Here is a 144,179-nt window from a genome sequence, read left to right on the forward strand (position 1 = left end):
TTCTCTTGTCTGACCCTTCTGTGCGCCTGGGCCTGTTTGTGTACTGACTGTCTGGTTTGAGAGTGACAGGAGCTGGGGATTCCCCAGGAGGCTGGCTGAGTCAGCCCTAGGCTTAATGACTGCATTTGCAACTGGAGTGGTGGGAGGAGTTAGCACCTGGGCCTGAATAGGGCTGTGCCTGCCTTCCACAATGCTGGCTCCACCTCCTGCTGGGCGGCTGACGACCCTGCCCCTCACTCTGAAAGGAAGGAAGAAGACAGCAAAACAAAGTACTCAGGAAACACCCAGAACTGGTTCAGACCGGGCTCAGGGCCCACATGCACAGAGAGAACAAAGACTTTAGGGGTATAAGTACAGGACCCCTGACAACAGAAAATTAGATCATCCTGGAATCAAGAAGGAACCTCTGCCAAGGAGAAAGCTGAAACTGAAGAAGGAAGACTATCCTGCTGTTGCTCTGCTGGTCTGATCTGTTGCTTTGCTGCCAAGAAGAGGGGAAGGACTTTGCTGCTGAGCTGTGTCCCCTGTCTTGAAGGAATCTCCAAGGGCCTGAGTAGAGCTGGCTCCCTGTTCTGAAGTCCCAGGAACAAAAGGACTTCACCCCCAGCTTCCCTGAACTCTGCTGAGAGAGTTCTGTCCTTCCTAGAGTGCTTGATCCAGTTGTGGGGCCTCTGGAAGTTGTACCTGTGCTGGGAAGCTTGAAACTAAGCTTGAGAGACTTTTGAAACTGAAAAGTGTTGCATCGCTCACTTGCGGAGCGCATCCCCGACAGTGCGAGAAGTTTCCCGCCGCTAAGGAGGTCGAGATCGTCGCAGCGTCTGATGCCGCTGCCAGAGACGTCGCATCCTTCGTTTGCGGGACGCACCAGACCGGTGCGGGAAAGTTGAACATCGCTGCGAGTGTCGTCGCAGAGCCTGTCGTCGCTGGGTGAAATCGCCGCACCGCTTGCTTGCGGACCGCATCACGTCGCTGCGAGCATCGTCGCAGAACCATCGCATCGAGGAGCTGTGAGAGAGATGATCACCGCTGGACCGCGCATCATCGCCCCGGAGATCGTCGCAGCCCCTACGAGATCGTCGCATCGTGCCTTTGCGAGAACAAACTTCCTACGGAACCTACGCACCGGAATCCATACAAGTGGCCTTCCTCCCCATAGAGACCGGATTCGTCGCATCACGCCCGCTGCTGCAGCGGGGCTGTCGCATCGCCTCCCCAGGGTCTCAGGAGCAACGCATCGCTTGTTTTCCACTGCACCAGCTTCTGCTTTTTGGAAATGTGTTGCAATTAAAAGGTACTGTGAGTAAACGTGACGCAACTGTGAACTTTTCACGCATCAGTAGAGAATTATATCGCAACGTAAAGAATTTTAACGCAACCTTAAGAACTCTTTTGAAACCATATTCTTGAACTGTGTATGTTGGATTTTTGTCGTTTTGGTCTTGTGTAGTTTAGATTAAAATACCTTTATTTTTCTAAACTGTTGTGGAGTCAGTTCGTGGTGTTTTCACTGTGTTACTGTGAGTGTTGGTACAAATACTGTACGCATTGCCTCTGGTTAGCCTAGACTGCTCGTGCCAAGCTACCTAGAGGGTGAGCAGGGGTTATCTCAGAGGGTTATCTCCTTGCCCTGACTAGAAGCAAGGGTCCCTATTTGGACAGTGGTACCTACCTCTGCCAACTAGAGACCCCCAGATCTAACATATACAATGTATTGTATAATGTAGCAGCACGCTCCACAAATGGATGTAAAATAAGCCCCTTTACTATGCGACCAAACGCTCCATGTCTTCCAAGCAACTCATTTCTCCAACTGTCATTTCTTACATTCTAGCTTCAACATTCCACGTTCTACTGATGTCATTACTTCCATTATATTACCTCTACACCTCTTATATACATCACATTGAAAAAGTGCAATCATTGCATTGATCCATTTTAAATAGTCAAATTCCCCATATATGGGGGGGAGGTATGTAATCTAGCTTAACTCATTAATCACTAAGATAATCATCTAACTTCAAGGAACGCTTAATTAATCTCTTTGGTCTTCTCAAGTCATCAGTGGAAGGCACTGGAATGGAATTTAAATCAATTCCACTATCTTCTTGTCCCAGGTTTTCTTCACCACTGCTCTTTCATTAGTTTACCCCTCTGTGTTATTTCATTGATCTACAATTACAATATCTTCTTCCAGATTGTGTGTCTAACCATTTTGTTTCTCCAGCATTTCTACCCTGCATTGTTCAGAACACACAGTGACTCTCTTTAAATTCCACACCTTACTATTTTCTAATCTGACTGCATTATTTAACTTGTGTTTAATGCGTTTAGTTCAAAGTAAGAACTAACTCCCTTGGGAACTGTTGGAACTGGCACTTTCTGGTTGGCTGAGGCGGTGCCCCAGCAAGGCAGAACCTACCACTCCCATCAGGAGCGGCTGATTATACTCACTGTATATCCTGCGCTCACCCTTGCGTGGCTTGACACTGAACAGTCAGGCTTATCACAGAGGCAAAGTGTAAAGCATTGGCACAGCACCCAAAATAAATACACTGAGCATCACGAAGGAGACTTCACACATGCTAAATGTAATTAACGTTTGTATTTAATACATACAATAATCAACACAACATGAACATCATGTATGACTCGGCATAAATCACTACTGGAAATATTACTAACACTACTAGGACCAACCATGTTGAAATGACATCAATAGTATGCACAACTGGCAAATATCCTCTTCTAACTCCCCCCTAGCACCCTTATGCGGTGCAAAACCTTGTCAAGCCCAGGCCCACCCCAGCAATTCTTATAACTCAATGCCAGACAGTTATAGGGTGCACCCAAGGTCACAATGTCATCAGAAATATGAAAAATGTACATACAAAGAATTGTAACACTTTTCAGCAGCACCGAGTGCCGAGGCCGCTTGGGTAAAAGTAATATCAAATTATCCCCATCTGCCCCCTCGCCTCCCCCAGGTGTGTCGTGTGCAGGCAATCTCTTATTTTCTAATGCGGGGATGTATATCCATTTGCTCTTCTAACTGTTGTTATGAGCCAGGGTTGTGTCTCATCAGTCAGAGGAATTGCTACCGTTGTGTATCTGCCCCCCTGTTCCTCGCCCCTTGGTGTCTAAATTGTGGGGCTCAACTTTCACCTTCATGGGCTTCCGTTATTAGGTCCTCTTCTGCCTCATTTTCTGGTTTCTTCAATAATTCCACCAACACTGCCCATGCTCTCGCTGTCTCCAGAGTTCTTTCGCGCCCTGTTTTCTCGGCTACTTGCAACCTTACTGCCCCCACACATTCTGCCCATTTTATGAATTTTTTTTACCATCTAAGTATGTTAGGGCCCCCTCCTGATTTCCAGTGACTGGTAATGTCTCTTTTTGCCAGTACCAGGTTGAGGTCCTGTGTTAGACCTGGCACCATTGGCGTGGGTCTCCCTTCCATTTTTGCTGTTGCCTTATGTATTTTTTCTGATGTTAGATGCTTTGGGCACTGTGCCACTGCTGTTCAGTGCCTCGGTGCAAGTGCTCCCTATTGCAAATTGATGTATTAATAAGTGGTTCCATGTTTGGCTATTTGGTTTACTTTTCAGACCCTAGTACAGTGCACTGAGTGTGCCCAGGGTGTGTAAATCCAAATGCTGCTGGTGGACCTGCAGCACTGGTTGTGCCACCCACAGAAGCAGCCTTGTAAAATGCGTCTAAGGTCTGCCATTGAAGAGCCTGCGTGCAGTCTGGTACTGTCATGCTGACTGGGCTAGTGCACCCACTTGCCAGTCCCAAAACCTTCTCTTTTCTTCATATCAGTCACCCCTATGGTAGGCCCAAGGGCAGGGTGCATTGTAAGGATAAGGTAGGACAAGCCATGGTGTATGTGGCATGTCCTAATAGTGAATTACAGCCATTTTCGTTTTTCACTATTGCAAGGCTACCTGTCCTCCATAAGTCAGAATGGGCTCTTAGAGTTATTACATTTTATAATCCTAACTGGCTCAGAGAACATGGTAGAAATTCGAGTTTAGTATGCCTGAACTCAGAATAATAAACTACATCTTTTAGTAAAGTTTATTTGAATATTCTGTGTTTGCAAATACCACTTTTAGAAAGTAGGTATTTGCTTGTCTAACCATTCAAACCTGCCTCTGCTAGGTTGTGTATTCCTATGTCTTGGTTTGTGAGTGACAGGACTAGGGAATTCCAGGAGACAAGCTGAGTCACCCAGTGGTGAATAGAGAGATCTGCATCTAGATGGGAGGGAGGAGTTGCACCTGAACCTTGAATAGGGCTGTGCCTGCCTTCCACAATGCTGGCTCCACCCCCTGGGGAGCGGCTGATGTCTCTGCCCTGCACACTGAAAGAAGAGAAGGAGTCCTGTAAACAAAGTGCTCCAAGACTGTACTTGCCTTCCACAATGCTGGCTCCACCTCCTGTGGGGCGTCTGATGTGCATGCCGTGCACTGTGAAAGGAAAGGAGAAGTCTGGTAAACAGAGTGCTTCAGAACTGGTTTGGACTAGGCAAAGTCCCCTCTCCCTTCAGAGAACAAAGGATTTTGGGGTTTAAATATTGGGACCCTGATCCCATGAAATTAGATCACTTTGGACTACAAGAAGAAACCTTTCATGAGGAGAGGAACCTGAAGAAACGGAGGAGAGACTATTCCCAAGCTGAAGTGCTGCTTGGGTGATTGGCCTGCAGTGGTTGCCTTACTGCCAAAGGAAGGAGAAAGGAACTTTGTGTACTTTGCTTTCAACTTGTGAAGGATCTCCCTGGGCTTGGAAAAGAGCTTGCCTCCTGCTGAAGTCTCAGGGACAAAAGACTTCACCCCCCAGCTTCCCAGAGTTCTTTGGAAGTGCCTGCTACTGTTTTGGGCCTTCTGAGGGACTGCGTGTCACAAGGAGCTGGAAGCGCGACTCAACGAGAAGTGTGCTGCCGTCGCAACTCTGAAGGAGGGTGTCGCCGCTGGAACTGTCGCACTGCACCGCATCGGGGAGAAGCGTGCCGCAACGAAGAGGAAGCGAGTCGCCATCGCTGCTGCTGCCGTCGCAACTCCAAAGGAGAGTATCGCCGCTGTAGTTGTCGCACTGCACCGCATCAGGAGAAGAATCTCGCAATGAGGTCGGAGCGTGTCGCCGTCGCTGTGTCTGCAGTCACAACTCCGAAGGAGGGTGTCGCCGCTGAAACTGTCGCATTGCACCCCATCGACCAAGAGCACCTCGCATCCCCGAGATGCGCGCAGACGTCAGAGCTGCTGCCGTCGCTTCTTGGATGTCACCGCTGTAGCTGTCGCATCAAGCAGAAGCTCCACGCATCGTGGGAGAAGAGCGTCGCCGCTGGAGCTGTTGCCGCCGCATCGTAAGGGTGTCGCCGCTGCAGTCCGCGCATTGAACCGAGAGCTTCTCGCATCCCCGAGAAGTGTGCCGCATTTGGAAGATCTTCATGTCTATATTTCTTTGTATCGAAACTTTGCCGCATTTCCCATCGCTGCGACATTGCTTGTCATGGAAGCGCAACGCAACTCAAGGTACATTGATGCAGAGTGTCACACCTAAGAACTGAACTAAGCTTAAATCGACCATCTTAAAGTAACCATAGTGTGTATTTTTGTCGTTTATGGTCTTGTGGCAACTCTATATAAAGTCTACTTATTTTTTATATAAAACCTGTGTGGTGTTCATTTATACTGTTGTCACTGGGTTACTGTATGTGGTAACAACTGCTTAACTTACAACGCCTCTAAAATAAGCCTTGACTGCTTGTGCCACGCAACCTAGAGGGTGAGCAGGGGTTATTTTAGGAGTGTAATCCCCCTTATCCTGATTAGAGGAGAGGGTCCCTATTTGACAGAAATACCTACCTGTGCCAACTAGAGACCCCAAATCTAACATCCTGGAACTTACTTGTCACTTTATTTTTAGCCACATGGGGAACCAGTGTCTCAAACGTAGTGTTCTTCTGGCAAGAAATCAATGTGTAAAGCAACACCACCGGCCAGTGTCGTGAATCACAGGCAGTCCACAGACTGTCACTCTCACTCTCCAACTCCGCCCAACTACCCTACACCCATAGATTGGAGATAACTAGCCCTCTGCCGCATAGTAGGCCACACACAGCCGAAGTCACAGTTGGAGGCCGATTACGAGTATGGCAGTCCACAGACTCCAGACTTGTGGGGGCATGGCAGTTTACCAACCACCCTATTACAATTAGGGTGGTCGGACTGCCATCGCCCCGCCGCAGCTGCCAAGGGACCAGGCAGTGTTGCAGCAGTCAGGAAGCATCACTATGTGGCGATCCCGCCAAGCATATTAGGAGTTTACTCTCCACCATGGTTTTCATGGCAGTTCCTCCTGCATGAAAATCCTGACTGAGAGGAAACAAAGGGGGCCCTACAGGGCCTCCTTTTGCTTCTGCGGCCTGGGGTGCATGGAGGGGGGGATAACATGTGCCCCCCCTTGTGTGCATGCACCCCAGTTCCTGCACGGCATGGACTTTTTAGTCCATACCGTGCAGGAAGTTTTTGGTGTTCCCATTGCGGTGCCTATTTTTAGGAGCACAACCATGGAAAGCTCAAAAAAAGCCTGCCAGACAGGAGGAAACTCATAATATAGGGGGCAGCCCAAGCACAGCTTTGGCAGTGCGGCAGCGGGGCAAACCCGGCACTGCATCACTACAGTTGTAATCATGCCCTTAGTCAGGGTCCCAGGGAAGTACGTGGGGGTAGGTAGCAGGACTAATTAGATTAAAAGGCAGTTGTTAAATGGGGATCTGGCAGCCACTCAGGAAGTTTACCCCCAGGATGCGGAGCAGAAAAAGGATGAGGGCAATGGTCGGTCACTCAAAAAGGGTTCCACAAGGGCCTTCCGGCACCAGCCCGGTTCTGTGAAGCCCAGGCGTTTCACACAGTCTCTAAATGCTCTTCCTATCGCTATTGGATGTGTTCCTTCAGCCCTTACAATCACTATCACTACCCAAGCCAGAGCCGGTCAATACTACCTGGCACCACAATGTCATCGGGGACCGGGTGAGGAAGGGGCAGTTGGTCCACTGCACTGAGGGCTGAAAAAGGAACAATTGATGAATGGGGAATGAAGCAGGGGTGCCTTTTGGAAGAAGGAGGAACTCCGTCAGGTACAGGTCAATCAGAGTCGCACCCAAGCAATCTGGGCACAAATGTTGGTGCACGTTAATATGGGTCGAACCAGACTGTTGCGGTCACACACAATGAAGAGTTGCAAATTCTGTACCTCTCTGGAAATGAGGCACAAAGTCTGGTGCACGTTTATATGGGTCACACCTAACAATCCCGGTCACACACACAGGCACAAGTTTAGCTATGCCATACAAGGTACAATGAGGCACTACTACGGTTACGCCCCCACCTCCGAGGGTTGTAACCTGTGAATCAGACACCACAGGCAATGAGCATGCAGTTGGCATGTCACATGAGAGAGATGTGACACAATCGACGAACCGGGCTACACTGGATCCGTCAACCAGTAAATCCGCTGTCTACCAACAAGACACTTATTCATGTCTAGGTCCCCATGATGTATGGGCCACACACCTTAGATGCGGGCATGACGTCTTGGGCTCCACAAAAGACAATCCACTCCCCAGGCCCTATTCCTAACTCCAGGCTCATGCTGCACTACCAGTTGAGATCCAGCAGACGATGTGAGCACTTGAGAGGGCACCCCTCTCCTGCTGTCACAAGCGGACGGTGTGGGCCCCTCGTAGGAGATCTTTGATGTCCAAGAGAGCTCTGAAAGACCAGGGGGTAAGCCAACAAGCCCTTGGAAAGCACACTTCAGGATGCCACACAGCAGCAGGTAGTCAGCCCAGCCCAGCCACTATTCAGGTATTCAGGAAGGCCATGCCGTCCCTTTCAATGGCAGTAATCGTCCTTGTGCACAACAGATTCCTCTGGCAATGTGCACCTCGCAGTTCCAGGTTCTCTGGTCCCATGTCTCCACAAGTATATCTCTGCCCTGTTAATGTATGGCACCAGTATTTATACTGTAGTTTGCCCTTGAAGGGAAGGTGTGGTTTAGAGGGTCTCACTTTAAACCACATATGTTTCCCCTAAATGTCAGTCCTGTCTGCCATGAGGCCGCAGAATGCAGATCTTAATCTTTAGTTGGGCCATGATCTGGCTCCCAGAGCCCAAGTGTCAAAATATGTTCCTCCAATCTAACTTTCTAGGACCTCAAATGGCAGAGGTCTGTTGTTCCAGATGCATGCCCAATATTCTAAAGCTGTTACTGGGAAATGCCCAGATGTGCTCCCCCAGACTCCAGTGTGGACTGGAGTCAATCGAAGAGGCACATACAGACTTTTAGAGCAGATAAATGACCCTTTTCTAGAAGTGACATTTCCAAGCTAGTAAAGACAAAACCACCTTTACCTCTGGAAAGGGTTTATCATTGTGAATCCAATGATATATGTCAGGATTCGGCCCCATTAGTGCCTTTGTAGCAGGACATGAGCTGCTTCTGTTTAAGAAACTACTAATCCCATGATGCCCAAAAAAGAAGGAATCAGGCTAAAGGAACATGGGATATATATGTGTGGGCAGCATGTCAGCCGGCGTGCTTAATTCATGTGTGTGGAACTTCGGAGGGCTGCATCGGCTACCTGTGGCATTTGTTTGGGCCGATGAGATCGAGCTGTCTAATTGAGTTCTGCTTCGTGTTTGAGTGGATGCGGAATACCTCTGGAGCAAGGAGGTTTTGTCCAATCACTATAAAGCTTTCCTTTTCAATGCGGTAAGCCAAGCTGTCTCACGGCCGCATTTTGGGCTCATCTCAGGACTCGTCAGCTGCTGAGAAACTAACTGGCAGGTAGGGAGTCGTCAGTGGTTTACTTTTGGTGCTGTATTATTGAGGATTTTCGGATATCGTTCAAGGAACTCATTAGTTCCGGATTGTTTGGCCAGTTCTTTTATTACCGGAAAACATGCCCAGAATTTGACTAATTTCATTATGAAATAACGTACACCCACCAAGGAGGTGGTGAAAAAGATATACAGGCACATGCATCAAAAGAAAAACCGGTCGCAAAAGGGCAGATTCTCAGAATCTTCCCCTATGCGACCGGTATTTTTGCATTTGTGATGCATCAATTTTTGCATTTGGGATGCATCATCCCAAATGCAAAAATCGCAATTTAAGTAATCTCTAAATTACGATTACTTAAATTGCGATTGCATTTAAGGAATCGCAAATTGAGATTCCTTATATGCAATGCATTAAAGTAAAAAAGTAGCGATTTTGCTAGTCAGAATAGCAAACTACCCTCAATTTGTACTTGATGGTAATTTGCAAAAACTTTGAAAAATGCAATAAAGTGCATTTTTCGAAGTTCCATTTTACACACACACATGCCCTTGGGGCATGTGTTGTGTGCAAGATGTACTCATATGCAGATTTCAGGGGTGCAACAGGGTGTCCTTTTGACTCCCTTGCACCCTTTAAATTGCACAGGGAGTAGGTTTCACATAATGGCAGCCAAAAGCTGAAGGACCCAACACCCAGATGAGCTCTTTGTATTTTGGGTATCATTAACCTTGCAGTTCTTGAGGATCTGAGGCATCTGCTTGGAAGGTAAGGTTTGATCAAAGGGAAATTATAGGGAAGACACTTCAGATTTCTCATTTGAATATTACTTTTTCTCTGACCTTTCTCAAGGACCAGGGCACACTCATAGGAGTGAGTAAACATCCTGGATTAAACTGTGTTCTAGGTTTCCTTCCTCTCATTAATTCAAATGGGAAAAACCTTGTGCAAGCCATTTCTGTTGATCTGCTGAGCAAAGAGTTTTATACATTTGCGTTACCCAACAAGAATTGTTTTTTAATGTTAACTGAATAGCCCCCTTAAGAACTCTATTAAAGCGTTCTACCATTCCATTTGCACTTGGATTGTAAAGGGATGTTATCCTGTGGTAAACCCCACATTTCCTAAAAATATTCCTTCATTTTCGCAATGACAAATTGCACACCATTGTCACTCCGTAAAATGCTGGGTATCCCTTCATTTTAGAAAAACTAGTCTACGTATCTGCATTTATTGTGTCAACAATTTTAATGTAAGGCCACCGGGAACATCCATCCATCAATACTACAATATATTTTTGAGTATTCCTAATGTCAACTGCCACTTTTTCCAAAGGAGCTTCCGGGCACTCCAATGTGTTGCTCATAGGATGTCTCAAAGTCCAGGTGACGTGCATACATGGCAATCTCAGACTTTCTTTCTACCTCTTTATCAATACCTGGACATCATTATATACGTTTTATTGCTGATTTAGTTTTTATCGTACCAAGGTGCCCCTCATGGAACAAAGAAATATATCTTTTTCTCAAAGCAACTTTAACTTTAACTAAGAATCCTTCCACAACTGCTAGTTCATTGTGTACCACCCAGAATGCTCCCATATCACTTTTATTGGACCATCTCTCCTTCACAAAGTCAATAATTTGTTAAACTTCTTGATCTTTCTCACTCTCTGCTTGCCATTCCTCTAGATTTAATGACAGTTCCCCTGTTTCAACCACCAACGCAATTTTTCACTTTCCAACAAATCCTCCTTATTTTCTGGTAATGTTCTGGTAATCCTAGATAAAAAATCTAGTACTGTATTTTTCTTTCTGGGTAAATACTCAGGGACTTATTTATGAGGCCATATGACAATTTTGCACTGCAGTTGCGTCACTTTTTGTGACGCATCGGCAGCATAAAACATGGCCCCTCATGCACCCTATTTACAAAGTGACGCATCTAAGCAGATGCGTTACTTTGTAAACCCATGAGCTACATTATACCTGCGTCAGGTATAATGTGTGCAGGGGGGCATTCCCACACAAGTAAGCCTCGTAGAAGTGATGCAGTGAAATCTGTGAGATTTCACTGCGCCACTTCTAGGACGCAAATACGTCAAAATCTTACGCCTGCCTCATGGCAGGCATGAGGGTGAAGCAGTGCTATATCCATAGCCCTCCCCCATCATTGCTGGAGTGGGTTACGCTTCCGACACACTCCAGCAATGCATCGTTTTTGTGCTGACAGATACATCAGTAAAACTGACCTATCTGTCATTCCTTGCAACATGATGCGTCATACAGTAAATATGACACATCCATCATGTCGCAAGGAGGGCACAATAGAAAAAAAGGACGCACCGCTGTTTTTACGCAGCGATGCGTCACTTTTCATAAATGAGGCCCTGAACTTTGTACACAGTCTAACAAGAGCATGGAGAACTGGGCTAACATAGGTGATGCTCTTGACATTCCCACAATGATCAAACTTTTTCCTAATGGTTTATGATCACATCGAACAATCACTTCTTTTTGCAATACAAAAGAGTGTAATTGTTTTAAAGCCCATACGTAGATTAGTGCTTCTCTCTCTATCACTGCATAATTCTCTTCCTAGGGTGATAATGCTTGTGAAGCAAATGTAGACATGAATTCAACTCCTGCACTATTTCTTTGAGGCAAAACTGCCCCCAAACCTTTGGTACTGGCATCTGTAGCCAATATGCTAGTACACTGGGTATCAAATCCTTGTAGAGGAGGTGCAGAACAAATTGCCTTCTTGACATTTTCAAATTATTGCTTACATTCACCTGACCACAGAAAGTTTACATTTGTTTTTAGCAACTTCCACACTTCGAAAGTTTTCATAGAAAGATTTCTTGTACATTTCGAAAAGAATTCCAGTAACCCTAAAAATGACATTAAGTCTTTTTAATCTGGGGACTCAGAGCCTCTTTAATAGCTAGTCTTAGCAAATTTACATTTGGAATATTCAACTGTAAGACTTTGAATTTCTGGAACTTCCAGCACTTTTTCTAGTTTCTTGTCATGGTGGGAAGAGGTGAAGGTTCTAAGTTTTATGCACGAAATAGCTGGTCCTCGATCTCCCGGTTCTAAAACTTATGTTTTATTTGTTTAGATCTCAGGCCCCAGAGGAAGAGCCGTGTCTGGCTCGAAATGCATCGGGCATCCACATATAAATGTGACCAACAAATGTGTTATGTTTGCCTATTATTTTCATCATGCTGTCAGATGTGTAAATATTTGAATTGATTTGAAACATTGTTTTCGAATGTTTTTGAACTGAACTAAATGTTTTGAAACTTTGCTTACCTAAGTGAAACACTAAGTGAAAATTAAAAACTAAACAAGTTTGCAACAGTGCACAGTGGTCGGGTGTGATTTCACTCGAGGTAGGTAGGTTCAGTAATTGGCACGTGAGGACAAACGAGCTACCACTGTCGCACGCATAAGATATAAGGTAAAGCTTAAAATTAGAATAGATAAACTGTATATAGAGGTGTGCTTCTCCACAATATTCATGCAATATCAGAATGCTCCAGAAAAAAATCCTAATTTCTTTTCAAAGTTATTCTTCCATACTATTACATTCTCAAAAGTGTAGCGTAAACCCAAATCTGCTCCAATATGTATACATAAACCCCCCAACTTGATGAAACATACAGGATTGTTTCTACCGTGCTCATCTTAGATATTTAGAATGACTTTTTCTCTCACATTCAAGATGCTCTCACTTTCCTCTTCATTAGATGTCCTAGTACCCTCAATACTAGTACCTTCAATCTCAACACATCTTACTTCATCACCTTTCTCTTTTTTCATCTTGCAGACAAGCACATAGCGGCCAATTTTCCCACATCTACTAGATTTTTTGAGGGGCAGGACAGTATTTACTATTTGCTAAGTGGAACATACTATCACACCTGTAACATTTTAGTTTTTCGTTAACTACTCAAGATTTGTCTCCTTTTTTTGTATATGTCTTGTTCCCAGTTTTGTTAACTGTAACTTTCGCTAGTATCTCAGACTCAGGTTGAATAGTTTTCTTTATTGCTTTAGCAACCCCTCCTGGCATTAGTACCTTAGATACTATAGACAATACATCTGTCCTCGAAATCAGTAGACACTCTATAGTTAAAAAAAATACAACTTCTACTGTAAAAATGCTATAGGAGGTTCACTTGGACCGCACAAAACTTCTTTAGGAGGGTTTACCGTAATATTAGCCATGTTAGAAGTGAAGTATGGCTTCGACTTCCTTCACCACTTCTCTTAAGGTACCAATGTAACGATAATATAGAACTCAGATAGAAGATAGATAGATATAGAACTTACACTCCACTAGTACATATTTAATACAATACTAGCTTACATAATTGCTTTCAATTATGCAGTTTAACATGATTTATGTTGTGCGACCATATCCGCTTGTCAATGGAGACCTTTACCTAAATATTGTTACAAATTATTAACAATAAAAGTATTAACATTAATATCTTAAAATCATTAGCTATAAGGTGTGTGATTCACTGCATGTTCTCTGCATTGAATGCTTGATATAGTTAGCATGCTTTAAGGTGTATGAATCACATGTGTCCTCTGCACAGCGTTCTAGAAATTACTAGATTTGCTTTACGGTGAGCGAATCACCATGTGTTTTCCGTACCGAACACTCAACGTGAGAAGATCAAAGCTCGGTACACTGCTACTCACTTTTCCCCTGTTGCTCCCACCACTTCCAATATGGCACCTCTGTTCCCTGCCTCAACACAAGACTGCACCATTTCACATGAGAAAAAGAAATCGCACGCCGAAGAAAAACAGCCTGTCACAGCACCAAAACTCTTCCAAATCTCCTCCATACTCCCCGCTTGAAAACACCTCAATGTATAGGCAGCCTGAGAAGCAAGCACCTTCCGATAGCTCCAGGCAGCAGTTTCAGGAGATGGGGGCACGCAGAATGTGTGCCCACAGTGCTCTGTCAAGTGTACTAGCCTCACAGCTCCCCTGCAGCTCCCTTCATACCTTCTCTGTTGATCACAGGAAGGAGTAACCACTACAAAGGGTCTTCTCAACTGGACACCAGCTTTCATAATCTCTTCAGCAGCACATTAGAAAGATGCTCCTTCAAACTTCCTCATCAAATTAAAAGAGGTTTGCCAGAAAACACCGTCCAGGCATACGTTGGTTTTTGAAAAAGGCTTGGCCGTAAATAGTTGCCAATTTTGTGTATTAACACGCTACACAAATTAAAGTTAAATAAGCTCCTTTATTATGTGACCAAGCACTCCACTTCTTCCAAACAACTCCTTTCTCCAACTGTCATTTCTCACATTCTAACTTCAAAGAACCACGTTCTACGGATGTCATTGCTTCCATTAGTATGGGGTGGCGAAGTGAGCTAAAGAACGATGATGGATTAAACCCAGATCTGGTACTGGGGTGAATGTCTGAAAAGTTCCATGGCTCCGTCCATCATCTCCTTGTGTTTGCTTTGTTAGCCCTAAGGTGGCAGGGTATGCCTAGGTGTGGGTCAACTGGATTCAAGCTAGCCTGGCTGATAAGGGGTATTACCCGGAAAACAGGCCCAGGATGCTCGTTTCCTGTCCAGGGAAGACCAGGCTTGGCAGTTCGGTCTGGACTGTTCCCATGAGGCACAGGGTCAAGACTGATTTGCATATGACTCGGTCTGAACTGGGGTGGCTAAAGAACGTTGATGGATTAAACCCAGACCTGTGACTGGGGGTGAGTGTCTGAAAAGTTTCAGCGCTCTGTCCATCATCTTGTGTTTGCTTCATTGCTTTCGTTACATCACTTCAACATATACCCAATTTCGAGGGCCGGGCACGGACTGAGGGTACAAATGAAGGGCAGAGCGGTGGCTCAAGGCCACTCTATGATAGCAGTTAGCATACCTGTGTGTGTGCCATCTCATTCAGTTGGAGCTGCTGCGGCGTAGACAGTACTCATAGCAGAGGATGGCACTCTGGCGATGAGGACAGTGCCAGCCTGTGCCTGCTGGGTCCACCACATCCTGCCGCGCTGTGCAGCCCCATAACGTCGCAGCTGAGGCAGCCAGGCCACAGGCTGTGAGAGGTGCCAGACAGCTGCACCTCCCTGCAGGCATGAGTGAGGGGTCCCACTGCCTGAGGAGAGAGGCAGCGGTCCTGGGTGGCGGGCTGAGCAGCTCCTAGGAGGCAAAGCATGCCTCTAACATACGAGCATCTGCAGAACGATGCGGTGGCCTCTTCCTGGACCAACAGCATAGCCCGCTGGTGTACGGTCCGGCACAGATAGCCGAGCGGCAACACCGCCACCTGGTTTGCAAACACAATGCACTCTCCACATTGGCTAGTGCATGTGGACATGCAGAACAGCCACGAAACAGTGAGGCCTGCGAGGAGACCGCCGTCGGCCTTTGTCCGTATGTAGTTACCTCACACCCCCGGGATAGTGCCAGAGGGTGGAAAGCACATTCACTATACAACAGCACAGTGGGGTACAAGCGTGTATGTGCAGAGACCATCTTATCTGGCAAACTTGAGAATGCTACTCGGAAATTGTGCTGAAAAGACAAAATTATTAAGCACCTCATAAGCGCTTCACCTGTAGGAAAACAGAGGGGAAAAAGCACATAGGGCAGTGAAACGAAGACAGTAGACAGCGAACAGAAGGAGGTGCTGGGTGGCAGACACACCAGGCGCGAGCGTGAAAAGCGTGAGCAGTACCGGTGTGGACCTCATAGACTGTATATATTAGGAACAAGGGCACACCCCACAATCTGCCACAAAGACTGGTGCTCTCACACAACATGCCTTGAAAGGGAAACTACGATGATACACACAATGTCTGAACAGGAACAGCAGATGGACCCTGCTCCGACAGGCCCTGTATACTTCGTCAATTCCTCTGTCACAGTGATCCCACCATTCAGCCAGCTGGTAGGCCCTGCCACAGCTGCCTAGCGATGGTGCCAATGGACCTGGTGCCTGCGACACTACTTTCGCGCCACACGCAAAACCGATGTGGCTGTGAAAAAGTCAATGATGGTCGACATTGGGAGTGCAGAAATATATGACCTGTTTGAATACCTCCCCAACACAGGTGGGGATGATGGTTTTGATGCTGCAGTGACAGCACTGAACCACCACTTTGATCTCCAGGTCAATCCTGACTATGAAAGGTTCAAACCAAGACAAGTCCAGCAAGCAGGGGATGAGTCTTTTGATGTCCTTCATGCGCGACTCTGAAAATTGGCGAGTACCTGCATCGACACCAACAAGCCCAATGAGATCAGGGCCCTGTTGATTCAAAGCTGCCAATCAACTGCCCTGTGAAAGCTCATTCTGTGTCAGCCTAGAATCTCACTGTACAACATGCTGATATTGGCCAGGTCAAATGAGCTGGCAGATAGCCGGGCATTGGACAGGGAAGTAGCATTGGCGAGAGGATCAGTCCCAGTAGGCGTGCCTGGGTGATAAAGGTGAAGGAGAAGACAATCAATGCAATCCATTGATGACCCACGCGATATCAGGCCAAAAAAAATCCAAGCTGCCTGTAATATGTGGCAACTGTGGCCTAACGCATTGAATGCTCAACCTTTTCCCAGTCTAAGGTAAAACATGTTCAAGGTGTGGGCACATGAACCATTTCGCCAAGTTGTGTTGCAGCAGTGGGCAGAGTGTAGGTGTCAGGTACAGAGGAAAGGGGAGAATGACCCTACACCAGCTGTTACTAGTGGAGGACGTGGCTGGAAATCTGGCAAATTGAGCTGACCCTACTGATCACCCCTATGATGACGACGATGAGGAAGTATCTCCTTTGCTGGCAAGGAGGGTAGCCATAAGCACCCCCTACGGTTGTGCACTATCGACATTGGAAGCGCCCAGATCAAGGTACTAATTGACACAGGGGCCTCTGTTGATGTCATGCAATTTGGCAAGATCACGCCACCCCATAAACTATCACAGACTAAAGCCCGAATCTACACCTATGGAGGCACCGAACCACTTCTGCTGAGAGGAGTCATAGAGGTCGTGGTAAAGAGTATGGCAATATTGACCCGGGCCCAGTTTTATGTAACCAGAAGTAACACTGGCACTCTCCTCAGGTGACACACAGCAGAAGACCTGGTTCTTGTTATCGTCACCCAGCAGGTGCACGAATCACAGGCCGACGAAATCCTAAAAAGAGTTCAAGCAATTATTCAAAGAGCTTGGGAAACTAAGAGGCCTCATTGACAACATGGTGACACCTACGGCCCTCCAACACCAGAGGGTGCCGTTCCACCTGCGGCTGCTGGTGGAGAAGGAGCTGAACCAACTAGAGCAGCAAGAGGTGAGTGAGAAAGTAAAAGGGCCCACTCTCTGGGTCTCACCCCTAGTGATAGCACTCAAACCCAAATAACCAGGAGCCATGAGACTATATGTGGATATATGGCTACCGGAAAAAGCCATCTACAGAGAGCAGCATATAGCCCCCACAGTTGATGATATAGTAGCAGACCAAAATAGCACCCAGTGATTTTCAAAGTTAGACCTCACTGTGGGCTACTACCAGCTAGAACTGGACCCGTTCTGTCGCTACGTCACCACCTTATCGATGCATGTTGGGCTCAAGAGATACAAAAAGTTGACTTTTTGAACATCGTCGGCAGCAGAGGTGTTTCAGAACAGCATCCGTGAGAACCTTTCTGGCCTAGCTGTAGTGCTAAATATTAGCAACAACATTCTAATATCCTTGGACACACTTGTATCTCACCAGATGTTGCTGAGGCAACCCTCAAGCAGCTGGCAGAATGTGGGCTAACCCTGCACAACCAGAAGTGCTCATTCTACACAAACACCATCAAGTTCTTTAGGTATCTCTTCACTATGGATGTCCTGCATGTAGACCTGATGAAAGTGTGCAACATTCGGACTTCAGCTGTCCCACAGAACCCCTCAGAGGTGAGGAGCTTCCTCAGAATGGCCACCTACTGTGGAGGGTTTATTTCGAGCCTAGCTTCCATCTCAGAGCCCTTTGGAACCCTGACGAAGAGCGATATCCCCTGGGAGTGGGACTCCCACTCAGACTAGGATGTTTGCAAGGTAAAATAAACAGTGTTAGCAGATGTCACCATTGCATACATTAGCCCAAGGCACCAGACAGAGTTGGTGGTAGATGCAAACCCCATCAAGTATGGAGCAGTTCTCCTGCAAGAAAAGAGCAAGGAGTGGCGGCACCACATCACATATGCGAGTAGAGCGTTGATGAACAGAGGAAAAATGTGCACAGATTGAGCATGAGACGCTAGCGATCAGGTGGGCCTGCCACCATTTTCACTTGTATCTCTGCGGAAAGCAGTTCTGGGTCGTAACAGACCACAAGTGGCTAACCCCATTGTTAGCTGGCACTGCTCAGAACCCAGCCCCTCGCATTGAATGGTGGGCAGTGCAGCTTCAGCTGTACACCTTTGATGCTTTGTATCACCCAGGAGTGAACTACCCAGTGGACTACCTGTGGAGACACCGGCAGGCACAGTCTGGCTCTGGGGAGACAGAGGAGGTTGAAGGAGCTGAAGAGTTTGTTAGGATGGTGGTACATGATGCCTGTCACCAGGCGTTATCCATTGAGGAGATTCAAGAGGCCACAGAATGAGACATGAGCCTATCAAAAGCAAAAGGTGACATTGCTCAAGAGAGAGTGGCACAACTTCCTGGATGCTGGCAAGACACTGATTACTGTTGAATAGGCAACCATGAACCAAATCTGGAGAAAAAGGATTAACTGAGCAGTAGTGAAGATGCTCTGCTTCTTCTAAGAAGGCAAATTGTAATCCCGAAAAGCCTATGGGCACAAGTTGTCAATCTAGCCCATCAAGGCATTGTGAAGAAAATAGCAAGGCTCTGGGACAACGTATGGTTTCTTGGCATGGACACCCGCCTAGATGAAAAGGTCAGAAACTTTCACTCCTGCATGATAATGAGTGGAAAACTCCCATCTGTGCCAATAATCATGGAACAGATGGAAGAGCCTTGTCTTACACCATGGTCCTACATCAGTATGGATTTTGACATTTTTCCAGATGCCGTCTGATGCCCGTGATGGTAAACAGTCACACCAAATAGCCAGTCGTTAAGCTGGTATCCTCTATGGCTTTTTTGAATGTTGGAAAAGATCTTCACGCTACTAGAGATCCCGGAGTAAATCAAAACCGATAATGAGCCCCTGTTCCAAGGGGCAGACTTACAATCCTACCTCCGGAGTCTCAACAACAAACATCGAAAAGTGACCCTCAAGTGGCCACAAGCTAATGAGGAAGTCAAGCACTTTATGTGCACCCTGAACAGGGCTCTTCACATTGGAGTTGGGCAAGAGGAAGAGGCACAGTGTTGCCTACATAGGGGCATTTTCTCAAGAACGTGTGATAACCATCGCAAAAGTTAAAGCAACTTCCAACATCGCAGTGTATCATGGGAAAATTACGCTTTGTTAACCAAGCATTCTCAACACGGCAGCACCATACGATAGTCTCCAGATATTGCGTCAACTGCCCGCATTAAAATCAACACCAAGCCGCAAAAATGCGAAACGTGAATGCAAAAAAAGCTGCAATGAGGCCAATCGCGATACTGAAATCAGCGAAAACCAGTGACAGACCTGCAAATCTGTCTGACAGGAAAATGCACTATAAAAGCTACAAATACAACACACCAGAAACAATCCAAAGCGTGTAGCAACATGGATGCACCCTGACCAAGTGCAGAGGCTGATGCGAACCCCACAAACCCCCCAGACCACCAGCAAGGAACAACAGAGTCGGGGAAGGCCAGGGAGAAGAGGGAGAGAAAGACGAGGTGCAGTCCGCAGAAAAACCAGATCAGCGTCACAGAGGTGACCGAACACTACCATCAACTGGCCCACAATTAGACTACCGGGAATGCAGTTGGAGTGTTGTGGAGGCCATGAGGCACTGGCATGATGTGAAAATGGACACCATGCACAAAGCTGCTGCCAACAGGATGGCAGCAACGGCGACAGGAGGCGGGAGTCCAGCGCCACAGGAGGAAACGGAGGCCACAGTCATCCGTGTGGAAATGTGCAAGGAGTCGGGAGTGCGGACATAGCTCGGGAGGACCTGGCACAACATCCACAGGGTAACGACCAGGGCCTGGGGGGTCGGGGGAGATGGGCACAATGGCACACATGCACAACAAGGTCTAACACACTGCACACCCACAATGACCCAGGACCATGTCCACGTTCCCCGTAACACACTCCAGCACACACACATAGCATGAACAGCACACCCACATTGACGACAATGTGGTACAATGCGCAAACACTACTGTGCATAACAGAGGACACACTGGGTCTGCACACGCGCAGATACAGGCCTACTACATCTGACAGAGCTGGAAACCGCAAAATGGAAATGTATGCGTACAACCTCACATCTGTCATGTAGTCCAAATGTACATGGTCCTGCATCCAAACCCTACACCTCCCAAACAGTCACAATGTACATTGTCATACAGTCTGCATTTAAACAAGAACAATGCGCCAACATACATGTCAACACAATGTCAACATGCATCTCCCCTTCATATTGCAGAGGGACACACAACACCCCCAGCAGAGTACAGGAGACCACACATCAGTGATGCCAGAAAGGACCACCACACCTTCGACACTGATGCCCTACAACAGCCAATGGACATCCCACGCAACCCACCACCAGAACTAGGGCAGCCAAACTACTCAGAGGAAAACACAGATCCTGTAACAGGAAGCACCCGCAAGCACGTCTGGCTCACAACACTTCACCTAGCCACACATGGCACCCCAATGCCAGGTGTCAGAATGCCAAAAGGAGGTGGCCGAACAGGTTTGGGTGGGGTCCAAACCCATGGAAGGTGAACCAGATCACATACATGGGTGTCTAATATCCTTCAGGGATCACCTACTCCCTTCAAAGGAGACCCACACTGCCATAGAGACACATTTAGATGCACATTCCCAGACCAGAACCACGCCCAGGGGCACACAAATATCAGTCACACACCCACGTTGGCTCTGCGTACGACGGCCCAGTCCACTCCCCTTACGTATTGAGTGGTTGACGACAAAGCTACATGTACAAGCTCGAACCCACTGCCCGAGGTGTAATGTCGTAGGGCCCAGGACCCTCCTGCATACAACAAAACCACAGGGACACACGCAGATATTATGTTGAACTGTCTACGGGCACATGCACCCGGCCCCTTTATTGGCAGGGCACATGTACAGTGACGCCTGCATAACCGAGTCAACTGCTGAACAACATTGAGGGAGCCGGAGCAAGTACAGAGGTCACCCAACATACAAACAGAAGTGTCTGTGAGTTGCAGTGCACTGAGGTTTGGGCACTAGAGCTGAGCGTGCTCATGTGATGAAAATGACTAGGGTTGTGTCCCTTCGGGATATTCCTGATGCAGAAGCAGTGGGGTGTGTTAGACCTTCATCATCTTCCACATTAACGTCCCAGGTCTCCCACACTCCCTGAGGTGACATTGCTGCGCAACCACTCCACAGCACAAAACTCAATCATTGATGGTCCATGGGTTGCGGTGCACTGAGTTAGTGGCACCTGGAATGCTGAGCAGCATAACAGGCAGATGATGCCATTCATGACAGGTATGAGCAACTCCGTTAGTCTGTCAGGACCACTATTTTGACTCTGGCAGATGGCTGTTGGAGGTGGTCCTGGCAATGGTGGCGTATGCCTCCTGTGGTGATGCCACGTCCTGGCTGGTCAGAACTCGATTGGATGTGTGAACCCTGGGGGACTGCAGATGAGGCCGGAGGCAGCGGACAGTGCAGGGTCTCCGACACATGGCGTGGACGACCCCAAGGCCATTGTCTCAGAGGCTATCAAATATTGAATTAAACAGGGTCCCTGACTTGAGCTGAACAGAGTTAGTGGCCCTGGATGCACAGGGTCCGGCACAGGCACCCTGCCACGGGATGGTGACTTGCAGTACACTGAGGTAATGCCACCCGGACTGGGTGGGTCCTCATCGATGTTGAAGGTGAATGTGGCGGAGGGTTGCTGGGGACAGTGGCAGGTGTCCTCCAGGGCATGATGCGGAAGGTCTGATTTTATCCTGAAGCGGCATATAGTGGTGTGGCAAGCGATAGCCTCGTTGTCAGAACCAATCTGGTATCAGCTACATGAGGATGAAACTACCAATGTACGACCAGTGAGTGTCCATGAATGTCGGGGAACAGACGTGGTGGCACCTGGGCTGAGAGGGAATTCAGTCTGCGATGCTGCAGATACACTGATATGAACTCCGCCATTGCTAAATCAAGACTCTATGACCTACTGGACCGCATTGTAGGCCGGAGGCAGCGGTCAGCAGTAGCCCACAGCCACGTGTCGTTGGTTTGAGATGCACAGAGTTAGTGACACCAGGGCAGTTGTCGGTAGTGTTCGATCACCTCAGTAAAGAACTTCCTTTTTAGCTCATGACTGCAACACGTCATCCTCTTACAGCTCTCCTTGCGTGCAATATGTACTCTGCCATTGAAAAATAGATTCTCAATTCCAATTGTGCGAACAACTCAACCACTGTCTAGGCGGTAGGCGTTTCCAGCAACGGGCCACAGAAACGTGTGGATGTGATGCTATACATAGACTTGGTTTCACCACATCGAAGGGGGTACAGTGATGTAAAGTCCGCATTGCCATGTGTACCCAGCCATTTCATGATCAAAACTCAGTTCCAAATGTGTGATCTACTCGAGCTTAGTGTGGCCCGAGAGCAGTAGTCCGTGTGGGCCCACAGACACGTGTGGTTGTGATGCTATGCACAGACTTGGTGGCACCACGTTGAAGGGGGTATATTGACTTAACCTTAGCCTTAAATGATGTTCCCTGCCATGGTGTAATGAAGACTCAGTTCCAATTGTGTTTCCTAATTGTCCGGTATGTATGCCGGTGGAGTACGTCAACGAGAATGGAGTTCTGCGGGCCTGTGTTGCTGAGGCCGTGATGGCCTGAGGAGGCTGCCAATGTCGTGGTCCTTGGGCCTGGAGCTTGCACCGGCACGTGATGGGCCATCTTCGACACACGCCGGTGTCCGTAGGTGGGCATTGAGGCCTGGGTGCACAGGGGCGGGAAAGAAGGTTTCGGGGAACAGTGGCCCAGGGTGCAGCAAGAGCACAGGATCACAGGCACGAGCGCTCGTGGTGTCTGCCTCGTGGTGGGTTGAGAGGCGCCACCCTGGCAGAGACCTGGGCATTCCGGAAGAGGACCACACCCAGAGTTATGTGCCTTTTATTCACACCCATACGCAGGTCTTCCGTTCGCCGGGCCAGACCACTCCACTCACGCTTACGGGGGGGGGACGTAACAAGCTACTTTTCCTTGATCTCCCCCACTGGCTGGGGTGACATGGTTGCGTCCACTGTCCACTGCACTCCAAAACACCAGCGGGGTCTGTCGACATGGATATGTGTGTGGTCTGTATAATGCAGTCTGGCCAGCACAACCACGCCATATTTGGCATTGTGTACATTCATATTCAACGGTCCTTTGCCTACTTCACTCATGCCTGGTTCCCACCTCTTCCCACATCCTGCTATTTTGTGGCTCAGGTGACATGCCGTTGGAGGCTACTGTACATGGCTGGCCCAGGTTCCAACAAGAAGTTGTGCTGTCGTGTCTGGTGGGTGTGCATGTTGTATGTGAGCTTGAGACGTGTTTATCCCCAGAGTTGTGAGTTGCATGATTGTGGGGTTGAGGTGTGTGGTGTATTCATTTGGTATTGGCCAACGAGCTGTGCATTTCCGCGCAGGTACATGATGGACTGTGGGGAGGTGTAGGACTCATGCACACTGCTGGGGGTGTTGGCGGGGATTCCTCGGTGGTCCAATATTGCCTGGATATTGGTGGGATATGTGCGCTTTCTATTGTTCTTATTGTGTGCAGTGTTGCCAGGGGGCACAAGTAGGACATGTGTGCAGTCAATTGCCCCCTGACACATGCTGGAAGCCAGCTGTGGTGTAGACGCCTTGCTTGGTTTCCGGCTGTTCCTGCGCAGTGTGTGGGAAGTATATATAGTGGGGTACCAAGCTGATAGTGTTATCCATGTCCGTTGTGAGGGACTTGGATTTGGCTGGCTTTGTGACTCCGACGACTCTGGTGTTTTTTTTTTTTAGAGGTACCAGTGGCCAACAGGTGCATCACGGCAAGCAGCTTGGTCTGAGGTGGGATGTTGGTTGTCCGCTGTGTTGGTACCGTCGGCCTGTGTACAATGGTGGTCAGGATGCGGAGGAGGGTTGTCCTTTTGAGCCTGTAGTGGGCACTGACATTTTCTGGTGTTGGGTCTGTGAGGTTGGTGCGTTTTCGGATGGTGGCTGTCTTTGACTGCGCTGCCTCTGTGTTGGTCCATGGGGGGTGGTAGGGGTCCGGGGGGTGGGGAGTTGCCCAGGAGGTAGTGGAGGTGGGTGTTGTGGCCCTCTTGGGTGTCCAAGTGGCAGGTTCAGTGGCTCCATGGCATCTGTTGTTCTTCAGGTGTGGTTCTGGCCGTGGCTCCCGATTGTGGTGCAGGCTGTGGTCGACTTTACACCAGGTAAAAGCAGGTGTTAGTTTACTGCTGCTAATGTGCATTATCACCTGTTTTGTGATCTTATCGATGATCTGGATGGCCGTTGAGAATGTTGCTGAGTGGTGTTGTTGAAGCTTTTTGCTCGGGAACACCTACTCTGCATCTCATTAGCGATAGTTGGAGGGGTCATCTGTGGTGATGTTTTTTGTGGCTGCTATCGCAGGTAAACTGGTGCTATGGGTTGTTAGCACCAGCTTGTGAATGGGGTGATATATTTATCGCAACTTTGGCTGCGATAAAGTGCTGTTAATGTGCCGATAGCTCCTTGAGAATATGGCCCATAGATTCTAAAGAGCTTACCGACAAACAGTGCAGAGTATCACGAGGTGCGCCCTGAGTGATCTGTTGATACAAAGACCTGCCCAGGATGTGATTCCAGCTGGACTTAGCTGGAGTCCATGCACCCATGACATCCAGGCTGCACAGGAGAAAAGAAAGTCCATGAATGACAGCACAAGCAGGGCTCACAAGGCAGTGGTCTCCGATTTGGCTGTTGGGAGATGCGGCCATTATACGGGACCGACACCTAGGGCGGAATTTCCACACTCCATTTGAGAAGGTGGTGTGGGAGGTCATCAGTATCCAGGGGACTATCGATCATAGCCAGGAATATTTCTCCTAGTACAAGCTAATTGGATCCCAGGCAAACAGTCAGGATGATGGCCCAGGGGAGATAGATGGAGTACCAGAGGCTGTCACCATGATGCAAAGCACTCGACATGACGCGTGTGCTGAGGCAACGCCAAGAGCAACAAGCCACAGGAGTGCCGCCGGTCTGTTGAAAATGGGCACTAGTGCAACTAGCGATGACACAGACACTCCTCGGAGTCAGGAGTCCAGCAGTCAAAACCAGAAGTATGTACTCCGGCCCAACCCTGTATCCAGCCATAGGGTGAGAGACTATGTTTGTTGTGTATAAGAAAAAAAAGTACAGATTTTTCTGTTATAATGAAAGTTGGAAGGGATGCAGAGTGCCAGCCGACCTCTACTATGTATATAACGTATTGTATACACTCACCCCAAGAGGCGTGTGTGGACCAAGGATACAAATAAATGGCATAGCAGTAGCTCTAGGCCAGTTTGCTACAGCCGTTAGCACACCTGTGTGCGTGTCACTTCATTCATTTGGCACCGCTGCGGCCTAGACCATAGTCACAGCAGCAGGCACCATAATGTCCCAGACCCGCTGGTCTTTCAGAGGTGACATTTGCTTGTGACTAACAGTGGCTTGCAGAATTAATGTTTCAGGCACTGGTCGGGCATATGATTTAATCTGAACAAGCCTTACCAGCTTTTCAGAATAAAATCAGTCGTGTGAGCAACCCACGCCCAGTCCTAGTGTCCTTTTGCAAGTGATTTTCCCTTATGACTTGTGATGTATTCCTATAGGTTCTGTATCGATTCCCCTATTCCTGACCCTGTTCTGGTTAATACTTAACTAGCAGCCGACCCACGGTGCAAAAAACCGTTATCTGATTAAGCCACACCACGGCACAGAAACGTGTTATCTGATTAGGTAATAACGCATGCCATCTAATTAGACAAGCACTATTCCTCCAGCCCCTGATAAGGCATACGGAGTTCTCAAAACAAATCAAACCTATGACAACCTGGGAAAATCCCTGCGGCCATTGTTTTGATTTCCCCGAGAACTTCAGCAAAAGAATGTGCGAACAAGCCCGTTCGTATGACATCCTTATTGACGTATCCATGTCCATCCTTAGGTCAATCTCGACACCTTACAGGTATAAATATTACCGACATTACCTTAAGCAAACACACGCGGTGGTGACGAGATCGGAGCAGCGAGACGTGCTGAGGAGCCCAGCAGAGAGCGAAGCCCACACGCGCTGCCCCGCCTTCCTGACGCGCTGAGAACGAGACGCTGTTTTCTCCTGCCGAGAAATCCAGCTCCGGCGCTTCCAAGCAGCCCTCGCAGGCAGCTGGAATATCAAGACCAGAGACGAGAGATACCAGCCCTCAACCATTCTAGATCCCAGGTACAGAACTGAACAACCCCTTACAGAGAATTCTTGAGTCAGTCACTTGGCAAAACAAACTTAACCTAAACTGCTACTTATCTACTCCCGCCCACGTATTAGGCTTAGGTCAGGTACACTGGGGTAGGCGTGGTTAGAAGCACCAGTTGAGTACGATTAGTCAAATGTATATATGTATATATCTATTTTATCAATTTTAAATATCATATGGCTTAGAAACCATATCAATGCTTCTGCAGTATTATTTTATACTCCTGCTTTTATTGTATGCACTTTACTTAACCATAAGTATCACAATAATATCGATTCATTTCTCTTGTACGAGAAAAGAGACTGATCAATAAATACCATCTTTTATTGAACACTCCCGTCTCTTCCTTTTCTCTACAATCTGGTGAAACTAAGAATGCACGTACTGACTGAGTAAAATAAATTGTCTTTTGTTTTCACACGACTCTAGAGATACACTCTTGATTGGGGGAGAGCAAAGTTGTCATGTTCTATGGTTGTCAGAAACTAAATCCCTTCTTGTCTATCCAGGGAGGTTAAACTCCTCCTTGCTTATTCGAGAAAGTTTCTAGTGAACTCTGAGCTAGCTGGCAAAACCAAAAACTTTAAGTCTAATATCGTCAGTAGAAGACCTAGTTAACCTCTGCCCTAGGTCTATACTATTGAAGATATTATTCCAATGCGCAGAGCCTATTGGGATAATAGGAACTACACTACATGGCGCCCAAACGTTTGGATAGGCGATAAAACTAACGCAAGACATTAGAGTAACTCAGTCATGCTTTTTCACACAGAACCCCTTTTTTTCCCATACTACTCCAAAGACGTCTGGAGTGGGTGAAAGGTCATATCCGCCAAACCTCGCAGGAGGAGACTCCTATGTATGGTTCTTGGTTTAGTCAACGTTGAAGGATACACTGTTCCAAAATATTGTGCATCTAATCTTTGTTTCCGTAGAAACCTGATCTGCAAACAAACAGAATAACCTTCCTGTCGGTAAAATGGTAGACAGTGATGATGAAAGAGAGACAGCTAGACTAGCAGCTGAACTCGTAGCAGCTGATAATACTCTGCTACAAAATGACCCGGATATAAAACTCATCCCGGTCAACATAAGAAAATCTATAACTTTAAAACTTATAGAAAATGGACTGACATCGAGAGGTGGTACAGTCATATTCGTAATTGAGGCACACGAATATCGGCAGACAGAGGTATTCTATTCATGGATGAACTTTCCAGCAGCGAACACTGTAACAAAAGAGTTGCACTATTATAAAATAGAGGAACCACCGGATACCTACACTCCTTTCGAGGAGGTAGAAGTACCACTCAAATTCCAAGAGCACCTGCTCTTGTTTGATGGCTCCCTAAAACATAATAATCACATCACCAGGCTCGGTCCACTAGGTAGACCAGGAGCAACGTGGCCGGTCCTAGCCGGATATACACCACATCCAGACATTGAAGAAATGTCTGCAGCAGAACTTTTAATACAGCTAAAACAACTAATCAAAATACATAGACAATTAGTCCAATATGTAATGCGGACTTCAACAGTCCAACCAGCAAGTAAAATTCCACAGCTGAACCCTCATCAGGGTAACACAAATAAAATTACACCACAGAACATACAGTCCTGTCTAGGTAAAGTACCCGCAAAACGGGAACAAATACCTTTCTGGCTAGCACAAAAAATCACTCAAATAGAGGCGGTGTTTCCAGACACCACCCCTGTAGATAAACACAGGATTCTGACTATCTGTCTTCCAATGGGAATCGCACCACACGTGGAGGACTGTGACACTTGGAGTACAGTCTTTGCTTCCATATACACGAAAACACATGGTGTACCATCCATGTCAGTAATACCAGATGTGCTAAAACAAATTCAAGATGAATATGGTCCAGAACCCGCTTTAACTCTTGGTATGGAATTACTGAAAGACTTCAAGCAGGTCTCGGCTATATTATTAGCCAACATAAAGGGAGAAGCAGCAAACGTGGCGATCCGCCAAAGGTTAAAAGAGACAGACATAGCGGACCAACCAACTGAAATTGCCAGAATCATAGAGAAATCCTATGAAGAACTAGGAAGGGATAGTCTGGGTGGAATACCGGTAAAACCTCAACTGATTGAAAGTCCTGAAAAGATATTTATTAAAAATAATTTAAACACTCAAAAAAAGAGCTGGGATGGAAACAAACAATCCAATCCTAAAGAAAAAAGATTCCAGTCCAGAGGAAGGTCTCCTCGGCGGAGAGAAAGATCTCCGAACCAAGGACGCAGGTCTCCCCAAAGTGAGCCCTCTGGGAAAAAATACAACCTTAGAAATAGGGATAATATAAAGAAACCTGATAGATATCAAGATAATGATACACGTCCCTCTCAATCTTTTCAGACTTCCTCGCAGAAATCGGAAAGAAGAGGACGATCAGAACACAGGGAAGAGCACGTCAAGTCCAAAGACAAGGAATCTGCTCATCCAAATAAAAAGTTACAATTTCCAAAAAAGAAGGTAGCCAGTATTAAAGTAGTCAAAGATGCCGAGAATACTGAGGACACAGCTGAAAAACGGAGAATGGGCTCAGACAATGCTAGACAGCGCAGCAGAAGTGAGCATAGCTCGCAAAGTCCTTATGAATCATCTGGAGACAGTGGACACGAATGAATATATTCAAGTGGAAACTGCAGACACCAGAGTTAGCAAACCTCACAAAATATATGCAATAACATTACGTATAGAGGGGGATAAGACTAGAAAAATAAGGGGTCTCTTTTGGGATAATCTCTCCCAGGGCTATGACATCCTTCTAGCTGAACGAGACTGGCCACCCGAGTTTGTCAGAGAGTGCCCTCATGGCAAAGAAATAATTATGCCTGCCTTCTCAAATCATATTCCAATTCATAAAAAATATACACTTGCTAGAAAGTGGGCAGTAGCTCAAGCTCCTGCTTTATATAAAAATCATGTAGGATGGGATGAGGACTCTCCTCCTCACAAAATCCAGTTAAAATCACAACCTACTGCACAGAGGCAGTACCCAATTAAGCAAGAAGCTAAAAAACAGGTAAAAGAGATCCTAGATCAACTTGAATACCAGGGGGTGATTGAAACTTGCACCTCACAAATGAACAATCCTTTGTTTCCTGTCTCCAAACCAGACAACTCATATCGTCTAGTTTTGGATTACAGACACCTTAACTCATGTTGCAAAACCTTTGCAGTACAAAACTCACATAGTGCTGCACTAATGAATAACATAGTACGCAAAAAATACAAAACAACATTAGACATCTCTAATGGCTTCTTTTGTCAAAATATAGCACAAGAGAGCAGATATTTGACTGCATTCTCGGTAAATGGCTCGCAAAAAAATTTTCTGCCGTTTACCCCAGGGGCACAAGAATAGCCCAGGATTATTCTCAAAGAGAGTAACAGAATTACTACAAACATACGATGACGAGGCATTATCATATGTCGACGACATTTACCTAACAGATGATGACTTGGATACTCACTTGAAGAGAGTGAACACCATAATACTTGGGTTCGCAGCAGAGGGTTACAAATTCAACTTTAAAAAAATCAAGAATTGCCCATCTAACAGTCCTGTTTTTAGGATATGAATTATCAAGTGAAGGCAAAAGCCTGGCTGACAATTTCCTAGAGAAATGTGCTGTACTCCAAGCTCCTAGAACACTAAAAAACTTACAATCAATTCTAGGCTTCCTAAATTTCGGAAGAACATACATTGCAAATTATGCAGAAAGGGTCAAACCCCTTTATGATCTAATAAAACCAGATTTTAAAAGAATCAATTGGACTCAAAAACACACAGAAATTTTGAGATCTTTACAAACAGACATGCTAATTAAAACAAAATTAGAAACACGTGATAACACACGTAATCTTGGGATTCGAGTCATCCCAGGAAGATGCGGATTCACATACCTGACCTCTAATGAGGGAGAAAAGGTACCAATTGCATACAAATCACACTTGTACACAGAAGCTGAAAAGAAGTTCAGTATTAAAGAAAACATTGTTCATGCAGTTCAAACGGCTATAGCAAGAGAAAAAGACAACGCTGATGGTAGACGTATCACAGTCAGAACAGCGGAGTCAGCCTTTGAGGCATTAACAACCCCATGTAATTTACCAACAACAGCGTTGAATCCAGAATGGATACAATGGGTGAATTCAATTACAACGGACAGAGTAAAATACTACTTTGATCCAGAATTAAAGGAATTAAAATATCTAGAATATGAAATAATATACCCTCTGCCAATCGACATTCTGCCTTTACGACAATACGCCTGTGTAATACATACAGACGGGCATGCTCAACCCTCAGTTTGGGGAGAGCTGGCTTACAAGGCAACATGCGAAATTGTAAAGGAAGTGTGGCGCGGAGGTAAATTAAGACCTCTACTTACAAAAACACACTCAGTGGAAAATAATTCAGAACAACAAACTGAAATTATAGCGTTAAAAATGGCGCTAGATAATGCCGATCGAGAATTCCCGACACTTATAGTGTGCGATTCGTATTACTGCGTCAAATCATACAATAACGATTTACAGAAATGGATTCAAAACGGTTACAAAGATGACACAGGTGCAACAATAAAGCAAAAAGTGCTTTGGGAACAAGTAGCTCTTTTACAAAAAGAACTACCAAAAACTCACGTGATACATTCAGTGAGTCATCAGCGTGATGGCGTTCACGTTGCAGGGAATTCATTGGCTGAGAAAGCCACAACGGCAGCAACTAAATCGGCTTCCGTAGTCAAGAAAAAGCGTACAATAAAACACATTGACGGTGAAACTATGCTGGCGGTAAAAACTTCATCAAAAGGCGACTGCTCAGCACTACCGATCAATTATCCACTCAATTATACATACATAATCGATGCAAACTCCGTTCCTTTTGCTCGAATCCCCGGAGTGGGGGATAGAGTGATTCCAAACACGGACAGGAGAGGCTTGTTAATAGCTGACGCACATATGGGTGAGGGTCTCAGACACCTTAAACAAAAAGATTCTCTGGAAGAATTACAATCAGTGTACTGGTGGCCAGGCATGAGCCTGCATCATCAGATTTATGTAAAAAACTGCCCAGACTGCAATAGAGATCGCAGTGGCGAGCGAGGAGGACTATTACCATGGCACTTCGCTCCAGAAACACAACAAGAATAAAAGTACCCATCACAAAAAAAGCGTTATATTAACACATAAAGACTAATTTACACTCATGATGTAGGACCCCAGTGCTCGGCTGACGTCTGGACTGTTATAAAAAGATTTGCGAGTCTATAATGGCATATACGCTAGGAGCATGCTACATATTTGACTAATGTATTCCCTTTAGCCTTCAAGCTTATGGGGAAGCAAGGCCAGATGAGCATAGCATAGCGGGACTCTTCTCACTTCCTTCCTGAGGGATACGGGATGGTGTAAAGAAAAAACCAAAGGCATAAAGCAATCTATAACAGCAAAGGTATTAGGTTCGGGAGCTGGGTGGGTCAAACATCTAATAAGTGTCCAACGTAGTCTAAATAACCTGCCAAGAAATTCTCTGAGGGGATTCAGTCCGTACGAACTATTGTTTGGAACTAGAATGATGGTCTTAGATCTTGACAGTCAGACTTCAGTGGTTAAAGAAAAAAGCTTTGATATCAAAGATCGTTTGGCTATTTTACAGGACTTAAACGAAACAAGGAAAGACCTGAGCAACATAAAGTTGAAACAACAGCCAACGACCACTGAAGAAAAACCACCTGTCCCAGCAAGACCTGTCTGGATTCCAAAAGTCGGGGATCTAGTCAGAGAAAAGATCGCGGTAAAGAAGGAATTTGGGCCTTCTTACAGAAAAGCAGTTCCTGTCTTGTCTATCAACGGGACAAGATCAGTAGTACTACCGCCCCTTGCTGGTAAAAAGGAGAACAGGGTTGTATCAATCGACCTGATAAAACCACAATCATGTGGCCGATAACAAACAGTAGGCCAAGTGGACTCCCGATAAGTAGCAGAACACCAAGGTTTGCTACAAACACAGAGGTTCAATCTAAGAGGCTACTCACATTTGAAATGCCAAAAGAACAACAACAAGGACTATGCAACAATGCTATGGAACTTAAACCTCTAAAAACCCAAATAAAAACATTTAGCAGAGACACACCAATCTACAATGAAGTAATAAATGACTATGCTGCTGCAACAAAACACACTGATAAAGCAAATATCAATCCTGAAGAAATTGGAACAATAGACAGAACGGCATCCGGTTACTTCATCAACTTCAGCGATTCATCTGAAAACCTGAGTGAATCAAAGGAACAAAAATCAACCAAAACCTTTAAAAATAAAGCTAAGGAACTTTTTCAACATCTGAAAGAAACCTATCTGATTTCTCCATGGATTGAATTCTGGGTGGCCTTAGGTGCACTTATCCTCATACTTTGGCTCATCATGGTACTATGTTTGGGACACTTCATTGAGGGAAAATATGCTAAAATGGACACAGCAAGCCAGAAAATCAACTTGGTCCTCAAACCACACACGTCTTCACACATCGAGAAAAGGGAACTTTCTTCAGTCAGCTTCACAGCCAATCCTATACCCGGTGGGGTAGCATGGGACAATACTGATTATGAAATCTATGGTCCGGTTGAAATCCTGAAGTATCCACATCAAATCAAGATCTCATTGAGTGACTTTGTAAAACCAAGCTCAGTTGCTGATGATTGGGACGTTGAAAGCATTAATAATATGATGTCTGACCTAGTGATGTCTGCTAAATTTACAAAACATGATTATTTGCAGGGTTCGTCTAATTATGATAAAATGTTCTGCTATAATCACTATAGTGATCATTATCTGCATAAATCTGCACAACCTAGAAATGTTTTAAATTATAATCAATGGGAACACTGTGCAACCCCTCCAAAAGGTAGCTCAAGAACTTTTTATGACAAATATTCATATTTTTCAGGGTTCAACACAAGTAATGCAGAAACATTTTATTTCAAATTATCAAATAAGACAGGTACAAAGACCATGCTTACAAACACTAAATTGATATATTCAGACTCGTTTTTTGAACAAATGAGTGCATTTACTGGGACAAAAATGTTGAAGTAAAAAGTGTTTGGGGTACAAAGGAATGGCAAGTACAAGGTATAGAATAATTGTTTAGAGCCTGCATGATCCCAGAACAAATGATATTTTTGAATGACACTATTCAACAGACTACCTGTCTTGGCCTAGCCAAAATCAAAGATTTAAACAAACCGTCTATTCCAAAGCCAACAATGAACAGTAATAGCTCTACAGATGAGGAGATAGACGTAAACCATATATTAAGCCAAAACAGAACACATCCAGATTGGAAGAAGTGGTTGATCTGGCCCACAGATACTAATAACTGTCAAGACAGATTCCTGAACAAAATCCAAGGGTTCAAATTGACCAGGCCAGACCCTAGATATTCCCAAAGACAACACCCAGGGATAATTACCACATACAGTGTGGGCAAACTCTGCCTTCAATGGCTACAAACATCCACACTGTCTGAAATTAAGCAACACCTAACTTTACTTACTGATGGTGCTGACTTGCGTGATTTCATTATGGGACCACGCAAACAGCGTCAAAAACGCTTCATAGCAGCCTCTGTATATGCAGCTTATAAAGAAGCCTGGAAAATAACTCAAATTGAAACATCAGAGAAAATACGGGAAATTGACCGTATTAATTTGGAAAAATCACTTTCTGTGGTGGACAATGGGTTAATGACTCTGTCCTCCAGAATATACTCTTTGGACAGCATTGTGTCTTCAGCAATCGACATAATATCGCAAGACTTACTGTTATTACAACACGGTCAGTCCCAATTGCGTTCTATTGTACAACTTGGCTGGACGTTACAAAATCTGCGTTCAGGCTATGTGCCTTGGCGTTTAATCAACACAACGTCACTGTTCAATATCTTTAACCTTACTGATAAACAAATCAGTATGGCACAGAAGGGTGCTGATTATACAATCCTGAGCATTGAGAAACTCGAGAGATTACCATTGACAATGTCAGAACGACCTGTCAGTGAGTGGATAATACATGGAATAATTAATATTCCAATATCTACTTTCAGGTTTCAATACTGCCAAAAATATATACAGGCTGGCATGTACGAAAAATTGGGTAAAGGGTACATTAAGTCAACATGGAACTTGCCCTATTCACATGCATGTGTCAGTAATAAAGGCCGGAAAGTGTTTCTTAGTGGCGATAATTGTGCCATGTCACTAAGCGGTACACTTCTGTGTAATGGTATTAGTTTACACGGAGCCTGTGAAGGGTCCTCAAATAACCTTTCATGTCACCAGCTAGGCACACCTGCGACACAAATAGAACCATTCTTTAGGAGACTATCGAACGGGAGTTACATTATAATTGTAGACCGCAGATGTTGTAGCTTGGTGCCCGGAATAGCTTATCTCATAACTACGACTGCGAAGGTCATGTGCTGTGAACGAGTATTGTTCCCCAGCGCAATGCCAGACAGGGAGGCAAGGTTATGGCCGAATTTGAAAATTTCTTCCATTAGAGTTGATACTTTAAGCAGAATGAAAACTGTGCTCCTTCAGACGCCAACCAGGCTCACGTCATCAAAAGAAATGTATGATCTCCAAGTTGCAAGGACAACGGCAGAGATTCATTCATTGTTATCGACTAATTCCCCCATACATTTCGCAGAAATCCTGAACGAAATCTTAAATATTTCTGATACCAGTGGAGTCTCAAATGTATTTAAGACAGTGTTTTCAGGGGCTCTAACACCATTTAAAGCCATTCTGGGTATTTTTCCAGACTTTGTCCATTCCGTCTTTGGTGGACTTCCTCTCCTTTTGGGACTAGTGGCAGGAATCCTATTTTTGATCCTGTTATTTCGCTATGGCAAACCGTGTCACAGACAAAACACCTGCGACAAGGGAAGAAACAATCCTAGCCATTGGATACCGGGACCAGATATCTAAAATCCTTGGACTGTCCCGGCTTAGAGACCTGAACATGACTTGGTTTCTTTCATTTAGACCTATGTGGCAAAGCTGTGTTTTACCTGTATTAAGGTGCTTGCTATGCGGAGAAGAATGCGTGTTGGACACCTGTCTGACGCTACAATCGGATGCGCCAATGGATGCAGAAACTTTGTTGGGTCCGGTTACGGCTCATGCATTGTGCTGTCCCCAGCGGCTACCAATCCTGATGACGGCATTCGTGGAGACTTCACCACTACGATTAAGGGGTAGTGAGGTTCAAGATGAAAGCAGCATCGATCAGGTACGACCTTCTGTCAGCTATGCTGATCCAAACATCAATGAAGGCAATCATGCTCGTGAATGCATGGTAACATCTTTTTCCGAGTTAATGGAACTTTCACAGGAAGCTGTTGACAGCTTTTTCGAGAGTCTAAATGATATGATGTTCTCACCAGAGCAGAAATAATGACTTTTGAACAAGCTAGCACAAGGCGTTCCCAACACCCTGAATTTGGCCTTCAACTTTGATAATAAAGTATCATGAACAATTTTCTCCAGTTTACGGACAGCGGAACATAATTTTTCAGCGGCCCCAAAAATATTTTGCAATTTTTCGGGACACTTATCTTCTGCTTAAAGTAGAAACTATTCTTAGAGAACAATATTTCTATTTTAGGAACTTTAGAGACATTAGCTGCCCTCTGGCATGTTCATAAATATTTTATTTTGTGATGAAATGGTCTCGCATTTTTTTTTTCTGTATTAAGAGCCATTTCATGTGTAATTTTCATATTTTATTAATAATGATGTATGAATATGCGTGATTTATTTAGCATTAATATACTGCTTGAGTGCATATAATGTATATATATATCTTTTCGTATATTTCATGTTTCAAAATGCATATGGATGTATTTTGGGGTGGTACGGTATACACATGCTCTACTAGTATATTTACTATGCCTAGATCTTGTAAATATGGACATAGTCAGCGTGGAGTGGGTGTGATGTATTCCTATAGGTTCTGTATCGATTCCCCTATTCCTGACCCTGTTCTGGTTAATACTTAACTAGCAGCCGACCCACGGTGCAAAAAAACGTTATCTGATTAAGCCACACCACGGCACAGAAACGTGTTATCTGATTAGGTAATAACGCATGCCATCTAATTAGACAAGCACTATTCCTCCAGCCCCTGATAAGGCATACGTAGTTCTCAAAACAAATCAAACCTATGACAACCTGGGAAAATCCCTGCGGCCATTGTTTTGATTTCACCGAGAACTTCAGCAAAAGAATGTGCGAACAAGCCCGTTCGTATGACATCCTTATTGACGTATCCATGTCCATCCTTACGTCAATCTCGACACCTTACAGGTATAAATATTACCGACATTGCCTTAAGCAAACACACGCGGTGGTGACGAGATCGGAGCAGCGAGACGTGCTGAGGAGCCCAGCAGAGAGCGAAGCCCACACGCGCTGCCCCGCCTTCCTGACGCGCTGAGAACGAGACGCTGTTTTCTCCTGCCGAGAAATCCAGCTCTGGCGCTTCCAAGCAGCCCTCGCAGGCAGCTGGAATATCAAGACCAGAGACGAGAGATACCAGCCCTCAACCATTCTAGATCTCAGGTACAGAACTGAACAACCCCTTACAGAGAATTCTTGAGTCAGTCACTTGGCAAAACAAACTTAACTTAAACTGCTACTTATCTACTCCCGCCCACGTATTAGGCTTAGGTCAGGTACACTGGGGTAGGCGTGGTTAGAAGCACCAGTTGAGTACGATTAGTCAAATGTATATATGTATATATCTATTTTATCAATTTTAAATATCATATGGCTTAGAAACCATATCAATGCTTCTGCAGTATTATTTTATACTCCTGCTTTTATTGTATGCACTTTACTTAACCATAAGTATCACAATAATATCGATTCATTTCTCTTGTACGAGAAAAGAGACTGATCAATAAATACTATCTTTTATTGAACACGCCCGTCTCTTCCTTTTCTCTACAATCTGGTGAAACTAAGAATGCACGTACTGACTGAGTAAAATAAATTGTCTTTTGTTTTCACACGACTCTAGAGATACACTCTTGATTGGGGGAGAGCAAAGTTGTCATGTTCTATGGTTGTCAGAAACTAAATCCCTTCTTGTCTATCCAGGGAGGTTAAACTCCTCCTTGCCTATTCGAGAAAGTTTCTAGTGAACTCTGAGCTAGCTGGCAAAACCAAAAACTTTAAGTCTAATATCGTCAGTAGAAGACCTAGTTAACCTCTGCCCTAGGTCTATACTATTGAAGATATTATTCCAATGCGCAGAGCCTATTGGGATAATAGGAACTACACTACAGACTAACTATTCCTCATACTGTCTTTTCATAGGCATTGCTCTAATTCTGCCAGTCAGAGATGCTCCTGAGATGTGACTGCAGTGCTACTGCATTGCCCCATTTCATGCGTGATACGTTCAGTCGGTTTTGGATGTCAGAAGGACTGCACGGAAATACTTTAGGTCTCAACACTGTCCGACTGTATCACTTAGTGAGTATAGCCCTTTTTATCAGGTCTGGCCTGGAGATGGCTTTAGTTGTTTCTTCTGTTTCATGTAACAAAAAAACAAATACACATAAATACTCCAGGTTGTAGTATACATAAATACTCCAGGCTGTAGTGTGCAGGATAGCTGAATGTTTGTCAACTGTGGAAGCAATACTTAAAAAGTAGAAGCCTTCAATGACCTAAAAGGTGGCATGCTTAATCAAAGACCTTCTAACCACGTTGACACACAACAGGGTGCCAGTGTGGCCTACAGCCCTGATTGGAGGGGAGCACTTTGAGAGATGTAAATGGGAAAGATATCCCTATAAATATAGGTTGGGGTGACTATATAACTAATGCTGAAGGGAGTTAGTCTGGGAAAAAGGTGGTTAAAACTGCCTCTCTGTAGACTCAAACTTAATTTTTCTATTGAATGGCAGAGATAAAAGAAAATGGGGATTAATTCAACCCAAAATGAGTGGTCTTCAATCTTTTGCCTAAATCAAACACCGTAGCGGTGGCATTCATCAGGACCTAATTTAGGGGTCTATTAGGATATAGGGTGGATCGCCACCGCCCACATGGAAGTGGCGATCCGCCCTACATCCTACCCCACCTGCCATCCATTTCCCCCCGCTACATTAGTATGGCATGGGGGACCCCGGTGGATGGAAAGACCGTCTGCCGGTGTTCCGCCGGTCGACCAGTCGACCAGGAGGAAAAGGGGCTATATATGGTGGTGGTGTCTGCTAGACACCGCCATCCAAATTAGAATGTGAGCGGGAAACAGCCGAATTTGCTTTTGGGGGCCTGCTGCGGGCCCCCAGAGTATTGGGGTGGGGGGGAGTGCACATGGGGGGTACCTATGGTACCCCCCTGGCATTGTCATGTACATGGTAGTAGGCACCTTGCGGTGCCTGTCACCTTGTGCATGACAATGCACACAGTGCATTACCAGCATTGTGGCGGGCAGTGCTCTGAACACCACCCGCCACAATGTTGGAAATGGAGGATGCCACCGCCACGGTAGCGGTGGCATCCTAATCGCCGGTGCGGGACTGCCGCCATCCTAATAGGCCTCTTAATGAGGAAAATTAGAGCCATTTTAAAAATGTAAAGAGCCAGGATCTAAAAACTCCATAAATAATTTTAATTATTTGCCAATGTTAGAAGGAATCCTGAGATGAAGCAAGCCACCCTTTGAATGGCTGAGGGCTTTCGTCCTTACGAAGGATTTCTTCCACAGTTGACAGACATCCTGCACACTACAGCCTAGAGTATTTATGTATGTGTTAGAATAGGAAGACAAACTGCATGATTTATTCCTCTGCATTCCGTTTTGTTCTTATAAAATCAAATTGTACATAAAAAATACACACATAAAGGGTTTGAGTCAGTCCTCTTCATACATTCTCTGTTGAACTGGCATTCAAATTTTGCTTCGGCCCTCCACAGTATACAGCATGGGGAAATGGGTATTGGCTCTCTTGCACTAGGAGTGACAGCATTTTGCCAGATTACAAATGCACATAGGCCTAAAAGAAGTAAACTTTGATGCCAATCATGATGGGCCAGAATTTAACATTGATACTCCTTTTTTTTCCCAATAGCTTAGCCTTTTTTGTTGTCATCGTTTTGTGTTTAAACTATGGGGCTATTTACAGAGTTGTATACAATTAAATGCCAATTTAGATTTGTTAAAACGTTGTCAATATATATCGTCTCAATAATATGTAAACATATTTAAAAAAACAAAATCTACAAATAATTATGGCAAAAACTAACAACCTCTTTAACATTGTCTAATGTAACAAGCATTGGCAAAGCCATTATGCCTGACATTGTCTGCCAGCCTTTTGGTAATTCTTGCTTTGTTTAGTCATGCCTTTTGGAAACTCTTTTATTTGGGAAGCTGCCTAGAATTTGTCGACCTAAAAAAAAAAACATTGAATAAAGGCAAAATGTTTTTGGTCTAAAAAAAATACACATTACCGTAGTACCTATGGTACTGAAAATGGTACACTGACAAAATATCGACACCCAAATATCACCATACAAAAATATCATGACCAAAATATCGATGTAAAAAATATCTACATCCTATACTAATAATGGTTAGTACAAAAATATAATAAGAAAATATCTATGTCATAAATAGTTGTACAAAATATAGTTTTTTACATATATAAAAAATATATTAATAAATATTACATATATTAAAGGATACAATTAATTTTAATATACAATTTAATAAATATAACAGATAAACTTAATTTAAAAAAGTAAAACACAAATATAATAATTAATATATATATTTACTTTTAAACAATTATTAAGCTAATCATTTTAAGGAATTTTATAATTTGAAAACTATATGCACATATATATATATATATATATATATATATATATATATATCAATAAAATAAAATCTATTTAAAAAACATTCTGTTATAAATTAAAACATTAAACTATTTAATAATCTTCAAACTTAAATTTCTCACACCAGTGAGTGCAACAGTAGGGAAAGTGTTGGATAGCGGAGGGGCAAAAATTACTACCCCCCCTCCAATGAGTGCAACAGTAGGGAAAGTGAGGGGCAAAAATTACTATTCCCCCTCCAATAAGTGCAACAGTAGGGAAAGTGTTGGATAGCAGAGGAGTAAAAATTACTTTTCCGACTCCAGTGAGTGCAGCAGTAGAAAAAGTGTAGTATTCCCACTCAAGGGTGTGCAACAGTAAGGAAAGTGTTGGATAGCGGAGGGGTAAAAATTACTATTCCCACTCCAGTTAGTGCAACAGTAGGGAAAGTGTTGGATAGCGGAGGGATGACATTTACTATTCCCACTCCAGTCAGTGAATCAATAGGGAAAGTGTTGGATAGCAGAGGGAAGTACTATTCCGACTCCAGTGAGTGCAGCAGTAGAAAAAGTGTAGTATTCCCACTCAAGGGAGTGCAACAGTAAGGAAAGTGTTGGATAGCGGACGGGGAAAATTACTATTCCCACTCCAGTTAGTGCAACATTAGGGAAAGTGTTGGATAGTGGAGGGATGACATTTACTATTCCCACTACAGTCAGTGAATCACTAGGGAAAGTGTTGGATAGCAGAGTGATCAAATGTACTATTCCCACAGCAGTCAATGCATCAATAGGGAAAGTGTTGGATTGAGGAGGGCAAACATGTACTATTTTCACTCCAGTCAGATCAAAATTAAAAACAAACAAAATATCATCAACAAAATAAAAATATTTGTTTAAAAAGTAAATAAAACAAATATGTTAAAAATGATATTAAAAAAATATTTAAAACAATGTTAAATACATATCATAAAAAAGAAAAATGTAAAACAAATAAAACGAAAAAATTAGAAATTATTTATTAATAAAAACATTAATTATTACATAAATTAAGTCTATTTATTTCCTAGCCTATAACACTACACAACTCACAGCCAACATCAAAAGAAAATGTATTTGGATAATTAACATAATTATCAATTAAAAAACAAATTAAAACACATAAAATGTAATTAACTTCCCACCCTTTACACCTAAATTCCCACAACTCACACCTAAAATTAAACTGTAAACAAATGTATAACAATTAAAAAACCTTTATAATTAAATAACTAATAGTATTTACCAACTAATTATAAAGTAAAATGAACTTACTCTTCACCCTTCACCCCTATAAACCCAAAACACCCACACACAACAATTCTGAAACAATTACACTAATTATTTATTAACTAATTAATATTAACTATCAACTAATCATTCATTAATTAAAAATAAATTACTTCCCACCCTTTACTCCTAAAACCCCACAACTCACACCTAAAATTAATTACACAATTATAATAGTCAATGAATTCATTGATATGAATTAACTAATTATTAATAATTTAAAAAAAATTACTTCCCACCCTTTACCCTATAAACCCCCACAACCCACACCTAAAATTAATTATACAATTACCATTATCAATTGTCAATTAATCAATTCATTTTAATTAACTGATTATTAATTAATTAAAAATAAATTACTTCCCACTCTTTACCCCTAATAAACCCCACAACCCGCACCTATAATGTACCCCAAAAAAATTAAAAACACAATTATCATGATAAAATCTCAATTAAACAAATATTAATAAATATATTTATTAATGAACTAAAATTGAATTACTTCCCACCCTATTCCCCTAAAAATTCACAATCCTTTTGCAGAATAAATAAACACAAAATGTAATTAAAATTCAAATGAATACCTACTAATAGTTTAACTAATATATTAAAAAATATAAACAATACTTATACAAAAAAACATCACATACATTTCAAATATATCCTAAAATACATAACACTAATTAAAAAAATCGAAATTTTAAACAGCTATATTTTTGCAAACTATATTAATGATTTCTATATTTTTAAAATCGAAATTTCGTACCTTACAGTTGATATTCTTGACCACGATATTCTTTCTGTCGATATTTCTGTGTCACAATATTTAAAACTTGATATTAGCGTAAGTCGACATTTCATAAAATTGACTGAATACCACTGAAGGTAACTACTTTGGGGCTGATTCCGATCTCGTTCGGAAAGCATTCCTACCGAATCGGTTCCGAAATGCTTTCCGGACGACTCAGATCAGAGAGATCCGACCGAGCGATTTGAATGCATCCGGATGCTTCCAGATACGATTTGGTCAGACTCCCATTGGCTTCCATGGGAGCCTGTGTTCCGAGCAAGAACACAGGCTCTCATTGAAGAAAGAAGTGGCTGGGGAAAACTTTGCACCCTGTGTCGGGCACCCCAATGTGCATGGTTGGGAAGGGGAGACCCATGCGTATCCTCATGTGCCTGATTCAGAAGGCACAGGTGAAGGGGGGGTCTGCTATTGGCCCCAAAAGACAGATTCTGGCAGCCGATTTGTTTAATAGAAACCGAATCAGAACGGCTGTCCGAATCGGTCATCGTACTCCCTCGCTCAGAGTCCATAGAGCTGTACGGTATCGGCTGCAAAAGATGCAACCTGTCCAAATGCCTTTCGGAACCGATTCAGAGAGCCCTATCGGTTTCCAGGCATCATACTTAGTCATTGGGAAGTGTATACAATTCGGTCAGAAACAAGGTCTCTGGATTAGATCTGGCAAACAAGAACCCAACATGGAGCAATTCCGAACAACATCGGAATTGACCCCTTCTTGTGTGGATGTGCTCCTTTTGAAAGGACAGCTTGCCGTAACTCATAGTGAAGTCAGCCAATGGCTGAAGTGTGGTGACACGTTGCCCCTTGATGCATGTTTGAGTGTCTTGACGAAAAATGTGAATGACACAAACACAGGAAAATGGAGGAAGTATGGCCGTAAACCCATACAAGAAACTATGTCATACATATAGTTTTAGTAAAATCAAAAGGTCTTGCCTAATATTAAACTAAAAAAAGGGCAATGGTTCTGCCATTGGCTGCGAGCCTCTTGCCCTTGCTAAAGGAAGAAGGATAGAAAGAAGGCAGGAAAGAAGGGAAGGCAAAAAAGGAAGGAAGGAAGGAAGGAAAGGAAAGAAACATGCAAGAAAGAAAAAAAGAAAGAGTGAAGGCAATAAAGATGGGAAGAAAGAATGCAAGAAAAAAGGAAGGCAAGAAAGAAGGATGAAAAGACAGATAGAAAGAAGGAAGGAACGAAAGAAGGATATAAAGACAGAAAACAAGAAAGGAGGATGGACAGAATGAAAGCTGGAAAGAAAGAATACAAGCAGGAAAGAAAGAGAGAGAGAGAAAGAACTAGAGAAGCGAAGAAGAGAAAAAAGCAAGAAAGAAGCCCAGTAAGGCAAGAGAGAAGGAAAGGAAGGAGGAGAGAAAGACAAAGCACGAAAGTAGGAATCAAAGCAAGAAAGGAGGTGTGAAAGCAAAAAAAATGAAAGAAGTGATTAAAGCAGGAAAGGTGGAAGTAAAGCAAGCAATAGGGAGATACTAAATGAAAGCAACAAAGAAGGCAAAAATGAAAAACGAAGGAAGAAAGAAGGCATGAGAGAAAGAAGGAAGGTTAGAAGGAATTAAATAAAAAAGGAAAGCAATAAAAGTAAAGAAGGGATAAAAGAAAAAAGAAAGCAAGAAAGAAGTCATGAAATGGAAAGGAATAAAAGGAAAAGGAAAGGGAAGGAAAGCAGGAATGAAAGGAAAGTAGGAATGAAAGAAAAAATGAGAACAAGAAAGAAAGAAGGAATAAAAAAGGAAAGCAAGAAACGGAAAGAATGAAAAAAGTAAAGAAAGAATGAAGGATTGAAAGAAAAAGGAAAGAAGGAAGGAATGAAAGAATGAGAAAAAAGGAAAGAGGAATAAAAGAATAAAAAAGAAAGAAGGAACAAGGATAGAAAGAAGTAACGAAAGGAAAGGAGGCAATTAAAACTTTGTTACAATTTGTTAGAAATCGTGTTACTAGCTGACTGGGGTATGAATCCTGGTCAAAAAGCAACCTCAATCCTAGTAAGGGTAAGAATAAGCAGACCCCAAATTAACATGTGCTCAATTCCCTGGTAGTTTGGCACAAAGCAGTCAGGCTTAACTTAGAAGCAATGTATTAGGTATTTGTGTAACACTTCAAACAGTAACACACATAAAGATCTCACACCAGGATTAGAAAAATAGAGCAAAAGTTTATAAATGAAACAAGACCAAAACAACAAAAATCCAATTTGTAGAACCCGAGTTATGAATTTGTAAAGAATAGACTATAAAATAGCACCTAAAAGCATAAAGCGCTAACCAGGGACATCTTTCGAGAAGCTTCTCTCACCTTACAGAACCAGAGCACCAGTGTAAACCACCCCACACATGTAAAGATCCCCATCAGTGCTCTGGTTAATGTGGACACAGTAACTGTCCTTAGAGAGATAGCCTCTGGGTACCGGTTGGCATGGTCTTCCAAGACCAGGAAGAACCTGCTGCCCATGGATGTCTTGGGTCAATGGCCAAATGATGTTGATGCCCATCCTTTCAAGGAGGTACCAATGGTTGCAGGGAAGCCTAGCACTTCGCTACTGACTTGTCACTGGCCTGGCAGGTATGGCAGGACCTGCAGAATGCAATTGAGGCCTTCTTCATTTGAGGCTAGTAAAAGTGGGTGACATGCCTTCCAAAGGTCTTGCTCTGCCCCAAATGACCTACCTATCATGAGCCAGCTCCAAGAAAAAGGCCCTGTAGTACTGGGGGCCACCAACACACAGGTTCAGACCAGGCTCAGGAACCTTAGGTGCACTATGTAGGAGACTGTTCTCCTAGTAAGTTAGGTGATCACCAGAGGTGTCACAAGCTGCCTGGGCCTCGGTGTGCTGCCATAGGCCCACAAGAATAGAGCATTCCCTCTGCCCCTTGCAGAACTCCCTGGTGAGACCCCCTTCATGCTGACAGTTTGCCAACTCCGGTAGGTTCCCCAGGATGGCAACATTCTCTCCTGTAGGCTTCGGAGCGTCAGCCTACTCCAAAACATGGGAGTTTCAGGACTGAGTTTCCCATGCCTGTTGCCCTTCCTCTTCCTGGAAGGGCTATTGTTCCAGGTCCTCTTGACCAACCTCTTAAGCTGTCATGGACCGCATGGCCAGGCACATTCACTCAGGCAACCGTAACATCTCCAAGTGGGACCTGAGCTTCCAGATGCAGTGCCCCATGCCATTGCCAAGCAGACAATCCAGAAGGCATGAATGGACTCACAGGTACCCTCAAGGAACCTGAGACACCCCCCAGTCAAACAGAACCAGAACTACTGGATAGTGACTCTCATGGTTATCAACTGCAACAACTCGGTGTAAGGAATTAGGGACTACCCGCTCTGAGGTCCCCAGACACCATCTGATAGTTGACATACTGGCTCCAGTGTCTCTCAGAGCCTCCTCCCGTTGCCCATTGATGGTGACCCACTGACTGTACTTCCTAGTATTACTAGGCATGAGAGTTCTCTCTGTCACGCGGGGACACTAGGGTACCAGCTACTCTGTCTCCCAAACTATCTTGGGCAATCTCCTACCCAAGTGCTACACTAGCCAACCTCAGTGACTGCCCACCGGTGAGAGTCTGTGCTCGCTTGGGACACATGACTTACTGTCAAGGAACCATCTTTTCTTTTTCTCAGTTCGGGAATGGGATCCCTGACTCGTGAAACTAGATTGGGATCTTTTAGATAACTCCTTGTTTTTTGTGTTTATCTCCCCCCTTCTTCTTCTGGTAGATACCCTGTCCACCCTTGCAGTAATCCCCCCAGATACATTCTTGTGGACTCCGGTGCTGATCCAACGTTAAGCCTCCATAGCAAGCTCCCTGGGGTCTGTGAGCTTACGATCAATCAAGTGTTGTTGTAGATCTCCACAATAAAGGCTCAACATGTGCTCTTTTGTAATCAAATTATACAGTTGTACAGGCCCTGATAATCTTTTAATTCACTGCCCTTCGCCCAACCATCCTGTGCCATGCAAAAGGATTCCACACAATTCATACAGGTCAGTTGAGCCAGCTTCTGGCTGTCCCTAAAGTCTCCACAAGGTGGTTTGCAGTGGTCCCTAAAAGGATGGGGAGCACACCGTGTTTTTTAAATGCCCCTCACACACCAACAGGCCCCTTGGTGTCATGCTTCATCATTGGGGCCTTCGCACCCCTCTACGGGATGCGGCGTGCTACGACAGAACGACTACGTAGGAGCACTTGACAGTGAGCTATGTGAGGGTGTATTGAGTGATGTGAGTGAGGTGAGGTGAAAAAAGTGGATAAAAAATACCTGGCACTAAGAAAAAAAAGAACATATTTTTATTCCGTCCCAGGCTGGTATTAGTAAAAAAGTGCAAAGACTGGTTGAAAAAATACGTACTAGGGTATATCAACCAACAACAGTGTCAACATGTTTCGGAGCACAAGGCTCCTTCTTCAGGACGAGGATATGCACTATGATCCTCACCTTACTCACATGGAATGTGAAAGTGTTCAAAAAAATATATTAAAAATACAATGTGTAATATACCTATCAATGTTTTAAGTGAAGGTATGCTCGTTGCGCCCAATTGGCGTTTGAAAAATCTGTAAAAGAAAGACATAATAAGTAAACTAGTCGGATGTCCAGGAACATAATAAACAGAACCAGGATACACACGTGGCGACGCTATATTGACGACGTCCTAGTAATTTGGGAGGGGGACGAGAATTCCATCACAGAGTTTATGCAATGGCTGAACAATCAGAACACTTTCCTCAAGTTCACTCACCAGATGTCAAACAGGTCTATGGTTTTCTTGGACCTCAATATCTATCATGAGGCTGGGTTTCTTAAGACAGAAACCCATTTTAAACCGACGGCCAAAAATTGCCTCCTCAGGTTCGACAGTTTCCATCCGCGTCACCTGAGGGAGAACCTTCTTTATGGGCAGTTCCTCCGCCTGCGTCGGAATTGCAGCGACCTGGCGAAATATAAAAGTCAAGCGAAAGACCTCTGCACGAAGCTAAGAGAAAGGAAGTATCCTAACCCTGTTATTCAGAAGGCTATGAAAAGAGCTAGAAATAACAATCGTGAGGCCCTCCTTGAAGACAAACCCACGCATGATAACCAGATGAACAGAACGGTCTGTGTCACCACCTACAGCCCGGTTACCAATCAATTGACGAAACTGGTGAATAGGCATTGGCGCACACTCACATGTGGCACACTATCCCTGGAGAAACCAATGTTCGCCCACAGACGTGGCAGGAATCTGAAAGACATTTTAGTCCATACAAGACCACAGCCACATAAAGCTGAGCAAACAAGACTACAAGGGATAAAGGGCCACCATCCATGTGGCAACTGCAACTGTTGTCATCTCACGAAAAAGAGCCAGACCCTCTCCTTCAACAATGGGACGAGCTGGGAACAACGGATGTTCACAAATTGTAATAGCAAAAATGTGGTCTATTTGATCACGTGTCCCTGCGGCAAGGAGTACGTGGGAATGACCACGAGGCAAGTCAAAGTCAGGATTAATGAGCATAAGAGCAACGTTAGATGTAAAAAGGTGACCACAAAAATGTCAGCTCATTTCCTGGAACTTCAACACTGTGTCAATGAATTACAATGGACAGTGATCGAACAACTTCCCTCAGACGTAGGTCTGTTGGAAAAGGAGCAACGCTGGGTGTTCCGGCTGGGCACCGACATCACAGGGCTTAATGACTCAATTCCCTGGAGCCAATTACGTTAGCTTCTGAATACTGCGTGAATGGTATGATGAGTGACACAATACTGCAACCAATTTCTGTCAACCAGCGTCTTCATGGTTGTAAATGGCATAATGAGCGCCTATGTACTTTTGTGTACATTTATGACTCCTTTTGATGCCTATTTAACCCTTGTGTTATACCTCCCTTCATTGATGGCAAAATTTAGGGGTAACTTCATTACCTCTATTGAACTTACATAAATGCTATACTTTCCAAAACATCCCTTAGGGATCTATTTCACCTCTACTCTGCCCTTCCATACGGAGGGTTCCGTCTTATGAACAACGAGTGAGGAAGGCAGATAATACCAACACCACCTAATGTATTGCCACGATCAGCAGTACTTAACATTGAATGATCACGCGTTTGCGCATGCGCGGACCATTCGGGCGCTTCGCATGCGCAGTTCTCTGGTTTCGAAACTGGGTCTGCGCATGCGCGTCCATCGAATCACTACCGCTGAGCCAGCGCGACCATGCGCATGCGCGTCCTGTGATTCACTACCGCTGAGCTAGCGCGTCCATGCCCAGCGCAGCTCCGTGACTCACATGCTTTTTCCGGAAATGAAACGAGGTATTCTACCTTATATGGGCCTTTTCCGTTAGTAATTATCCAATTTACCCCAACCAATTAACCACACCATAGAGTATAAAAAGCGAACTTCTGCCTTAACGGCTCACTTCCAGCGGAGCAGCGTTGAGGGGAAGGCAGGCGATCGTTCCATGCAGTCACCGTGAGTAGGGCCAGTTGAGACGGAGGATGCATTTCACTCACCAGTAACCTGGCTTTTTTAATCTCTACTTCACCTCCTTAAATACAGCTATTTACTATCTTTTAGGTTGTTGACTGGGCAACGAGGAGTGATACCCCCAATACTACGCTTAGGCTCATGAGGCCTTCCGAATTTTGAACTTAAGTAAGCCTGTACCACCGCTGAAAACCAATCTTTTTATTCCCATTCATATCAGGGAGATTGCATGTATGTATGTGCGAATGTGTCTAGGACTGTGTGTCCCCCTATAAGTGTCTTTCTCTCACAAGGTACCAGATCCACAGTTGAGTTCTGTATACTTACCTTTGTTACAAAAGAAATTCTCTTTTCCTCATGTTCCTGGACATCCGACTAGCATGTTTATTATGTTCCTGGACATCCGACTAGTTTACTTATTATGTCTTTCTTTTACAGATTTTTCAAACGCCAATTGGGCGCAACGAGCATACCTTCACTTAAAACATTGATAGGTATATTACACATTGTATTTTTAATATATTTTTTTGAACACTTTCACATTCCATGTGAGTACGGTGAGGATCATAGTGCATATCCTCGTCCTGAAGAAGGAGCCTTGTGCTCCGAAACATGTTGACACTGTTGTTGGTTGATATACCCTAGTACGTATTTTTTCAACCAGTCTTTGCACTTTTTTACTAATACCAGCCAGGGACGGAATAAAAATATTTTCTTTTTTTTTCCTTAGTGCCAGGTATTTTTTATCCACTTTTTTCACCTCACCTCACTCACATCACTCAATACACACCCTCACATAGCTCACTGTCAAGTGCTCCTACGTAGTCGTTCTGTCGTAGCACGCCGCATCCCGTAGAGGGGTGCGAAGGCCCCAATGATGAAGCATGACACCAAGGGGCCTGTTGGTGTGTGAGGGGCATTTAAAAAACACGGTGTGCTCCCCATCCTTTTAGGGACCACTGCAAACCACCTTGTGGATTCTATTTTGTTTATTCATGACGCCTAGGGAGACTGGATCCACTTCTCTCTCTCTCCCCCCTGTTGTTATTTTTCCGTTCTAGACAGCGCACAGCTCTGGGAGCCCCCTTTCCCATTTAGAGTTAGACACTGTGGGCATACCTGAACACTTTCCCTTACATACATTTGCCCGGCACCAGAGGTTTCACGTCCTCCGAAAACCATCATGGATGACGATCAGGGACTGACCTTCAGTGAGGAGGATATCGATAGGATTCTTGCTGATGTCAATCCCTTCGAAGGCCTTAGCAGTAGCGACCCGAGCCCAGCGGTAGCGGACTGGGATGAGCTAATGAACATTAGAAAAGTCCAAATAAGAGCAGCCCTACACGGTCTCTTGATGAGGAAATATTTAAGAAACAAAATAGCCCCTCAGGGCTTGTTGGTTAAAAATGAACCTTTCATTTTTCAGGATGACATGGTTTTTAAAAAAGCATGGTCTCTCATTTCGTGGCATTGCACTAGGGACTGGCTGGTCTTAATAGTGCATACTGCTACAAGAAAATCCTTGGAACTCAAAACTGAGATCAGCAGACTGGAGGTGAAGTTGAAGGCTTTCATTTCACCAGCTGATCTAAAGAAAGGATTAGATGAACTTAACCAGCAAATGATGGATTTTGAGGCAACTCTAAAGCAAAGTAAATTTAACAAAATGAAAAAAGATAAAGATCGCTTTACCCCGGAATGGGCATATCCCTACACAAAAACAGACTATGTGATGAAAGATAAGGGGAGCGACTCAGATAATGCGAGCTCTGATGGGAGTACTACCAGTACAAACTCAGGTGGTTTCCAACAAAGAAAACAGAGGGGTGGTTACCGACAACAGAGATCTCAATCCCCTCGCCAACGAGGGTGGAGAGGTTTTCAGGGACCACAGTTCAACCCCTACCAGAACCACTTTCAGTTCCCATCATACCAATTTGTCCCCCCCACCAATGGGGCAGATGTATCCACAATGGGTCCCGGAACAATCAAATGTAGCCCAAAATGCTCAGCCTTTTTTATCCTGGGGCCAGGGATCGAACAGAGGAAGGAACAGGAAGGGCAACAATGTGAACTGGCAACCCGGGGACGGAACAGACCCCAGGGTCCTAACCAGGAGTATGACAGCGAACCAAGCGTCAACAAGCAAGAGGGGGACCTAGTTATTAACATAACTCCGTGGCCACTTACTGAGGTACAACACAAAGTTCTGAACAAAGGTTTAGGGTATGTCCCAACAAACAAACCTGACCTTTTTTTGTTGCACAAAGAAATGCAGGACTTTATAAGAACTATCAAATTGAGGGCTTTCTTTAAGGACAAGGAACCACCCCCAGAGACCACAGATACGGGGTTAAGACCTAAGTCTAACTTTACACCACTAGACAGCCAACTTCCGGTAGAAGTATTGGCTTTTGAAAAGGCAATCATGCAAGAACTAAAGAATTTGGATACTAAACAAAGGGTATTCCAAAACATCAGCAAACTGGAAAATGAAGCTATTAAAGAACTTGGACAAAACAAGGATCTAGTCATCAAACCAGCTGACAAAGGGGGAGCCGTGGTTATACAAACCTCTGCTGCCTACGACAGGGAATGCAGAAGGCTCTTAGCTGACAACAGAAAATATCAAGTCCTGGCTGTAGATCCTACTGAGTCCCTTAGAGTGAGGATACAAGGAATGATTGAAGAGGCCCTTGCACATGATTGGCTATCCAAAAAAGAGTCAGAGTTTCTGGTTCAAAAGAACCCTCGCACGCCGTACTTCTACACCATACCAAAAGTACACAAAAACCTTGAGAACCCGCCAGGACGCCCGATTGTGTCCGGCATCTCATCCATTCTGGAACCACTATCCAAGTTTGCTGATGCTTTCTTGAGACCCCTTGTACAGGCCACTGATACCTACCTGAGGGACACTAAGGCAGTACTCCAATTGTTGCAGAATCACCCTTTTGACCCTGAGTCACAAATGCTACTGAGCCTGGATGTGGAGAGTCTCTACACGAGCCTCCCTCATGATGAGACACTTCTGATCATTGAAGAGGTACTCCACTCCACCCATTGGAAATACCAAACCCCTAGAGGGGTTGTAATGGAATGCATCTCTTTAGCTCTCACAAAGAACTTTTTTGAATACGAGGGAACTCTGTATTGGCAAAGCCATGGGACCAGCATGGGGAGCATCTTTGCTCCGAGCCTGGCAGGACTCTATGTCCATCACTTGGAGTCCTCCAAAATCCTCCATCCCAACAATCCCTACAGAACCAGGATACACACGTGGCGACGCTATATTGACGACGTCCTAGTAATTTGGGAGGGGGACGAGAATTCCATCACAGAGTTTATGCAATGGCTGAACAATCAGAACACTTTCCTCAAGTTCACTCACCAGATGTCAAACAGGTCTATGGTTTTCTTGGACCTCAATATCTATCATGAGGCTGGGTTTCTTAAGACAGAATCCCATTTTAAACCGACGGCCAAAAATTGCCTCCTCAGGTTCGACAGTTTCCATCCGCGTCACCTGAGGGAGAACCTTCCTTATGGGCAGTTCCTCCGCCTGCGTCGGAATTGCAGCGACCTGGCGAAATATAAAAGTCAAGCGAAAGACCTCTGCACGAAGCTAAGAGAAAGGAAGTATCCTAACCCTGTTATTCAGAAGGCTATGAAAAGAGCTAGAAATAACAATCGTGAGGCCCTCCTTGAAGACAAACCCACGCATGATAACCAGATGAACAGAACGGTCTGTGTCACCACCTACAGCCCGGTTACCAATCAATTGACGAAACTGGTGAATAGGCATTGGCGCACACTCACATGTGGCACACTATCCCTGGAGAAACCAATGTTCGCCCACAGACGTGGCAGGAATCTGAAAGACATTTTAGTCCATACAAGACCACAGCCACATAAAGCTGAGCAAACAAGACTACAAGGGAGGGCCACCATCCATGTGGCAACTGCAACTGTTGTCATCTCACGAAAAAGAGCCAGACCCTCTCCTTCAACAATGGGACGAGCTGGGAACAACGGATGTTCACAAATTGTAATAGCAAAAATGTGGTCTATTTGATCACGTGTCCCTGCGGCAAGGAGTACGTGGGAATGACCACGAGGCAAGTCAAAGTCAGGATTAATGAGCATAAGAGCAACGTTAGATGTAAAAAGGTGACCACAAAAATGTCAGCTCATTTCCTGGAACTTCAACACTGTGTCAATGAATTACAATGGACAGTGATCGAACAACTTCCCTCAGACGTAGGTCTGTTGGAAAAGGAGCAACGCTGGGTGTTCCGGCTGGGCACCGACATCACAGGGCTTAATGACTCAATTCCCTGGAGCCAATTACGTTAGCTTCTGAATACTGCGTGAATGGTATGATGAGTGACACAATACTGCAACCAATTTCTGTCAACCAGCGTCTTCATGGTTGTAAATGGCATAATGAGCGCCTATGTACTTTTGTGTACATTTATGACTCCTTTTGATGCCTATTTAACCCTTGTGTTATACCTCCCTTCATTGATGGCAAAATTTAGGGGTAACTTCATTACCTCTATTGAACTTACATAAATGCTATACTTTCCAAAACATCCCTTAGGGATCTATTTCACCTCTACTCTGCCCTTCCATACGGAGGGTTCCGTCTTATGAACAACGAGTGAGGAAGGCAGATAATACCAACACCACCTAATGTATTGCCACGATCAGCAGTACTTAACATTGAATGATCACGCGTTTGCGCATGCGCGGACCATTCGGGCGCTTCGCATGCGCAGTTCTCTGGTTTCGAAACTGGGTCTGCGCATGCGCGTCCATCGAATCACTACCGCTGAGCCAGCGCGACCATGCGCATGCGCGTCCTGTGATTCACTACCGCTGAGCTAGCGCGTCCATGCCCAGCGCAGCTCCGTGACTCACATGCTTTTTCCGGAAATGAAACGAGGTATTCTACCTTATATGGGCCTTTTCCGTTAGTAATTATCCAATTTACCCCAACCAATTAACCACACCATAGAGTATAAAAAGCGAACTTCTGCCTTAACGGCTCACTTCCAGCGGAGCAGCGTTGAGGGGAAGGCAGGCGATCGTTCCATGCAGTCACCGTGAGTAGGGCCAGTTGAGACGAAGGATGCATTTCACTCACCAGTAACTAAGCATGAGCGCAAAATCCGCTCCGATCGCGGATTTTGCGGATTTTTGGTAAATCCGCGATCCGCGAACTCTCGCGGATTTACCGAGAATCCGCAATCCGCGATCGGAGCGGATTTTGCGGTCAAAAGTTCAAGCCTTAGCCTAATGCATAATTTACGATGGCGCCGGCAAGCTGCCAGCGCCATCCCCAAATGGTTACTTAATTAGCTTCGACAGGAAGCTCTAACAGATAAGATAAAGCAGGGGCTCGAGCGCCTGCTTTATTTTATCAGTTGGAGCTTCCTGTTGAAGCTAATTAAGTAACTTTTGCAGGATGGCGCCGGCAGCTTGCCGGCGCCATCGTAAATTATTTACAATGCTGAAAAACGGAGGTGTCTTCCCGAATTAATATGAGGGGCAGGGTGGAGGTGTCTTCTCGAATAAATATGAGGGGCAGGGTTCATTCTGGCACGACGGTCCTGGCACAAAAAATATACCTCAACAGGAAACACTTGCGGATATCAATAAAGCATGTGCCCTAGTTGAAGCTTAAATTCAGTGACTCATTCATCAGCCCAAAAATTAATCTGCTGCTCTGATCGGTCTCTGCCCTTTTATACACACAAGAGGCATGCTCGCATGGACGCCCCGTCCGTTTGGCCCCGCCCACACACTCGAGGTGTGCACCGTCTTCCCGCCATTTACCCACTATGATGGACATTTCACTCAAGGGACCCCTGCGCACTTCGGCGCGATTGCATAGTAACACACACTTGGTCGCTGGAACTAGTTGAAGCGCAAATGCAGTGACTCATTAATCAGCCCAAAAAAAATCGTGAGCATTGGGAGGCTGGGCAGATGTGCCTTCTTCCCAAATATATCATCGAAAATCCGCTGTGATGCTGCTCTGATCGGTCTCTGACCTTTTAGACACACAAGAGGCATGTGCGCTCGCGTGGAAGCCCCGTCCGTTTGGCCCCGCCCACACACTCGATGAAGCCCCGCCCCCCAAATCCGCAAATCCGCTAAATCCGTGGATTTTGCGGATCCACGATCCGTGGATCCGCTAAATCCGCGAATCGTGGATCCGCAAAATCCGCCCATGCTTACCAGTAACCTGGCTTTTTTAATCTCTACTTCACCTCCCTAAATACAGCTATTTACTATCTTTTAGGTTGTTGACTGGGCAACGAGGAGTGATACCCCCAATACTACGCTTAGGCTCATGAGGCCTTCCGAATTTTGAACTTAAGTAAGCCTGTACCACCGCTGAAAACCAATCTTTTTATTCCCATTCATATCAGGGAGATTGCATGTATGTATGTGCGAATGTGTCTAGGACTGTGTGTCCCCTATAAGTGTCTTTCTCTCACAAGGTACCAGATCCACAGTTGAGTTCTGTATACTTACCTTTGTTACAAAAGAAATTCTCTTTTCCTCATGTTCCTGGACATCCGACTAGTTTACTTATTATGTCTTTCTTTTACAGATTTTTCAAACGCCAATTGGGCGCAACGAGCATACCTTCACTTAAAACATTGATAGGTATATTACACATTGTATTTTTAATATATTTTTTGAACACTTTCACATTCCATGTGAGTACGGTGAGGATCATAGTGCATATCCTCGTCCTGAAGAAGGAGCCTTGTGCTCCGAAACATGTTGACACTGTTGTTGGTTGATATACCCTAGTACGTATTTTTTCAACCAGTCTTTGCACTTTTTTACTAATACCAGCCAGGGACGGAATAAAAATATTTTCTTTTTTTCCTTAGTGCCAGGTATTTTGTATCCACTTTTTTCACCTCACCTCACTCACATCACTCAATACACACCCTCACATAGCTCACTGTCAAGTGCTCCTACGTAGTCGTTCTGTCGTAGCACGCCGCATCCCGTAGAGGGGCGCGAAGGCCCCAATGATGAAGCATGACACCAAGGGGCCTGTTGGTGTGTGAGGGGCATTTAAAAAACACGGTGTGCTCCCCATCCTTTTAGGGACCACTGCAAACCACCTTGTGGATTCTATTTTGTTTATTCATGACGCCTAGGGAGACTGGATCCACTTCTCTCTCTCTCCCCCCTGTTGTTATTTTTCTGTCCCTAAAGTCTGTCTGTGCTTCTCTGGGATCAGCCCATACTTCCCGACAAGGGCTTCCTTCATAGGGGCATACCTCACCAAGCCTCCCTTCTTTAGGGCCAGCAGGGTGTTCTTCCCCTAGGTAGGGATATGCCTTCAAAGATTAGCCCCACAATCATCCTCAGGAATCCTGGGTATTTGCAAGGAAGCCTCACAAGCCTCAAACCACATGTCACGATTGTCCCCCACAACAAAGTCAGGCACCGGACCTTTAGGAAAATGGACCCTCTTCTCCCAAGAGGGCTCTGATGAAATTCTGCTTCCATCAATACTGGACTCTGCCTGCCTGGCTAGCCTTGAGGTCCAGCTCCTTAAGACTCAGTTCATGAGCCAACATGAGAACTGCAAAACACAAGTCCTAGTCTCACAGCTGATACCAATGTTAGAAATTGAGTTACTAGTTGACTGGGGTGTGAACCCTAGTTAACCAGCAACCGTAATCCTAGTAAGGGTAAGGCACAAATAAACCCAAATTAACTTGTTCTCATCGCCCTGGTAGCTTGGCACAGAGCAGTCAGCCTTATCTTAGAGGCAATGTCCGAAGTATTTCACACAGTATAACAGTGAGAACACCACACAAAAGGATCCCATATCAGGTTAGAAAAATAGAGCAAAATGTAATAAATGAAAAAAGACCAAAACAACAACAATACAATCAGTAGAACCAGAGGTATGATTTTTTTAAAGAATAAACTGCAAAATAAAGTGCCAACCGGGGATATCTGGTTGTGCTGCACTGGGTCAAATTCAAAAAGTTCAAGCCAATTTCAATGGAGCATGGGTCTGATACAGTCTCAGATTACTCCTGCTGAAGGTTGACCATCTCAAGTTTTATGCCAAGAGTCCTGTTCATGTGGAAGATTATTGCAAGGAGAGTGTCGCTAACGGTGGTGGGCATGGTGTTGTGGATGGGTAGGCTGGTGCTTCTCATTGGCGGTACACGTGGGCGATCTATGTTTGCTGCGTGAGGGTGCTGATTTTCCATGTCAGCGGGATGTCTGGTGCGAAGGGGTCCATTCGCAAAAAGCCCAAGAGTTTGACTTTAAGAGCTCAAGAATCACACCAACGATCCAGGTCCTGAGAGGCACATCAAGGAGGCTCAGGAACTCCATCAAGACGTGTATAAGAGCTGTTGGGGAGTCTGTTATGTCCTTGAGGCTCAGATCAGGCCAGCGGACTAGCCCTTTGAGTCACTTTGGGGTCCTGGGTTCAAGATGGAGTTGCAGGTCCAGTTCTTCTTCCCCAGGCAAGATGGCAGCAGCCAGCAGGTCAGCATAACATGGCAGCAGCTTCTTCAGAGTAACAGTCCAGCAGAGTGGCAGTCCTTGTAGCAGCACAGCAGTAATACTTCCTGGCAGAGTATCCACAGGTCCAGAAGTGTATTGAAGTGGTCGTTTCGGAGGTCCTTGTTATATACTCTGGTTCCCTGGTTCTGGAAGATAGGAGAAGCTTCTGGACAGTGTCTTTCAAGTGCATGGAATTCCCTACCTCCTCAGTTCTTGCACCAGGCTTTCTGAAGTGACAATGCAAGGTTGTTAGGCCCTTCCTGTGAAGGCAAGACAGCATATTCAAGTGTAAGGCTGTACCCAGTTCCTCCCTTCCATCCTGCCAATGATGACACATTCAGTCACACATAAGATCCCCATTACATGTGGCTGTCTAGGGGGAATACTCAAAGTCCAATTGCCAACTATACCCTGTCATATGATCGGAGGCTGCAGGCACCAAATGGCTAGGACAAAATAATGCCAACTTTCTAGAAGTATATTTACAACAACAAGGGGCCCCAATTTAGTCAACAGGGGACCTCGGGGAACTTACTTTTTCAAACAACAGTGGTCCCATGCATTCATGGGACGAACCGGGTTAGTCGGTGATTCAGTAAATGCCGGGTTAGTTGGTGATTCAGTAAATGCCAGGCATTTACTGAATCACCGACTAACCCGGTAGTATCCTGGCGCCGTTGGAATACGTTATTATAACGCGGCACGCAAAGCACCCAATTTTGGGATGCGGTACTAAACCTAAGGTACTCCTCCTAGCCGGCCACACATGAGTGCCCGGGCAATTAGAGGCTAACAACATTAAGGCATTATTCTAATGTCCTGATGATGGTCCCTATGATTAATAGGGGGACCGAAACGCCGTCGACCTTTGTAACACCCTATACAAAACGTGATTGCTATGTGATGTAATGGTGTCCTTCTGATTTTACTGTACAACTGCATCTTTTACACAGAAAACGTTTGTCTGCCTTAAAAGCCCTTCTTTGTCTGTAAACCTACCTTCTGTATTTGATCTGTTAGTGTTGGGCACAGGCCTGTGTGCCACACTGGTGATTAGTTGAAGGTATCTTGTTTGAACTAAATTGTTTATTGAGTAAATTTGAAGACCTCTGTCTGGCTGGGCATGTCACTCAGAATATAGAATTGACTCTGTCTATATTTATTGTTTCTTTTATTCATGAATGCATGGGACCACTGTTGTTTGAAAAACTTTCTAGAAGTGGCATTTTTAGAATTGCAATTTAAAATCTGACTTAACCAGAAGTCAGGATTTTAAATTGTGATTGCATAGACACCAAACCAGATCGGTATATCCCTTCTCATTTGGAAATTACACTTAGGAAATGCAATAAGGCAACACCAATGCTATCCTGCCAAAAAGATATGCACATATTTTAGTTTTTGTAGACTTGAGACCAGTCTCCTTTAGTAAGACAGACCGCTAGACAGTGCACTTGAAGTGCTCATTGTGCATTTTTAAGCTATTCTTTACTCTCATAGCTCCACACTCTTCATTCCAAAATCTGTGCTTTGCTGTATCTGTCCATGTTTTGATGCTACAATAAATATGTTACAGATGTACATAGCTTGGGCCAGTGGCAACTGTTGACATTTGAAAGTGGTGAGGCGTAAAAGTTCAGGATGAGTGACATGTGGCGAGCGAGCGTAGTGTGCAAGCCAGATGGTCATAAGGGGGTTTTGGTGAAAACCTTGAAAAAAGAGTGGGCAAATGGTGCATTTCCATGCATTTTTGAAGACGTAAGAATGTTAGTAAGGCAACTGTAAAAAGGGTAGTTATGACATCAATAAAGAGACTAGCTATAATAACCCTGAAACATGTAGAGCCACTTCTTTCTAATCTCGGATTTTGTACAAAATAAGTAATTCTGGCAATTCAAATTGGGATTATCTAGAAATATTATTCAGGGTGTGCTAATTACAGCTAAGCTATAGAGTAAAAACAGCAGACTGCAGAAGATGGGGAAAAGGCCTAGTTGAAATTTCAGAACACAGTGGGGTTACAGCATGCAGAGTTCTGTTGTAAATCTATGAAAAACTTGAGAAACTTGCAATATCTGTTCTTAAAAAGTATTTGATTGTGTATGGACAGAGCAACAGCAATCTGAAGCCTAATTTCTGGTAGAGTGTGCTACAAGTGGGCTAAAACAATCAACTAACCAATAAAAGCCAATTAATTTCTATGTTGCTCTCTTAATTTATGGGGGGTTTAGTGTATCATGCAGCAGGATAGTCACACATGCCACTGTACACAAACCCTTCTGCAGGTGACTTGGACTCATTCTTTCATGCCAATGTGAGGGGGTGCAAGGTGGGATGGAAACTTTTAGGCTCAGAAAGCCGGTCAAATGGTGGGGCTGGGGGGGGGAGACTGGTGGCTGTGGGATTCCTAGGAGGTGGTGTAGAAAAATAAAGATTCAGAGATGTGACAGGAGAGCATTGACGGGGTGAGAGACGAGTGCAAGAGTGTTCTGGAATTTGTTTGAATAATGGAATTTCTTTTCTGCCTCTAATCAACAGGCCTGAGTTAAGCTGCTTTATTAAGTATGTATTTCTATTCCTTTGCTAAAGGCACTCTGTTCCCCTCCTTATGCCCTCTTTGTTGAACCTTTACCAAATCTAATAGCTCTAAGTGTTGGAGCAGTGAGTTGGCAGCTGCTGGGCACAGGGTGCCGATTCTTGAAAGGTCTCAATTATTTTTTTTACACTGCTGCCGGCTTTCAAGTAACTTTGAGTTTGACTCCAAGTGCTGCTTTGCTGTGAGGCCAGGAACCCGGGCCTGAACGTGAGACATGCAAAAGAGAGCAAACAACAAGAACATCCATGGGTCTGTTTGAGCCTACAGAGCGCTCCGAAAGAAACTGGCACAAAGGAAAAACCTTCTAGTGTAGTCAGTGAAAATCCTTTTAAAAGGACAGAATCTCATCACTCACCTTAGTGACATGCTTCATCGTCTGGGATCTCATCTTGGTTGCAACCTGGTGCAACCAAGGGCTACAACCTCCTCTCTAAGAGGGAGGAGCTCTGGGATGTTTTCAAATGAGATAAATATATATAGGATTTCCTACAATCCAACTGATGCGAAGAGCAGAGATTTCTGAGAGTGGTGGGCTCAGTGCAAAAGTGTGAATAGTGACGTGCAAATTAACCCCTTCGACGCTCATGACGAGCTCAGCTCGTCATGAAGTACACCTCTTGTACACTCATGACGAGCTGAGCTCGTCATGAACCGCGTTTTTTTAAATTTTCCAGCGCACAGCGGGAAAATGCACCGCATCGATGGTGTTAAATTGGTTAACAATAGAAAAAACCTTTATTCGTTGTCATTTGGTCACCAAATTAAAAACAGTGCAACTGCAGTTTAAAATAACAACTGCATGAGTTCTAATCAAGGTCTACATGTTTCAGCCAATTTGATTAAATGTAATCTTGGCCTTCCACAGGACCTACATGCAATTATGCTACTAAGGGGTCGATTCCGATTCAGTAAAATCCCCTACGAATAGCCGTACGGAGCATTTTTCCCGTACGAATCGTACACCTTCAACGTCACCGTACTAAGATGAAGTACGATCCGAACCCAAAGCAGATCTCCTTACGAATCGTACGAAAGACCATACGACTTAGAAATACGTACAAATCGCATTCGGAACACGCAGTACGCGACGTCCATACGGATTGAAGCAGCTTTTTACAAACCAGCAAGTGGGATTCGTTACGATGACACTCTGTACAACTCTAAAAGCACATTTCGACTTGAACCGCGTATGAAACGGACCCCCGGGTATGCGAGTACATCCCATGATTGCAGGGGTATGGTGCATCGGGGTATGGTGCGTAGGGGTACGGTGCATCGGGGTACAGTGCGTAGGGGTACGGTGCGTAGGGGTACGGTGCGTAGGGGTACGGTGCATAGGTGTACGGTGCGTAGGGGTACAGAGCATAGGGGTACGATGCGTACCCCCATGATTGCTGGGGTACTGTGCGTTAGTGAATGTGTAGCTCTCCATACGAATTGCTCATACAACATTTTCCGTACAAATCGTGATCTCGTTCCCCGGTCCGGATTGTACTTGTCAGGTCGTACAGCATGTTTACGATTCGTACGGTTCACCGTGAGGGTCCTGTATCGTACGGATTTTCGCTTGCTTTTCGTACTGTTCGCAAACATTCGTACGTATTCTATTCCTATGGATCGTACTACGCGATTCGGACGGATTAGTACGATTTGTACGGAAACGGCTACTAATTGTCATACGGATTAGTTTCCCGAATTGGAATCGACCCCTAAATGTGTCAACCGTGAATACAAAAAAAAACAATAAAATAGATTGAACCAATTACAACCTACCAACCTGACATCTAGGTTCTCAGTGAAGTATCGTGTAGTGATGACACCTAGACAGAAGAAAAAGACAACAAAAAGAAAGTCAAACGTATGTGCCAAATGTTTGATCTCAATGTGGGTCCGCATGGCCCTTCATTGCTAATGCTTACCTATAATGCACAAGAGAACTGCCTCGCCTCCCCTGGCTACAGCTTAGGAAATGAGGCCCGCTCTAAGAAGCAAAAGGGAAAGAAACAAGAACTAGGTAGTAATGAGGTACAGGACAAGCCACAAGGTCTTGGAAGCCTATGCTGCCTGTTTAAGTTAAAAAAAACAGACACTGGTACAGTGCTGGACATCGCAGCAGTCTAAGTGTATGGCATGACAAGAAACTTACATGGTAAAGGCTTTAAATGCTGGTATTTAGCAAACAAATCGAAAGAGCTGCTTGTTCTCTAGCACAATTCGGAGTGTTAAATTAGCACATACCTCCATAGCACAATCAATCATTCTCCAGAACACCTATCTTATTCTGCTACAAATCAAAAGCAAAACAGAGTTTGCCCATAAAGGGGAACTTATTAATTCAATATTAAGTGTGCAGCATTAATCGGTAAAGGTTCATTTCAATATAGCTTCAAGCTACAAAGTAAACCATCTCTCTCACACTTCTATAAATCAATGTAAGCATCCACACACCGTGAATAAAGCCACAATCAATGAGTGTGCGAGCTAAAAGACTTGGAACAGTGAAAGGTATAACGAAAAATACAGCCAAGCCTACCTCTGCGTCGGTACCTCAGGGCCACGACTGACCCGTTTTTCGGAGGTAACTCACGGTTGGTGAAGGCGCTGTATTTATGTGTATGAAATACACCGGTGTTAGTTGTTAACTGCCATTGGTCTCTTGTGGATGACGAGAGGTGAACAGAAACACAGAACCAACTACAAAAAGCCGGCTGGTATCATGGGAAACTTAGTCTTTAATGTACATGCAGCAGGCTACACAGATCTCGGCCTGTAAATCGAAGTTAAGGACACTAATAAATGCCCTAATTAGCCAAAACTACAATGTAAAAAAATAGTGAGAATACAGACAAGGCCAGAAGTATATAAAAATTACACATTTCACAATTAAAAGTGTCACAGTCTGTTTATTGCATGAAAATGTTTCAGCAAAGGTAGGAAATAGCCTAGTGATGCTCCCTTTTTCTGTCGACAAAAAAGAGATGCCTGCAATAGGTGTAAGCTCAGTCATATTGCTCTCAACCATGGTCATTCTTCATTATTGTTCAAAAATTGACCCGAGTTCACCATATGCATGAATTTAGATGTAAATAAAGAGAGGGCAGCTAAGGCTAAGTGCAAGGTATGTTATAGTATCATTTGAGATCTCATTTCGAAAAAAAATAATGCAGAGGTTCTCAACTTAATAGACCTACTATAGTGAGATCCAGGGAATGTCATCGCTCAAACCAATTTGATCACTCTCGAGTTCGAACACCCATCTTTGTTCCTTGCAAAAAAAGGAATTTGGACACATCCGTAATATGTGCCGGAATAAATGGTTGTGATTTAGAGCTAAAAAATGCGGAGTGAGCCTTGTAGCCTGTTTTTTTACACCATATGCTGCTCTTGTGCTCCATGATCCTCAATTTCACTTTCCGTGTGGTCATGCCGACATAATGATGCTGACCAGGACAAGTTATTAGATAAATTAACTTATCATTAAATTAAATTAACTTAAATTAAATTAACTTATCACACCCGGCGCAGGATCATGAACCGGGACCTCTCCCGATCAGCAGGGTGGGGCAGGGCTGCGAGAACCAAGCTCGGCATCAAAGTGGGTACCCAGACCCACCGTACCGACCAGAGGGTCCCCGGCCTTCTGCTACCCACTTACGGGTGAGAAAGATCCTTATCGCGGGGTACCTGTTCGGGCGCCATCTGATAAGCGTGGCTCAAATCCACCCGAGTGACTTACCGCACTCACCTATAATCACAAAGTAAGAAGTCAGCCGGACAGTGGAGAAGAATAAACAAAGTATTTTATTAGGCCACAAACTCCCATATGAGAGGTTCCTGTCCGACCTCACCCCAAAGAGTGCGCCGAGAGGACTGACTTATCTCATCACAGCAATACATTATAATATGGTACAGCAACGTAAAACACGCCCATACTGGAAAAGTACTGGACCCCGGAGAGGGCGAACAATGGCCTCATACAAGAGGCATCTGCACCTGCAGTAGCAACATTTGGTTATCTCTGCCCAAGGCCACGAAGCCGGGCCTCAGCATCTCTAGCGCATGAGAACATAACTGATTAGAGTTTCTGTTATTAGTTTCGACCACAGTTAACTAAGAAACGAGAACTGCTGCGTTCAGGGTTTTTCCTATTCCTACGGGAGGGGGAATGAGCGAGAGAAGCAACCTAAAATGGTGGCACACAGGCTAAGCTAAGAAATCTGAATAACATCACATATAGAAATGAATGATGAAATGGAGAGTATAAACGTAAATGCATAAATGAATACATCATTAGTTAGACACATTATGCTAACTCAAACGAAAATGTCGGTGGGCGGGGCATCGGAAAATGAAACCTATCGTATTGACATGATATTTGCTAAGGGCATGGCTCTGGAGAATGCCTATATTGAGGTTTGACCTAAAATCTCATCAGACCACAACCATATCATGTGAACAAAGCAGGTAGGAATTGGAGGGAGAGATGGTCACCACCCTTTTTCATTTCCTCGTAATCTACTTAGTAACCCGGAGTATTGTGTATACCTCAGAGGGGCATTGGGGGAATACATAGGTAACAATAAGGGTTCTGCCACGGCACCTGTAGTCTAGGCCTGCATGAAAGCATATGTCAGGGCAGCGACCCTCCAGTTTATCTTAGATCAAATTAGGCATATGCAAGGAGAAGCTGGACAATGTCATCTTAATTGCTTAGATCTAGAACCTCAGCATGAACAGGCAATCATTGCAAGGGAATTGACTGAGCAGTCAATATAGCTCAGGTTGAAAGAGAAGTGGCACAGGCCTTATCGGGGGTTAAATGAAAAAGTAGCTGCCGGCTATAACAACAGAATGTTACAGTATGAATATGGTGAGAAAGTGGGTCGGATTTTGGCTATCCAAATTTCTGACAACAAGGCCAGATCTAACATCAAGCGTATGGAAGAGGAGGGAGGGGTGCTACATATACAACCTCAACATATCGCTGAGCAATTAGGATTATTTTATGAAAGAGTTTATAGTGAATCAGCACCCCCACTAATCTTAGCTTCTGTGAATATCTACAAGAGAGCCAACTACCCCGGTTAGAATCTCAGGAGATGATACACCTTCAAGGAGATATAGTGCTAGGTGATGTTGCGGATGCTTTTAGTGCTCTGACCTCAGGTAAGGCTGCAGGAGAGGATACAATCCCCCTTGCATTTTACAAAGATTTTAAGGATATCCTAGCACCAGAGTTTACCAACTTAATTACATATATCACAGGGGATGCCCACTTATATTGGAGAACAACTAATATAGCACTATTTCTCAAAAAGGGCCAACCACCTGAGGAGAGAAGGTCATATCGACTAATTTTGTTGATCAACTGCTGGGCTACATTTTCTCTAAAATCTTGGCACATCGCCTGGCCCTTCTTACTCTCAGACCAACAGCATGGGTTTGTCCCCAGAAGAGATACCACGGCCCATGTTAGCACTGCCATAGCAGCCTTTGATGTATCAGGGAAATTGAAAGAACAGATTGGCATGATAATGCTAGATGCCTAGAAGGCTTTTGACAGAGTAACTTGAGAAGCACTTTGGCCAACAATTATGGCATTCGAGCTCAGAAATCGGTTTATATCTCTTGTCCAGGCATTGTATAAGAAACCAGCTAAAGTAATGCTGAATGGTATTCTGTTCTCTTTATTTTCAGTACATAGGGGCACACAACAGGGGTGCTCACGTTCTCCTTTATTAATTGCTTTATATATTGAGCCGTTTATCACCCATCTTTTGCAGAGTGTGGCTATTCATCCACTAAACCTAAGTGGTATGAAACTTAAGCTAACTGCTTATGCGGACGATATTGCAGTCTTCTCTAGTAACCCAGTAGCGGCCTTAGCTTGTATTATAGAAGAGGCTGAGCTTTCTAGAGACTTCTCTGAATATAAATTAAACTTGACAAAAAAGCGGATAATCCTTAATTACCAACCAGACATCTCGCTATCAGTTCCAGGTATCACAGATACAGCCACATTTTTAGGTATACGTCTTAGTAGCCATGTAGAAGATAAAGTAACTCTTAACTATGAGCCGCTCTTAAAACTTGTGGCGGACAATTTACGGTACTGGCATTGGCTTCCTCTCAGTATACTTGGCAAATTTCTATATTTGTTCAGTTTAATCCCGCTTCTTGTACCTGGCTCTTTTTTTAAGCATTTAGAAAGTGTAATTGGCAGCTTTATTTGGGGGTAAAGGAGGGCCAGGAGGGCCTTAAGTCTTATCAAACTGACATGTAAGCAAGGGGGGGTCCAGGCTCCCAGATTTCAAGTTATACTATTGGGCTTCATTTGCTGGATGAATCCAGGGCTTGCTAATAGGGTGCAAAGCTGGTCTGTCTTTACTGGCCTATCAACTTGCTGATGGGCCAGCAATCAGATTTATACTTATTAAGCTCACAGACCCAAATTATTACAAGAGAGTTAGACTCAAGATAGTTAGGGATATAGCAGGGATATGGGAGGAAGTCCGCAAGAAATGCTTCCTACTTATGTTGCATAATTTAACTATACTTTGGGTTAATCCTCTACTCCCCGACATATTTCATGACAATATGGGGAAAATCTGTCAATGTCTGGGGATCAATAACGTATGCCGTTTGGGTGATAACCAGGGCTTTTGCACATTTTATTCATTACAAGAGGAATCTGGGCTCCCCCAGCATTCTTTTTTAAAATATTTACAAGTAAGGGATTATTTCTTGTATAGGCAGAACTCCAAGCTACATCGGAAACACTGTGTTATTTATATAGGATGTCTGATAGGATCTCTATTAGTGTATTGTATAAGAAAATCATCTCACTGGTACAAGATGATAGCTTGCAAATAGCTTCAAAATGGAGCTATCTTCTCACATTTAAGATAATGGCTAATGACATACAGAATGCCTTAGTAAACTTAGACCAGTAAGTGACTTCTGTTAGTCTCAAGCTTCAGCATTTCAGGACAGTCTACAAGTTATACTATACGCTGGAACGTATCTCTAAATGGGCAACGTCCCAAGCTCCTCATAAATCCGATTGCCCGAAGGGCAAGTTGTATGCATCAGATTGAAAGCATATGTTTGTTAATTGCCCAATGGTTAAGCAATTTTGGGCAGATCTATCCTTTCTTCTTACATTTTGGTCACACATTCCAATTAACTGATAAAGAAATCCTTCTGGGGCATAAGCTAGGGTATAAGGGTTACGAATGGTCATTGGTCTCAATTATGATTGTGAGTGCTCGCTTATGTATCACCAGAGCTTGGATAAATCCTATTGCAATGACAGTCAAGGAATGGTGGGCAATACTGCGACAGGTTTATGAATCCGAAACAGGCTCGGCTAAGGCCAGAGGCCCTCGCTCTCTTATGAAGTTAAAAAGGATCTGGTCCAATATGTATTGGAAATAATCCTGTGTTAGAAAATCTGTACAAATGATGTAAAAAATTGGATCTATCTGCTCTGGCTTTTTTTCAAAGGCTTTTTCCCTAATATTTATTTATTTCCCTGCTCTATTTGTTTTGATTTTTGCTTGTAAAATTGTGTATGCTTATCAAGTAATTAATGTGCTGTAGATTATGTAATCAACAAAAGCTGTTGTTCCTTCTTTTTCTGGAGGGATATATATGCTGGCTCTAATAAAAAATAAAAATAATATTTAAAGGAGAAAAAAAGTAAGTCATCTCTGTCAAAGGGGCTACAATGGTGCCCTATCCCTTGATGATTCTGCTGTAATATCCAGTGATGCCTGAGAAGGCTCTCACTTCTGTCTGAGTCCCGAGATGCCCAAGCCAGAATGGTGTCAATTTTGGGCTTCAAGGACTGCATGTTGCCACCCCCTACTTCCAAATAGATCACAGAACCCTGCCCTATCTGGCATGTACTGTCCTTGATAGTCAGGCCTGCACTCTGCAGAGCCCACAGCATTTCCTGAAGGTGGTTCAAATGGTCCTCCCATCTACAATTGAAGACTGCAATCTCATCTAGGTAGGCAGCACTGAAGTTCTCCAACCCAGCCAGGACTTGATTGACCAACCTCTGGAAGATGACAGGGGCGTTCTTCAACCCAAAAGGCATTACACAGAACTGGAAATGCCCATTTGGGGTTGAGAACACCAACATCTCTTTAGCCCCTTGGTCAAGGCAATAGGCTAGAACCCAGACGTCAGGTCAAACGTGCTAAAGAACTTTGCAGCTCCAAGTTGATGAAAGAGCTCATAAGCTCTGGTGATGATGTGTGCGTCAGTCCTAGTGAACACATTGAGCCCCCAGTAGCCTACACAGAACCTTAGTTCAGGTGTGACACCTGGCAGGGCAGCTTTGGGGACCAAGACCACTTGAGCAGTCTCTCTGTTGATCTAGTATCAGTGCAGGAGAGAGGCTGACACCCTCCACTGACCCATCCTGCTCCTTGGAAGATAGGATGTCAGGAAGAGGTTCACTTACCTCTTCAACCCCCTCTTCCATCCCATCATCAGTTATCAGGAGCCAGGTGATCGCAGACCTATCAAAGTGGGGCTTGAGACAGTTCCCGTGCAGGACCATCAAAGAGTTCCCAAGAGACTGCAAGTCCATCAGGTAGATGACATCGCTTTTGCACTCCTTTACCTCATTTGAGTCAGACCAGTGGTTTTGTAGAGCACGGGGCTCCACTGGCTCCATTACCCATACTTTTTGACAAAGCTGAAACTCAACCAGGGTGGTATTCTGGTAGTACTATCATTTCATGTACTCCTGGGTAGCTTCAAGATTCTCCTGTGCGAACTTCCTGAAGATGGCTGTCTGATTGTGTAATGCCAGCATGTAGCTAAGGATGTATGTCAGAACAACGCGATCTTTTAGATCGCGGTACTTAACAACGCGGTTTCTACAACGCAAGTCGTTACAACGACTTGCGTTGGAGGGCGCGGATTGAGGATTATGGATATAATTTTATATTCCAACACCAGCCCACGTAACAGTAGGGAAGGTGTTGGAATATAAAATTACAATATTCCTTAACCAACAGCGCCATCCAGCGGAAGTCGTAGTAACGACTTGCGTTGTATTGGCAGCGTGGTAAAGGTAGTTTGGTGTAAACTCCGCGGTGTAAACGATGTTTCCCTGTAGCTAACTACCTCCTGGGGTGGCTTCTTGGGAGCTAGCGTCTAGACTTCCTTAACCAAACTGAGAGATCCTATCACAGGGTGTCCATTAAAGAAAACCTCCCTGTAGGTGAACAGAAGGCATGGCAGAAAGACATCCCAATTATGCCGCATGGGTTTAGGTAGACCCATAATCAAATCATGCCTTCAAGGGTACGATTGAACCTTCCAACCAACCTATTAGTTTGGGGGTGGTAAGGAGTGGTGCACTTATAGGTCTCACCATATTCCTTCCAACTGGCCTTCATGTAGTTGGACATGAAGTTGGTACCCCGGTCAGATACCACATGCTTGGGGAAACCCACGCAGGTAAAGAGCCCCATCAGTGCCCTGACCACCACTGGCGTAATCACTGTCATGAGAGGGATTGCTTTGGAGAAACGGGTGGCATGGTCTACCAAAACCAGTGTGAATCTGTTGCCCATTGTTGTCTTGGGATTAGGAGGCCCCACAATGTTAATGCCAAGCCACTCAAAAGTAGTACTGAGGACAGGAAAAGGTTGCGGGGGGCTTGCACCTCCCTCTTGATTTGCCACTTGCCTAACAGTGAGGACAGGACCTACAGAACCCATCTGAAGCCTTCCTCATTTGAAGCCAAAAGAAGTGGGTGACAAGCCAGTCAAAGGTGTTGTCCTGCCCCAAATGAGCTGCCAAGTGGCACATCATGAGCCAGAGCCAATAGGAAGGTCCTAAAGCACAGGGATACCACCAAAACACATTTTGCACCAGGCTCAAGAACCTTAGGCTCACTATACAGTAGATCATTCTCCCAGTAGATTAGGTGCTGCCCAGAGGTGTCACCAGCTGCCTGGGCTTCAGCCTGCCAGCGAAAACCCACAAGAGTAGAGCACTCCTTCTGCTCCTTGCAGAACTCTTCCCTGGAGAAACCCCATTCCTGCTGCCAGTTGGTCAGCTCAGGCAGGTTCCCCAGTTCAGCAACATCTTCCGCTGTAGGTAACGGGGAATCCCCTTCAGGGTTAGCCACCTCCCGAACTGTGGAAATCTCAAGAGCAGGTTTCCCGAGCCCCTTGTCCTTTCTCTTTTTGACAGGTACCTGGGCACTTATTTCAGGCCCTTCTAACCACCCTCACTAGCTGACATGATTTGTGAGGTCACGCACACTCATTCAGGCAACTCCATCATCTCAAAGTGGGAACTGAGCTCCTTCAAGACGGTGTGCTCCAGGATGTTGCCCAGCAGACAATCCACAGGCATGGACAGACTCACAGCTACTTCCAGCAGACCTGTAACCACCCCACCACCACCACCACTCAAAGGGAATTAGAGCCCTATGGTAGTGGCTCTTACAGTTGACAGCAGTAACAAATTGTTGGAACGTGTCAGGAACTACCTGCTTTGAAGACACCAGATGACACCTGATGTAAACATGCTGGCTCCTGTGTCTTTCGGAGCCTCCACCCTCTGTCCATTGACTGTATTTCTTAGTATTGCCAGGCATGTGGGTTCTCTGTACCATCTCTCCATCACTCAGGCACACTAGGATTAACTGTACACTCTCTAAGAGCCATCTACGGCTATCTCGTCCCCAGGCACTACACTTGCCAACCCCAGTAACTGCCACCAGTAGGAGTCTGTGCCTGCTTGGGACATTTGGCATCCGCTTTGTAGTGGCCTGCCTGCTGGCACTCATAGTGCAGCAAGGGTGCCTTACCTGCAGGCTTACTGGCAAGAAACTATTTCTTCTTTTCAGCAGGGGGCTGGGAACCCTGGCCCACAGAACTATTTTGGGACGCTTTAGAGAACTCTTTGTTGTTTTTGTCCCCTGTCCCCCTCCTTCTATTGGTGCACAGCACCATTGATTTTCATCACAGTTATGTGTCCTAATTGTCCTGAAGTGGGGCATCAGAGTTTGAGACTGGGAGGATTTCATTAGCAGGATCTTACAGGTTATTAAGCGTGTTCTAAGTGGATTTATACCGATGACACAGGAAAAATAATGATTTTAAGGAGTACGAGATGGATATTTACAGCATGTAAATGCTACCCAAACTATATACATTGAAAGCTGTGCCCATGCGAGTTCAGCCAGGAGGAGTGAATGGAGCTTTTGCAGAGATTGTTGGAAGCTCTGGGGGTAATGTAACACCCTGAAAGAGGATCTGTAAGTGATACAGAGTAGACACATTCATCTGGTGTCAAGTGAGAGAGAAGAGTATGTGTGAGAGTGTTAGCATCACTCTGGGCATAGGGAAAACGTGAGACCATCCTGGGTGCCAGGTCTACGGCACTTTGCAGCATTCCAGTCCTTAAAAGTTTGTTTTTTGTAACCTCTCTCTGTGCCTGTGCAGACAGGCAGACAGACATACACACACATCGTAAAGGAATAAAAGCGAGTCTTACAGAGAAAGGTCAAGGGAGAACATTTCATTGCCGAAAACTGTATGCAAAAGAATAAAACACTGTGCAGGAAACACAACTTCAGACTGGATGCCCTTGTGCTTAGACTAGATGTTTTAAAAAGGACTGCAGTTGAATGAAAATGTTACTAGGTATCGTAACGGAACGTTTCAATTCTATTAAGGACTCAGAGGCGAGGATTATGCTATTCTTTCTCCACTTTATTGAATATCAGCCATTTGAAGTTAAATAAACAACTACTATTCCCATAAAACATAGGGAATAACACAAGAAAATGATAGAGGATTGCACCCTGTCCAAAGACGTAAAGGTGTTTATGAAGCGCCCCAGCTCTTTCATAAAAGTTCTCCAAAGAGGACGCCCTGAGCGATGTGGCCTGCCTCAGAGTCTGCCAGATCACCAAGCTTGGGGTCAACTTTAATCAGGAGAGATCTGCGCCGTTCTGTCGAGATAGCACAGTGGCATTTCCAAGAAATACCACGACTCATTGTGCCCAAGACAAGAGATTTTCTGGGGAGATCAGGGACCCTGACAATTTGGCTTCTTCTGCCATATCAAGAATTTTCGTGAAGGGGCCTAAGGCATCTTAGAGCTTGTCTTGGCAAACCAGCCAAGACCTGCCAATGCCCTTTTTAGGGTCCTTGGTGAATTCTTGTAGGAATGTCGACATGCGCGAGTCAATGTCAGGGGTGGCCGCTACCTTACCTTCTAAAGAGGGGCAAGGGCACTCCACCCTAAGACAGTTATGAATTGTGGCCTCTAACGGCCGGCGGATAAGGCTGGTGACATATTGGGTGACTTTTTCACAGGGCGCCCAATCTGAAGACCGAGGGTGTAGAATGTCATCAGGATTTAACATATCTGCGCAGAGGTTCTGGTCACCGGAATCAAGTGCAGGGCTGAAGGGCGCAAGGGGCGTGAAGGGCCGGCGGCATCATCATCGTCCCCTTGAGCAGTGTCCCCAGAGGTAGTGAGTGATGCTGATGGGGCATTGCCAACCCTCGCATCTCTGGGTCGTATGACCGGAGGGGGTTGAGTGTCAGCGGGGGCTCCACTGGGTGGAAGAGAGGCCGGGATGGCCTGAGCCGCCCTGGCCAGCATATCACAGGCCTGCTCAATCCTGCGGGAGAGGCTGTCTTCTAGGGGCACCATAGCCAGTTCCACCGCTTTATAGATGGATGAGTCTACGGCATCATAAAAATCTTTGTCCAACTGAAGTGCTGTTCGAGGGTCCTCCTCCCACTGGTCATCTTGGTATGTGTCATCCAGGTAAGATTCCATGAGGACCAGGAAAATTACACTACCCAGGTAAGCGGAATAAATTAGGGAGAGGGGTTAACTCACAATAAGGGGGGGGGGGGGGTGTCAGCCTACACTTTAAGCAAGCAGCACTCGCATTAGGGAACAACGTCCTGGGACCCAACAGCCCTGGTACCAAGAATATGAGGGCAGCCTGCCTGAAAATGGGGCCGCATGAGGTTACAGTCTGCAATACAGACTCTCTCCGAGAGTTATGAAACCTAAAGATACAGACCCCCCAGGCGGGAAAAGAATTCTTATGTTAGATGACCAGCACAGGAAAAGGTTGGTTTTTACAAATGGACAGTACCCGTCTTCTTGCCATTCTCACCACTAACGCTGATTAAACTGGACCCAGTTTAGTTGTGCTGTACCAGGGCTGCATGTCAAATGCTGCACCACTGCCCTTTCTTCCAATAAGTGGTTTAAGGTTCATAAACAAATGTGCATGCAGAACTGCAGACCTGAATTTAATTTGGATCCAGCACAAAGTAGCTACACTAGATAGATCTTCAACCAAAAAGGCTTCTAAAAGGTTTGCCTGGAACATTTTGGCCCTTTAGCCAATTTAAGCTATACATAACAACATAGCTCATATGAGCCACGGGCACAAACATTCATCCTCATCATTGTTAATAATTTTAAATCGAGGTAGTCATTCATAGTCACCCACCACCTCATGCAGGTGCCTACCTACTCTTCATACTTCTAAGGAAGATGCCAGTTACTGAGCAAGAAATATTATTTTTTCCAGAGAAGTGGAATCTAGGTTCACACTCGGTATATTACGCTTTGTTCCAATCACAGTTCTGCAAAGAATGTTTTTGTGTTGCTAAAGTCACCCAAATGCCCAATGTTATGAGGAACAAACCGGTTAGCTGCTTCAGGAACTCTAGACACTGTATGAAGACTGGCCTCTTGGCATGAGATGACATCAAGTGAAGTAGAAGACTGAAAAAAAAAGAAATTGAGATTCAAATAGACATTGATTTAAAAAACATCCTCACCAAAGTATAACAAGAAGCCTTGTAGAAACCACATCGGGAATATATCACATGACCCGGACTCTGATGCAATGGACAATAATTAGAACACAATTTCCTTTCTCAGAAAGTCAGAAACTATTGACATGGGGCTAAGATACAAGGATTTAAAGGGCAACACTGTGCAGTATTATTAGTATCATTCAAAAATCATAAAAGCATAAATAATGTCTAATAGCTGTGTAAAATAACCTAGAAAGAGCAATTTAAGACGTTCAACTGGTTATTTTTTTAATGCAACTGTCTGGCTATTAGATTTACACAATGAAATGTTTGCAATCAATAGGACATGTTAATGCACTCTCGAAAAAAGTGGCTCCCTTCACCGAGGGTGTACAGACTGACTGCCAGCAAAGCATTTCAAAACTTTAAGACACTTGGAAAGTCCTTCCAAGGTGTCGCCCCCCTTCTTTGGTTACAGAAAAGTGGCCTTCTAGAGACAGCCCCTCAGCTCAGAGGCCTGCATTGTCTACTTGAGCATCAGTAGTAACAACCTAATCGGGGGACCGGCGCATAGAGGCGGATGTTTTGAAACAAGCCGGCGCCTCATTGTAAAGCACCTGCATGGAGTAAGGGAGTGAGGGACAGTCTGCTGGCAGCATCAGACAGAAGGAAACATTCAGAGCTCCAAGCATCAAAAGGGCCAGGCTTAGGAGGTCATTCAAAGTGTCCGACACTACCTGTGGCTGGCCTACATCTTTTCATAAAGTCCTCCTTGTCTTCGGAGAGATGTGCAGGGCTTGACTGCCCCCTCTGCGCAGCGTGTTTGCCAACAAGCTGTTCCCATGCCTCTGAAAAGCCATCATTCATAACAAATTATTGAGGGGGACGGAGAAAGCAGCGAGGGGTGCAGGAGGCCACTCGCTCCAGTGGAAGCAGAGAAAAAGGCCCTTCTGTGAGGCGCACACCTGTTTCTCAGCGGCCAGGACAGCCTTGCTTGATTTCTTGATGGACCAAGTGACTAAAACACAATTTGAAACCACGAACAAAGCTCGTTTTGATTATAAAACACACTAGTTAAATTCTGCATGTGAATGCTGGTCCTGTAGTCCTTTCGAAAGTGTTCCAGGGAACCCCTTCGGGTTATAATTCGCCATTTCAAGCACAATAACCACTAATGGCACATTTGTACTTACAATGTTATCAGATTGGTTACAGCAGATGTATTTTCCTTTGATGTTGTCTATTTGCTGTAGCTCTCAATAGCAGTTGGAGTAACATCAAGTACCATGTGACTAAAGTGTACAGCTTTTGGTCTGGTCAACCCCAAAAACATTGGCACGGAAAGTGACTTCATCGCATTAACTTAAGTAACACTTTTTAAAAGAATAACCGTGGATTTAAATTAAAGGCAAATCGCGAATGTTTATTTCAGTCACTGGTTTACACCTCTTCACAAACAGAAATATCCTTAAATTGCAACATAGGCATCCTACATTGTATATTCTCTTCCTCAGGTCAAGTGACCAGTTGGGAAAATGCTAAGCCAACTCCTGAATAATGAAATGGTTAAGAAAAGCCTTCAAAAAGTAATGGAAGTGGCAAGCACCGTGCTCATTACTAAAGGATGCTCAAAGTCGAGTGTACCATTAGCCAGGAGTGGCAATCTGGTGGAATCTTCCATGTCCTGCCCTGATGGGAGCAAACTCATCTGGTAGATGGCACAACTCAAACAAAGCAGATGCGGTAAGCACTGTCGCGGAAAGAGTTACGAGGAGATAAACAGGCAGAGAGGAAATGCAGAGTCCTAAAAATTAACTCATCTCATGAAAGATACCCTAAGACAGAAAAGAATACATCAGTGGATTTTGTAACTCTAAAGTAGAAACAGAAAACCATGCATTAATGACTTTCCTTAAGATAATTTAAATCTGATTTTGCGGCTGGAATCCATCTTTCCAGAAGTTTGGGTTTAGAAAAGCCACAGAAATGGTCACCTGCTGCTTACAAGCAGAAACATAAGTACGCCTCGTCGTTGGAAAATTTCTAAAAATCACATAGACATATTTTTAAATAATTTCGGTTGTTAATTCAATCTCTTTTAGGAAGATAGCTTTGTCTTTTTGCCCACTAGTCAAATTATCATTACACAGACGGTAGTGGAAAAGTTTTCTAGATTCTTAAATTATTTAATATTAGGTACAAGAACATCAACTTATGAAATATTGTGAGAACGTTTATTTAAAACAAAACTGAAATACAAACATGGAATTGAGAATGAGCACAGAATATAAAAGAATCAGTGGCATACTGACTCACCTTGAACTGTACAAACATTCAATTTAAGGAATCGTAAAATGTGACAAATAACAATTTGCGATTTTTTAAACAAAATGTACAACAATGGATTTGTTAGATGAGGGTGCAATCTGCACACCGACTTCTAACAAGTCCATTGGTATTTTGCAAACTGACCCATGTATTAATAGGTTGGTTCTCAAAATATCAATTTGCAGTGTGTCACAATTGGACATACCTCATTAATATGCACGAGGTAGTTCGCCAAGTGTGACCCACTACGATTAGCTACAACGACCGGCATGGTGGCTTGCTGGGATCAGCAGACCACCATGTCTGTGCTTGCTGTTAAACAAAGCAATTCTTTTAATGCAGCCTGTTTCCTTCAAGGAAAATGGGATACGTATAATAATAAAAAAAATTACAGAAACCTTTTTTTATGAGCAGGTAGTGTTCTCGTGGACCAATTCCTGATCACAAAAACATGTTTTTGTGAACGTTCACTAAGGTGAATGAGCCTCATAAGGACCACTTTCCATTCGCGAACAGTTTCCCACCTCCTTTGAGGAGGTGGCAATATATACATTTTTTGCTTCAAGATTTTGATCGCAAAGCATTAATACAAAGCTTAAAGAGTCAGTATCTGGAAGCTTGGTTGTTGTCACCCTGTCTTCACCTGCAGTCTTCATTCTCTTCGTGTGGAATGCATGGATCCACTGTGAGTTACCGGCACACGTCACAGCAGTGTTAGTCACAAGAATAACTTGATGTGGCCACTTCTACATGGCTCTAAGCCATTTTTGGGGTCCTGTTTCTTTACCAAGACCCAATCCCCAGGTTGCAGTGCATGGCACTGGACTTCTTTTTTTGATGGTGTTGCCAAATCCACCTGATAAGAGACAGATTTCACCACATCATCCAGACCTTTACAAAAATCCAATATAATGTCATTACTTATTGATACAAGTGCTGCTTCAGGAATGTAAGGGATCTACGTAGCCATGCCCATGATGATTTCATGAGGAGAACAACCATTCGTTTTGTTTGGACTGCTCCTAATGCTCATCAGAACGAGAGGAAGAGCATCTGGCTGTTTTAAAGTTTTTAATGCACAGACTTTGGCAAGCAGGGACTTAATAGTGCAGTTCATCTTTTCAACTACATTTGGCTTACCAGTGATATAACTGCAGTTAAACTTTTGCTCAATTTGTAAAGTTTTATACAGTAGTTTTAGGCGCTCATTTTTAAACTGAGGTCCCTGGTCTTTATCGATAAATGTATGCATGTCAAGTGTCAGTACTAATTCCCTTAACAAGAGTTTGGCTATGGTCATACTGTCAGCTCGTCTAGTAAAATCAGCTTCCACCCATTTAGAAATCAAGCAGATAATTGTGAGAATATATATGAACTCATCCTTCCTATAGAATTGCCCATGTGTCTCATAATGACTAGTGTATGTTTTGCCTGGTTAATTCTAAGGCAAGTAATGCATCTTTGACATAAACCTTCTGTTTTACTTCAGAATTTTGTGTTGTACCAATATTTTTTAAAGATCCTGACCATATTGTCTTTTCCTACAAGTAGGAACCTAGGCATCCCTGCAGCATTGAATCTGGAAGAACAAACTGATGATCTGTGGTTAATCAAAGGTCAATATAATTCCTCATACAACCAGCTGTTTCCCAGCTTTTCTTTTTATCCTCTGGTATTTCTTGTAATTCATTTATTGTTGCCAGTATTGGATTCAGCAAAACAATTCAAATTATCTTCATCATCACTTTTTACATTAGCTTCACACTGTTCTGGTTTTTGTTCTTTCCATTTAATAGTTACAGTTTTAAGGGCACAGCTCTTTATAACTTTATCACCATAGTGATTTCCCACAGTGAACATATTATTCCGAGACTTATGAGCAATGCACTTTCTAACTGATATCTCTCTAGGTTGCTATATGGCATCTAACAAGTTTACAATATATGTTCCATTATGTATCGGGGTAGCAGCGGATGTCGCCCCCTTTGTGAACATTATTTCCCAAAGCTGTGTACCACATCAAATTCATAATGGCTGTCTATGTAAATTGTCACACTTAGTTAATTGGCTAGACAACGTGCTCTTGTCAGGGCAATCAGTCCTGCTACCTGTGCTGAAATTACATTAGAAAGTATGATGCTTCAACAATTTCTGAAATGGAACAGGCTGCTCTAAAGTATTCCTTGAAGGACTCTCAGACATGAACTATCCACACACATAATCAGATAAGCCATTTGAAGAGGAACCTCTTTGATTCCTGGTGTTTGTATGGTACAAAATGTAAACACATTGGTGGAATCCTCATCAGGGTCTTCTTCTTCAACATTGTTTAGAATAGCTGCAAGATTTAAGGTATTGCACCTTCTTATTGAAATATTTTCAGCATACAATAATGTTTGTTCAAACGTTGTCAGATCCTGAGTGTGTGTAATAGTCAACAAAATCTGAGCTGAATGAGGTACTACACAAATAAGTGTATAACCAATAACAATCCCCTCTCTCTACTCAATTACTAGGCAACCAGCAGCTACAGACTTCAAATATCCAGAAAGAGCTATGGCCATTGGATCTAATGTAGAAGAGAATTAAGTGACAGGCCGTTTTTTCCTTCACCATGCTTTTGAGTTAGAACAGATAAAGCACACCCTTCTTTTTTGTGACAGTAAAGCAAAAATTCCTCATCATAATTAGTCAGAATCAGAATCAGAAAGTACTTTATTCGGTTAAAAAAATCATTAACCATAAAAGCAACAACATGAAAGTTATAATGTATACAGATCTATTCAAAAACACACAATTTCATTATATTTCATTTACACCAATGGATTTTCGAAGTTTAAAAACCTGTTTAAAAAAGCTTAAAAGTACAACGGTTAAAACTGTGTCCATTCTCTGACATTCTAAAAAAGCTAAACGACATCTATTTAAATTCATGTCTTTAAGGAAGGGGATTATAACTTTTCTGCGAGGTATGGTATAAAATTTACAAAAAAATAAATTGTGAATATCAGATTGGGGTGAGGAATCATCACACGGGCAGGTAGGTAAATGTCGCGACCATAAATTCATTTCTGGGAAGGACAAGAGTCTTAAAACAAGGTTTAATCTAAAACGGGTTAAGAGAAATCGATCATAATTTGACATCAACAGGGTCAAATAGGGCTGTACTTTTACACCAGTCAATATTAAATTGTGCGAGGTAACTGTCTTTTTGCTGATTTCCGCTCGCCTTCTTTTGTCCTCAAGGTAATCCAAACTCAGTTTTTAAAAAAGTTTTCTGGGTATGTTTCCCATAGAGGGTGGGTCCTCGTAGTATTCACGGCATCCAATATCAATCATAAAATGTTTAATATAATCTAGCCAGTCAACGGTACCCATATTTTCCATATTTAATATATCCTGTAGCATAGCCCGATTAACTACACATTCGTTTGTAGTCCATACCCTATGCCACAAAAGGATGGGCTGTATTCTAATTAGATCTGATATATGGGGTTGACCCAGTTCTATATGACAAATGTATGTTGATACACTCTGCGGTACAGCTAGAACATCCCGCAAAAATTTATTTTCAACAATTTGTAATGGTTCTATATTAGAAAAACCCCAAAGTCCTGCACCATACAGGGCTACAGATGTACATGTGGCATTATATATAGTCAAGATTTCTCTTATTGGTTTGTTACCCAGCTTTTTAATAAAAGTCTTTATGGCCATTATAGTTTTTTGGAACAAGAGAGTTCTGGCCTATATAGCACTTGTCCATCCCTCCAGTTCATGGAACAAGATACCCAGGTAAGGGAAAGAGGTAATATTTTCCAAGGGAACATTATTTAAGTACATACTTTTCATCTTTTTCCCAGATCTTGTGCCACAGTTCATGGAGTATGTTTTACCACAATTGATTTTCAGGTCTAAACTCAACATGAACTTTTCGAAGGATAATAACAATTTTTGTAGGGCCAAGGGGGTATGGGCCATTAAGACGGCATCTTCCGCATACATGAGCGCAGGGATCAGCCTCTTCCTCACCCTGGGCACATCCCTGCACTCCTGCAGGAGTCGATGTTCAAGTCCATTTATGTAAAGGAGAAATAAGAAGGGGGCCAGAACACACCCCTGGCGTACTCCGCGTCCCACTCCAAATCTCCTAGTACATTCTCCCCCACGGCCAAATCGGACTGTAGCCGTGGCTCCTGAGTATAATTCTCTCCGAAAACAGATGATAGAAACTTCCACGCCAAGCCCTTTCAAAATTTCCCACAATTTAGTATGTGACACGCAATCAAATGCCGAGGACAAGTTGACAAACATAAGATATAACCGTTCACCTTTAACCCTTGTATATTTTTGCTGAACGATCATTAAATTTAAACATTGTTCAACAGTTCCCATACCCTTCTGGAATCCATACTGTAGGTCGCTCATTATTTCGTTTTCCTCCGCCCAGTTCTGGAGTCTAGCCAAAATGATTCTACCAAGAATTTTTACAGATGAATCAAGAAAGGAGATTGGCCTATAGCAAGCACAATTTTGTCTATCACCCTTCTTGTAAATAGGCACAATAATGGAGGTAAACCAGGATGGGTTTAAGCCCTTGGCAAGTGTGGCATTAAAAAGCTGTACCAGCACGGGGCCCCAGATCTCTTTGTTTGCTTTATATAGATCTGCAGGGATCCCGTCAGGGCCAGCAGTCTTGCCACCCTTCGTTGCTTTCAGCCCTGTTATGACTTCCTCCAGGGTTATCACCAGATTCTCCTCCCCTAATCCACCACTAACCATTTTAGGAACCTTTGTAATGTAAGGATCATCTTGGGAGCTATATAAGTTTGAAAAATGTTCCACCCATTCATCTTCGGTAATCGCCGTCTCTATGCGAGCCTTGTGACTATCAAAGAGGAAGGGAGTATTGACAGCCCTCCAAAATGCAGATGCATCCTTCGACTGTGCAGCCTCGCAGAGGGCTTCTAGGGCCTCCTTTTTTATAGCGTTTTTTCTATTTTTCAGGGCCTCATTATAGGTTTTCCTCAACCCTCTTATTACTGAGTAATCCCGCGGAGACCTATGAATAGCATGTTTCAAATCACTTAGTGCCCTTGTACAAGCGGTATCAAACCAACTTTTAGTGCGCCTAGTCCTATTTTTTACCTCCACCCACAGGCTTTTTTTGATTTCAAGAGCTATTCTGTCAAAATGCTCTAGTATCTGGTCACACTGAGACGTCTCCCCAAGACAAATAGAAAAACTATCTGAACAAACATTCAGCAGCTTTGCAAGAAACATTTCTGTGGTGACCTTGCCCCATTTTAAAGTGTACCCATTTTGCCTTCCCAAAATCACGTCAGGGGCAGTATGTGAGGTGTGAATATCTTCACAGTGTTCATAAAAAGGGTTCTCAATCTCTATTAATTGGGGCAAATGATCACTTAGGGGTAACTCTAGAGTCTCTGACCTATTAATCCTGTGGCTATAACTATTTGATATAAGAATAAAATCAATAGTGGACGAAGCTCCTCTACCAATAAATGTAGGCCCAAAAGAGGTAGGATTCTGAGCTATTTCGTTTGCAAAACCCAGATCGTACATGAACACTAATTCATTAAGTAGGTCCCCGATCAAGGAGTGGTCAAAGTGTGTTAGATTTATATCTTGTTCTAACATTAGGCCACAAATCCCGTTTTCCCTTCGTACAGAGTGGACAATTAAAATCCCCCCCCATAAAATTATCACTTCCTTATTGGACTTATCTATTTCATGTTGTATATCTTCCCTAAGCATTTTTAAAATGTTCGGGATTTCGTCTTTCAGAATGTTATTATCGAAATTTATCAGAACTACATTAAATCCCTTTTTTGAGCTTAGGGTTATTACTTGGTAGTAACTAGATTTAGAAATAAAATGTACTTTCTCGTATTTAAGCTGATTAGAGAGAAATGTTATTAAACCTCCCTTCGCACGTCCATGTTGACCCCCCAGAAGGTTCTATACCCACTTATATACACTGGGTCCGTGGTCCAAGTTTCTTGAAGAACCACAACATCCCGCCCATTTAGGATAGTCTCCCAGGATGGATTATTAGTCTTGTTCTTTAATCCTGCTACATTCCAAAATAGAAATGTACAGGTTTTCCTTTTCTTATTTACTTCCGCATTTACCAGGGTGATATTACAGGATAACTTTTTACGTGAGGGGCTTACTCCTCCACTATTATCCCCCACCTCTGCCTCCTGAGTGCTCAAAGTGTTACATGGAGGCTCTTCGGTGTCACCATAGTTTATATTTAGGGTAAATTCTAATGGTAAGATAGTCTTACATACCTCCCCTAGTGTGCACTCTTTTAAGTTCCTTTTAAAATCAGTGACATCTCCTACTCTCAGGATATTTGTCTGGTGGGTATCCTGTTTTTTTTAATCGACATAGTCAAGGCCCGAAAAAGCAACAAATCTATTGTAGGTTGGTAGATTATAAACTGGTAGGGCAAAGCCTCTATTCTCCCAAAAATGATTATTATTTCCATAGTTCAATCCAGGAGTTGTCGGAACAAATTGCCTTTGATTGAGATTAAATTGTCTCTGAGTATGGGAAAAAGGAGTCTGACCGTATCCACGATGATTTAAGCCGAACCAATTAACGGGATACCTTACTTTATCCCTGTCTCTAGGGTTTTGCCCTGGGCAATAAGGATAGAAGTAGCTAAGATAGTGAGTAGTAATAAAATCGCTACTTCTTGAATCATACCAATCTCCTATATGCCGGACAGCTCTATGATCTTTAAAATTTACAATAATAACATCCCCTTTCTTGTCTTTAGGTCTAGAGCCCACCCAAAATGAACGCCTCACAGTCAGAATTTCTCCGTTAATATGGGCGGGCAGGGGTCTATTATTATGTAACCAGTGTGTCACTTTATTTCTTAAGGCTCGATGATCTTCCCTGATGTCCATGGGTAGCTCGGGGACACCCGCCATGACTATTGTATAAGGAGCTGCTTCAGGTGGTAAGTCAACAATTCTCTGTGGGTGCCAATTTCTATTGTGAGAATTTGCTGTACCGTTCTCCTTAATAGCCTTATTGTGCGGTATCTCTGCCCTTTCTTCCACAATCAGGTTTTCCCCGCCTTGGACGCCTACTTTACTTATGGCTTTAATTTCAGGGTCGGGCTTCTTTTTTAACAAAGGTGATGGTAAAGCTTTTTTTGGTATCGAACCAATTGTTTTTACCCCAATGTGTACAGTTTTTGAAGAGGGAGTTGGGCAAGGTGGAACTTGTTTAATGGCTGTCATCGTTGTAATAGATGAACCACTAGATTTTATAATGTTCACCCCCTTTGCCAGATCAGCTAGTAATAGCGTATTTTTCCCTACTTTTTTATCTAACTGATCAAGTTTAGTGTTACACAGACTTATTTTTTCTAACAGGGGCTGAATTAACGCTTTTACCAAACTATCAAATTTTACTAGCAGGCCACTCTCACTGAAGGAACAAGAGTGAGTTGTCATTTGAGATACAGTCGGAGGAGTTGGTAAAGTGACCACATCAGTTACTGCTAAAATTGGGCTCCTCTTCTGTAATTTAGCTTCCCGAGTCTTCAAAGGGCAACCCCCTCTTTTTTTGGTAATATTAGTATTAGTGTTAGGTGATGACACGTACATTATGTTTGGAGATGATGCTGGAGAGCATCTAGGGGAATTTGATAACCCTTCATCAACATATGTACTACACAAACTCGTGCGGGGTACTTGCATACTAACAGGAGTACTTAGAATGGAAATCTCGGTAGTAGAATAATCTGATACTTCCCCTTTTTCCCCCCCTGTCTCCTATATTAGATAACCCAATACCTTCCATGCTATTATGGGTTATCGCTGGGGCTGTCCCTATATATCCCAAAGAGGAACTTTTGTATGTCGCGGTGACCAATTGGGGGCTCTTTTTAGGTGTATGTGCTTTTTGATTTTGCTTCCCCCTTCTTCTTCTTGATTTTGCCTTTTTAGATATTCTCGCTGAGCGTGTGTGGGGTGTAGAATGTTCTTTTTCCGCGATATCTGGCCGATCAGCAAGTCTTACGGCATGCACCTGTGCTATCGCAGTGACCACTTTCCCAAAGGCAGTAGGGGGGGTTTTATGCGTAGGTATATCAATTAACTGCGCCTCATCCTGGATCACGGAAAGATTCCCGTGACCTAAGGAGGCCCTTCTGTCGGAATTAATCTGGGTTACTTTCTGAATTAAATAGTTATCCATAGGCCCTTTGTCTAGTTTCTCCTTAGACATCATGCTAGGTTAATTTCATACAGATTCTGAAAAAATACTTAAGATAATTAAAAGCAACAAAACTACAGGCCTTCTGCGATCAGCGCTGAATACCTAAACTTAGAAATGTACAACAAGGATTCACAGGAAGTACCTGTATATAGAATGTCCCGAAGGGACCAGCGTCTTAAGCCCAGTCCAGTCTCTTCAAGCCTCTGAGGGCCTCAGAGGGCCCTCAGAGGGCCCGCCCTTTGCCCCGCGCGCGTCCGAGGCTGTCTGTAAATAACGGGAGGGAGGCGGGAAGAGGACCAGCTGCGGCGAGTCTAGGAGCGATGCGCCCGCTGGTCCTCGCAGTCCCGCTGGAGTGAAAACGTCCCTCAACGGCTCCTCTCGTTGTCAGGGAGTCCTTGGGGGTCATAGGCACGAGCGGCACCCGCGAAGCAGGGGCCGCGAGGAGTGGGCAGCAGACAGCAAGAAAGCCACAGGGAGCAGCAACAACCACGTCATCCCACCTTCAACTCATAATTAGTCATTCCTAGAGCTGGTGGAAGACAGAAATTCTCTCTGAGTTCTATGAAGACTTTCATGCATTCACCATCAAATGGGACCTAATCTTCTACATCCCTAGAAGTCCACTGACAACAGTAGCAAGCCGTTCCCAAGAACATCTTCACTTTCCTCTGGGTAGTAACAGCAGGATTGGGTACCACCAGACAACATGGGACTACAGGTTTATTTATCTTCCTAAGATCTTGGACTACCCCCCACGTGACACTCGTTATGTCAATGCCCAGTACAAGTGAATTGAATGGACTGGCAAGCACCTCTTGTAGGATACCCTACTCTCACATCCTTTCTGGCCATATTTGAACTGGCATGAAGAGTCAAGTGCACTCCTTAGTTTTACGAAAGTTTTGTAGTTTATTACAATTTAAAGTCTTTGGCGTGCAGCCCGACTGTGGTCTGTCCTGGAACCACGTGGATTATAAATTTAAAGAAGTTGAAGCGAATGCACTTCAAACTCGAGCGCACTGCAAGTGCCAAATAGTGTATAAAAAATCCACCAGTTTATTCATTTTAATCCTTTTATTGCAAATAGTTTAAATTGTTTCCTCAGTTGTACTTGTTACATAGTAGACCGTAAAAAGTATCAATGCTTCTACACGGCAGCTGTGCTCAAGCCTCTTGCTGTCGCATGCCCCATACTTTCAACAAATCTTTAGTGATTCTTCTTTGTCCGAATGCATTTCGGGCTTATATTATAGCCCTTCTTCAGGGGATCACTAAAACTTGAAAGAAACGTAACCGTTAGGTATTGTCATGGCCCAACCATATTATTAACATTACATCATTGCATTACTCAGATTCTCTGTTTGAACATTTTCCCGCTATGCGCAATATAAAGCGCTACGACCTTTCACCTACACAAAGCAAGGGTCACCCCGCATTTCGCTAGCACGATGACCTTGTAATTGAAGCACATATTGTCACATTGCTGTTCCCCATTCATCTATCTTCGTAATTTAGAACTATTATGTACAACAAAATACTTCTTCCTTCCTACCTTCGGTCTCAGTCATAGCGGTCTCCTGTTTTCAAAATTGTGGCATTACTCCATTTCCTAACAACCTCGTTTATGACTGGTGCTTATCAGGGCTCCCCCCCCCCCCCGAATGTTAACCGAAAAGAAATGACGTCACTGGTAGAACTAGCTCCACCTACAACTACGACTCCCATAATGCCATATATCAATCCACATTTACCCCACCGATGTTCACATTATGTTTGTCAAACAATCTTAATTTCCTTTAGCCTTGTTTGTAAATGTTTAACTCGTATACTCCGCCCTCCCTGAATTGTGTTAATCCTGTGCCAATCAAAAATCAGAACATCACAGTTAAAAGCGCTGATGCATGACAAGCCTGAAATAAAATATAATTGTTACAATCCAAAGTCCAACGTGCTGCTTCTCAAACTGCCGTAACAAAAGAATAGATGATGATTCTTGTATAACTTCATGTATTGCTCATAGTGTCGTTTTATCCTTGGTAATCGTGGGTGCAACTTGATTTAGGACAAGGGTATGAATCAGCATGAAGAGTCAAGTGCACTCCTTAGTTTTACGAAAGTTTTGTATTTTATTCCAATTTAAAGTCTTTGGCGTGCAGCCCGACTGTGGTCTGTCCTGGAACCACGTGGATTATAAATTTAAAGAAGTTGAAAAGGAATGCACTTCAAACTCGAGCGCACCGCAAGTGCCAAATAGCGTATCAAAAATCCACCAGTTTAGTCATTTTAATCCTTTTATTGCAAATAGTTTAAATTGTTTCCTCAGTTGTACTTGTTACATAGTAGACCGTAAAAAGTATCAATGCTTCTACACGGCAGCTTTGCTCAAGCCTCATGCTGTCGCATGCCCCATACTTTCAACAAATCTTTAGTGATTCTTTTTTTGTCCCAATGCATTTCGGGCTTATATTATAGCCCTTCTTCAGGGGATCACTAAAAGTTTAAAGAAACGTAACCGTTAGGTATTGTCATGGCCCAACCATGTCATTAACATTACATCATTGCATTACTCAGATTCTCTGACTGAACATTTTCCCGCTATGTGCGATATAAAGCGCTACGACCTTTCACCTACACAAAGCAAGGGTCACTCCGCATTTCGCTAGCACGTTTTATGACCTTGTAATTGAAGCACATATTGTCACATTGCTGTTCACACAAAGCAAGGGTCACACCGCATTTCGCTAGCACATTGTATGACCTTGTAATTGAAGCACATATTGTCACATTGCTGTTCAATTTGAACTGGAACATTTGTTGACACTTGATTAGTAATGTTTGTATTGCTTATTCCTACAACTTGGACTTTTTTTCCTGAGAAGGGTAGGTTTGTGACCCCCATGGAGCAAACTGGAGTGGGTAGCACCAGTATCAATTAGAAATGATACAGGTTGGCTAGTCAACCTCACCATCTACATAGGCCACTCCGGTCTATCTCTAGGACTGCATCAAGCATGTAATCCTCCTCAGGCAGCACCAGAGAATGTATTTGTTGCATCCGGTGAAAACTGGTGGAAAATCATTTCTAAGAAGCATTGAATACCATACTACCTTTGGTTGTATGGTATTTTATTTCTCATTATTTGCTGAAACACAGGAGCTATAGCCATGTTTGTATGGAATTGCCCCGGATAGTGCACATTTAACATAGCAGTCTGCTGGGCTGGGGCAGTCTGTTAAATCCAACCAATTTGCCTTTCAGCAACTAATTTGCACTTCGCAGCATCTGAGGAACGAAAATATTTTGAATTTGATCTGGGTTCTGTCTACATTCATACTTACAGTGAACAATTTTCTCACAGAATTAAATAGCAGTGCTCTTCTTCAGCAAATTGACATTTGCATCCATCCCAAAATTGTTCACAAGCCCTCTACCCCTACCTTGGGCTTATGCTGCCAACATATCACTTCTTGTTCCCATTCCTTGTATCCCAAAATTTGAATTTGCATTAACGCCAGAACTTACAGATGGTACAAAATCCATGTCTGAATTTATCATCTGATTTTTACCACCTTTCTGAATCTGTTTTGTTTGCCAGTCATCACCTTCACCTTTTTCTGCTTTGTGTCAAAAAGTCACCACAGTATTTGGTATACTTAAGTATCCCATCAATACTCTTAGTCTTCCAGCACTACACACTCTTCTGAATATGTGTATTATGATCTGGACAAAAACCCCAAAAGAAAGGCAATATAAATCCACTAACGCCTTCCCTTGCCAGTTTTTCGACTCCACTCAATTTATTATGCATCTGCATACGTCTCATAATATGCATGCACTGAATTTTTCAGGTCTGTGCCCTCTTGTTATTTTTCCCCAAATCACCTCCTTCTCCAGCAACTTCTATTTAATATGATCTATCACCCCTTTGTATTCTCTATAACCAGAGCATTAAGGGACTGACTCTTGGTGGCTCTTCTGTTGGCCATGCAAATTATTAGGAACAACAATCTAAAGCATTGTATTCAAATAAATCCAAAACACTTTCAAAATAGTCACTAGTTTATTGACCTCCCTGTACCATCTGTTTGCGTTCTCTCTTAATTTAAAGCACAGAGATCATTCCTAGGCCAAAGAGCATGCATATCGTTTCCTCCATGCATTTCTCACAAAGGAACTTCTGTGAAAGCTGATCCCATTTCAGGCTCACACATGACCAAACTAACTTTTTTCTATAGCAATGCTTTTATTTTTTAGAACCAACTTCCCTCCACTTGTCCTCGTACTTCCTCAAGTCACTTCAATCTATTATGGAACCAATCAATTCCTTGATGTGAGATCGCACAGCCACTAGACCCGAATTTTCTATTTTGGCCTCATTCCATTCCATTCTGTAGTTTTTTACACGTGCTCCTAATTTTGTGTAAATCGGTGTAAAATTCTTCTGCCAAATCTTCAAGCTTATGGCATGCCTCATTTGCAAATCTAGCTGCCTCTTTAATGAAATGCCTCAATTCATCCAAATTATATACAAAAAATCGTTTTATGTCAATTATATCTTGCAAAATTTCCCCGAATTCAATTTGCTAAATAATTTCTCTCATCTCAGGTGGTATTGTACCTGTATCTTCAATAACAGTACTGTCTACACTGGTTGTGTTAACACTAGGACCAGGTAAAGTTGACAATGCATCCACAGGTGGGGAACTTGCAGTACCAAATGCCGTTATTTCTTGCGTACTCATGCCTGGTTCGCCTGCACCCATATCAGGGACTGGTGGTCTCTGTGTCAGTGCACCAATTGTGTTAGGAGGAGGTCAGGACTAGTATCTAACAGATCATTTTGGAAATTATCCTCATCTGAGTTAATTTCTTCAACTCTTTTTTAATTTTCATTTTTTGAATCTTCATTTTATTTTCGACTTTCCTTCGTCTGATTCATTAGCATTGCAGAAAACACCCTCACACCTTGCATTGTAAATTCTTCCATTACCTTTTTAATCCTCTTTCTCTTTATTTTCTATGGTCATTGGATTCTGTTCATTTAATGCTTCAAATTGTGTAGGTCTAAGTTGTGTCTTTCTCTCACACATTGCATAGCTCTGGAAATCAAGCTTCCAAGTATTAAAAGTACCATATCAAGCAAATAGCATGTCGAGGGGGGGGCGTGGCTAGCAAGCCATCATGGCGGACGGAGGCTGTTAGAGCTCCGGTGCCGCCGGGAGGTAACCACATCCTGTCTGCCGTGACGGGGGGCCGTTCTACGCCACCAACGGTGGGATCCTGCTACTAAAGTACCCCGCTCGACTCGACGGAGGTTTGGAGACTCCAGGACCTGCGGCTGTCCGACGAACCACGATGAGGCACCTGCGGCCTGACCCCACGTTGCGAGCCGGGGCCTCGAGTGCGGGCGGTGCCCGGGACGTGGAACGCTGCCTGCCGGGACAGATCGGGGGCTACCCTGGACCGATCGACAGACGCACTGCCCGATTGCTGGCGGAGCCTGGGGGTGCGGGCTGTGGCCACCCCCTGCCCCCTCGATACCCCTGGTGTGCGACTCGGAGAGCCTGGAGGCAACCACTAGGAGGAGGGAGCCGGCGCATGGACGGAAGCCCTACCTGCGGGGAGCCTGGAGCTGCACCGCGCCGACGTCCGGGACAAAAGTCCGGAAGAACAACCACTGAGTGAGGGACACACGGAGACGCCGTGGAAGGCGCTGCGTTGCCCCGTCTGCTTCTCCCCACCTCCCTCCCCTCCCCCATCCCCGACGCCATTGCTGATACTGGAGAGTCATGGAGGAGGGTTACTGTGAGTGCCGACGGCCTGGAACGGGGCCGGAGAAGCGGGGAGGACCACTGGCAGTGAACTATCTGAGGTGAGAGGTGGTGTACGAGGGGAACCATCGGCCTAGGACTGCGCTACGCTGGAGGGGTGAGGATCCAGACGGTCGGCCCCAAGCCCAGTGAAGAAGTGGGTACAGGCCCGAGGGACGAGTGGAGCAGCGGGAACAGTTGCTGTGGTTGCCCTGGACGGACGGAGAGTGCAGGGCTGTCCACCCCGGGTCCAGGGAGAGGGCGGAAACGGATGCCCGCCTGTGGTCTGACCCCTGATGCCCCTTTCAGGTGACGGGAGGTGGGAGCGACCTGCGACATTCCAAGCACCGGTGCCCTACTTAGCACCCTGTTGACAACTCGGATACACATCGAGGCCTGGAGGGACCGCAGGGTTGAGCTGGGCGACCGAGTGGAAGAAGCACAGGTGGTGACAGCGACGTGGCCCCAGCCACTGGGAGGGCCTTTGAACGGCCGACATGGTGCGGAAAGGTGCAAAGGCCACGGATGGCAGGGAAGGGACATCTGTGGGGCCTACCCCGGACGCGGGTCTGGGTGGTCCCGCACCTCTAACACTGAACTCTACCCTCTCGGAAGACCAACAGGGGGACAAGCTGGATCTCATACTCAAGGAAATTAGAGACTCTAGGGCCGCGATGGAGATGCAAATGGGCACCCTTACCACTAATCTCTCATTGCTTAAAGCCGACCATGGTAAACTGGTGGACAAAGTCAAAGACCAAGGGGCGACGCTGGCGGACCTTGCCCCGACGGTGGCGGAACATTCCGATTCCATCCAACAAATCCAGCGCCAGGTGAAAACTCTCATGTGGAGGATGCAGAAGGCCGCAATCGCCGCAATAACTTACGCGTTATTGGCCTTCCGGAACGCAGTGAGGGGCCCCACGCGATGGAATTCATGGAACAGTGGTTACGAGATCACGTAGCTGCAGAGGGACTGTCACCGTTCTTCTGTGTGGAGAGAGCACACAGGATCCCCTCTGGTCAACCGAGACCGGGACAGCCACCATGGCCACTGATTGTGAAGATCCTTAATTACCGAGATAGGGACACATTGATTAGGCAGGCCCGATGAAATCCATCATAGAGTACGAAAATAGGCGTATCTCACTATACCCGGATTATACCAACCAGGTGCAGAATCAGAGGTCATCATACTACGAGGTGAGAAAGAGATTACAGAGAGCCAAACTCCGCTACGCCCTGTTATTTCCTGCGCGCCTCAAGGTGATCCACGACAATAAAACACACTTCTTTGAAAGCCCCACGGACGTGGAGGAGTGGCTGGAGGTGATGGATATTGGGGAGAGCCCGGACCCAACCCAGGGCTCGTCGGCCGGCGGATCCAGGGACGGATCGGATCATGCAGAGGACAGATCAGGTGCAGGTGGCACAGAACCGAAACGGCGTAAACCTACTCTCCATCAACAAAAACAAGGACAGGAAGATGCTGTCGTACTGGTGGGCTCGTTCAGGGAAGACCGTGGAACTATAAATACAGACACCGCAGACAGCACTGTCCACTCGGACTCGGAAAACAGTATGGTGTTATTCCCGACTGTAACACCTAGAGCGGCAGATGAACTTTTGGACAACGCCCAGGAGTAACTTCTAATACGGAAGGGACCTGGAACTTCAGGTCACATTGGTATCCTTTTTCTTCATTGTAACCAAAATGCACAGCTACATCTTGGTGGGAGGAGGGGATCCACAGATGGGGTACATGAGTGTGAGTCTACAGTGACATGTTGACCCTGGTGGTAACCGAGCTGGGCTTTCTAACCATTGTCTCTGCCACGCGGGTCTTACGCACCCCACGCTCATGTGTCACACAGGTATATTACGCTGTATAATTAGGACACATGCCCCCCCTCCCAAAACGCGGCTAACAATAATTGACGATTGTATGCTATCTCTCCCGGCGGCGCTGTTGAGCCGACAGCGCAGACATGTATGGCCTTTTGGACACGGCCCAAGCCTAGCCAACCCCCCAGAAGCGTATGCAACATTGATTGTTTGGTTATGTTCTACAGTTTCATGTTCGGCACAGCAGGGTTCCGAGGCTGCGCCTCCAGAGTTTGTGTTTGGGGAGGGGAGGGAACCGTCTCCGGGCTAGCACCGATAATGTACATATTGCAATGTGAAATGATACTTACTGTGATACCTGTATCGGGATATGGCTGAGGAGAAAGGGAAATATAGGCTGGTTACTTGGAATGTGCGAGGATTAGGAGCGGTACAGAAGCGACACAGAGTACATGCCTTCTTGCTTCGCCAGCGCGCACACATAGTATTCATGCAGGAATCCCACCTAACGCAGTCCGAGGCGCACACGTTACGGAAAAAATGGAGAGGAACCATCTTTTCCACTACGTACTCCGCCTTCTCCAGGGTGGCCACGATATGGGTGAGATACGGTACCCCTTTCGTAGAACTGGAGAGGAGGGTGGATGAACAGGGACGCTACATTCTAGTAAAGGGCACACTAGATGGTACAATGGTGGTCTTGGGTAGCGTCTACGCCCCGAACTTTGAACAGGACAGATTTCTCACAACTGTCGGCCGGGCCCTGGCAGACTGGATAGATATCCCCTGGATCCTGGGGGGTGACTGGAACATGATACTGGATGTGGACCTGGACAGATCACACCCTCCCCTCCAGGCGACAGGGGTACATAAACTGGCTGACACATTTAGGACATGGACTCAGGGATGGGGCGTGAGGGATGTATGGCGTATGCTACACCCGGCACATAAAGAATATTCATACTACTCCCCGTTGCATAACCTACATACCCGACTAGATAGATTCCTCTGCACCAACTCCTTACTGGCAAAATGTACGTCCTCAGACTATCTCGCCAAAACCTTTTCGGACCATAGACCGCAAACACTAGACCTACACTGGGGTAGGATACCCTCACCGGTCCCCACCTGGAGACTCAACCCCTCCCTACTTGAAGACGGCCCGTTCCGTGCACACCTTGCCGACACATTGACCAATTACTTTACGGAAAATTGGGACTCTACGTCCTCGAACTTGGTAGTATGGGACGCAATGAAGGCTGTGCTCAGGGGCGCTGCGATAGGCAGACTGGTGGGAGCCAGGCAGGAAATTCATGGCAAACTATGTGACGTGGAGGACCACTTGAAAAAGCTTGAGACTGAGGTAGGGATTGACCCGGAGCGCAGGGGCGACTTACAATTGTGTAACATAGAGCATGCAGAAACCCTAGAAACCTAACGGGTCATAGATTATGGGGACTATCTGAGACGACAGCAGGCGGAGGCGGATAGATCCGGTGCACTGCTAGCTCGTCTGATCCGAGACGCCCCTGAGGTCCCGGTAATCACGAGTATCCGGGATGGAACAGGCAGACAGGTGCACACACAATTGGAAATCAACACTGTATTCAAGACCCATCTGGAGAGACTCTATGCTCCTCCCCCTGCAGATACTAGAGATGACATGTTAGATTTCCTAGGAAACTTGACATTTCCGACCCTGACCCACGAAACTCAGACGGCCCTAGCCAGACCCATAACGCAACAGGAAATAAAAGTAGCTATCCACACACTTAATCGGGGTAAGACTCCGGGCATAGATGGGCTGCCCGGGGAGTTCTACCAAACCTACTCCGAAACTCTGGTACCCATCTTAGAATAATTTTACAAAACTGCTTTTGAGGTTGGCCATCTGCCGGTCACGACCATGCAGGCCTTGGTAATATCCATTCCGAAACCCGGCAGAGACACCCTTGACGTGAACAACTATGGACCCCTCTCCATGCTCTCCTCGGAGTATAAAATACTCAGCAAAGCTATTGCCTTACGAATACAAGCCCATCTCCCTGGCTTGATCCACACTGACCAATGTGGCTTCCTCCCAGAGAGAAGCACCTCTCAAAACACGCGCCGACTACACGCCCTTATGACGACCACCCCACAAGAACTGCCACACGCGGGCTGCATAGCCCTAGATCTCCGACAGGCGTTTGATTCCCTGACATGGGACTTTATGTTTGAAGTTCTAGGCCGATTCGGCTTCCCGGGTGCCCTGATAAATTGGATCCGGCTGTTATACACAAACCCAACGGCTAGAGCACGCACTGGCGGATACACCTCGGACAGTTATGACGTTCACAGGGGCACCCGACAGGGGTGCCCGCTGTCGCCATTGCTGTTCGTACTCACATTAGAGCCCCTAGCGATTGCACTCCGACGTTGGGCAGCGGAGACGGGCATCCCAGTTGGGGATACCCATAACTTGATCTCCATATATGCCGACGATATACTGGTATTCCTCCGTAATTTGCAGGGTGATCATTCCCAACTAGCGACCATCTTTGAACGATTTGAGAAAATCTCTGGCCTGGCCATAAACCGAAGCAAATCCCTGGGCTTCTTTTTCCGGGAAGGACAGCGGCCTACCCATGTACAGTTTGGACCCTATGAGATCCAGGTAGCGCCCACCACATTCAAATATCTTGGTATCAACGTATACCGGAGTCCCACAGACCCGATTGAGGGTAATGTGCGGAGAGCAATTAATGGCCTTCGAGGTAGCGTGCAATTTTGGACATCCCTACCCCTCTCTGTAATGGGCCGGGTGGCGATCTCAAAGATGGTCCTGCTCCCCCGGATACTGTATTACTTCGTAAACTTGCCGGTGCTTCTCCCACAACAAATTTTTACCACGCTGAACACGCTACTAATCAATCTCATATGGGGGACAGGAAGACGGCGTATCAGCCTCAAGAAATTACAACTGAATACCAGACAAGGGGGTCTGGGAGTACCAGACCTATGTAGCTACTACTACGCAAGCCAACTCCAATGGTTGACACGCTGGGTGGCGGGTAGGAACCTACATGAGATTGCTTATACAGCAGAAAGACTGGCACGCGGAGACCTTCACTCCCTTTTACTGCCTGCTGCCAAGATCCCCAGAGACTGCCACCCCCTCCTACAAGTAGCTTTGAGATGTTGGCAAAAAGCACTGTTGTACACGGCGGGGATCACCCCCTACGCAGACAACATTCCCCTTCTAGGACTCCCAACGCCACAAGGGAACCTGTCACGACGCAGATTACAACCCTGGACGACGGCCTGGGTGGACAGAGTAGGAGACCTGTTTGGGGACGACACTTTACTGGATCATGCCTCTTTCACACAATACACAGGTGCCCCACAACGACTGTACCTCCTACACGCCTCGGTGACCTCCTATGTGAGACGCACCTGGTCCCCACAACGCACTAAACCAGTCCAGCACGAATTGGTTCATCTCCTCCATTGCATGGGAACGGGTGGACACCTAGTACGATGGCTCTATGTGGACGTTAGAGAACATGCAGCTCTGCCCCTTACCACCCTTAGGGATAATTGGGCTATGGATACAGGGGAGGCCATAACAGATGGGGAATGGAAGATCATCGTGGGTCATCATAGGAGGGTGTCCAGAAATGTTAAATTCAAATTTATACAAGCCATGGTTCTACATAGAGCATATCTCACCCCCCAAAGGCTCCACAGGATATTCCCTGCCACCCCCCACAACTGCCCTAGATGTCAGGAGGACGAGGCAAACATTCTCCACATGTTATGGACATGCCCGAAAATACGCAACTACTGGGGGACGATCAGAACTATACTATACTCGGTAACAGCCCTGCAGATCCCCGAAGGGGCGCTACCCTGCCTGATAGGCCATAGGAAGAGAACTAAGACCTGTAAGGCACAACTGAAATTTCTGGACTTAGCCCTCTTGTTGGCACTTAGAGTTCTCATTATGAGGTGGAAGTCACCCAGATCCCCAAACGTAGAAATGTGGCGGTCAGATGTGTTGAAATGGGGCAAAGCGGAAGCTGCAGCGCTGCGTAGAGAGGAAGAGAAGGGCCTTCGTAAATTTCCTGTTGCGCAGGAACGGAACCGAATGCTGATAGAGTTGGAAGATGTAGACCTAGAGATGTCGCAGTGATATTCAGTCTGTTGTATGCCAGACCTATGGACTTTCCGCACATACGGATGATTAGACAAGATGTATTAAGTGACCAAGCCTGATGATTGTAATATTCTCAGAGAAAAACTAAAAGCTAATGTATCCCAATTAAGGAGTGTGTACAGAGGAATGGCCAGGAGATGGGGTGGGGGGAGGGAAGGTTTTGAGGGACAGTTTATGGGCAGACGATACCGCAATTTGATTGCTGTTGCTTATTGATGTGATGAAACAATATCTGGCAAAAATGTAAGACGTGATGAACAATCGGATACGGAAATAATATGCCTAAGTTAAAGTTAAAGAAAAAGGAAAAGACTGATGCAATGTAACGTGTATACATGTAACTTGGAATAACTGTCACAGTCATGAATATAAAGTTTAAAATAAGAAAAAAAAAAGGAAAAAAAAAGCAAATAGCATGTCTTTGTTGCCAGAAGAATGATCATGACAGTCTTTAAGCCATACACACTCATAAAACCCAATGATTGTCATCATTTCAAATCCAGGAGTACCTTCAGATGGAATATTCTTGACTTTCCTAACAGGACTTTAAGGTTTTTCAATACAGGAACCATTATTCTCACTCAAACGTATCCCAAAAAACTCACAAAATAAAACGAACAATCACCCAATCCCAGCGCAGATTTGGCAAAGGTTGACAAATCACAGAACACCTTACAGACAACGAAACAATGACTCTGATGATGTCTCACCAATCCCAGCGCAAATCTCAACATTGGATCAGTCAGACAATTACAGTGCAAATTCTCAGTGAATAGAAATCAATACAATGCTTTCACCACCAAACATAAATAATTAAACAAATAAAACCTTGTGGGGCGCTAGGTGGCGCACAAGCGTAATGGCCGCCATTAAGTGAGGCTCCCTCAGGCTGGCACTAAAATCTGTTATTTATCCTGCTCCACCAGGGTAAAATGCCCGAAATAGTGTGAGGAATGGTCCTTACACAACCATACTTAGCGATATGAAGAATTGAGAGGATTACGTTTTTGGCGCGGGGAATCAGAGGTTGAGGTCGCTGACCGGAGACAGCGACGGACATACCTGGAGCTGCGGAGCGGTAGTGCAGATCACAAGAGAGTCGTGCTCCCCACGAGGCAGATAGGCCAGCAAGTGACAGCGGAGGGGTGAGCACTGTGCTGACCGTGTGTCCTGTGGAGCTGCCCAGCCACGGAGACTGCCGAGAGATACCCATAGACACCAGTGACTGAGGTGGGCGGTGAGCAATCTGCGAACGGAGCAGCGGGAGAGGGAACTGCGGCAAAGAATAGTCGTGGCGCTGAGGCGGCCGGCGGAGGCGGCCATATTGAGGATAAATACTGGGAGGACTAGGCCCGCCTTAGTTATATAGTTATACACTGAGGTGGGCCTTGTGGTGAAACATACGGTGCAGCGGGCACAGCGAAAGAGGTTCTGGAGACACGTCTGCGCTCGATATAAATGACCGCTGGGTGTTGACAAGTCGACTTAATCCCCATTAATAATCTGAAGGAGTGAATAACGGACTAAGCGCGCGCACTTAAAGACTGTGTGTATTGAAAGCATATGCATCGCAATTTACGGTGAGACAATATAACTGTCCCCATTTAGACAGAAAGGTGCAGTTGACCTCCCCAATCCAAGACGGTGATGTAGAGGGGGCCCCATTGAGCAGCGGAACAGTTGCCCTGGGAAAGGACACAAAAGGACGTGGCCATATCGCTCGCACACTATACTGGACACAACACACGGGTGACTCCTGCACTCGCCCGTGGCCCTAGTCAACAGATGGGTGCATGAGGACACGACTGGGACCTGAGTGCCAAGGGTGCTGAGAAGCGGACACCAAGACTCACTCCCAGGGAAAACTGGAAAATAGGAAGCTCGTGTTGAATAAAAGCTGCGAGGAGCCATCTACAGATAGCGGCCTGAGGAAACGCCTTTACCCCTGTAAGGCCAAGTGAACAGCGCCTCTAAAACCAGGGGCAACGACACGAAGAAAAGCACTATAGAATAACGGAAAGGCAGTCGTAAATAATTTAGAGTGGCGACGGAAGTTATAGTGTAGACTGTTGAATATTACACACATCGCTGTTGAGAGACCCAGACCCAGCCTAACAAGGTAACTCGTCGGCAAAGATAGAGCCAAGATGGGGGAAACCAGACACCCGCCAACCGAAGCTGACATTTGACACCAAAAACTATGCAAGGCAACAACAAGCGGAGGAGGATCTTGGAGCAGAATATTCACACCAGGAACAACAGCCCACGTCAAGGGAAGACTTGAAATCGATCCTACTGGAGGTGAGGCAAGGCTTTGCAGTCATCGCAGATAAAATGTACACGATGTCAACGCGGATGTAAGCTATAGCCTGGAAAATTGAGCGCCATGAGGCACGCTTGAAGGAAGCAGAACAACGCATCTCCACTGTCGAAGACACCACCAACCATGTGCAAAAATCAACGGCACAGATTGATAAGTTGCTTAAAGTCATAGCAGCTAGTACCTGAATGCGGGGTGCGGCTAATGGGTCCTGCTCTGACTTCCTCACGTATACTTGAAATGTAATTCTGGTAATGTTTCTCTGTCACATGAACTTCCTTGTTTGCAGATGTAGTCCTTTCTGTAGAGTGCCATAATGAGTCCATCGACCTGTGTACTATTGTTTGTAATGATGCCCATGTGGGGTGAGGGGGGTCTTTGCTTTTTGTATTTCTCGTAAAAACTTTGAAAATAAAGGTTTAAAAAAAAAAAAAGTCATAGCAGCTAAGAATGTGGACATAGAGGCGCGTAGTCAGAGAAATAATATACGCATTTTGGGGATACCAGAGAGTACACACACGGGCAAGATGGAAGAGTATGTCGAGAAACTATTGGCTGCTGTGGTGGGCACGGACTTGCTCTCACCTCACTTTATAGTAGAACGAGCCCACAGATCCCTTGGGGTGCGACCGCCTCCTGGGAGCACTCCCAGGCCTATCATCGCCGCCTGTTAAATTACAGGGATAGAGATGTTGCTTTACGTGTAGCCAGGGAGAAAAAACAACTAAGTTACGAGGGGAATAGCTTTCACCATGTACCCGGATTTTACACTACACGTACAGGAGGAACGACGCAAATTCCTGACAGTGAAACAAAAACTAATGCAGGCCCAGATCGACTACGCCCTCCTATACCAAGCTCGTCTTCATGTCAACCGTCAAGAAACCCAAATGTTCTTCACTAGGCCCCAACAAGTGGAGGACTTTCTAAAGCAGCTACACACAGAGAGAAGATCAGCGCCAGCGCCGGACAACTCACCGCGATCTCATTCACCAGGAATAGAATGAACACCGCTGCAAACTGTAATTGATAATTGCTGTGAATAGTTTTATGACACAGGGACATAGTCGCGTTCGTACCACGGTGCATGAGAGCAGGATGAAACAACGCGCACGAGGAACGAGGACTTACTATGGCAGGACACCACGTGAGGAGTATGAACTACACTCCAGCCAGCCACCCTCAAAGGGACTAACAGAGAGATATATTACACCTGGACTGACTTGAGGTATTCGTGTGCCACACAGATGCATCACCCCACCTGGGAATACCCCTCTATTGTTTTCAATTTAATTAAGTTTTTCTTTATTCTCTTTTCAAGTTTGCAATGGGAAGAGATTGTTCTAACTGTTATAATGGAGAAGCTAATGGGCGTTAGGGAGGGGGAAGGGATTTATACACCTGGCATGATTGGGATGCTTCAGTGGGTGGGGGAGGTAAGGGGAGGAGAGTTTCAAAGTTACAGTGAACCAAATGCACAGACTGTTTTCCATAGGATTGCTTTTTGGAGTATGCACATTTTGGAGTGTACACGCTCACAGAGCACAGACCAGTTAGAAATGACAAGATACGATGACACAGGAGGATAGACCTACACTGAGAGTGATGTCTTGGAATGTCAGGGGCCTTGGGGATGCGAGGAAACAGAGGCAAGTATTAGCTTATCTAGATAGACAACAGATACATGTGGCACAAGAAACCCATACAGACCTGAGGACCCAGAATCTCTTTGCCAGTAAATGGGCGGGATGTCGACTTTTTTCTTCCTACTCCTCTTATGCCCGTGGGACAGCAATACTGTTTAAGAAACAAGTTAGATTTGAGCTGGCAGGGGTGATAGAAGATTCACAAGGCAGATCTGTTACTGCATGGGTGAGACTGGGCAGAGACTCAATCACGATTGCAAACTGTTATCGCCCTAACACGGATAGCCCAGAATTCTTCACTGACCTGTGGGGCCACAATATTGACAGTTGGTTCCACTCACATATTATGGGGGGGGATGAGGATTTCAATGTGGCTCTGCAACCACACCAGGACAGATCTAATACAGCCGCTCGCCATTATACCAATGCACAGGAGGCGTCGAAGGGCATAATCGAGGAGGGTGGACTGATCGATAGTTGAAGGCACACACATCCTCAAGCACGGGAAGGCACGCCCTTCACGTCACACAGAGGGACATGGGCAAGGATAGATTACTGTTTGCTATCGAGAAGATTGGGGCCCGATATAGGCAATCTAATGCACCTGGCTAGAACGTTCTCAGACCATTGTCCAGTAATGCTATCAATTGTTCCACCAAGATATGATAGTCCCAGGCCAAGTTAGAGGTTGCAATCCACGGCTTTGTTGGATATAGTTTTCCAAGCGGAATTAGGAGAGGACATTCAGAGCTTCATTGCTAGAAATAAGAGATCGGTTAATAGTGTTGAACTGATATGGGAGACTTTTAAAGTTACAATAAGGGGATTCTGCATCTCAAAGAGTTTTGGGGTACTAAAAGACATACGACACACATTACAAAACCTAGAACGAGATTTACCAGGATTGGAGAGACAAATGAGCAGCGGGGGGAAGGGACAAGTGCAAAGCAACTTCCGAGAAAAATTATCCGAATATGAAGAAGCAGCACAGAGAGAGTCGAAATTTAGGGGACACTATCTGGGTAGCTCGCAAATATGGGGAAGGGGAGAGACCGGGCAAGGCATTAGCAGAAATGACTTGACGCCCATGCTTCAATACTCACATATTAGAGATACATGGACCCGGGGAAATACTATAGCGGGACTCATTAGACATATTGGACACATTTGTCGCGCACTACAGCATGTTATACAATTCTCAGAGACATGGCTCACTTGACTTGGACGATTTCATGGGGGAGGTGGCGCTCGGATGACTCAGTGATACGCAACGAGAATTTCTTTGTCTCCCGTTTGAGTTAGATGAGATTATGGAAGCAATCATGCAGCTGAAGAATGGAAAATCGCCTGTATCAGGCGGCCTGCCGGCTGAATTTTATAAAAGCTACATTGACATCATGGCACTAGTAATAAAAGAGGTGTATGAGGAATCCTTAGAGGTGGGAATACTTCCTCCCTCGATGAGAGAGGCCATAGTTACATCCCTATTGAAGCCGGGAAAACCCCCTGCATCTTGCGACTCATATCGGCCATTGTCACTGATGAACTGTGACACAAAGATATTAGCAAAAGTATTGGCTAATCGACAGTCCCTACTAATGGACAAGCTCATACTTCCTGATCAATCAGGATTTGTGGCAGGTAGGGCCACGTCACATAACCTCAGAACCTTGTTCTCCTTGATCCAGACTGTAGTGCCTGAATTTCCACTTGCTGCAGTGTTCCTAGATGCCACCAAGGCGTTTGATTCCGTGGAATGGTACTACCTCTTTGGTGTCTTACAGAGGATAGGGTTCCCGCTTTTATATTTATCATGGTTCAAATTACTGTATCATCAGCCCACGGTTCGGATATTGATTAATAGGCACTTGTCTCGGCAACTTACAATATCCAGGGGCACCCGTCAGGGGTGTCCACATTCCCCACTTTTATTCGCTACCGCTGTAGAACCGTTAGCCTCCAGACTGCGTCAAGTTCATCAAGACAAAGCATTCCATTGCCGTCTACGTCAAATATTAATATTGCTCTATGCAGATGATATAACGCTATACGCTAGGGATCCTCAAAATAACATAAATCCCTGTTGCGAGAGTTGGTAAGATTTGGTAGATTAACTGGCATTAGCATTAACTGGGGGAAATCCCAAGTTTTGCCTCTCCCATCAGCAGTACCTCAAGTCCAACTAGACTTCCCGCTAGAGTGATGTCATACAGACTTACGGTATCTTGGGATACAGATCACCAGAGACAGGGAAGAGCCCATAAGAGCAAATTATGGCACGGCCATCACATGACTAGCTAACAATATCACACGTTGGATATCGCTACCCTTCTTGTTGGCGGGACGGGCATCTCTCATAAAAATGATAATTCTCCCGTAATTACTTTATTTATTCCTCAACGTTCCCTATCATCCTGGGGGGCATTTTTTCAACATGTTACGCTCTGAACTTATTAGATTGCTCTGGGGAGGGAAACAACCAAGACTTAAATGGTCAATTCTGACCAGACCATATGAACAGGGGGGCTTTGACGTTCCTAACTTTGAGGTATATTTTTGGAGTGCTCAGGCGCATTATGCCTACTACTGGGTTCACCCCCCTCGCTATATGTTGTAAGTGGCGGTGGAAGACTGGCTCGCAGACCCAGTACCGCTGAATGGACTGATACATGGCCCCGTGCGCACACGTGCAACACCACCCACTACTGTCACCGGTATGGTTGATGCATGGAACCAGATAACCTCACTCCTGGCTTATCTCTTCATTATTCCCCTAGGCTACCACTGTCTCACCATCCTAGGCTATCCCTATTGCAGGAAAAGAGATTCCTAGACCTATGTCAGCGTGCTCATATCAACACATGGGGCGACCTTTTTCACGAAGGGACAGTTCGTGCACTAGAGCACTGTATGCAGGGGGTACGACACACACCCTTGGATGTATTCCTATATGTGCGCCTAAGGCAAGGAATGCGATCGATCCTTCCCGACTTCCCTCAGGAACCGGAATGCCTGATGCCATTGTACCTACTGTTGGGATCCATTGATGGAAAGCACCTAGTGTCAGGCTTATACAGTACTATACGCATGCACAAAGTGGGAGTTACCAGCCTAGCTAGACTACATTGGGGGTAGGATCTGGGGCGAGACATCACTGACGACCAGTGGCAATATTGCTGCATGCAGACAGCTCAAATCTCGATCTTGGCTAGTTGCAGGTTGAGAGTGATACACTATAAGTATCTAAATCGCCTATATTATACCCCGATAAAGGATCTTAGGTTCAAGTTGACTGATAATGACAGATGTGAGCGATGTAAACAACCAGGGGCGGGTTTCCTGCACCTGGCTTGGGAGTGCATGAGAATACAAGAATACTGGGAACAGGTGTTTGTGGCGCTGGAAAAAATGGTCGATAGTTAACTGGAGAGAGATCCACTGCTTGCGCTTATTGAATACACAGCACAGATACCTAGAACGTACAGGAAATTCATAGCTATATCACTTTTATTGGCAAAACGGAGGGTGGCCTGCAGGTGGGGGAGAGGCCGAGCCCCCAAATTCAAGGAATGGGTAGCAGACCTAATATATTGCCAAGAACAGACTACCACATATGTGGAATATTGGTTCGTGAACTGAACATCATCTGCGCCATCTTGTCCATTCCTCAGACTCATGTATAAACATACACGACAGCCATTTTAGGTACCATGGTCTCTCTGTTCACGATCGATCATCAGCGCACTTCCCTGACCCTGCAAGCATCCCCCCATGCACCCTGGCTGCCCCCGCGCTCACATGCACAAGTCATGAAACCTCCTCTTCCGCATGACTCTGTCTCTGGGAATCACACCCCGCGCCTGACCAACACCTCCTTTCCTTCCATGAATACCCCTCCTTTGATGACCCCTTCCTCTGAGCCCGATTGTCTGCACGGACCGCTGGTCATCCCTTGGCCTGAGGATACAGTTTATTGCCCACTACTGTATGCACTCGCCCCTCTTCAAACGGAGCTACTATTGATCATGACCTCCCCATCCCTTGAGATTCGATCAGGCGCACACATTCCAAAGGAATCGGCGAAACACTCAGCTGCGTGATAGCCCCCTCCTATTGTACGGGGGGGTGAGGACCTCTACTGTAGCCACGTGTTGGAATGAGCCGGAACTGGGGGGATACCGGGGATGTCATTTTTCACTACTTCACAATGTCTTTATTGTAATAAAGAATGGTCACATGGCGTAAACCAGTGTATAAAAGGCCAGGCCTCAGAGAGGCTAGAGAGAGCACCTCAAGACGATACCTTGTTGTCCGATCTGATGTGTTCTGCTCCGTCGGAATACAACTTGTTTCCTGTCTTCCTGTCTCCAGCGCCTGCCTCTTTATTTGATAAACTTCGTATGGTATTAGAGGCGTTTAACGCCGGGCAAAATTACTTAAGAAACATCGACTAAATCGCCTGACCATTTTCCTGACTTTCCTCACATATGTCAAACTATTACCGCAAGGCTCTAAACACAAAGACATATGGGGACCGCTACAAGGATATCTCCTCTCGCAGGGCTCCGAAGGCACGCCTACGATGCCCTCCTCGACACGAGTAATAGGAGACAGGTTTAAGTAACTGGCCAATTTTCCTTTTTTGTTTCAAATCTGTTTTATTTTTGAACACAGCGGTAAGCCTACAACCTCTTACCGAGGCCGGCCGCGCAATATGTATCTCATCGAGTTCTGTGCCAGTGCAGTCGGGGAGAAGCTTTAACACAGCGCCTCGCCTACAACCCTCCCAGGAGGGCCGGCCGCATGGCTTAGGGGTGCCGCGGTCAAAGTCTGGCCATATTCATGAGTGTATTCGCTTTGGCAAGTAGGATATGTGGGGGGCAGGTAGCCCAGCTATCTCTAACAGCCCAACGGGGGCACAACCATCTCAAGGGAAGATAGGCGCCAGGGTGGCAAGTAGGAAGAAAGAGAGTAGGACGGTCGAAGAGGCCTACGAACAGACAAAGCGGAGGGGGGGGGGAGGAGGGGGAGGGAGATGGAATGGCGGGAACTGGCAGCATGGCGGAGGGTAGGGTGCAGGGGGGCGTGCGTGTGAGGAGTTGCAGCTGTGGTGTGTAAGGTGATCAGGGATGCAATCTGGTCGGGTCTCTAGGGACAAGCGCGTCCTCAAATAGGCGCAGAGCGCGGAGTCTAGTGGACATGTGTCGTGCATATTCCACAGAACAGAGATGACGCACCAAGGGCTCCCAAACCACCTTGAAGCGCACATCTCGCGCCTGTAGACGCGCCGTAAGTAGCTCCATCGCTAGGACCTGCCAAAGGCGCACAAACCAGGTGGCTATGGGCGGTGCCTCCGCTCGCTTCCAGTACAGTGCAATGAGTTGCCTAGCGGCACCTAGCATTTGAAGTGTGAGGATCCAATCTCCACGAGTGAGTGCCTTGAGTGTAGCAGGACGTATGCCAAGTAGGATCACGCTCACTTCCTCGGGCAGTGGGAACCCCAACACCCCTTTGATATGGCTAAGCACCTCCTTCCAGAAAACAGTAAGGGCCGGACACGTCCACCATATATGCACGAAGTCACCAGTCGCAGACTCACATCTCCAGCACTTCGGGGAGGCGGTGGGGAACATCTGGCTAAGGCGGAGGGGGGTATAGTACCATTGCGTAAGTAGTTTGTAGGCGTTTTCCCTCTGGGGGATGCTGCGGTATACCTTGGGTATATCCCGCCACAGTCTGGTCCATTGAGAGGGAGCAATGTCTACGCCCGTCGCTAATTGCCATTGCCTCTGGTAGGGGTGTGCAGGCGCCAATACAGGATGCTGTAGAATGTGATATATCTGGGAGATCAGCCTCTTCAGTCCCCCGAGGGAGCGCGCCAATTTTTCAAAGGGCGTGTATGCCCGGGTAGCCGCTTGGTACATTTCGTCGCTGGCAGTCCAGTGGCGTAGCTGAACGTGTTGTAAGGCAGCCTGCGGCGGCACCCGAAATTCCTCCCTGCAATCTTTCCAAGTTTTGGGCATGCCCTCAAGAAATAGGTCTCCAGCTACTCTACAGTCCCCTTGAATCCATTTATCAAACGCCCGAGTCTGGTGGGACGGGGGGAACTGCGGATTCCCCGCTATCGGGGTGTGTGGGGACGGGAACGTGGTCAGACCTCTAGTCACGGCTATGCTGTCCCAGATGTCAAGCACCGTTTTCGTGGGTACTGCAAGGTACGCACTTCTCGAGCGTGCAGCTCGCGGAAGCCAAGGCAGGTCCCATATTGTACATCCAGTGACCGCTCGGTCCATGTGGAACCAGTGTTTATCGCTTCCACGTGCGCCCCATTCCACCACGAATCGGAGATGTGCCGCCCAGTAGTAGTGCACCAAATTGGGACAAGCCAGGCCTCCTCTGTCTCTTGGTTCCATGAGGACCTTTTGCGAGAACCGAGGGCGTTTCCCACCCCAGATAAAAGACGTAATCTCCCGCTGGAGGGCCCGGATACAGTGAAGCGGTATAGGGGTGGGTAGACATTGGAATACATAGAGAATTCGAGGGAGTATCGACATTTTAACTGCGTTGGGACGCCCCAGCCAGGACATCATCAGCGGTTTCCATTTCCTAAGGTCCTCTAGCACAGCTTTGCGACACTCTGCCCAGTTTACCGAGGACCAGGAGTCTAAGTGGGGGCAAGGGCGAGGCCCAAGTATCTAATACGGCTCTCCGCCCATCGATAGGGTACGGACTCCTTCAAGGAGAGAACGTCCGCAGTAGGCATAGTGAGGTTGAGTGCCCAAGATTTGGTGTGATTTATTTTGAGGCCCGACGCTCGTTCATAGGGACAGAGTACATCGTGGACCGCTGGTAGAGACGTGCGAGGGTGCGTGAGGGTGAGAATCAGGTTGTGCGCAAAGAGCGCCACCTTATTGTCCCTTCCCCCAAGGGCTATTCCATGTATTCTGGGGTCACGTCTGATCTGTGGCGCCAGGGGCTCTACTGCCAGGGCAAACAGGAGTGGCGAGAGGGGGCACCCCTGCCTCGTGCCTCGGTGTATCGCCAACGGCGGTGTAAGCTGGCCATTTATCCTGATCCTGGCCTGCGGTCCCAGGTACGGGGCCATAATATACGCTATCATTTTGGGGCCCAGGCCTAGCTTCCGGAGGGTCTCCTTCAAGAAGGTCCAGTCCACCCGGTCAAAAGCCTTCTCTGCGTCAAGTGAGAGAAGGCAAGCAGGGATATCCCAATGTCGCACTTTGCCCACCAAGTGGGCCAGTCTGCGCACGTTGTCAGCTCCCTGCCGGTCGCGGATGAATCCCACTTGATCCGGATTCACCAACCCAGGCATGTACGGGTCTAGTCGCTTAGCCAGTATCTTGGTATATATCTTCAGGTCAGTGTTCAGGAGGGCAATGGGCCGATAGGAAGCACACAGCGCAGGATCTTTCCCTGGCTTCGGTAGTAGCGCGATTTCCGCCATTCCCATGTCAGGGGACGGTCCCACCGCGTCCGAAAAGGAGTGGAACAGTCTCAGTAGTTGGGGGCGGAGCTGGGTTTGGAAGGTGCGATAGAAGGAGAGCGGCAGGCCATCGGGCCCCGGAGTTTTCCCCATGGGAAGATCTTTAAGAGCCGACGAGATCTCATCTTCAAGTATGGGCTCTTCCAACTCCGCCGTTTGAGGCGGCGATAGGGGGGTCCCCTCAAAGTCAGCGAGGACAGCAGCCCGCGCATCTGCTGATGTAGGCTCCTCCGCATATAAGGAAGTATAGTAGGCCACAAAGGCGTCCTGCTTGGCTCGCTCGGTGACTGCACACTTACCATCCTGATGTCGCAGATGAGCGATGTGAGCTCTAGCCATTCGTGCCTTCAGCCGTCCCGCCAGCTGTCTACCTACTTTATCCCCCCCTTCGTAGTATTTTTGTTTTAGCGCTAAGAGGGAGTGTTCTGCCTTGTTAGTGCGTATGAGGCGAAGTTGTCCCTTGAGGTTTGCCAGTTTCCTTCTGGACGCCAGCGAGGACCGTTCTCTGTCGCGCGCCTCCGCCTGTTTGATCTCTCCTGCCAGGTCGGCCTCCAACTTACAGGCCGCCCTCCTTCTCGCAATCGCCAGAGAAGTGATATGCCCCCGTATGGTGGCCTTAAAGGCATCCCACACTACCGGGAATGGCGTCTCCGGGATGTCATTGAGAGTGAAGTACGAGTCTATGGCTTCCCGAATGCTATCAACATCTTCCGGGTCTCGGAGAACGCTCGGTGGGAGATTCCATCGTCGCTCCCGGGGGGTGCACGCCCGCGGGTCCTGCAACAGCAGTTCCACATGTGCATGGTCCGACAGCGAGATGTCCGAGATAGTGACCTTCAGCGTGTCCCGCGCCAGGGCTAGAGAGGTAAAGAGGTGGTCAATGCGCGAGTACGTTCTGTGGGAGTGCGAGTAGAAGGTATAGTCACGGACTCCTGGATTATGGTATCTCCACGCATCCACCAGCCCTAGGTCCGTGATCTGCTCTTTCAGTGCGGCCGACATTGCGCCCGTGCCGCTAAATGTGTTGTCCCCACGATCTATGTCTAGGTCCCACACCAGGTTGAAGTCCCCGCCTAAGATTGTGTGGGGTTCGCCAGCTTGAAACTGGTCCCTAAGGAGTGCCTGGAGAAACTTGTCTTGCGACTGGTTAGGTGCATATATATTGCCTAGAGTGTACTGTGTTCCACCCAACTGTACCGTGGCCCGAAGGAAGCGCCCGTCACCGCTCTTGTAGGGTTTTGCGGATCCCCGCCTAAAGCCAGCTCTGCAGAGAATGGCCACCCCCGCCGTTTTAGTGTCAGCTGACGCCCAGAATTGCATGGGGTATCTGGGATGCGCCATGCGGCCTGTGTCTCCCCGCAGGAGATGCGTCTCCTGGAGGAAGACAATGTCAGGAGAGTGCTGTAGGAGATAGCGCCACACCTGTTTCCGCTTGTTGGGGGAGTTAAGTCCCTTGACATTAAGCGTCAGGACTTTGAGAGGTGTAGGGACATTCACCGCCATGGAATCAAGGGGATTAAAGCCGTCTCACCACCCGGTAGCCCCCACCCCATCAAGCAAAGGGGTCCCGCCTCCCCCACCCACCATGACCATGCAGGCACCATCGACAGTCTCCAGGTCGCCACACTGCATATCTGAAGGGGAAACCAGGTAAAGGGGAAGGTCGAGCGAAGACAGCCCCAGCGGGGTTGATAGTCAAGAACGAACCTTTTATCTTCACCCATGACCTCGAATTTAAAAGAGACTGGTCCTTGATCAGCTGGCGTTGCACCAGGGATTGGTTAGTCCTTATTGTAAAGACAGCAACCAAGTTGACCCAGGAACTCAAAATTGAAATTTCTAAATTGGAAGTTAAAATCAAGAGTTACCTATCCCCTACTGCCCTGAAAAAACGACTTGAGGAACTAAATCAAGAAATGACTGAGTTCGAACTCACTCTGAAAAAAAGCAAATCTAAAAAACATAAAAAAGACACAGAGGAGTTCACACATGAGCGGATCTATCCGTACATCAAGAAAGACTATGTGTCAAAGAATCAAAACACTGATCTAGACACTACCTTTTCTGATACCAGTTCAAATAGCTCTAACTCCAGTAGAAATAGTAATCAAGGTGCCAACAGAGGAAAACCCTCCTTTAGAGGACAATTCCCAAGGGGTGGAAGAGGATGGATGCCATACCAGGCCCCCCCAGGGTACATGCAATACCAACCAGTACCACCCTTCATGGGCCACCCCTTCCAACCTTGGGACCCACAGGCTCCCCAATTCAATTACTATGGGCAGCAGCCTTTTTTAGGCCAGCGCCGAGGCCCCAGAAGGGGAAGAAATCGAAAAGGAACCCAAGTCCATTGGAACCAACCACCGGAGACCATACCCGGTGTATCGACTCGGAGCCAAACAGCCTCCACCAGTCGGGGAACTTAGTAGTGAACCTATCAGATCAGGATTTAACAGAGACCCAGACGAACGTTTTATCAAAAGGTCTAGGTTTTGTCCCTACGAACAGAATGGACAAATTTAAAATCTGTCTGGAGATGAAGGAGTTCATGCGAAAACTAAAACTCCGAGCTTTTTTTCAGGATTCCACCAAAGAGGGCATCGAGCAGTCAGATACAGGGTTGAAGAAAAAGTCGACTTTCACCCCATTAGACTCAACTATCCCTGTTGAACTGCTAACCTTCGAGAAAGCAGTAATGGAAGATCTTGAGAAGTTACCCACGGGTGACAAGATCTCCTTTTGGAATACTTCCAGGCAAGAACAAACAGCATTACAAGAACTTGCAAATAACCAGACTATAGTGTTCAAACCAGCCGACAAGGGTGGGGCCACGGTTGTACAATCTCACTGCAACTATGACAGGGAGTGCAGGAAACTGCTGGAAGATGAACGTAATTATCAAGAACTGAGAGATGATCCATCTGAGGAAGTAAGGATAGCGATCCAAATCATGATCGAAGAAGCCAGAGCTAATGACTGGCTTACTAGGAAAGAGAGTGAGTTTCTGGTCCAAGATAAACCGAAAGTACCATACTTTTACACTATCCCCAAGATTCACAAAGACGCCCCCTATCCACCTGGGCGTCCGATAGTGTCCGGTATTAACTCACTCTTGGAACCACTATCGAAGTTTGCTGACGCATTCCTTCGGCCTATTGTCCAAAAAACCGACACCTATCTCAGAGACACTAAGGCAGTCCTCCAATTGATAAAAGACGTTCCTTTTGACCCAGAGCATGATCTCCTACTAGGACTCGATGTGGAGAGCCTTTATACAAGCCTCCCACACAAAGAAACGTTAGAGATAATAGAGGAAGTACTTTTCTCTACAACATGGGATTACCAAACCCCTAGACAAGTGGTCCTGGAGTGTATCTCTTTGTCCCTCACAAAGAACTTCTTCCAATACGAGGACACCTACTACCTCCAAAGACATGGAACCAGCATGGGGAGCACTTGTGCGCCCAGCCTGGCGGGACTATATGTACACCACCTGGAATCCACAAAAATCCTGGGACAGAGCAATCCCTATAGACACCATGTATTAACATGGAAGAGATACATAGATGACATTTTTGTCATCTGGAGGGGTGATCAAGACTCTGTTATCCGGTTCATGACCTGGCTGAACCAACAAGATCAGTTCCTAAAATTTACACATACGATTTCCAATGAAAATTTGGTGTTCCTAGATTTAAACATCTACCCGAAAGAAGGTAAACTTGCAACGAGCACTCACTTTAAGCCTACAGCAAAGAACAGTCTGCTCCTGTACAGCAGCTTCCATCCACGCCACCTGCGGGAGAATCTCCCGTACGGACAGTTCCTTCGCCTACGTCGGAACTGTAGCAACATTGAGGATTTCAAAACACAGGCGGCAGATTTGGAGGTCAAACTCTTGAACAGGCAATACCCCACGAACATTGTTCGGAAAGGCCTCAAACGTGCACGCAATAACAACAGGGAAGCACTTTTGGAGGATACCGAAGGGAAGGAACCCGATCCTCGCCCAATCTGCGTGACAACCTATAACACAAACTCCAACCAGATCACGAAGATCGTGAACAAACATTGGAGAGTGTTATCCTGTGGTAAACTGAATTTTCCCAAACCTATGTTTGCGCATAGGAGAGGAATGAACCTGAAGGATCTTCTAGTTCATACCAGACCGAAAGCTACAAGAGCAATTGAACCCCCCAGGATAGCAGGTGTTAGCGGGCACCACCCCTGTGGCTCGTGTGTATCTTGTCAATACACACAGAAGAGTAGAAACATCACATTTACTAACAAGTCTACATGGGAACAGCGAGCCTTCACTAACTGTAACACCCGCAATGTGGTGTACCTAATCACATGTCCGTGCCACAAGGAGTATGTGGGAATGACCAGCAGACCCGTGAAGATCCGAATGGGCGAACACCGTAGCAACGTCCGCTGCAATAAGACTACCACGAAAATGTCTACACATTTTGCTACTGTTGGACACAGTGTCCATGACCTTAAATGGACCGTCATAGAAGCCTTTCCCAACGACAGAGACCTTCTATCGAAAGAGCAACGTTGGGTGTACCGTCTGGGGACACATCGCACAGGCTTGAATGACGATATTCCGTGGGCGCATTTGAATACCTAGGGTCAGCTGTTAGTGACACAGTCACTCATGAATAAGTTTCTTGGCAGATAGGAGCATGGCTCTAATACTTTCCTCTTTCCCTCAACAGGTTTACTACTTTTCCTTTTTTTAAAACATGTATATATATATTTTTTTTTTAAATGGAAGTCCTATACATGACTGTACTTTCCATATAATAATAACCTGAAGCCATTATCAGCATGGCCTAACTAACAGCTCCCCCCCTAGTCCTCAATGAACTGACCTTGAACACAGTAAAAAACCTTCAGATAATTTAGTGAGCACAAAATCCTGTAATCCGCCCCACTTTGAGTGACACTATATGTATCCCATTGTATGCCTCGGTGTCTGTCTATCCCCTAGCATTGAGACGCAACGAACACTATCCACTGAGGGACCTGTGCGCGCGCGCACACACCGGGCGAGAGTGACATCGTGACGCGCATGCGCACGACGCAGGGTGACCGGCGCATGCGCGGTGCACTCTGCACACGCATTGCCTTCCTCCGCTCAGCGCCAAGTAAGTCATAACCTCCCCTCAGTACCCCAGGCTTAAAACTGTAACGATCTCCTATCTCTAGCCATGCACCGATCTTTGCATCTTCTACACCTATGATCGAGCGTGCATACTAATGAGCGGGTAGCGGACCTTCCAGCATGGCCGCCCTCCTTACCTACCTCTTTGGCCCTTATAGTTTCGGCGGGCTTTTCCAGAGGTAATTAATCAATTATCCAATCATTAAAGCATATAAATACTCGCCGCTCCCTTCCTCCCTCATAACCACGGAAGCAGCAGACGAAGGAGGAAGCACAAGCGTGCAAGGGGCTCAGTAAGTACGGCGTAGCCGGTTCCAAGAGGACAAACCGGGACATCCCAGCAATGCCTGTACCTAGGGATACTACTAATGGGACAGAATTTACAATGCAACCCCCCCCCTCTCCTGTTTTTTTCCCCCCTGCAGTTGGGACCCCATTATACCCTTCTGTCTAAAGCTGACTCATGAGGCATTAATTCCTCCATTGAAAAGTATGTATTTGAATTCCTTTTTCCCTGGCTATTCACATCCCCCATTACTTACTCTGAGTGTGTGACTATGTATGTCTGAAGATGTTTTTCTTCACTATTCATGCTAGATCCCTCATTTGCATACCGGTATATCTGTGTGTGTATGTTTCTTTTCCCTTACAGGTGACATAGAGTTAAGCGCATACTGGGATCGGCGCTATTATTAAACTGGTTTTCTTATCTTGCAGGCATACTACATTATCAGTGTGGTAGCATAATAGTGTTGTAATTATTAATTGTATTTACACACATAGTTCTTTTTTCACTTTTTTGTATATACACCATTTCTACCCTTGTGGAGGAAACACTAGTGAGTGACAGGGGGATCTCCCCTAAGGTCCTGACGAAGAGGCCGTGCGCACCGAAACATGTTGACCCACACAGGAGAGAGAGCCCATTAATCAGCTCCATCTCTCCGCTTCACTTTTCTTTTAACAATACCAGCCAGTGTTTAATAAATATCTTTTTTCCACCAGGCCAGGTATTTTTTAACATTTCACCAATATCTCACTCCTGACCCCACTGACACTCACTCCATACACATAGCACTTCCATCTAAAGGTGCTCCGGCGTATCCGCTTGTCGCAGCACTGCCCCGCCCCGCAGCGGGACGGGAAGACCCCGATGATGAAGCATGACACCAAGGGCCCTTTTGGTGTGTGAGGGGTATTTTAACAAAGAAGGTGTATTCCAATAACATCCGGTTATACACCCACCCATTGTGAGGTGGCCCTTGTTTGATTGACCTTTATCCCTATTAAGAGGAGGACGTGCCCACTTCGGTGCCCATCGGCACCACCTCTTCACTCCCCCCTTTTGATTTCCCTGTTCTTCAGACAGCGTGCAGCTGTGGGAGTCCTTTTTTCTAGAAACTACCGAGACACCAGTAGTTCTGGACCTACACATAGCACCGTATTAGGCTGCCTTGTGTTCATTTTCATTTTCTTTATTTTCGCGCACATCACAGCTAACACTCACACATAGTCACCACACACTCGTTCTAAGTAGCCATCCACCATGGAGGATGCGGGAGGCCTTACCTTTGACGATGAGGAAGTCGATAGAATTCTAGCCACGCTCCGCCCCTTTGAGGGACTAAGCAACACAGAACCTTGCGGAAATGACAGTGACTGGGATGAACTGGCTGTGCTCAGGAGGACACAGATCAAGACGGCCCTACACGGTCTGTTCATGTCAGAGTATCTGAAATCCAAGACAGCCCCAGCGGGGTTGATAGTCAAGAACGAACCTTTTATCTTCACCCATGACCTCGAATTTAAAAGAGACTGGTCCTTGATCAGCTGGCGTTGCACCAGGGATTGGTTAGTCCTTATTGTAAAGACAGCAACCAAGTTGACCCAGGAACTCAAAATTGAAATTTCTAAATTGGAAGTTAAAATTAAGAGTTACCTATCCCCTACTGCCCTGAAAAAACGACTTGAGGAACTAAATCAAGAAATGACTGAGTTCGAACTCACTCTGAAAAAAAGCAAATCTAAAAAACATAAAAAGGACACAGAGGAGTTCACACATGAGCGGATCTATCCGTACATCAAGAAAGACTATGTGTCAAAGAATCAAAACACTGATCAAGACACTACCTTTTCTGATACCAGTTCAAATAGCTCTAACTCCAGTAGAAATAGTAATCAAGGTGCCAACAGAGGAAAACCCTCCTTTAGAGGACAATTCCCAAGGGGTGGAAGAGGATGGATGCCATACCAGGCCCCCCCAGGGTACATGCAATACCAACCAGTACCACCCTTCATGGGCCACCCCTTCCAACCTTGGGACCCACAGGCTCCCCAATTCAATTACTATGGGCAGCAGCCTTTTTTAGGCCAGCGCCGAGGCCCCAGAAGGGGAAGAAATCGAAAAGGAACCCAAGTCCATTGGAACCAACCACCGGAGACCATACCCGGTGTATCGACTCGGAGCCAAACAGCCTCCACCAGTCGGGGAACTTAGTAGTGAACCTATCAGATCAGGATTTAACAGAGACCCAGACGAACGTTTTATCAAAAGGTCTAGGTTTTGTCCCTACGAACAGAATGGCCAAATTTAAAATCTGTCTGGAGATGAAGGAGTTCATGCGAAAACTAAAACTCCGAGCTTTTTTTCAGGATTCCACCAAAGAGGGCATCGAGCAGTCAGATACAGGGTTGAAGAAAAAGTCGACTTTCACCCCATTAGACTCAACTATCCCTGTTGAACTGCTAACCTTCGAGAAAGCAGTAATGGAAGATCTTGAGAAGTTACCCACGCGTGACAAGATCTCCTTTTGGAATACTTCCAGGCAAGAACAAACAGCATTACAAGAACTTGCAAATAACCAGACTATAGTGATCAAACCAGCCGACAAGGGTGGGGCCACGGTTGTACAATCTCACTGCAACTATGACAGGGAGTGCAGGAAACTGCTGGAAGATGAACGTAATTATCAAGAACTGAGAGATGATCCATCTGAGGAAGTAAGGATAGCGATCCAAATCATGATCGAAGAAGCCAGAGCTAATGACTGGCTTACTAGGAAAGAGAGTGAGTTTCTGGTCCAAGATAAAACGAAAGTACCATACTTTTACACTATCCCCAAGATTCACAAAGACGCCCCCTATCCACCTGGGCGTCCGATAGTGTCCGGTATTAACTCACTCTTGGAACCACTATCGAAGTTTGCTGACGCATTCCTTCGGCCTATTGTCCAAAAAACCGACACCTATCTCAGAGACACTAAGGCAGTCCTCCAATTGATAAAAGACGTTCCTTTTGACCCAGAGCATGATCTCCTACTAGGACTCGACGTGGAGAGCCTTTATACAAGCCTCCCACACAAAGAAACGTTAGAGATAATAGAGGAAGTACTTTTCTCTACAACATGGGATTACCAAACCCCTAGACAAGTGGTCCTGGAGTGTATCTTTTTGTCCCTCACAAAGAACTTCTTCCAATACGAGGACACCTACTACCTCCAAAGACATGGAACCAGCATGGGGAGCACTTGTGCGCCCAGCCTGGCGGGACTATATGTACACCACCTGGAATCCACAAAAATCCTGGGACAGAGCAATCCCTATAGACACCATGTATTAACATGGAAGAGATACATAGATGACATTTTTGTCATCTGGAGGGGTGATCAAGACTCTGTTATCCGGTTCATGACCTGGCTGAACCAACAAGATCAGTTCCTAAAATTTACACATACGATTTCCAATGAAAATTTGGTGTTCCTAGATTTAAACATCTACCCGAAAGAAGGTAAACTTGCAACGAGCACTCACTTTAAGCCTACAGCAAAGAACAGTCTGCTCCTGTACAGCAGCTTCCATCCACGCCACCTGCGGGAGAATCTCCCGTACGGACAGTTCCTTCGCCTACGTCGGAACTGTAGCAACATTGAGGATTTCAAAACACAGGCGGCAGATTTGGAGGTCAAACTCTTGAACAGGCAATACCCCATGAACATTGTTCGGAAAGGCCTCAAACGTGCACGCAATAACAACAGGGAAGCACTTTTGGAGGATACCGAAGGGAAGGAACCCGATCCTCGCCCAATCTGCGTGACAACCTATAACACAAACTCCAACCAGATCACGAAGATCGTGAACAAACATTGGAGAGTGTTATCCTGTGGTAAACTGAATTTTCCCAAACCTATGTTTGCGCATAGGAGGGGAATGAACCTGAAGGATCTTCTAGTTCATACCAGACCGAAAGCTACAAGAGCAATTGAACCCCCCAGGATAGCAGGTGTTAGCGGGCACCACCCCTGTGGCTCGTGTGTATCTTGTCAATACACACAGAAGAGTAGAAACATCACATTTACTAACAAGTCTACATGGGAACAGCGAGCCTTCACTAACTGTAACACCCGCAATGTGGTGTACCTAATCACATGTCCGTGCCACAAGGAGTATGTGGGAATGACCAGCAGACCCGTGAAGATCCGAATGGGCGAACACCGTAGCAACGTCCGCTGCAATAAGACTACCACGAAAATGTCTACACATTTTGCTACTGTTGGACACAGTGTCCATGACCTTAAATGGACCGTCATAGAAGCCTTTCCCAACGACAGAGACCTTCTATCGAAAGAGCAACGTTGGGTGTACCGTCTGGGGACACATCGCACAGGCTTGAATGACGATATTCCGTGGGCGCATTTGAATACCTAGGGTCAGCTGTTAGTGACACAGTCACTGACAACCAGAACCCTCATGAATAAGTTTCTTGGCAGATAGGAGCATGGCTCTAATACTTTCCTCTTTCCCTCAACAGGTTTACTACTTTTCCTTTTTTTAAAACATGTATATATATTTTTTTTTTTTAAATGGAAGTCCTATACATGACTGTACTTTCCATATAATAATAACCTGAAGCCATTATCAGCATGGCCTAACTAACAGCTCCCCCCTAGTCCTCAATGAACTGACCTTGAACACAGTAAAAAACCTTCAGATAATTTAGTGAGCACAAAATCCTGTAATCCGCCCCACTTTGAGTGACACTATATGTATCCCATTGTATGCCTCGGTGTCTGTCTATCCCCTAGCATTGAGACGCAACGAACACTATCCACTGAGGGACCTGTGCGCGCGCGTACACACCGGGCGAGAGTGACATCGTGACGCGCATGCGCACGACGCAGGGTGACCGGCGCATGCGCGGTGCACTCTGCACACGCATTGCCTTCCTCCGCTCAGCGCCAAGTAAGTCATAACCTCCCCTCAGTACCCCAGGCTTAAAACTGTAACGATCTCCTATCTCTAGCCATGCACCGATCTTTGCATCTTCTACACCTATGATGGAGCGTGCATACTAATGAGCGGGTAGCGGACCTTCCAGCATGGCCGCCCTCCTTACCTACCTCTTTGGCCCTTATAGTTTCGGCGGGCTTTTCCAGAGGTAATTAATCAATTATCCAATCATTAAAGCATATAAATACTCGCCGCTCCCTTCCTCCCTCATAACCACGGAAGCAGCAGACGAAGGAGGAAGCGCAAGCGTGCAAGGGGCTCAGTAAGTACGGCGTAGCCGGTTCCAAGAGGACAAACCTGTACATCCCAGCAATGCCTGTACCTAGGGATACTACTAATGGGACAGAATTTACAATGCAACCCCCCCCCTCTCCTGTTTTTTTCCCCCCTGCAGTTGGGACCCCATTATACCCTTCTGTCTAAAGCTGACTCATGAGGCATTAATTCCTCCATTTAAAGTATGTATTTGAATTCCTTTTTCCCTGGCTATTCACATCCCCCATTACTTACTCTGAGTGTGTGACTATGTATGTCTGAAGATGTTTTTCTTCACTATTCATGCTAGATCCCTCATTTGCATACCGGTATATCTGTGTGTGTATGTTTCTTTTCCCTTACAGGTGACATAGAGTTAAGCGCATACTGGGATCGGCGCTATTATTAAACTGGTTTTCTTATCTTGCAGGCATACTACATTATCAGTGTGGTATAGCATAATAGTGTTGTAATTATTAATTGTATTTACACACATAGTTCTTTTTTCACTTTTTTGTATATACACCATTTCTACCCTTGTGGAGGAAACACTAGTGAGTGACAGGGGATCTCCCCTAAGGTCCTGACGAAGAGGCCGTGCGCCTCGAAACATGTTGACCCACACAGGAGAGAGAGCCCATTAATCAGCTCCATCTCTCCGCTTCACTTTTCTTTTAACAATACCAGCCAGTGTTTAATAAATATCTTTTTTCCACCAGGCCAGGTATTTTTAACATTTCACCAATATCTCACTCCTGACCCCACTGACACTCACTCCATACACATAGCACTTCCATCTAAAGGTGCTCCGGCGTATCCGCTTGTCGCAGCACTGCCCCGCCCCGCAGCGGGACGGGAAGACCCCGATGATGAAGCATGACACCAAGGGCCCTTTTGGTGTGTGAGGGGTATTTTAACAAAGAAGGTGTATTCCAATAACATCCGGTTATACACCCACCCATTGTGAGGTGGCCCTTGTTTGATTGACCTTTATCCCTATTAAGAGGAGGACGTGCCCACCTCGGTGCCCATCGGCACCACCTCTTCACTCCCCCCTTTTGATTTCCCTGTTCTTCAGACAGCGTGCAGCTGTGGGAGTCCTTTTTTCTCGAATCTACCGAGACACCAGTAGTTCTGGACCTACACATAGCACCGTATTAGGCTGCCTTGTGTTCATTTTCATTTTCTTTATTTTCACGCACATCACAGCTAACACTCACACATAGTCACCACACACTCGTTCTAAGTAGCCATCCACCATGGAGGATGCGGGAGGCCTTACCTTTGACGATGAGGAAGTCGATAGAATTCTAGCCACGCTCCGCCCCTTTGAGGGACTAAGCAACACAGAACCTTGCGGAAATGACAGTGACTGGGATGAACTGGCTGTGCTCAGGAGGACACAGATCAAGACGGCCCTACACGGTCTGTTCATGTCAGAGTATCTGAAATCCAAGACAGCCCCAGCGGGGTTGATAGTCAAGAACGAACCTTTTATCTTCACCCATGACCTCGAATTTAAAAGAGACTGGTCCTTGATCAGCTGGCGTTGCACCAGGGATTGGTTAGTCCCTTATTGTAAAGACAGCAACCAAGTTGACCCAGGAACTCAAAATTGAAATTTCTAAATTGGAAGTTAAAATCAAGAGTTACCTATCCCCTACTGCCCTGAAAAACGACTTGAGGAACTAAATCAAGAAATGACTGAGTTCGAACTCACTCTGAAAAAAAGCAAATCTAAAAAACATAAAAAAGACACAGAGGAGTTCACACATGAGCGGATCTATCCGTACATCAAGAAAGACTATGTGTCAAAGAATCAAAACACTGATCAAGACACTACCTTTTCTGATACCAGTTCAAATAGCTCTAACTCCAGTAGAAATAGTAATCAAGGTGCCAACAGAGGAAAACCCTCCTTTAGAGGACAATTCCCAAGGGGTGGAAGAGGATGGATGCCATACCAGGCCCCCCCAGGGTACATGCAATACCAACCAGTACCACCCTTCATGGGCCACCCCTTCCAACCTTGGGACCCACAGGCTCCCCAATTCAATTACTATGGGCAGCAGCCTTTTTTAGGCCAGCGCCGAGGCCCCAGAAGGGGAAGAAATCGAAAAGGAATCCAAGTCCATTGGAACCAACCACCGGAGACCATACCCGGTGTATCGACTCGGAGCCAAACAGCCTCCACTAGTCGGGGAACTTAGTAGTGAACCTATCAGATCAGGATTTAACAGAGACCCAGACAAACGTTTTATCAAAAGGTCTAGGTTTTGTCCCTACGAACAGAATGGACAAATTTAAAATCTGTATGGAGATGAAGGAGTTCATGCGAAAACTAAAACTCCGAGCTTTTTTCAGGATTCCACCAAAGAGGGCATCGAGCAGTCAGATACAGGGTTGAAGAAAAAGTCGACTTTCACCCCATTAGACTCAACTATCCCTGTTGAACTGCTAACCTTCGAGAAAGCAGTAATGGAAGATCTTGAGAAGTTACCCACGGGTGACAAGATCTCCTTTTGGAATACTTCCAGGCAAGAACAAACAGCATTACAAGAACTTGCAAATAACCAGACTATAGTGATCAAACCAGCCGACAAGGGTGGGGCCACGGTTGTACAATCTCACTGCAACTATGACAGGGAGTGCAGGAAACTGCTGGAAGATGAACGTAATTATCAAGAACTGAGAGATGATCCATCTGAGGAAGTAAGGATAGCGATCCAAATCATGATCGAAGAAGCCAGAGCTAATGACTGGCTTACTAGGAAAGAGAGTGAGTTTCTGGTCCAAGATAAACCGAAAGTACCATACTTTTACACTATCCCCAAGATTCACAAAGACACCCCCTATCCACCTGGGCGTCCGATAGTGTCCGGTATTAACTCACTCTTGGAACCACTATCGAAGTTTGCTGACGCATTCCTTCGGCCTATTGTCCAAAAAACCGACACCTATTTCAGAGACACTAAGGCAGTCCTCCAATTGATAAAAGACGTTCCTTTTGACCCAGAGCATGATCTCCTACTAGGACTCGACGTGGAGAGCCTTTATACAAGCCTCCCACACAAAGAAACGTTAGAGATAATAGAGGAAGTACTTTTCTCTACAACATGGGATTACCAAACCCCTAGACAAGTGGTCCTGGAGTGTATCTCTTTGTCCCTCACAAAGAACTTCTTCCAATACGAGGACACCTACTACCTCCAAAGACATGGAACCAGCATGGGGAGCACTTGTGCGCCCAGCCTGGCGGGACTATATGTACACCACCTGGAATCCACAAAAATCCTGGGACAGAGCAATCCCTATAGACACCATGTATTAACATGGAAGAGATACATAGATGACATTTTTGTCATCTGGAGGGGTGATCAAGACTCTGTTATCCGGTTCATGACCTGGCTGAACCAACAAGATCAGTTCCTAAAATTTACACATACGATTTCCAATGAAAATTTGGTGTTCCTAGATTTAAACATCTACCCGAAAGAAGGTAAACTTGCAACGAGCACTCACTTTAAGCCTACAGCAAAGAACAGTCTGCTCCTGTACAGCAGCTTCCATCCACGCCACCTGCGGGAGAATCTCCCGTACGGACAGTTCCTTCGCCCACGTCGGAACTGTAGCAACATTGAGGATTTCAAAACACAGGCGGCAGATTTGGAGGTCAAACTCTTGAACAGGCAATACCCCACGAACATTGTTCGGAAAGGCCTCAAACGTGCACGCAATAACAACAGGGAAGCACTTTTGGAGGATACCGAAGGGAAGGAACCCGATCCTCGCCCAATCTGCGTGACAACCTATAACACAAACTCCAACCAGATCACGAAGATCGTGAACAAACATTGGAGAGTGTTATCCTGTGGTAAACTGAATTTTCCCAAACCTATGTTTGCGCATAGGAGAGGAATGAACCTGAAGGATCTTCTAGTTCATACCAGACCGAAAGCTACAAGAGCAATTGAACCCCCCAGGATAGCAGGTGTTAGCGGGCAGCACCCCTGTGGCTCGTGTGTATCTTGTCAATACACACAGAAGAGTAGAAACATCACATTTACTAACAAGTCTACATGGGAACAGCGAGCCTTCACTAACTGTAACACCCGCAATGTGGTGTACCTAATCACATGTCCGTGCCACAAGGAGTATGTGGGAATGACCAGCAGACCCGTGAAGATCCGAATGGGCGAACACCGTAGCAACGTCCGCTGCAATAAGACTACCACGAAAATGTCTACACATTTTGCTACTGTTGGACACAGTGTCCATGACCTTAAATGGACCGTCATAGAAGCCTTTCCCAACGACAGAGACCTTCTATCGAAAGAGCAACGTTGGGTCTACCGTCTGGGGACACATCGCACAGGCTTGAATGACGATATTCCGTGGGCGCATTTGAATACCTAGGGTCAGCTGTTAGTGACACAGTCACTGACAACCAGAACCCTCATGAATAAGTTTCTTGGCAGATAGGAGCATGGCTCTAATACTTTCCTCTTTCCCTCAACAGGTTTACTACTTTTCCTTTTTTTAAAACATGTATATATATTTTTTTTTTAAAAATGGAAGTCCTATACATGACTGTACTTTCCATATAATAATAACCTGAAGCCATTATCAGCATGGCCTAACTAACAGCTCCCCCCCTAGTCCTCAATGAACTGACCTTGAACACAGTAAAAAACCTTCAGATAATTTAGTGAGCACAAAATCCTGTAATCCGCCCCACTTTGAGTGACACTATATGTATCCCATTGTATGCCTCGGTGTCTGTCTATCCCCTAGCATTGAGACGCAACGAACACTATCCACTGAGGGACCTGTGCGCGCCCGCACACACCGGGCGAGAGTGACATCGTGACGCGCATGCGCACGACGCAGGGTGACCGGCGCATGCGCGGTGCACTCTGCACACGCATTGCCTTCCTCCGCTCAGCGCCAAGTAAGTCATAACCTCCCCTCAGTACCCCAGGCTTAAAACTGTAACGATCTCCTATCTCTAGCCATGCACCGATCTTTGCATCTTCTACACCTATGATCGAGCGTGCATACTAATGAGCGGGTAGCGGACCTTCCAGCATGGCCGCCCTCCTTACCTACCTCTTTGGCCCTTATAGTTTCGGCGGGCTTTTCCAGAGGTAATTAATCAATTATCCAATCATTAAAGCATATAAATACTCGCCGCTCCCTTCCTCCCTCATAACCACGGAAGCAGCAGACGAAGGAGGAAGCACAAGCGTGCAAGGGGCTCAGTAAGTACGGCGTAGCCGGTTCCAAGAGGACAAACCTGTACATCCCAGCAATGCCTGTACCTAGGGATACTACTAATGGGACAGAATTTACAATGCAACCCCCCCTCTCCTGTTTTTTTCCCCCCTGCAGTTGGGACCCCATTATACCCTTCTGTCTAAAGCTGACTCATGAGGCATTAATTCCTCCATTGAAAAGTATGTATTTGAATTCCTTTTTCCCTGGCTATTCACATCCCCCATTACTTACTCTGAGTGTGTGACTATGTATGTCTGAAGATGTTTTTCTTCACTATTCATGCTAGATCCCTCATTTGCATACCGGTATATCTGTGTGTGTATGTTTCTTTTCCCTTACAGGTGACATAGAGTTAAGCGCATACTGGGATCGGCGCTATTATTAAACTGGTTTTCTTATCTTGCAGGCATACTACATTATCAGTGTGGTAGCATAATAGTGTTGTAATTATTAATTGTATTTACACACATAGTTCTTTTTTCACTTTTTTGTATATACACCATTTCTACCCTTGTGGAGGAAACACTAGTGAGTGACAGGGGGATCTCCCCTAAGGTCCTGACGAAGAGGCCGTGCGCCTCGAAACATGTTGACCCACACAGGAGAGAGAGCCCATTAATCAGCTCCATCTCTCCGCTTCACTTTTCTTTTAACAATACCAGCCAGTGTTTAATAAATATCTTTTTTCCACCAGGCCAAGTATTTTTTAACATTTCACCAATATCTCACTCCTGACCCCACTGACACTCACTCCATACACATAGCACTTCCATCTAAAGGTGCTCCGGCGTATCCGCTTGTCGCAGCACTGCCCCGCCCCGCAGCGGGACGGGAAGACCCCGATGATGAAGCATGACACCAAGGGCCCTTTTGGTGTGTGAGGGGTATTTTAACAAAGAAGGTGTATTCCAATAACATCCGGTTATACACCCACCCATTGTGAGGTGGCCCTTGTTTGATTGACCTTTATCCCTATTAAGAGGAGGACGTGCCCACCTCAATGCCCATCGGCACCACCTCTTCACTCCCCCCTTTTGATTTCCCTGTTCTTCAGACAGCGTGCAGCTGTGGGAGTCCTTTTTTCTCGAATCTACCGAGACACCAGTAGTTCTGGACCTACACATAGCACCGTATTAGGCTGCCTTGTGTTCATTTTCATTTTCTTTATTTTCACGCACATCACAGCTAACACTCACACATAGTCACCACACACTCGTTCTAAGTAGCCATCCTCCATGGAGGATGCGGGAGGCCTTACCTTTGACGATGAGGAAGTCGATAGAATTCTAGCCACGCTCCGCCCCTTTGAGGGACTAAGCAACACAGAACCTTGCGGAAATGACAGTGACTGGGATGAACTGGCTGTGCTCAGGAGGACACAGATCAAGACGGCCCTACACGGTCTGTTCATGTCAGAGTATCTGAAATCCAAGACAGCCCCAGCGGGGTTGATAGTCAAGAACGAACCTTTTATCTTCACCCATGACCTCGAATTTAAAAGAGACTGGTCCTTGATCAGCTGGCGTTGCACCAGGGATTGGTTAGTCCTTATTGTAAAGACAGCAACCAAGTTGACCCAGGAACTCAAAATTGAAATTTCTAAATTGGAAGTTAAAATCAAGAGTTACCTATCCCCTACTGCCCTGAAAAAACGACTTGAGGAACTAAATCAAGAAATGACTGAGTTCGAACTCACTCTGAAAAAAAGCAAATCTAAAAAACATAAAAAAGACACAGAGGAGTTCACACATGAGCGGATCTATCCGTACATCAAGAAAGACTATGTGTCAAAGAATCAAAACACTGATCAAGACACTACCTTTTCTGATACCAGTTCAAATAGCTCTAACTCCAGTAGAAATAGTAATCAAGGTGCCAACAGAGGAAAACCCTCCTTTAGAGGACAATTCCCAAGGGGTGGAAGAGGATGGATGCCATACCAGGCCCCCCCAGGGTACATGCAATACCAACCAGTACCACCCTTCATGGGCCACCCCTTCCAACCTTGGGACCCACAGGCTCCCCAATTCAATTACTATGGGCAGCAGCCTTTTTTAGGCCAGCGCCGAGGCCCCAGAAGGGGAAGAAATCGAAAAGGAATCCAAGTCCATTGGAACCAACCACCGGAGACCATACCCGGTGTATAGACTCGGAGCCAAACAGCCTCCACCAGTCGGGGAACTTAGTAGTGAACCTATCAGATCAGGATTTAACAGAGACCCAGACGAACGTTTTATCAAAAGGTCTAGGTTTTGTCCCTACGAACAGAATGGACAAATTTAAAATCTGTCTGGAGATGAAGGAGTTCATGCGAAAACTAAAACTCCGAGCTTTTTTTCAGGATTCCACCAAAGAGGGCATCGAGCAGTCAGATACAGGGTTGAAGAAAAAGTCGACTTTCACCCCATTAGACTCAACTATCCCTGTTGAACTGCTAACCTTCGAGAAAGCAGTAATGGAAGATCTTGAGAAGTTACCCACGGGTGACAAGATCTCCTTTTGGAATACTTCCAGGCAAGAACAAACAGCATTACAAGAACTTGCAAATAACCAGACTATAGTGATCAAACCAGCCGACAAGGGCGGGGACACGGTTGTACAATCTCACTGCAACTATGACAGGGAGTGCAGGAAACTGCTGGAAGATGAACGTAATTATCAAGAACTGAGAGATGATCCATCTGAGGAAGTAAGGATAGCGATCCAAATCATGATCGAAGAAGCCAGAGCTAATGACTGGCTTACTAGGAAAGAGAGTGAGTTTCTGGTCCAAGATAAACCGAAAGTACCATACTTTTACACTATCCCCAAGATTCACAAAGACACCCCCTATCCACCTGGGCGTCCGATAGTGTCCGGTATTAACTCACTCTTGGAACCACTATCGAAGTTTGCTGACGCATTCCTTCGGCCTATTGTCCAAAAAACCGACACCTATCTCAGAGACACTAAGGCAGTCCTCCAATTGATAAAAGACGTTCCTTTTGACCCAGAGCATGATCTCCTACTAGGACTCGACGTGGAGAGCCTTTATACAAGCCTCCCACACAAAGAAACGTTAGAGATAATAGAGGAAGTACTTTTCTCTACAACATGGGATTACCAAACCCCTAGACAAGTGGTCCTGGAGTGTATCTCTTTGTCCCTCACAAAGAACTTCTTCCAATACGAGGACACCTACTACCTCCAAAGACATGGAACCAGCATGGGGAGCACTTGTGCGCCCAGCCTGGCGGGACTATATGTACACCACCTGGAATCCACAAAAATCCTGGGACAGAGCAATCCCTATAGACACCATGTATTAACATGGAAGAGATACATAGATGACATTTTTGTCATCTGGAGGGGTGATCAAGACTCTGTTATCCGGTTCATGACCTGGCTGAACCAACAAGATCAGTTCCTAAAATTTACACATACGATTTCCAATGAAAATTTGGTGTTCCTAGATTTAAACATCTACCCGAAAGAAGGTAAACTTGCAACGAGCACTCACTTTAAGCCTACAGCAAAGAACAGTCTGCTCCTGTACAGCAGCTTCCATCCACGCCACCTGCGGGAGAATCTCCCGTACGGACAGTTCCTTCGCCCACGTCGGAACTGTAGCAACATTGAGGATTTCAAAACACAGGCGGCAGATTTGGAGGTCAAACTCTTGAACAGGCAATACCCCACGAACATTGTTCGGAAAGGCCTCAAACGTGCACGCAATAACAACAGGGAAGCACTTTTGGAGGATACCGAAGGGAAGGAACCCGATCCTCGCCCAATCTGCGTGACAACCTATAACACAAACTCCAACCAGATCACGAAGATCGTGAACAAACATTGGAGAGTGTTATCCTGTGGTAAACTGAATTTTCCCAAACCTATGTTTGCGCATAGGAGAGGAATGAACCTGAAGGATCTTCTAGTTCATACCAGACCGAAAGCTACAAGAGCAATTGAACCCCCCAGGATAGCAGGTGTTAGCGGGCAGCACCCCTGTGGCTCGTGTGTATCTTGTCAATACACACAGAAGAGTAGAAACATCACATTTACTAACAAGTCTACATGGGAACAGCGAGCCTTCACTAACTGTAACACCCGCAATGTGGTGTACCTAATCACATGTCCGTGCCACAAGGAGTATGTGGGAATGACCAGCAGACCCGTGAAGATCCGAATGGGCGAACACCGTAGCAACGTCCGCTGCAATAAGACTACCACGAAAATGTCTACACATTTTGCTACTGTTGGACACAGTGTCCATGACCTTAAATGGACCGTCATAGAAGCCTTTCCCAACGACAGAGACCTTCTATCGAAAGAGCAACGTTGGGTCTACCGTCTGGGGACACATCGCACAGGCTTGAATGACGATATTCCGTGGGCGCATTTGAATACCTAGGGTCAGCTGTTAGTGACACAGTCACTGACAACCAGAACCCTCATGAATAAGTTTCTTGGCAGATAGGAGCATGGCTCTAATACTTTCCTCTTTCCCTCAACAGGTTTACTACTTTTCCTTTTTTTAAAACATGTATATATATTTTTTTTTTAAAAATGGAAGTCCTATACATGACTGTACTTTCCATATAATAATAACCTGAAGCCATTATCAGCATGGCCTAACTAACAGCTCCCCCCCTAGTCCTCAATGAACTGACCTTGAACACAGTAAAAAACCTTCAGATAATTTAGTGAGCACAAAATCCTGTAATCCGCCCCACTTTGAGTGACACTATATGTATCCCATTGTATGCCTCGGTGTCTGTCTATCCCCTAGCATTGAGACGCAACGAACACTATCCACTGAGGGACCTGTGCGCGCGCGCACACACCGGGCGAGAGTGACATCGTGACGCGCATGCGCACGACGCAGGGTGACCGGCGCATGCGCGGTGCACTCTGCACACGCATTGCCTTCCTCCGCTCAGCGCCAAGTAAGTCATAACCTCCCCTCAGTACCCCAGGCTTAAAACTGTAACGATCTCCTATCTCTAGCCATGCACCGATCTTTGCATCTTCTACACCTATGATCGAGCGTGCATACTAATGAGCGGGTAGCGGACCTTCCAGCATGGCCGCCCTCCTTACCTACCTCTTTGGCCCTTATAGTTTCGGCGGGCTTTTCCAGAGGTAATTAATCAATTATCCAATCATTAAAGCATATAAATACTCGCCGCTCCCTTCCTCCCTCATAACCACGGAAGCAGCAGACGAAGGAGGAAGCACAAGCGTGCAAGGGGCTCAGTAAGTACGGCGTAGCCGGTTCCAAGAGGACAAACCTGTACATCCCAGCAATGCCTGTACCTAGGGATACTACTAATGGGACAGAATTTACAATGCAACCCCCCCCTCTCCTGTTTTTTTTCCCCCCTGCAGTTGGGACCCCATTATACCCTTCTGTCTAAAGCTGACTCATGAGGCATTAATTCCTCCATTGAAAAGTATGTATTTGAATTCCTTTTTCCCTGGCTATTCACATCCCCCATTACTTACTCTGAGTGTGTGACTATGTATGTCTGAAGATGTTTTTCTTCACTATTCATGCTAGATCCCTCATTTGCATACCGGTATATCTGTGTGTGTATGTTTCTTTTCCCTTACAGGTGACATAGAGTTAAGCGCATACTGGGATCGGCGCTATTATTAAACTGGTTTTCTTATCTTGCAGGCATACTACATTATCAGTGTGGTAGCATAATAGTGTTGTAATTATTAATTGTATTTACACACATAGTTCTTTTTTCACTTTTTTGTATATACACCATTTCTACCCTTGTGGAGGAAACACTAGTGAGTGACAGGGGGATCTCCCCTAAGGTCCTGACGAAGAGGCCGTGCGCCTCGAAACATGTTGACCCACACAGGAGAGAGAGCCCATTAATCAGCTCCATCTCTCCGCTTCACTTTTCTTTTAACAATACCAGCCAGTGTTTAATAAATATCTTTTTTCCACCAGGCCAGGTATTTTTTAACATTTCACCAATATCTCACTCCTGACCCCACTGACACTCACTCCATACACATAGCACTTCCATCTAAAGGTGCTCCGGCGTATCCGCTTGTCGCAGCACTGCCCCGCCCCGCAGCGGGACGGGAAGACCCCGATGATGAAGCATGACACCAAGGGCCCTTTTGGTGTGTGAGGGGTATTTTAACAAAGAAGGTGTATTCCAATAACATCCGGTTATACACCCACCCATTGTGAGGTGGCCCTTGTTTGATTGACCTTTATCCCTATTAAGAGGAGGACGTGCCCACCTCGGTGCCCATCGGCACCACCTCTTCACTCCCCCCTTTTGATTTCCCTGTTCTTCAGACAGCGTGCAGCTGTGGGAGTCCTTTTTTCTCGAATCTACCGAGACACCAGTAGTTCTGGACCTACACATAGCACCGTATTAGGCTGCCTTGTGTTCATTTTCATTTTCTTTATTTTCACGCACATCACAGCTAACACTCACACATAGTCACCACACACTCGTTCTAAGTAGCCATCCACCATGGAGGATGCGGGAGGCCTTACCTTTGACGATGAGGAAGTCGATAGAATTCTAGCCACGCTCCGCCCCTTTGAGGGACTAAGCAACACAGAACCTTGCGGAAATGACAGTGACTGGGATGAACTGGCTGTGCTCAGGAGGACACAGATCAAGACGGCCCTACACGGTCTGTTCATGTCAGAGTATCTGAAATCCAAGACAGCCCCAGCGGGGTTGATAGTCAAGAACGAACCTTTTATCTTCACCCATGACCTCGAATTTAAAAGAGACTGGTCCTTGATCAGCTGGCGTTGCACCAGGGATTGGTTAGTCCTTATTGTAAAGACAGCAACCAAGTTGACCCAGGAACTCAAAATTGAAATTTCTAAATTGGAAGTTAAAATCAAGAGTTACCTATCCCCTACTGCCCTGAAAAAACGACTTGAGGAACTAAATCAAGAAATGACTGAGTTCGAACTCACTCTGAAAAAAAGCAAATCTAAAAAACATAAAAAAGACACAGAGGAGTTCACACATGAGCGGATCTATCCGTACATCAAGAAAGACTATGTGTCAAAGAATCAAAACACTGATCAAGACACTACCTTTTCTGATACCAGTTCAAATAGCTCTAACTCCAGTAGAAATAGTAATCAAGGTGCCAACAGAGGAAAACCCTCCTTTAGAGGACAATTCCCAAGGGGTGGAAGAGGATGGATGCCATACCAGGCCCCCCCAGGGTACATGCAATACCAACCAGTACCACCCTTCATGGGCCACCCCTTCCAACCTTGGGACCCACAGGCTCCCCAATTCAATTACTATGGGCAGCAGCCTTTTTTAGGCCAGCGCCGAGGCCCCAGAAGGGGAAGAAATCGAAAAGGAATCCAAGTCCATTGGAACCAACCACCGGAGACCATACCCGGTGTATCGACTCGGAGCCAAACAGCCTCCACTAGTCGGGGAACTTAGTAGTGAACCTATCAGATCAGGATTTAACAGAGACCCAGACAAACGTTTTATCAAAAGGTCTAGGTTTTGTCCCTACGAACAGAATGGACAAATTTAAAATCTGTATGGAGATGAAGGAGTTCATGCGAAAACTAAAACTCCGAGCTTTTTTTCAGGATTCCACCAAAGAGGGCATCGAGCAGTCAGATACAGGGTTGAAGAAAAAGTCGACTTTCACCCCATTAGACTCAACTATCCCTGTTGAACTGCTAACCTTCGAGAAAGCAGTAATGGAAGATCTTGAGAAGTTACCCACGGGTGACAAGATCTCCTTTTGGAATACTTCCAGGCAAGAACAAACAGCATTACAAGAACTTGCAAATAACCAGACTATAGTGATCAAACCAGCCGACAAGGGTGGGGCCACGGTTGTACAATCTCACTGCAACTATGACAGGGAGTGCAGGAAACTGCTGGAAGATGAACGTAATTATCAAGAACTGAGAGATGATCCATCTGAGGAAGTAAGGATAGCGATCCAAATCATGATCGAAGAAGCCAGAGCTAATGACTGGCTTACTAGGAAAGAGAGTGAGTTTCTGGTCCAAGATAAACCGAAAGTACCATACTTTTACACTATCCCCAAGATTCACAAAGACACCCCCTATCCACCTGGGCGTCCGATAGTGTCCGGTATTAACTCACTCTTGGAACCACTATCGAAGTTTGCTGACGCATTCCTTCGGCCTATTGTCCAAAAAACCGACACCTATTTCAGAGACACTAAGGCAGTCCTCCAATTGATAAAAGACGTTCCTTTTGACCCAGAGCATGATCTCCTACTAGGACTCGACGTGGAGAGCCTTTATACAAGCCTCCCACACAAAGAAACGTTAGAGATAATAGAGGAAGTACTTTTCTCTACAACATGGGATTACCAAACCCCTAGACAAGTGGTCCTGGAGTGTATCTCTTTGTCCCTCACAAAGAACTTCTTCCAATACGAGGACACCTACTACCTCCAAAGACATGGAACCAGCATGGGGAGCACTTGTGCGCCCAGCCTGGCGGGACTATATGTACACCACCTGGAATCCACAAAAATCCTGGGACAGAGCAATCCCTATAGACACCATGTATTAACATGGAAGAGATACATAGATGACATTTTTGTCATCTGGAGGGGTGATCAAGACTCTGTTATCCGGTTCATGACCTGGCTGAACCAACAAGATCAGTTCCTAAAATTTACACATACGATTTCCAATGAAAATTTGGTGTTCCTAGATTTAAACATCTACCCGAAAGAAGGTAAACTTGCAACGAGCACTCACTTTAAGCCTACAGCAAAGAACAGTCTGCTCCTGTACAGCAGCTTCCATCCACGCCACCTGCGGGAGAATCTCCCGTACGGACAGTTCCTTCGCCCACGTCGGAACTGTAGCAACATTGAGGATTTCAAAACACAGGCGGCAGATTTGGAGGTCAAACTCTTGAACAGGCAATACCCCACGAACATTGTTCGGAAAGGCCTCAAACGTGCACGCAATAACAACAGGGAAGCACTTTTGGAGGATACCGAAGGGAAGGAACCCGATCCTCGCCCAATCTGCGTGACAACCTATAACACAAACTCCAACCAGATCACGAAGATCGTGAACAAACATTGGAGAGTGTTATCCTGTGGTAAACTGAATTTTCCCAAACCTATGTTTGCGCATAGGAGAGGAATGAACCTGAAGGATCTTCTAGTTCATACCAGACCGAAAGCTACAAGAGCAATTGAACCCCCCAGGATAGCAGGTGTTAGCGGGCAGCACCCCTGTGGCTCGTGTGTATCTTGTCAATACACACAGAAGAGTAGAAACATCACATTTACTAACAAGTCTACATGGGAACAGCGAGCCTTCACTAACTGTAACACCCGCAATGTGGTGTACCTAATCACATGTCCGTGCCACAAGGAGTATGTGGGAATGACCAGCAGACCCGTGAAGATCCGAATGGGCGAACACCGTAGCAACGTCCGCTGCAATAAGACTACCACGAAAATGTCTACACATTTTGCTACTGTTGGACACAGTGTCCATGACCTTAAATGGACCGTCATAGAAGCCTTTCCCAACGACAGAGACCTTCTATCGAAAGAGCAACGTTGGGTCTACCGTCTGGGGACACATCGCACAGGCTTGAATGACGATATTCCGTGGGCGCATTTGAATACCTAGGGTCAGCTGTTAGTGACACAGTCACTGACAACCAGAACCCTCATGAATAAGTTTCTTGGCAGATAGGAGCATGGCTCTAATACTTTCCTCTTTCCCTCAACAGGTTTACTACTTTTCCTTTTTTTAAAACATGTATATATATTTTTTTTTTTTAAATGGAAGTCCTATACATGACTGTACTTTCCATATAATAATAACCTGAAGCCATTATCAGCATGGCCTAACTAACAGCTCCCCCCCTAGTCCTCAATGAACTGACCTTGAACACAGTAAAAAACCTTCAGATAATTTAGTGAGCACAAAATCCTGTAATCCGCCCCACTTTGAGTGACACTATATGTATCCCATTGTATGCCTCGGTGTCTGTCTATCCCCTAGCATTGAGACGCAACGAACACTATCCACTGAGGGACCTGTGCGCGCCCGCACACACCGGGCGAGAGTGACATCGTGACGCGCATGCGCACGACGCAGGGTGACCGGCGCATGCGCGGTGCACTCTGCACACGCATTGCCTTCCTCCGCTCAGCGCCAAGTAAGTCATAACCTCCCCTCAGTACCCCAGGCTTAAAACTGTAACGATCTCCTATCTCTAGCCATGCACCGATCTTTGCATCTTCTACACCTATGATCGAGCGTGCATACTAATGAGCGGGTAGCGGACCTTCCAGCATGGCCGCCCTCCTTACCTACCTCTTTGGCCCTTATAGTTTCGGCGGGCTTTTCCAGAGGTAATTAATCAATTATCCAATCATTAAAGCATATAAATACTCGCCGCTCCCTTCCTCCCTCATAACCACGGAAGCAGCAGACGAAGGAGGAAGCACAAGCGTGCAAGGGGCTCAGTAAGTACGGCGTAGCCGGTTCCAAGAGGACAAACCTGTACATCCCAGCAATGCCTGTACCTAGGGATACTACTAATGGGACAGAATTTACAATGCAACCCCCCCTCTCCTGTTTTTTTTCCCCCCTGCAGTTGGGACCCCATTATACCCTTCTGTCTAAAGCTGACTCATGAGGCATTAATTCCTCCATTGAAAAGTATGTATTTGAATTCCTTTTTCCCTGGCTATTCACATCCCCCATTACTTACTCTGAGTGTGTGACTATGTATGTCTGAAGATGTTTTTCTTCACTATTCATGCTAGATCCCTCATTTGCATACCGGTATATCTGTGTGTGTATGTTTCTTTTCCCTTACAGGTGACATAGAGTTAAGCGCATACTGGGATCGGCGCTATTATTAAACTGGTTTTCTTATCTTGCAGGCATACTACATTATCAGTGTGGTAGCATAATAGTGTTGTAATTATTAATTGTATTTACACACATAGTTATTTTTTCACTTTTTTGTATATACACCATTTCTACCCTTGTGGAGGAAACACTAGTGAGTGACAGGGGGATCTCCCCTAAGGTCCTGACGAAGAGGCCGTGCGCCTCGAAACATGTTGACCCACACAGGAGAGAGAGCCCATTAATCAGCTCCATCTCTCCGCTTCACTTTTCTTTTAACAATACCAGCCAGTGTTTAATAAATATCTTTTTTCCACCAGGCCAAGTATTTTTTAACATTTCACCAATATCTCACTCCTGACCCCACTGACACTCACTCCATACACATAGCACTTCCATCTAAAGGTGCTCCGGCGTATCCGCTTGTCGCAGCACTGCCCCGCCCCGCAGCGGGACGGGAAGACCCCGATGATGAAGCATGACACCAAGGGCCCTTTTGGTGTGTGAGGGGTATTTTAACAAAGAAGGTGTATTCCAATAACATCCGGTTATACACCCACCCATTGTGAGGTGGCCCTTGTTTGATTGACCTTTATCCCTATTAAGAGGAGGACGTGCCCACCTCAATGCCCATCGGCACCACCTCTTCACTCCCCCCTTTTGATTTCCCTGTTCTTCAGACAGCGTGCAGCTGTGGGAGTCCTTTTTTCTCGAATCTACCGAGACACCAGTAGTTCTGGACCTACACATAGCACCGTATTAGGCTGCCTTGTGTTCATTTTCATTTTCTTTATTTTCACGCACATCACAGCTAACACTCACACATAGTCACCACACACTCGTTCTAAGTAGCCATCCTCCATGGAGGATGCGGGAGGCCTTACCTTTGACGATGAGGAAGTCGATAGAATTCTAGCCACGCTCCGCCCCTTTGAGGGACTAAGCAACACAGAACCTTGCGGAAATGACAGTGACTGGGATGAACTGGCTGTGCTCAGGAGGACACAGATCAAGACGGCCCTACACGGTCTGTTCATGTCAGAGTATCTGAAATCCAAGACAGCCCCAGCGGGGTTGATAGTCAAGAACGAACCTTTTATCTTCACCCATGACCTCGAATTTAAAAGAGACTGGTCCTTGATCAGCTGGCGTTGCACCAGGGATTGGTTAGTCCTTATTGTAAAGACAGCAACCAAGTTGACCCAGGAACTCAAAATTGAAATTTCTAAATTGGAAGTTAAAATCAAGAGTTACCTATCCCCTACTGCCCTGAAAAAACGACTTGAGGAACTAAATCAAGAAATGACTGAGTTCGAACTCACTCTGAAAAAAAGCAAATCTAAAAAACATAAAAAAGACACAGAGGAGTTCACACATGAGCGGATCTATCCGTACATCAAGAAAGACTATGTGTCAAAGAATCAAAACACTGATCAAGACACTACCTTTTCTGATACCAGTTCAAATAGCTCTAACTCCAGTAGAAATAGTAATCAAGGTGCCAACAGAGGAAAACCCTCCTTTAGAGGACAATTCCCAAGGGGTGGAAGAGGATGGATGCCATACCAGGCCCCCCCAGGGTACATGCAATACCAACCAGTACCACCCTTCATGGGCCACCCCTTCCAACCTTGGGACCCACAGGCTCCCCAATTCAATTACTATGGGCAGCAGCCTTTTTTAGGCCAGCGCCGAGGCCCCAGAAGGGGAAGAAATCGAAAAGGAATCCAAGTCCATTGGAACCAACCACCGGAGACCATACCCGGTGTATAGACTCGGAGCCAAACAGCCTCCACCAGTCGGGGAACTTAGTAGTGAACCTATCAGATCAGGATTTAACAGAGACCCAGACGAACGTTTTATCAAAAGGTCTAGGTTTTGTCCCTACGAACAGAATGGACAAATTTAAAATCTGTCTGGAGATGAAGGAGTTCATGCGAAAACTAAAACTCCGAGCTTTTTTTCAGGATTCCACCAAAGAGGGCATCGAGCAGTCAGATACAGGGTTGAAGAAAAAGTCGACTTTCACCCCATTAGACTCAACTATCCCTGTTGAACTGCTAACCTTCGAGAAAGCAGTAATGGAAGATCTTGAGAAGTTACCCACGGGTGACAAGATCTCCTTTTGGAATACTTCCAGGCAAGAACAAACAGCATTACAAGAACTTGCAAATAACCAGACTATAGTGATCAAACCAGCCGACAAGGGTGGGGACACGGTTGTACAATCTCACTGCAACTATGACATGGAGTGCAGGAAACTGCTGGAAGATGAACGTAATTATCAAGAACTGAGAGATGATCCATCTGAGGAAGTAAGGATAGCGATCCAAATCATGATCGAAGAAGCCAGAGCTAATGACTGGCTTACTAGGAAAGAGAGTGAGTTTCTGGTCCAAGATAAACCGAAAGTACCATACTTTTACACTATCCCCAAGATTCACAAAGACACCCCCTATCCACCTGGGCGTCCGATAGTGTCCGGTATTAACTCACTCTTGGAACCACTATCGAAGTTTGCTGACGCATTCCTTCGGCCTATTGTCCAAAAAACCGACACCTATCTCAGAGACACTAAGGCAGTCCTCCAATTGATAAAAGACGTTCCTTTTGACCCAGAGCATGATCTCCTACTAGGACTCGACGTGGAGAGCCTTTATACAAGCCTCCCACACAAAGAAACGTTAGAGATAATAGAGGAAGTACTTTTCTCTACAACATGGGATTACCAAACCCCTAGACAAGTGGTCCTGGAGTGTATCTCTTTGTCCCTCACAAAGAACTTCTTCCAATACGAGGACACCTACTACCTCCAAAGACATGGAACCAGCATGGGGAGCACTTGTGCGCCCAGCCTGGCGGGACTATATGTACACCACCTGGAATCCACAAAAATCCTGGGACAGAGCAATCCCTATAGACACCATGTATTAACATGGAAGAGATACATAGATGACATTTTTGTCATCTGGAGGGGTGATCAAGACTCTGTTATCCGGTTCATGACCTGGCTGAACCAACAAGATCAGTTCCTAAAATTTACACATACGATTTCCAATGAAAATTTGGTGTTCCTAGATTTAAACATCTACCCGAAAGAAGGTAAACTTGCAACGAGCACTCACTTTAAGCCTACAGCAAAGAACAGTCTGCTCCTGTACAGCAGCTTCCATCCACGCCACCTGCGGGAGAATCTCCCGTACGGACAGTTCCTTCGCCCACGTCGGAACTGTAGCAACATTGAGGATTTCAAAACACAGGCGGCAGATTTGGAGGTCAAACTCTTGAACAGGCAATACCCCACGAACATTGTTCGGAAAGGCCTCAAACGTGCACGCAATAACAACAGGGAAGCACTTTTGGAGGATACCGAAGGGAAGGAACCCGATCCTCGCCCAATCTGCGTGACAACCTATAACACAAACTCCAACCAGATCACGAAGATCGTGAACAAACATTGGAGAGTGTTATCCTGTGGTAAACTGAATTTTCCCAAACCTATGTTTGCGCATAGGAGAGGAATGAACCTGAAGGATCTTCTAGTTCATACCAGACCGAAAGCTACAAGAGCAATTGAACCCCCCAGGATAGCAGGTGTTAGCGGGCAGCACCCCTGTGGCTCGTGTGTATCTTGTCAATACACACAGAAGAGTAGAAACATCACATTTACTAACAAGTCTACATGGGAACAGCGAGCCTTCACTAACTGTAACACCCGCAATGTGGTGTACCTAATCACATGTCCGTGCCACAAGGAGTATGTGGGAATGACCAGCAGACCCGTGAAGATCCGAATGGGCGAACACCGTAGCAACGTCCGCTGCAATAAGACTACCACGAAAATGTCTACACATTTTGCTACTGTTGGACACAGTGTCCATGACCTTAAATGGACCGTCATAGAAGCCTTTCCCAACGACAGAGACCTTCTATCGAAAGAGCAACGTTGGGTCTACCGTCTGGGGACACATCGCACAGGCTTGAATGACGATATTCCGTGGGCGCATTTGAATACCTAGGGTCAGCTGTTAGTGACACAGTCACTGACAACCAGAACCCTCATGAATAAGTTTCTTGGCAGATAGGAGCATGGCTCTAATACTTTCCTCTTTCCCTCAACAGGTTTACTACTTTTCCTTTTTTTAAAACATGTATATATATTTTTTTTTTAAAAATGGAAGTCCTATACATGACTGTACTTTCCATATAATAATAACCTGAAGCCATTATCAGCATGGCCTAACTAACAGCTCCCCCCCTAGTCCTCAATGAACTGACCTTGAACACAGTAAAAAACCTTCAGATAATTTAGTGAGCACAAAATCCTGTAATCCGCCCCACTTTGAGTGACACTATATGTATCCCATTGTATGCCTCGGTGTCTGTCTATCCCCTAGCATTGAGACGCAACGAACACTATCCACTGAGGGACCTGTGCGCGCGCGCACACACCGGGCGAGAGTGACATCGTGACGCGCATGCGCACGACGCAGGGTGACCGGCGCATGCGCGGTGCACTCTGCACACGCATTGCCTTCCTCCGCTCAGCGCCAAGTAAGTCATAACCTCCCCTCAGTACCCCAGGCTTAAAACTGTAACGATCTCCTATCTCTAGCCATGCACCGATCTTTGCATCTTCTACACCTATGATCGAGCGTGCATACTAATGAGCGGGTAGCGGACCTTCCAGCATGGCCGCCCTCCTTACCTACCTCTTTGGCCCTTATAGTTTCGGCGGGCTTTTCCAGAGGTAATTAATCAATTATCCAATCATTAAAGCATATAAATACTCGCCGCTCCCTTCCTCCCTCATAACCACGGAAGCAGCAGACGAAGGAGGAAGCACAAGCGTGCAAGGGGCTCAGTAAGTACGGCGTAGCCGGTTCCAAGAGGACAAACCTGTACATCCCAGCAATGCCTGTACCTAGGGATACTACTAATGGGACAGAATTTACAATGCAACCCCCCCCTCTCCTGTTTTTTTTCCCCCCTGCAGTTGGGACCCCATTATACCCTTCTGTCTAAAGCTGACTCATGAGGCATTAATTCCTCCATTGAAAAGTATGTATTTGAATTCCTTTTTCCCTGGCTATTCACATCCCCCATTACTTACTCTGAGTGTGTGACTATGTATGTCTGAAGATGTTTTTCTTCACTATTCATGCTAGATCCCTCATTTGCATACCGGTATATCTGTGTGTGTATGTTTCTTTTCCCTTACAGGTGACATAGAGTTAAGCGCATACTGGGATCGGCGCTATTATTAAACTGGTTTTCTTATCTTGCAGGCATACTACATTATCAGTGTGGTAGCATAATAGTGTTGTAATTATTAATTGTATTTACACACATAGTTCTTTTTTCACTTTTTTGTATATACACCATTTCTACCCTTGTGGAGGAAACACTAGTGAGTGACAGGGGGATCTCCCCTAAGGTCCTGACGAAGAGGCCGTGCGCCTCGAAACATGTTGACCCACACAGGAGAGAGAGCCCATTAATCAGCTCCATCTCTCCGCTTCACTTTTCTTTTAACAATACCAGCCAGTGTTTAATAAATATCTTTTTTCCACCAGGCCAGGTATTTTTTAACATTTTACCAATATCTCACTCCTGACCCCACTGACACTCACTCCATACACATAGCACTTCCATCTAAAGGTGCTCCGGCGTATCCGCTTGTCGCAGCACTGCCCCGCCCCGCAGCGGGACGGGAAGACCCCGATGATGAAGCATGACACCAAGGGCCCTTTTGGTGTGTGAGGGGTATTTTAACAAAGAAGGTGTATTCCAATAACATCCGGTTATACACCCACCCATTGTGAGGTGGCCCTTGTTTGATTGACCTTTATCCCTATTAAGAGGAGGACGTGCCCACCTCAATGCCCATCGGCACCACCTCTTCACTCCCCCCTTTTGATTTCCCTGTTCTTCAGACAGCGTGCAGCTGTGGGAGTCCTTTTTTCTCGAATCTACCGAGACACCAGTAGTTCTGGACCTACACATAGCACCGTATTAGGCTGCCTTGTGTTCATTTTCATTTTCTTTATTTTCACGCACATCACAGCTAACACTCACACATAGTCACCACACACTCGTTCTAAGTAGCCATCCTCCATGGAGGATGCGGGAGGCCTTACCTTTGACGATGAGGAAGTCGATAGAATTCTAGCCACGCTCCGCCCCTTTGAGGGACTAAGCAACACAGAACCTTGCGGAAATGACAGTGACTGGGATGAACTGGCTGTGCTCAGGAGGACACAGATCAAGACGGCCCTACACGGTCTGTTCATGTCAGAGTATCTGAAATCCAAGACAGCCCCAGCGGGGTTGATAGTCAAGAACGAACCTTTTATCTTCACCCATGACCTCGAATTTAAAAGAGACTGGTCCTTGATCAGCTGGCGTTGCACCAGGGATTGGTTAGTCCTTATTGTAAAGACAGCAACCAAGTTGACCCAGGAACTCAAAATTGAAATTTCTAAATTGGAAGTTAAAATCAAGAGTTACCTATCCCCTACTGCCCTGAAAAAACGACTTGAGGAACTAAATCAAGAAATGACTGAGTTCGAACTCACTCTGAAAAAAAGCAAATCTAAAAAACATAAAAAAGACACAGAGGAGTTCACACATGAGCGGATCTATCCGTACATCAAGAAAGACTATGTGTCAAAGAATCAAAACACTGATCAAGACACTACCTTTTCTGATACCAGTTCAAATAGCTCTAACTCCAGTAGAAATAGTAATCAAGGTGCCAACAGAGGAAAACCCTCCTTTAGAGGACAATTCCCAAGGGGTGGAAGAGGATGGATGCCATACCAGGCCCCCCCAGGGTACATGCAATACCAACCAGTACCACCCTTCATGGGCCACCCCTTCCAACCTTGGGACCCACAGGCTCCCCAATTCAATTACTATGGGCAGCAGCCTTTTTTAGGCCAGCGCCGAGGCCCCAGAAGGGGAAGAAATCGAAAAGGAATCCAAGTCCATTGGAACCAACCACCGGAGACCATACCCGGTGTATAGACTCGGAGCCAAACAGCCTCCACCAGTCGGGGAACTTAGTAGTGAACCTATCAGATCAGGATTTAACAGAGACCCAGACGAACGTTTTATCAAAAGGTCTAGGTTTTGTCCCTACGAACAGAATGGACAAATTTAAAATCTGTCTGGAGATGAAGGAGTTCATGCGAAAACTAAAACTCCGAGCTTTTTTTCAGGATTCCACCAAAGAGGGCATCGAGCAGTCAGATACAGGGTTGAAGAAAAAGTCGACTTTCACCCCATTAGACTCAACTATCCCTGTTGAACTGCTAACCTTCGAGAAAGCAGTAATGGAAGATCTTGAGAAGTTACCCACGGGTGACAAGATCTCCTTTTGGAATACTTCCAGGCAAGAACAAACAGCATTACAAGAACTTGCAAATAACCAGACTATAGTGATCAAACCAGCCGACAAGGGTGGGGCCACGGTTGTACAATCTCACTGCAACTATGACAGGGAGTGCAGGAAACTGCTGGAAGATGAACGTAATTATCAAGAACTGAGAGATGATCCATCTGAGGAAGTAAGGATAGCGATCCAAATCATGATCGAAGAAGCCAGAGCTAATGACTGGCTTACTAGGAAAGAGAGTGAGTTTCTGGTCCAAGATAAACCGAAAGTACCATACTTTTACACTATCCCCAAGATTCACAAAGACACCCCCTATCCACCTGGGCGTCCGATAGTGTCCGGTATTAACTCACTCTTGGAACCACTATCGAACTTTGCTGACGCATTCCTTCGGCCTATTGTCCAAAAAACCGACACCTATCTCAGAGACACTAAGGCAGTCCTCCAATTGATAAAAGACGTTCCTTTTGACCCAGAGCATGATCTCCTACTAGGACTCGACGTGGAGAGCCTTTATACAAGCCTCCCACACAAAGAAACGTTAGAGATAATAGAGGAAGTACTTTTCTCTACAACATGGGATTACCAAACCCCTAGACAAGTGGTCCTGGAGTGTTTCTCTTTGTCCCTCACAAAGAACTTCTTCCAATACGAGGACACCTACTACCTCCAAAGACATGGAACCAGCATGGGGAGCACTTGTGCGCCCAGCCTGGCGGGACTATATGTACACCACCTGGAATCCACAAAAATCCTGGGACAGAGCAATCCCTATAGACACCATGTATTAACATGGAAGAGATACATAGATGACATTTTTGTCATCTGGAGGGGTGATCAAGACTCTGTTATCCGGTTCATGACCTGGCTGAACCAACAAGATCAGTTCCTAAAATTTACACATACGATTTCCAATGAAAATTTGGTGTTCCTAGATTTAAACATCTACCCGAAAGAAGGTAAACTTGCAACGAGCACTCACTTTAAGCCTACAGCAAAGAACAGTCTGCTCCTGTACAGCAGTTTCCATCCACGCCACCTGCGGGAGAATCTCCCGTACGGACAGTTCCTTCGCCTACGTCGGAACTGTAGCAACATTGAGGATTTCAAAACACAGGCGGCAGATTTGGAGGTCAAACTCTTGAACAGGCAATACCCCACGAACATTGTTCGGAAAGGCCTCAAACGTGCACGCAATAACAACAGGGAAGCACTTTTGGAGGATACCGAAGGGAAGGAACCCGATCCTCGCCCAATCTGCGTGACAACCTATAACACAAACTCCAACCAGATCACGAAGATCGTGAACAAACATTGGAGAGTGTTATCCTGTGGTAAACTGAATTTTCCCAAACCTATGTTTGCGCATAGGAGAGGAATGAACCTGAAGGATCTTCTAGTTCATACCAGACCGAAAGCTACAAGAGCAATTGAACCCCCCAGGATAGCAGGTGTTAGCGGGCACCACCCCTGTGGCTCGTGTGTATCTTGTCAATACACACAGAAGAGTAGAAACATCACATTTACTAACAAGTCTACATGGGAACAGCGAGCCTTCACTAACTGTAACACCCGCAATGTGGTGTACCTAATCACATGTCCGTGCCACAAGGAGAATGTGGGAATGACCAGCAGACCCGTGAAGATCCGAATGGGCGAACACCGTAGCAACGTCCGCTGCAATAAGACTACCACGAAAATGTCTACACATTTTGCTACTGTTGGACACAGTGTCCATGACCTTAAATGGACCGTCATACAAGCCTTTCCCAACGACAGAGACCTTCTATCGAAAGAGCAACGTTGGGTGTACCGTCTGGGGACACATCGCACAGGCTTGAATGACGATATTCCGTGGGCGCATTTGAATACCTAGGGTCAGCTGTTAGTGACACAGTCACTGACAACC

The sequence above is a fragment of the Lissotriton helveticus genome, chromosome 1_1 (genome assembly GCF_964261635.1).
Source record: "Lissotriton helveticus chromosome 1_1, aLisHel1.1, whole genome shotgun sequence".
Lineage (NCBI taxonomy): Eukaryota > Metazoa > Chordata > Amphibia > Caudata > Salamandridae > Lissotriton > Lissotriton helveticus.